At 44.0% G+C, this 144179-nt stretch overlaps 3 protein-coding genes and 3 non-coding genes across 11 annotated transcripts; 3 read left to right on the top strand and 3 right to left on the bottom strand.

Moving 5' to 3' along the window:
* Nucleotides 1-10953: 10953 nt before the first annotated feature.
* LOC119656331 lies at nt 10954-11147 on the bottom strand. Its single transcript, XR_005250034.1, has one exon. It is a non-coding gene; the product is annotated as a U2 spliceosomal RNA (small nuclear RNA).
* A 4302-nt stretch (nt 11148-15449) lies between these two features.
* Nucleotides 15450-15643, top strand: LOC119656330. The gene has a single exon (XR_005250033.1). It is a non-coding gene; the product is annotated as a U2 spliceosomal RNA (small nuclear RNA).
* A 4780-nt stretch (nt 15644-20423) lies between these two features.
* On the top strand, nt 20424-20617 carry LOC119656352. Its single transcript, XR_005250054.1, has one exon. It is a non-coding gene; the product is annotated as a U2 spliceosomal RNA (small nuclear RNA).
* A 4892-nt stretch (nt 20618-25509) lies between these two features.
* On the top strand, nt 25510-26544 carry LOC119654682 (protein lethal(2)k10201). Its single transcript, XM_038060191.1, has 2 exons — nt 25510-25713; nt 25862-26544. Exons 1-2 carry the CDS (start codon nt 25535-25537, stop codon nt 26439-26441), a joined length of 759 nt encoding a protein of 252 aa, XP_037916119.1. The 5' UTR covers nt 25510-25534; the 3' UTR covers nt 26442-26544.
* Nucleotides 26545-33437: 6893 nt separating this feature from the next.
* Nucleotides 33438-127204, bottom strand: LOC119653493 (choline transporter-like 2). 6 transcript variants are annotated; one of them, XM_038058123.1, is made up of 12 exons: nt 126884-127204; nt 81101-81154; nt 72468-72590; nt 45574-45696; nt 45159-45509; nt 44334-44674; nt 39257-39422; nt 38962-39187; nt 35721-36069; nt 34562-35219; nt 34404-34478; nt 33438-33869 (listed from the first exon to the last, which is right to left on the bottom strand). In XM_038058123.1, exons 3-12 carry the CDS (start codon nt 72541-72543, stop codon nt 33721-33723), a joined length of 2514 nt encoding a protein of 837 aa, XP_037914051.1. In that variant the 5' UTR covers nt 72544-72590; nt 81101-81154; nt 126884-127204; the 3' UTR covers nt 33438-33720. The 6 variants fall into 6 exon arrangements, with proteins under 6 accessions (XP_037914051.1, XP_037914053.1, XP_037914055.1 ...); XM_038058125.1 differs by lacking the exon at nt 126884-127204 and adding an exon at nt 112146-112483; XM_038058127.1 differs by lacking the exon at nt 72468-72590 and having other exon boundaries at nt 126884-127203.
* Nucleotides 127205-127433: 229 nt separating this feature from the next.
* LOC119653494 (delta-aminolevulinic acid dehydratase) lies at nt 127434-142078 on the bottom strand. Its single transcript, XM_038058129.1, has 5 exons — nt 141774-142078; nt 141569-141716; nt 135038-135487; nt 134851-134967; nt 127434-127702 (listed from the first exon to the last, which is right to left on the bottom strand). The coding sequence occupies exons 1-5, from the start codon at nt 141878-141880 to the stop codon at nt 127535-127537; spliced, it is 990 nt and encodes a 329-aa protein (XP_037914057.1). The 5' UTR covers nt 141881-142078; the 3' UTR covers nt 127434-127534.
* Nucleotides 142079-144179: the final 2101 nt, after the last annotated feature.

Raw genomic sequence — 144179 nt, 5'->3', positions numbered from 1 at the left:
TTTCCGTTACTGAGCCTTTTTTGCTTTTGGATAATGTTCTGATTACACCCAGTAAGAATGGAGGACAATTATTTTTAGGACTCTGCATAACTACGATCAGTATATATTGAAGCTGTATATGTATAGTACGACCTTCCGGCCTGGCGAAAGGAAGCAGGATGGAAAAAGAAGAGACGGCCCGGAGTTTCCTCGAGATCCGGACTAGAAACGATTATAAAGGGGCTGCTCATTTTTCAATACTGGTCCAGTTTTTTCTCTCTCTATGGTTCTGATGACCTTGCCAATATATGAACTACTTAAGCCTTGGAGAACCTTAATCTTGCACGACTGAATAGATTCCCTGATGCAGGCTGCTGCGGAATATAGCTGGGCTAACTCTCTTTTAAGGTGATGGGTTTCCAGGGGCCAAGTCTGTCGTTAACGAGTGGTGATAGTCAGAGCCTCTACGAGATGACCCTACTATTAACAAAACGCTACGGATCTAGACTGAGGAGTCAAAAAACACCTCCCCTGATCTGAGAGTCAAGTGATTATACCCAAACAGGTAGAAGTTGGGACGCCAAACGGTGGATCCAAGGTAAACGTTGGCATACTACGAGGAAAACAACTACCAATGACCACTGCTCAAAAAGCAGGAATAAGCAAAAGCAAGTATGAGATCGATGTATCAGATGTCAGGAAAGAGACAGGCCTCAGTGGCGTAAGTGCTAAATGGTACCTGCGTTATCGGAAGGAAGGCCTTAAATCAGAAGAGGCCCTTAAAGACGCTCAGGACAGATCCAAGCCACCTTTATCGGAACCAAGAAAACGGGAGCAGCGGAAATTAGCTCGCATGAGGAGAATGTTCACAGAAAACCCGAACCCAGGGGTGGAGGTAAGAATCATTAGCTTTGCCAGCGCGGTTAAAGGCAGTCGACTGGCCATACTGACAAAAACGTTTTCCGAGCAAATACTCACTCGTGAGGAGCAGGAAACTATCGAAGACCTTGACGTCAAGCAGATGTGCAAGGGACGGACTGCGAAATTTGTGGTCACCAAGATACGCTTCCAACCAAGTCAAATTCTGGTGGACTGCACGGCGGAGGACGCTGCAGAGTGGCTTAGGACTATAGTTCCTGGGGATGATATACCAGGAGCAAACATAGTGACAGTGTTTCCCATGGCCTCCTAATGGCTCGGAGTGAGGATCTCCATACGTGATTATGGAGAGTCTTCAGAAACAAGGTGGAGGGCAATAGTAGACTCCTCACAATAGGGATAGATGACCAATCCCAAGTGGCAATTAAACGAAGGAATTGCCATACCAACTATAGATTTGGCAACATATTTGTGCACGTCCACAAGGAAAAGCCGAGGAAGGATACTTCGAAGGAGACATCGGGTGCAAAACTTACCGAGGGCCCCTAAGAAAAATTTAAGACCATTATCAGGTTCACACCTGAATTTACGATAGTGTCAACTGCAGCGGCACCACTCCCAGGAGTATCCTCCAACGCGGTCGCACCTATTCTAAGAGTTTCGACAAGCTTCCCGGTGTTTACCTTCGTGACTTTCCATGTACAGAAAAACCGCCGGGGTGGCGTATACCGAGAGTTTGTGTCAACCACTTCGAAAGCAACATATGGATGGTCGCTTGCCGAGAAGTCTTCCAGAACCCGCCACCGGTCCATAAGCGACACCAGTGACTCCGGCGCGAAGATTACGTTTGGAATGCTTCCTTCCAAGACTGAGCGCCGGAATGTTGGGGTGGATCCTGTGTTTAAAACTACAAGTCCTGTCCTCGTCGCCACTTCGAGAATTCATGTCCCTCTGGTTTCTGGGTGAGGCATGCCCCATTTAAGTGTCTCACATCGAACTTTTAGATGTGAATGCCTGGTCGGCTTATTTAGACCACCTTTCTAGATAAAACTGAACTTTATTGAGAATATATATATGTATACAAATGGTGAAAATGAGACTCAGCAAATGTTACGTGCAACTTTAGAAGCCTTGTCCATTCGCCCGACAGTTCGAATCGGAACTATGGAAGTTCTCGTACCAGTATTGTGCGAGGCCGCCGGCCGTGTCGGCGGTAGTACAGTGCGTCGGCGGAGGCGAATTCACCACCGGTAATGTCGTCATGGTTCATACCTGCGATGTGCGCCACAAAGTCACCGACCAGGATCCGCCCCCTGTGCCTAAGGTAAAAACATTACCTCTAGACACCGAATCCACACAAAGCCGTCCCCTCGGCCTTAGACAAAAACGGTAAGGTGGGTTCCGTCCCAAACCCAGATTGCAGCGGGACTTGATATGTTAGGGTGCCATGAAGCTGGGTCCTTACTTCAATACTGGTCACTGATGAGCACTAAATCAGCTTTGGTCTCCACAGCGAACTACATTACCGGTTGCATTCCGGTGCATATAGATTTGCCTGTGGCGCATTATGTTGTTGAAAACTGGACACCGCCTCAAGCCCGCTTTATGGCTTGCCTGACCGGATTTACGGCCTACCTGACCGCATTTACGGCATATTGCCCTTCTGTCCGGTCCCCAACATGTTGCAGACGTGTCTTCATAATCCAAATATCAGTAACCTTCGGTCGGTGCAGCCCGGATTCGTATCCTACACACTACGCAACCAATCCTGATTTTCACGCTGTTTAGAAGCTTTCTCGCGAATTGCTCCGCAACTTCCACCACAGCGAGTTTTTAGCATTGGGAATTCGCAAAATTAATACCAATCCGGACATTGGTTACCTCCGGATATTCAATGGAACCCAGAGCTCAGCCTTGACTGTTCGCAGAACGTACCTATATTTGTTGTCCTTGGGCCTAATTCGACTAGGACTCCACCACCCTTCGTTTTTCGAATGGATGACACTTCTGGTTCGCTATCTTCCGGCATGATCTTTCAACGAATTTCATTGAAGACTTCCGCGAAGGTCTTGCCTTCCGCCGGCTTAATAATCAGAGTTGGCGGTCTAATCCTCCTTCATCTCCCAACCTTTTCTTTTAGTGGTCCATTCTTCATGCCCACCTTAACTTTAAGCAGGGGTTTTTCTGATGGGAGGGTGAGTTGTTGCCTCTTGTCCCCCTTCGCTTTCTTCTTTTGAACGCTGGAGACTACCTGAGTGAAGTTTCTTTTAGATGCCCCTTCCTCCTGCCGTTTTTTCCACAATCCGCTACTCAACGGGCTGGCTGCGATCCACTCAGCGCTAGCAGTGTTCTAAGCGTGAGGCGCGGCTGTTTCTGCTTTCCACGCATTTTCTGTTACTCTCCATGTCCACCTGTAGTACGAAATTCTGTCCAGCAGCTTCTCCGTCTCCATCAACCCGTTTTTCACCCCTTTGCTGACGTTTTTCTGAAAGAACGTCGCAAATCACATGCACTTCACAGCCGCCGTGCATTTCTTAATAAGCCTCTTCAGCTTTCAACAGAGTAGTCGATAGCGTCGGGTATTTCAGCCCTTGTTGCGTCCTTCGCTGGGCGCTGAGCCGAGCGATGTATTTTCGTCCTGCGTATAAACGCAGCCAACTCATTCTCCATTCGCACCACCTTCTCGTTCGTATTGTGTGTATTCGTCATTTAAGTTTTTACCATTGCATCGTGTACAAGGGAGCGCATACCCTCGGAGACAAAGCCCCACTTCTCTGAGGCCTGATTCCGGAACTCGCGGAAAGATCCACGTTCGCAGTGTGGTCTACTAATACCGGTTCAATGCAAATTACCCGACCAAGGACCTCAAAGGAGCTGGCTCCTGGTGTACGCCATAACTACCAACTTGGTAGGGCTAGGCTCCCTTCTAAGTTGACAAGGAGTTGTCAACGGCTTCGAAGATTCGCAGTGTGCTCTGGAGTATATCGGTCAATAGCAGTTCGCTCTTCACTGAGAAACTTTCTCGGGGCTACTACCTAGGATGCAGGTATTACCCCAGCTAGAGGGTCCGAACTAGTTGCTCGAGCACTTCGGGGACGCCACTCGCCATATCGTAAGCGTTCTTTAAGGACTCAATGCGATTTCCCCTTAACCTCCCTTACTTCAACCATTAGTGAGTTTCATATCTATGGGAAATTTTCCATATCGACCTATTTTTTATGAATGGAAGATTTACGAATGGCTTCCCCCCACCGCCGCCGAAAGCTGTCCAAACCAATTGCCCAAAATTGATAAGCGCAGTGTAAAGTTTAAGAAATAATCAAGCGAAATGTAGTAATAAGAGTCTGAAATTATGAAAATATTGAATGGCCCGTTTTTGTCAGCCTGTGACGTCAATTAGACGCGATTAAGCGAAACGTGCTGGTCCAATGTAGACGTGATTATAGTCAGTAAATTGATTAGAACTTATTCCGATTGTTTTCATCTCGGAAACTATGTAAATGTGTTTTCCGAAAGATTTACGTTTCACGTAGAACGCTTACATGGCGGAAGCAAAACACGTTAGTAACTATAAACGTGACTGAGGCCCTCATTGTTAATTCTAAGTCATAAAGCTACGACATGTGCTTTGCTAATTTGTTTATATTATAGTTTTCAACTGGGCTGTGCCTCTGCCTAGTCTCTGATACTACAACATCGAGACTATGACTCTGTTTGAGGAAAATTCTCATTTTTCAGATACGGAATTCCCAGGCCTGTAAGTTCCGTGAGATGTTTTGAAAAAGATGAAAACTTACTGCCCGCGATTATTCAAATTGTTGGACTTTCTAAGCGAAATGTTTATACGTCCGGCACTTTGCGGAACAAAGATCGCTCGTGGGGATGTATTTCCACATAGGACGTTACGCCATGTTTACGGATGAATGAAACTTTTGCAAGGTTTCAAGTTCGCATAAACAAAATGATAACCGTTTTCAAACATCAATGTTTCCACATGAAAATAGTCGTTAAAAGCAGTAATAACACAACCCACGAGAATGTTTTTATGTTCCCAACCACGGTAGGCTTTTCCTACCCAAATAGGCGTACGCACCCCTATTCATGGTGCGACGCTATGACCTCTCTAGTCGCTCCCAAATAGTCAAAAGCGAATGCCATCACCTTTTCAATGTGTAAAATCCTCCAAATCGCCTCAAAGTGCCACTCATGGTGGTACTTGAGTGGCATCTTGCCACTGTTGCTGAACAGGGTGAGGGTCGGATCATTGTAATCCATTTGAGTGGTTACGCACTTATCAAGTATCTCCTCTTCCAATTAATATCGGAAATTACACTCTTAAATAATTCATACGAATTTTCCCGTGGATTGTTTTCGAATGCCCGCATCTGAAAGAATGCTCGGCGAATGCATCATTGCACTTCACTCGTGCCTCACACGGGACACGACCTCAGCATTCGACAATTTAGGGTGGAAGATGATTAGCGAAGGCAAGGACAATCATAGGGGTTGGGAAATTTTGATACCAGTTGAAACGTTTATCCTGTTCTCATATAATACAGTTGAGGAGTACGGAAGTTTTGGTAATGAGAGTAAAGAAGGACGATTTGAACGAGTTTCATGAATTTGAAATTCGTTCGTTATTTCGGGTAATTCTGGAGATTGAAAATCATTGAAATGAAATCATAAATGGCAACTCGAATCGAAATTATGAATAGTCGTACACTGGAAATGATGGTGTACGAGGTTAGACAATTAAGTTATGAGACTGATTCCATAAAAATCGTATATTTAAAAATTATTCTACAACTCTGCCATCCCCTTCAAAGTAGGCCCCTTTGGCATCTATGTAGCGATTCCAGCGCGTTTTCCACTCTTCGCAACATTTCTGGAACGCTTCGACTGAGATGTCCGCGAGTACCCTCGTCACGGCCGCTTGGATGTCCGTAATTGACTCAAAATGGGTTCCTTTGACCACCGATTTCGTTCTACGGAACAAAAAAGTCACAGAGTGACATATCGGGCGAATAAGGCGGCTGTTGCTGGCTGCTGGCGTATATTATTGTAGTTACGGATCGGAAGGAGGATGCACCATAGCAACAATCCAGATTCACGCTTATTTTGGCAGGTTTGCTCCCAAGGGTTTCGTTGAACATTCCAGACTCTAGCCATTGACAGAACAAAAGGTCGTATCCGAAAGAAATCACGCTGCTTCCAATGTCCTGCCCAAGGGATGAACCCTATTGCCAACACACCTGACACCAGGCCGCTTCCAGAGTGCAGCCCAACGGACAAACCATGTTGCTAGTACAACTGACACCAGGCCGTAGTCAGCGAAATTGACTTTGGAAAGAATCATATTTGGCAAAGGAATCAGGTCAAACCGATTCTCGACTAATGTTAAATCTGATGGAAAAGAAGCCTCTGTAACATCTACCGCCAGGGGTAAACTGAAGTAGCATCGCAAAAGTCAAAAGTCTTTCCTTGCCGTTCCTTGGTTACCAATGAGCAGTTTGGTTCTTCCCTATCTGACAATTTTTCCCAGGTCCCCGCGATTGGCCAACAGACCCGCAGAAAGTTTGCAAAATGTGCATAAATTCAGATAGGTTCTACGCTACGAATTAAGGAGGATTAGATGGAGTCAAAATCAGAGGAGGAGCAAATTTTGCAGCTTGATTGGTGACTTTGAGGAAACGGGTATCGAAGTGGAATTCCTTGTGGAGTGAGTGAAAGTGAGCGAGTAGCACATAGTGACACTTTCTGACGCGCTAGACCATTAGCAGAGCACCACCGAACCGGGCTGTCTAAGGTTGGTTGGAGAAAGACACAACCCATAGGCAACGATATAGCGGAAAACAGCTTAAGGTCATCGGTATAGAGCAAAGGGCGTTGATGAAGAACAAAAATAATAAAGGGTCCATAACAGAATCCTGCGGGGTGCCAGAAAATGGGGAGAATAAACGGGATGTGCAGCCATCAAAAGAGACGCGGCAGGTTCGGTTGGAAATGTAAAGGGGCAAGCCATGAAATAAGTGATATGGGAACGTTGAGAGAGGAGAGATTTACAGTGTCGAAGGCAGTGTAGATAGTATGCATTTCCTGTCGTGAATTTAGACATGTGGCCACAAAGTTGGTGAAATCGAGCACTTTGGAGGTAGTGGGCCTATTCTTAACAAAGTTTTTCACTATGAGGTGGTCAAAGTGGACGGACAACTTCTTCTTTTTCTTCTGCCTTTGTTCCGTTCACAAGCGGGGTCGGTTCGTCGTGATCGGTTTGGCCATTTGGCTCTATCAATTTCCTGATCTGGGTGCAATCTCGAGGCTTACAAATCTCCATCCAGCGTATCAAGCCACCGTTGTTTCGGCCTGCCTATTGGTCGTTTACCATCGACTTCGATGTTCAGACCAATCTTGGTAAGTGAATTCTGGAAGGGGGGCGGCGGACAACTAGTCGCTGGCATACCTTTCCAACATTTTGGAACAGGAGGAGAGGGGCGAAATGGGACAGTAACTCCCAACAAGAGTGTAATCGCCACTTTTGTGAATGGGGCTGAAGAAAGCTTTTTTCCACAGGCCTGGAAAATAGTTCATTTCGAGGCTCTTGTTGGTGTAATGGAAAAGGAAAGGAAGATGGACTGGCCAATTTTATACAAAAAGAAGTCTGGTAGATCGTGGTGTCCTAAGGCGACATTGGCCTCAAGCTTGCCAATGAGGTACTCAACAAGGATACGGGTAAAAAGAGGAATGATGGGGCCAGGTTGCATCCACTAGCGCGAGAAAAGAGGTGAGAGGAGAGGGAACATAAACTCAGAAAAAATAGCGGCAGAATAAAGCAGAAGATAGTTGGGGGAGTTAGTAGAGGAATCAGAGAGTTTAATAGAAGGAAGAGATAGTTGGCTTTCGTGTTCCAGTCTGGAGTGAGAGCGCATGGGTTCTAGAATAGAGCAATTTCCTCTTAGCAGTAAGTTTTTGTAGCCGTAAGTGGTGAATAGGACAGGGTAAGAGCGCAGTAACTTGGGAGAGGAGGGGACGTAAAACGAAAGAAAATTTGATAAAATGGTATAGAAGGTACTTAGTGCTTGGTCGCACGTTACTCGAGGGAGAGGGAAGCTCAGTTGATTGATGCCAGGGCTAATTTCGGACCTTCGAACTTTGCCTTACGAAAGTTAAACTTGGCAGACTATGGGCGAGGTAAAGACGACGCATAGGAAGATTAGAGAGGACAAGGCCAAAATTGTTAGGATTTCTGATAACCTGCCAAAGAAATCGTACAGAGGAGGCGGCTGAGGCAGGGAAAATATACCCAGGATTTGATAAAGGGGGCATAGATTATGGCATAGCATTGTCGCTTATGACCATATTTTCGAAACTTGGTGTGGTATCAAGGTCTTATTATTTTTATTGAGATTGGTTTCTATCTTATAAGACCTCTTCATATTGTTCGTGCGGTTGTAATCCTTACGTAACCTGCACGGCGGGGGGGGGGGGCGTGCGGAGACAACCATTGTGAGCTTTGGCGTTTGGTTTCCGGGTCGTATTGGCAAAACCAGCTCTCATCGCCTGTAATAACTTGATCAAGCAGCGTGGAAGCGTTTTCCACTTGTTCCAAACAGTCTTCTGCGACGGTCATTCGATGCTGCTTTTGCAACTCAGAAAGGTTCTTTGGAACCATCTTGGTGCACAACTTTTTCATCTCGAAATCGCCTGTTTAAATTTGTCTGAATATTTCACGGTTCATACCCAGTTCCGAGGCCAAGATTCGAACTGCTAAACGCCGATCTTTACGGATTAGGATGCGCACACGCTGCGCATTCGCATCAGTCCGCACCTCTACTGGTTTCCCACTCCTTGCCTCATCTCCCACGCCTTCACGCCCCTCCTTAAACTATTTATGCCATTGAAACACTATCGACACGACTAAGAGCACTCTCACTCTTACAATTTTAGCGTAGGTTTCCGAAGCTGTTTCGTCCAATTTGGCGCAAAATTCTATCGCGACGCGTTGCTCTAAATTTCGTTTCTCCATTTTCGTGACGAGCACCACCAACACGCGTCTACTGAACACGGCACAGCACCAATGGAGAGGGGAAGGATGTTTGGGAAGGGGAACGGAATTTGAAGGTTGCAGGTTTACCACAAGTGCGGCAATAAAATCAGTCTCATTACTTAATTGTCTAACCTCGTATAGTCCAAATAGATAAAATCAGACAATTTAGGGAAGAGAAAGAACTATTTGACACATCTTCCGGCTAGCCCTCGCACGCCCCCCCTTCAATCCGTCCACCAACTGTACGGGAGATGGCGAAAGGGATGGTTAGTTCAAAAAACCCATTACCATCTGAAGCCTTCACCTGTCAAGCCAAATCTTCTTCCCAACAAGAAAAGCCCGAACGTCATGTCCAACACGACTCCACTTGTCAGCGCTCCTAAGGATCTCTCTGATGACGTAGTCTGGAGAAAACCCCCCGTGCCTGCATAAAGTTGCTGATGGAACCCCTCCCACTTTTTATGAGAAAAAAAGTGCGATCGGTGCCGGCCGCCGCTTTGTTGGAGAGCACATAATCAGGTGATGGTGCCTTCCCAATCTTGTACAGATATGACTAAGAACTTCCATGCCCCCTCAGATGTTGGATACGGAAATAGTGAATCTCACCATACTTTCGATTCAGCCACGGATCTAAATTGCCGATGGGCACGCACTCCATCTAAGTCATTTTTCCAAAGAGTTGCTACTGGTTTTGTGGGCGTTGCCGTTCTTCATGAGCAATCACCTCTATTTAGTTTTCGCCCTTGCGACTGTAGATTGCTTTATGTTGCTTAGCAAGGAGCGCAATAGAAATCACCACTAAAGCCGGTTCTAAAGCAGTGCGATAGGCTAACGCCACTCGCAAGGCGTTTTCGATACACTTATCCCATAGCCCATACTTCTGAGCCGTAGAACAGAACAGGATGCGTTGCTCCCATTAGAAGACGTCTTCTGCTAGATATAGGGTCTCCAACATTCACCATTAAACATCTTCGGGTCAAGCATTAAACCAAGGTCCCAAGGTTTTGCTTTATAATTAACTCGCCGATCAGTATGTTCAACATAATCTGCATAGCCGACCAGGCGCGATTCTTCTGGCATTTCGTTGGGAGCGTTCCAGAGATGCGGCTCTAGGATGGATCCCTATGTTACTCACAACGTGATCAATGCTCTTGAGTTTTTCTATCCCTTTCCAAATCGTGTCAAGTATAAACAGCGGTCGATATGCACACAAGCTTCTCCTTTCCCTTTGCTTATCAGTGCAAGCCTTGCCACCTTCCAACAATAAGGAATAATGCCCCGAGAAGCAAGTCTGACCATTTTTTTTGAAAAACCAGTGTATAAACTTCCGTCGGGATACCATCAGGACCTGGCACCGTTTTATTTTTCACAGTGAGATCTGCCTCTTGGAGCTCTTTCGTGTTCAAAGAGCGCAGTCCTCGACGTCTGCAGCGCCGTCGTCATCAACCCGTACGGGATGTCTAGGGAATACCGTCCGTACTATGCGGTTTATCTGTCCAGCATGCAGAGTTTCCGCAGAGTCCCGATTTTCCAGCTGACAAGTTTATAATCAAGTCCTAGACCGAATACCGGTTGTTGCGCCGTTGATGATGATGAATTTAACCATCCGCTCGATAGACGTTATCCTTCATTTGCCGGAATATCAATTGGGATCGTCCGTGCCCTTTTTCCACTTACTGACAAGAAATTCTAGACTAGCTCCCTTATTGGCGAAAAAATTGGTGAACAAACAAATCCTGTATTTCAGGAACCAACTGTCCCCTTCTTCGCTATTTTCTATTCTCTCGTTCTCTCTGGAGTGAAGACAATGACTCATTTAATATTGCAATTTATTTTCTTCTCTTCTTTTAAACTACATCATTTCAAAAGTAACACCTCCTCATTATTGATGCAGGACTTGAACGAAATTACCTAACGAATACACCCAACATTACCAATATGGTTAAGGCAATTTTTCCTGTCCCTCTGCAAGAAACTACTTCATATAGTCCTTTTCCTCAAGAGACGGCAATGAATGCCAGGACTGACTTATTTATTGTTGTTAAGAATAATTAATTTGGGCCGATCCCGGTTGTACTGCAATACCGGGCCAACCCGCGACGGAGGTGGAGCAAGCCCCTAGCACTCCATCAGCTTCCAAAAATCAGTTTAACATTTGTTGTCCCCCTATGGAGGATCTATCAGATGTTAAGCTGATAAGAACAGATACTACACTTTGATCTTAGCCATAAGGCCGAGAAGCGATACCCCTTCGTCCTTCCATGTCCCTTTTAAACTGTGCAGAACACGACATGACTGTGAATTATATTCGAGTGGAAAACAGGATGCACAGTTGTTGTTGCAGAGGCAATGCGCAGGTATATTGTGAAGGGGCATGCATTTGTAACCCTCACTGTATTCAAACAGGGACAAATATTGCAATTTACTTGAAATGTAATAATAATTTGGAGGCCAGAGTACAGTGGAAATATTTTATTTACCGGTTTGATTTGTTTTTATGGAAATAATATGAAATATATAATATAATTTAAATGAAATTAGGATACTATAATGTATAATTCTTTTGGGAAAAAATTTGTTTCCTTCATCAGTACTATGCGGCCGGAAAAGAGAAATATCAATCTATGGGCACCACAGTAGATACCCATTGATGAAAAGGAAATCGTCCCATTATTTATTTACGGGATGGTTAGAATATGGTCATCAATTGCAATATCTTTTCATCAACTTTAACCACCTGTAATAGTACAACAAGAGAAATAATGTAGACGGCCAAAAGTATTCGCCTTCCAGAAAGGAACAAAGAAATTAACTAAGCTGACGCTGATGAATCTGCGAAGCCAAATAAAAGCAGCACTTTTCCTCTCGAGACCTTTTGCTCTCAACAACGGTCTATGACAAGGGGATGCTGTACTATGTCCCTTTTAACCTAGCTGATACTGATGGGCTAAGCTGAGGATATCAACGTCACGGGAAGAGTAACCCGAGATGTACAATACAGATCGAGCAAGCGGCGCGAGATCGTGGTCTGTTCATTATTATAGGCAAGACGAAGTACAACGTCAGTACCAAAAATCCAAGAAACAAAAACATGAAATGGCAAATGGTCAAATGAGAACATTAAAGATAGGAGACTGCGAAAATCACACACGGTTGTTGGTAACCAACAGAGCGTATTTCAGCTTACAAAAACTGTTCCGCTCAAAACGTCTCACCATAGCGTCAAAGGTTCTTACTACACAAGACAATGACAGTCTGTACGTATTCCTCAGAGACCTGGGTTCTTAGCCAAAAAAGTTGCGAACTCTTCGGGGCGTTCAGGTAAACAATCCCCCGAAGAACTTGAGGACCTGACGCTACATGAGGATGGACAATTCCAAAGCCTATATAACGACGGAACGTATGAGCGTTACCACAGCTGTCTGATCGTAGATAAAATCCAGTTCAATAGGTTGCGGTCGGCAGCTTACTTAATCCATATAGATGAGAATGAAACAGCCCGGAAAGAATGCAAGGACAATATCTACGGTAGAAAAAGAAGACGAGGCAGACCTTGTCTAAGATGGAGCGATGGAGTTGTCCAGGATGTCAAGCATTTTTTAGGGATATTTATGGAGCGTGGCGCAAAACCGGGATGTCTGGAGTTCCTTACTAAGGCAAGCCTAGACCGAATACCGGTTGTTGTGTCGTTGATGGTGACGATAATTCTACCGTCAACTCATTTATTGTCACGCACCACATTAGCCAATGACATACAAATTTCTAAAGAAAGCACCACAGCTCCAATTTGGAAAAAGAAAGGTAGCCCAGCAGAATCTTTAAATTACCGTCCGATCCGGTTGCTATCCCATACCATGAAGATTTTTGAACGCATTCTTGACAACCGTATTCGCGAACTCGTTCAAATAATCGTGAATCAAGCCATGTTTTGTCAAGAACTGTGAAACTACTGAGACAATACACGATGTGCGGTTACTCATGGAGAAATACCGTGAGAAGCACTGCCCTCTTTACATTGCATCTCTGGATCAGGAGAAAGCGTTTGACTGTGACCACCTCTCTTAGAGTCTCCTCTAGGTTCTTTCTATCCTCCACAAACCTTGAACAGTAGAAGAATAAATGCTCTGGGTCCTCTGGGACTCCATAGCAGTTTGGACAATCGGGTGAGGTATCTGGTTTAAACCTGAAGAGGTACTGGCGATATCCTCCATGCTGCATCATCTGAGATAGTTCTGAATGCCGAGCACATCCTTAGGGCTGTTCTTCTTTAGACTGAACTCAGCTTGTTAGCGAAATGTAACCTGCAATGCCTTTCCCCAAACTGGGGCTGCATAGAGCAGGATCGAACTCACTACCCTACCTGTAGGCAACCTGGAAGCATGCCGTGGCCCTCCCACATTCGACATCATCCTTGCCAGGGCAATCTATTACGTACTACGGCAACATCTAATACCAGAAGAACTCGTGCGCTGGCTTAAATTGCTCTACCACAACCCTAAAAGTAAAGCTCGAAGTGTGGAGGGTATATCAAAGCCGCTTCATGTCTCTGTCGGTGTTCATCAAGGAAGTTCGATCTCACCCCTCATCTTTGTTCTTGTTATGGACGCTGTCACACGGGACAATACACTGCTTTATGCAGATGATGTTTTGCTAGCGTTTAATAGCAAAAATTATCTCGAGCACCTTGTCCAAAAATGGAATGATCGCCTTATGAAACACGGTCTCAAATTGAATCTGAATAAAACTGAACCATTATCACTGTCAATGGCAGTGATCTGCCCTAGGCCCGAGCGATTTAAGGGGTTATAAGGTACTAAGGTACTAAGGTACTAATTGTGATCTTTCATTTGATATCCAAAGTGACTCTATTCGTTTCCATACATACATAAATTTATGCCATTATATGTGTTCATAGTTTCCATGTATCCACCAAATTTTGTTCCGATCGGTGTAGCCTTTTATTTTACACCAAACCTTAAAAGGCAGTCTATGTCCTCCACCAAAGTTCGGGAATATGGAACAGTTAGAAGAAATAATATCGGTGACATGATGCATCCTTTGGGAACTCCGCTTTCTGAATCAAAATCCTCCGAGATTTTACCTCGGTGCAGCACATGACATTTTTCACTATCATACTAAATTTCGCTTTGATAATAGCTATTAGTTCCTCCGGAATGCCTTTCCTACGTAGAGCACAATAGGTGCTCACGCTATCAAAAGCTTTCTCCAGATTGATGAAGAACAGGTGAAGCGAAAATCTAAACTCCATGCACTGCTCCAAGATGGTCCGTAAAGTATTAATGTGGTCAATACCGAAGGATCTGGAGCGAAAACCAGCATACTCCCTGTCGATCAAGCTTTCGAAATATTCTGCCATACGTTCCAAGATTATTTTAGATACTATCTTTGCGACGATTGGTAGTATCTGTCCAGCGATTGGCACACTTATAACGAGTGTACTCCTTTGGAATTTCAACCATCATACCCCCTTTTTTACTTCCTGGGAATGGTCTCGGGTTCCCAAGATTTCCGTACGAGTGGAAGCAGCAGATCTACAGTAATTGCAAGTGCAACGATGAATAACTCTGCAGGGATTGACGGTCTCCTTGCATTAGCTTTACTCCGTTTGAATGCATTGATGACCAAAATAATTTCTCTTCCGCATGCAGAAAGCTGAATGAAAGGTTTACTTATTATACTTGAACAATTTTAATGAGTTATTCTACAATTCCAAAGCTTTGCCTAAGTTGAGACGCAGCTTGTCGAAGTAACATGACGTGACTCACCGTGACTTTTTGTGAAACAAGAATATGAACGCAACAACGAATATTTGCACGCAGAGTGACGTGCCGCAGCTTAAGATCATCCGTGAGCTGCGAGGGTTGGTGTTCATACCGCAGTTTTCACAAATGGCTGCAGCCTGCGTTGATTAAGATCTAGTAAATATTAATTACTTGATGAATCTATGTAATTCAAAAAAGTGTTCATGGATTGCTTAATGATAGTTCTTAGATTTTTCATTATAAAATTCGTCCTTAACGAAAAATTTATCGTCATTCGTCATAAAAAAATGTATTAATAACCATCCGTACAAGAGGAGACACAAGCGTCCATCACGACATGGAATCGAACCGCAGACAGTAAGATTAAGAAGCCAACTCTCAACTAACTCAACCATCACATCATAAGGAGTAATGTAATCTAGGGAACAATGAATGGAATGGAAGATTATTATGTTCTTCATGAAATTTAGATCATCATCTTGTTTCAATTATATTATATATTTCATATCATTTCCATAAAAACAAATCAAAACGGTAAATATAATATTTCCGCCGTAATCTGGCCTCTAAATACGATATTCCAAGTAAATTCCAATATTGCTCCTGTTTGAATGCAATGAGGGTTACCAATGCATGCCCCTTCACAATATACCTGCGCATTGCCTGTGCAACGAAAACTGTGCATCCTGTTTTCAACTCGAATATACTTCACAGTCATGTCGTGTTTTCCGCAGTTTAAAAGGGACTTGGAAGGACGAAAGGGTATCGCTTCTCGGCCTTATGGCTAAGATCAAAGTGTAGTATCTGTTCTTATCAGCTTAACATCTGATAGATCCTCCATAGGGGGACAACAAATGTTAAACTGATTTTTGGAAGCTGATGGAGTGCTAGGGGCTTGCTCCACCTCCGTCGCGGGTTGGCCCGGTATTGCAGTACAACCGGGATCGGCCCAAATTAATTATCCTTAAAAATAATAACTAGATTAGTCCCGGTATTCACTACCATCTCTTGAGGGGAAGGACTACATGACGTAGTTTCTTGCAGAGAGGAGCCATGGATTTCGTCCCCGAGGTCACAACGGGGCGGAGTCCTGGGTGTATAGTGACGATAGATTATGATACTTTTGAATTGAAAAACTTTAAAAGAAGAGTCGCTATTGGGGTGACAATTAGGTGCACTTCTCTCCAAAACGGCTGCACTGATTGAAACAGAATTTGGGTGAACGTGCGGGAGCTATGAGATCCCACGCAACCACTGAATGATATAATTTGCGTGAAGTTTATAGTGTCCGGATGGCTCAAGTGGTTAGAGCGCTGGGCTATCGTAGCGGAAGGTCGCGGTTCAAATCTCGCTGGGGGCAGAGGAATTTGTTATCGTGATTGGATGTCGGACACCAGTCGACTCAGCTGTGAATGAGTACCTGAGTCAAATCAGGGTAATAATCTCGGGCGAGCGCAATGCTGACCACATTGCCTCCCACAGTGTACTGTGGTGTACCGTTACGGTCTTGAATGAAGTGCTCTAACACACTTCAAGGCCTAGATCCAATATGGATTGTTGCGCCAACGATTATTATTATTATAGGGGCCTCCCATACATGCAATGAGGGGAGGTAAAAATTTAGTAATATAGTCGTGGGGGTGAATATCAAATGAGTTCTCAATTAATACTTTCATAAGCAGATTTTGGTTTTTGCTCCACTTTCGAACTTTCATGGTCGTATATACTATTTGTAGTTGCAGCCACAAGAGTAGCTAGAATGGCTTGAAGGCAGCATCAAATCGATCTTTTTGAGTCTGTCGAAGAAATACTGTACGGTCATGGAATAGGTGACTCGATGTAAATAAATAACTTTTTAAAATGAAAAACGCCATTATTTTCGCGTTTAAAGTTTCAAGTTTAAATGGTGTTTTTGTAAAAACACCACCCATAAAGAGTGAACACGATTACTAAAAAACTACTCATCCAATCAGCGACAAATTTTACCACTTATTTATTATGATAATAACTAGTCGTTGAACGAAGAGTTTTCAATTCTTTTAAAAAAATTGTTTTTCAAAGAAAGAAATCAGGATATTAACACCTCGGAAAACTAAATATTCTATTAAAACCGCCAAATCCGTTGGTCAGCAACTAGATTTTTACATTTTACATTTATTTAAATTTTGAATTCAGCAAACCCCTCCCAAAAAAACAATCCCGGTAAGCAGCTGTAGATCCGCCATTTGTAAAATTATTTTCTTGAAAAAAAGATTTCGTATAGGTGCACCGTTGTGAATTTTTTTCAGATTTGTTGGTTGGATAGGTTCCGAGAACGAGACCTGCTTCACTTTTTAGTGCACACATTTCGAGCCCTCACTCCCGTATTCTTCAAGCAATATAAAAGTACTGATCGTGCTCTTTCGTTTGATATCCCGCACGCCCATATTTGATGAAAAAAAATGTACACCCCTCTTTTGCATATACGAGGAGCCCCCCCTAATTCCAACGCAAAATAATGCCACTCGCTGCATGTAAACGGACATATACTCGTAGACCACATATTCTTACCGAATTTCGGGACAATGCGATTAGCTGCTCCCGAGTAAATCGGGTGTGATAGACAGACAGACCGACGGACAAACTGACAGACATTGAATCGATTTTAATAAGGTTTTGTTTCACACAAACGGGACACATATTCAATCTAGTCTTGATGAAAGGGACAGATAGGATCGCCCCCGGGCTCGGACTTCTATCGAGGGTCCTGTACTATTTTCAGTGTTTCCGCACAATTCTTTCACTAGGGCACTGTTTCAGTCGGTTATCACCTTTGTTTTTTGGCTCAACTAAATTTGGGAGCCACCGTCTAGATCGTGTGTGGAGCCGTAAAACCCTTAACGGTCCTACGTAAGCCGCCGGACTACCAACTAGACACCTTCTCGAGAACTAACTGTTTGACATATTACTTAGGACTAGCTTTCCCATTCTCCCGCCTTAGGGAGCCTTCAAGTCAGGCAATTCTTTTCGCAAAAAGGGGGAAAAGGAATTGTTAGTTCATTGAAGTCCTTGCCGTCTGGTCCCTGTGAAGGTTGAGGCTAATCTTCTTTGTGATAATAATATCCTGCAGAACTGTAGAGAGAAAATCCGGGCCTCGAGTTGAAAAGTGTGAGAAAAACGGGACCCGAGATGAAAAAAGAGGAAAAATTTTTCGGGTCTGGTGAGAAACTTATGCAGGCCCACCTATTATCCCTTTTTTATAAAAATTTCTTCTTCGGGCTTTCGACAAAACTCCGGACCCGGAGAAAATTCCCCCCTTTCCACCCTTACAGACACTGATGAATTCCACCCCAAAAAAAATGTGCAGTTAACACTGAAAACCTCCATGCCCACCATGGAGGGACCATTCCCGCGGTCACCAGCCAGTTCAAAAACAGCACAGCAGGCAGACGGCAAAATCAAAGCTCTCCGTCAATCCAAGGTACCTAATCGTTGGTTTTTACCCCAGAATCAACTCGCCGATCGAAAAGGGACGCACGGTCGGGATTCCCTTTTTAGTCAAGGTGACTATGACTAAGTTGAGGCCAGTCAATACAACGGATCGTTGTAACGACGTAATCTACATCTTCCTTTAACCCTTCAGCGTATCAGAGAGAAGAAACCGCTCTCAAATAATCTTTCAATATCCGCAACCTTACTGAATCGAAGTGAATTTCTGAAATGAAGCATTACGAGGAGCGTTACTCGTCGAAGTCAATCCTGAGTACCACAGCTTGATGAACAGGATACACAAACTTTTTAGATTACAGCCTCAAATTTGACAAAAAGGGAAGAGCCTACAGCTCGTAAACCCGAACAATGGATAAAGGTAGGCGGCAAAAAGCCCCTGATAGAGAAAAAGAAAATTCGTCCGAAAATAATCATTATTTCCAAGAAAGGATATATGTCCTACGCCGATATCCTACAGAAAGTCAAAGCCGATCTCGAATTGACAGACCTGAGCAGCAGTGCAAATCATATCAGGGAGATCCGATGCTTGAGCTAAATAAATCCAGCGAGAAAACAGCGGATAGTTTTCGCGGCCAGATGGAAAAGATGCTAGGTGTGCAAGCAGAGGTGAAAGCTAGAAAGCAACAGATAGTAATCGAGTGCAAAGGCCTAGACGAGGTCACATCACGAGAGGATACCTGTACTGCGCTAATGGAACAATTCAACCTTAGCCGAAGAGAAAAAAGCGCAATAAAAAGGATAAAGAAGACATATGGAGGTAAACAGACCGCTGTTATTATCTTGCCGGTTGATGCAAGGATTAAACTGATTACCACGGGGAAGGTAAGAATAGGTTGGCTCGTGTGCCGACTTAGGAAGCAAGTATATATCAAGAGACGCTTCAGATGCCTCGATTTCGGTCATTTTGCAGCAGCATGTACTAGTGATGCGCGGTAGGTCGAGAAGGTGCAGGAAGTGTGAGGAAAAGGGCCACTTTATTAAAGACTGCACTAGAGATCCACGATGCATGTTGTGCAAAATGAAAAAGGGAGTAGGCGATCGGCACGTTGCAGGTGGTAACAGGTGCAGGAGCATAATGAGGTTGATCCAAAACAACCTCAGCCATTGTGGGCCAGCTTAAGACTCGCTCTCGCAAACGATTCGGGAGACGAATGTGGGTGTGGAAGTAATCTGAACCTTACCGAAATTTCGTTAGTGCTACGTGGGTGAAGGACTCATTTAGACGACAAGTTAGCATATCGGCAAGGATTAAGGCAAGGGGATGCTACACCATACATCCCCTTTTAACCTAGTCCCAGAAAAAGTGAGCAACGGCGTAGGTCAGCACACCAGACAGCTTTTAAGGATATCGAATTGATTGACCTCAATGCAAAACCGGGATGTCTGTTCCAAACCAAGAGTGAATAGTATGTTCTATGTGCTTTGCGAAGAGGTCTACCTTTTCTGTGCAGATCCACCCTTGGTCTTTTCAGTCTTCTCGCAGTTTTCTTCAAAGAGTAATCTGTAAAATTTGCTATATATTATATATACTGAATGATTCGTTCTTTCATTTTTTCCTTTGACAGAATTTACGTGGTATATGTTTGTCTGCAATTAATTCATTGACTCCGGTACAAAAAGTTCGCAAGGAGTGGTAATTGTTTGAAGTTGAATAAAAGGTTAACTTTTTCCACTCGAATAATTTTAGTGAGTTATTGTTCAACTCTAAAACTTTTATTGCTCAGCTGCTGATACTTAGGATAACAGAACTCTGAAATAGTACTAAGCCTGCCGCAGTGAAACAAGCACAAAAAGAAACAAAAACGTCTATGATGACCAAGATTCGAACCCGGGGCAGCAAGATCAAAAAGCTACCGCTCAACTAACTCAACCATCACGCCATAGAGAATAATCAAGGAAATAATCAATGCAATCTTGAACTTCTTTTATGTCCTCTACAAAATTTAGATAATGATTTCGTTTACATTATATATTTCATATTATTTCCATAAAAACAAATCAAGCCGGTAAATATAATATTTCCACCATAATCTGGCCTCTAAATACGATATTCCAAGTAAATTCCAATGTTTGTCCCTGTTTGAATGCAATGAGGGTTACAAATGCATGCCCCTTCGTAATATACGAACGAGTGTACCTGCGCATTACCGCTACAACAAAAACTGTGCATCCTGTTTTCCACTCGAATATAATTCACAGCCATGTCGTGTTTTCCGCAACTTAAAAGGGACATGGAAGGACGAAAGGGTATCGCTTCTCGGCCTTATGGCTAAGATCAAAGTGTAGTATCTGTTCTTATCAGCTTAACATCTGATAGATCCCCCATAGGGGGACAACAAATGTTAAACTGATTTTTGGAAACTGATGGAGTGCTAGGAGCTTGCTCCACCTCCGTCGCGGGTTGGCCCGGTATTGCAGTACAGCCGGGATCGGCCCAAATTAATTATCCTTAGAAATAATAACTAGATTAGTCCCGGTATTCACTACCATCTCTTGAGGGGAAGGACTACATGAAGTAGTTTCTTGCGGAGAGGAGCCATGGAGTTCGTCCCCGAGGTCACAACGGGGCGGAGTTCTGGGTGTATAGTGACGATAGATTATGATACTTTTGAATTGAAAAACTTTAAAAGAAGAGTCGCTATTGGGGTGACAACTAGGTGCATTTCTCTCCAAAACGGCTGCACTGATTGAAACGAAATTTGGGTGAACGTACGGGAGCTATGAGATCCCACGCATCCACTGAATGATATAATTTGCGTGGAGTTTATACGGACCTCCCATACATGCAATGAGGGGAGGTAAAAATTTAGTAATATGGTCGTAGGGGTAAATATCAAATGACAGTTCTCAATTAGTCTGTCGAAGAAATACTGTACGGTCATGGAATGGGCGACTCGATGTAAATAAATAACTTTTTAAAATGAAAAACGCCATTGTCTTCGCGTTTAAAGTTTCAAGTTTGAATCGTGTTTTTGTAAAAACACCTATAAAGAGTGGACACGATTACTAAAAAACTACTCATCAATCAACGACAAATTTTACCACTTATTTATTATGATAATAACTAGTCGTTGAGCGAAGAAGGGGTCTATTAATGTCCTGCTCTGCAAGTCAACCAGCGCCATAGTCACACAGGAAGTCTGCGCCTAATATGGGGATGCTGATGTCCACTAAAATGAAACGTCACGAAAACGTTCGGCGGAGTCCAAGACTCACGTTCACCTGCCTAAGCCATAGGTGCTGATGGGAGATGAGTTCGCGGCCACTAATCGCAGGTTTTGTGGAATAAGGGTGTTCGGATGGGGTACAGAAAAAAACGACACCTCAGCGCCCGTGTCGAACAGGAAGCAAGGTCTGCTTAAGGGGTCGAAGATTGTGAGGCGGCGTGGTACTGCGCTTCGGGTAGCCGTCGCCGAGGCACCCAGTGAGCCTAGTTTTTTATTGCGCTAAACGTGCATCCGTGTTGTACATTTAGTCGCTTAAGCTCCGTACTTCCCATGGTACCAACAAACCGTCAAGGCCGATGAGGGTCCCGGTGTATGACTACTCGAACGCCCCCTTCGGGAAACAGACCTTCACCATGGTTGCGATCGAGATCTACCTCCTGAGCACAAAGTACTTACCGTCGAAGCGAGCTTGGTGACCGCGTCGGCCAATGTCGTCACCATCGATTTAGGCTCGTCGATATCCCGAGTTGTTCTTCGGAGGATTCTTCTCTCGAACGCGGCCAGGAGTTCGCAATTTTTCTTGCTAAGAGCCCAAGTTTCCGGGGGCTGGCAAGATCATAGTCTTGTACAGTAAGAGCTTTGACCCTATGGTGAGACATTTCGAGCGGAACAGTCTTTGTAAGCTGAAATAGGCTCTGTTGGCTGCCAACAACCGTGCGCGGATTTCATCACCATAACTGTTACCGGTTGTGATTTTCGACCCTAGATAGGAGAAATTATCAACGGTCTCAAAGTTGTAGTCTCCTTTCTTTATTCTTCCCGTCTAACCAGTGCGGTTTGATGTTGTTGGTTGGTTGGTTTTTGGTGCTGACGTTGCCACCATACATTTGGTGTTGCCTTCATTGATGTGCAGGCCCAGATCTCGCCCCGATTGCCGCCTGCTCGCTCTGGATGAAGGCAGTTTGTACGTCTCGAGTCGTTCTTCCTATGATGTCGATATCGACAGCATAGGCCAGAGACTGCTATCATTAGTGAACCGCACAGACACCTTCACAGTGGTTTATGGGTCACAGATTCGACTGTTCGAGCGGCGATATGGGCGTGCGATCGCCAAGCCAAGCAATATAGCATGGGTCAGGCAGCTAGTGGCTTAGTGTGGACAAAAATAAGCAGTATATTCGCCCCACCGAGCCTCACACTGCCTGAGTTTGAAGGCCTGTAAGGCGATCTTGTTCACGACCCAAGGGGCAGCAAAGAGACTAACGGAAAGGGGCGATCCCTATAGAAGTATTCACCCAGTTGGCTATAGTTCTGGCCAACGAAGGAGATGTAAACACTTATCGGAAAGGGGGATCTGACCTAATTGTTGATCTAACTTTTGTCAGCCCAGCGCTGGCATATGATATGTCCTGGCAAGTTAGCGAGGACTTCACGTGAGCGATCACCTGGCAATCCTTCGAACTAGGGGCGGAGCCATAGGGCAGGACAATCGCACTCTCGAAGCCGAAATTCAAAAAACACTAGGATAGTCTACAAAAGCGATGGAGGTATGGCTAGACCCGCTTAGCAAGCAGGCACCTTCACGAATAAAGTTCTCCATGCCACACAAAAAAAAATTTTAAATGCCTAGGAGATGTTTATTCCCCACTAGAAGACTCAATTATTGGTGGAATAGTGAACTTGCCAACTTTCGATCGATTTGCCACCGAGCCAGACGAACGGCTCAAAGGACAAAAGGTAGGTTCGATCAAGGGCAAAACGAGCATGCCTATAGGGAAGCCTTCAAGAGCCTCAAGCCCGCCATCTAGCGGAGTAAGAGGGAATGTTTAAAAGAGCTTTGTTCGGAAGCAGACATAAATCCGTGGGGTAGCGCTGATAAAATCGTAAGAGAACGTTTCAGAGGCCGTTCATTTCCGCAGATCGCGTGCCCTATCCATTTGGTAAAAATAATCCAGGGGTTATTTCCCAGAAAGAGGGGGATACTAACAACTTCCAGCGGCCCCTGAATGTGACGTCAATTCCACCAGTCACCAGGGACGAGCTGCTGGACGACATACCGAATAAGGCTCTCAAGCTTGCCGTCAAATGTAGACCGGATATGTGGAAATGTGAAATGGAATCAGCAGAAGTTGCTGTTACTGCCTAAGGCTGGTAAACCTCCAGAGGAACTGTTCTGCTATAGACCCATATGTCTTCTAGACACTTTGGGGAAAGTGTTGAAGCAAGTAATTTATAATAGATTACTCTCGGTCGTCGAGAGCCAAGAAGGCGTTTCAGATCGGTTCCGTATAGCTAGATCAACCACTAATGCCGTCAAAATGGTTAGGGTTTTGGTCGAAAAAGCAATTCAAGGAAGGGGTTGTACCAGCAAATATTGTGTCTGTGTGAACTGTCTTGGAAATAAACCTCCAGCATTACGTATCAGCGAACCTACTCCTCATGCGTTTTTCGAATATTTTCATGCATTTGTACAAACGTTGCTACCTTTAAACGACAAGTAAAAATGCCCCCTTCAGGTAAGCATTGAATGCGCCGAGCAATAGGTCCAGGCGATGATGAAACACCAGTTTATATACCTTTGCCGGGATACCGTCGGATTCTAAGACGTCCTTAGTTTTCATAGAAACGGCTACCTTGTGCAGGTTTTTAATAGCGAAAATTGCGCAATCCCTGGCGCCTTGCACACACAATAATGTCCACACAATTCGTCAACCTCGTCGGCTAGTGCCTGCCAGCAGCAAGCTTTACTTTTTGTTTATCGCACAGCGGAATCTCCTTTTAGTTGATCTGCACCCTGCATATTGTGCTAAACAGTGAAAGTTATGACACTCCGTCCACAGGTCGGCAATTCCGCCGTTCACCAATGCATAGGAGACTTGACACGGCCCTCTGGTGAATGAGAACCTGGGAGGCTGTCGTTGCCAGATGCGTAACTAATTTTGCACGCCAACATGCTCTGAAGTGTCCTCCAACGCGTCTCAGCCGGATCCAAGAGCTTGGGCGGATCTCCTGATGTTCACCTTTGCGGCATTACAGGCACAGGGAGAGCGCTAGGTTAGTACACACCGCAAGATAGCGTCGACCATTGCAAACGACGAGTGTCCGGATAGCTGAGTGGTTAGAGAACCAGTGGTCCCCGAAATATCGGTATTTGTAAGAATAAATATCTACACCAACCACAAAGGAAACAACAAGTTTTTTATTATTTCAGATCCGGTTGTTACTTCTTACTTTTCAAGTAATCAATCAGCTTTTAACAGAAAACTGGGCAATTGATGCCTGAGTGGACAATCCTTCAAGTTACTTTACGTTTCGGCGGTAATGGTAGCAATCTATATGGCAAATTCTGACAATTTTATCTGAACGGCAACAAAATGTACGTTTCTGAAAGATTTGCAGGCCGCAAAAAAAAATAAATTTGCACTGAGCGGGATTCGAACCTTGGGCACGTTAAATATTTTGCGGTATCTCTTCTCTTGTGACTTGATTTAGTAGTGACAAGAAATTCTAACGCAATTCGCATATTATCCATTAAGGTTAGGGTTAAAGTTTAAAAAATGTTAACTCACATTGAAATGATCGTCACAATTTAAACCGGACTCCAAAGAAACTGGATTCCGTCGGACAATGGCGATCCGCTTCTTCGGAAAATCTTCTTTCTAGACAGCCAAAAACAGCTTTCTGCATGGTTTTATAAAGTTATTTGTGCAGCAAGGCAGGAAACAATATTTCATCGCCTTCCTTAGCATTTCACGCGTGAAATTAAATTTGACAGTTTTTTATTTTTATGAGTAGCTGCCAGTTGCTGGGCTACTGGAGTTTCTTGGGTTGAGTTGTGACGTCACACAACATGAGACACATGCATTTGAGTTTGATTGAAATTTCAAACGGTGATAATTTAAAAAAATGCAGTATTTTTACAGAAACGGTCTTTGTGTCATTAGTGTGCGTCATTAGTGAAAATAAGGCGGGAAGTCTATTATGCAAAAATATCATGTAACTCAAATTAAATCCAATTTATCCTTTGAAAATTTTAGAAACATTTCAAATCTTCAATAGGGCTATATTCCGCACCATCTTGCGGTCGCTGGAATCAAAATCTCCCTTTAAAACGAACGCAGCTCATTGCGATCATATGGCACTTCTGGCAATTGAACGTCAAGTATAATAACAATCTAACGTCAAAGTAGGAAATGGCGGGTTCGTTGAGTGCATTTTTAACGGAAGTTGATTTATTAGATTTGTTAAATGATATCCCCGGAGGATGCAAGACAGCGGATGATCCATTTTTCAGCGAAGGAAATAAGCTATTGAAGCCATTTGTCAAGCAAGGTGTTATCAGTTTTGGAGATGAAGAAGAACTTCATAAAAAGTAAGTTTATGTATCTTCTGAGCTGAGGAAGTACTGGGCGCAGTTAATTTTAATTCATTTACACTAGGCAATAACCAGCCTGTTGACATTACAATTTCAAGAACTGTCCTTAATCCTCCTTGTTTATGTTCACAAATTCCCGTTTCAGGAACTATGTCCTCTGCAACGTTCCTGGCTGCAACAAGGAATTCCACTCAGTATACGAATATGAAAGTCACTACAACTCCCTCCATCGCTATCTTTGCCACCAATGCAAAAAATGCCTGCCAACCCCGCACTTCCTCGACCTACACATCCTGGAGCAGCACGACTCGTATTTCTCAGTCCTCGCTCAGCACAAACCCATGTTCGCCTGTTTCCTCGAAGAATGCAAGCAAATGAGTGCTACGCCGGAAGAACGAAAGGACCACTGCATTAGGATTCACAAGTTCCCATCCAACTTCCGCTTTGAAACGTCCCCCGCCGTTTTATCGAAAGGAAAGAAAGAACGCAAGGACTCGCAGCAAAGCGACGTTGCAATGGAGGAGACAAGTAAAAGTGAGGTGGCGAGTAAAGTACCGAAGAATTTCTCATTTGGTCACCAGAAACAGAAAGTGTTTGATAGTAAAAGCTACGCCAGGATTTTGGCAAGGAAGCACAAGAAGGAGACTGAGATGGAGTGCGAGAACGTTAGCGCCTTGGAGGACAGTAAAACTGTTGAAGATTTAATGGAAAGTTTACCGAGTTAGGATTAAATTTTGGTTGCTGAATTGAATCTGTGAAAGTGTTGAAGGTTTTGGAAACCTTTTTATGAATTGTTTATTATTGATGAAGTTAATATATTTGTGTATATATTCATTTATTTGCTTAAAATTGGAATTACTAAGGTAGCAGGGACATTTGGGGAAGGGTTATTATTTGCTAATGCAAGTCCTCTAGATTCCTTTAGTCAAAGAAATCTGAAGGAACTGAATTCACAAGAAAAAAATGCGCGGATACCACCGTACATATCAGTCCTCAGTGCCTTGGATACATATCCATTTGTGCCGATCCCATGAGCATGACCTTCAATATAAAGACGTACCCTCCATATTTCCCGTGGCTTTGCTTGCAGTCAACTCTTTTGTGCTCTCCCTTTAAACGCTTCCCTCGGGGTTTAATTTTCATGCATTCGTTCCACATGATCGACCCATGGTACCTCACGGATTTTGATCAAAAGAGCTGCTAGTCATTGTCATCAACGGCGCAACAACCAGGTAACTTAGTAAGGAAGTGTAGACATCCCGGTTTTGCGCCGGCGTCCACCAATTCGATATCTGTAAAAGCCTGCGCCATCTTTTCATCTGGCAGGCCTTGTCGTTTTTTCTACCATAAATGTTGCTCCTATAGACTTTTCAAGCTTGATCACCCTCGCCCATACGGATTAAGTGATCCGCCCACCGCAATCCACCGCCGAGATTTTAACACATAAAACAATAAGTCTCTGGTCTGAGGCATAAGATATGATTTCTGGATATAACTACTCTTAAACGATTCGTGTCCAAATTTCATGTGATTCCAACCATTAGTTTACACATTAATTTTTGTTATTGTAATCAAATTTGATAAACAAGTCGGAATACCGGAAGCCGGGCGCTTGGGTATAAAGGCTTTGTGTTCATCTTATGTGAGAAACCCGCTATAGCTAGCTAAGAACACAAAATATTCCGTCATATTTTGCCAAACCCCAAGATACACATGTCTACCTGGAGTAATTGACATTGAAATGGGTTGGGTTGGGTAAGTTCTGAGAACGAGACCAGTTACACTTTCTGGAGCACACACTTAGTGCTCTATTTCACCTACGTTTCGCCCAATATAAAAAGAAAGATCAGTTTCGAAAAGTACTAATTGAGCCCTTTCATTTGAAATTCAACACAAAATGGCACCAGTCGCTGCATGTAAAAGGGGTTTTGTGTTCACACAAAACATTAAAAAACAATATTTTTGACAGACATAAATACTATTCCAGCCAAAAAGTGGCTCAATGAGCGTTATGGACAATCTGCACCAGGAAAAACAACTGTCGCTAACAGGTATGCTAAATTGAAAACTGACCGTATGATCACCGATCACCTCTGGTCGCCCAAAATCAGTAGTTGCTCCGAAAACAATTCACAAAATAGTTTTGGAAGACCGGAAAGTGAAATCGCGTGAGATAGCTAACACCTTAAGGACACAGAAGAAAATCTATTTAAAATTTTACACTAAAATTTGAGCATGCACAAGATGCTTTCGAAGTGTGTGCAGCGTTTGCTCCTCAGCTGAGTGGACAGCAGTCGATGAAAGCTGTCCAAAGCGATTAAAATTTCAACAGTCGGCGGACAACATTATGGCATCCGTATTTTGGGACGCGCATGGTATTTTGTTCATCGCCCATCTTCACAAAGATAAAACAATCAATACCGAATATTGCATGGCATTAATGGATCAATTCTTCTTCTTCTTTTTCTTCAGCCTTTGTCCCGTTCACCAGCGGGGTGGGTTCGTCGTGATCGGCTTCGCCATTTGGTTCTATCGAATGCCTGATCTGGATGCAATCTCGACGCTTTGAAATACCCAACCAGCGTATCAATCCACCGTTGTTTCGGCCTGTCTTTTGGACGTTTACCAACCACTTCGATGCTCGGACCAATCTTGGCAAGTGAATTCTCGTTAGCACGAATTGCGTGACCATACCATCGAAGACGCCTCTCTCGCAACATTTCCACGATCGGTGTAACCCCATAATGATCGCGGATATCCTCATTTCGGATATGATCAAACCGTGTGACCCCACTAACATCTTCGTTTCCATTACCGCAAGACGTCGTTCATTGTCTTTTATAGTCGGCCAACATTCAGAACAATAGAGGGCGACAGGACGGACGATATTGCGATAAATTTTAGATTTGAGACATTCGTTGATACGTCGATTACAAAGAAAACCAGTTGTGGAACGCCACTTCATCCAGGTTGCGTTAATGCGTGAAGCAATTTCATAACGCAATTCTCCATTGGCTGACAGCGTTGACCCGATGTATTTAAATCGCTCAGTTCTGAGCAGATCACTGCGGCTGACAGTGATTGTGCCTGTTTCATGGGGATCAGTCGTCAAAAATTCAGTTTTGTTTAGATTCAATCTGAGACCGTGTTGCTTGAGGCGAGCATTCCATTTTCGAACAAGTTGCTCGAGATCATTTTTGCTATCAGATGCTAGGAAAACATCATCTGCATAAAGCAGTGTGTAAGGCGCTGGACGTTGGATGTGACGGTGTCCATAACAAGCACAAAGAAGAGTGGTGATAGGGCGCTTCCTTGATGAACACCAACAGAGACATCAAGCGGTTTTTATAGACTCGCCACACTTCGAACTTTACTTTTCGGATCGTGGTAGAGCAATTGAACCCAGCGCACGAATGTTGTCGTCGCTTTCTCTAGATCTAAAAATGCAATGTAAAGAGGGCGATGCTTCCTTCTCACGGTATTTTTCCATGAGTTACCGCGCAGCGTGTATTGCGTCAATAGTTCCACAATTCTTGATAAATCCGCGTTGATTCAAGGTTAATTCATGGTTATTTATGTAAAGCAAAACCTTATTAAAATCGGTTTACTGTCTGTTTGTCCGTCACACGCACTTTTGTCGGAGACGGTTTCTTTTCACGGACCTTCACTTCAACATCGTCATTCCAAAGCCAAATATTTCGGTTAATGTACCGCTAACCAGGCTTGGTGACCCCGAGGGTTGTAGGGGCTGCTTTGTGGATCGTGTCTTTCATTTGGTTCCACGATTTTTTCACAATCGTAATGGTTGGTAATCGCGTGAGTGAGATAATTTCTTCTTCCTTCTCATGAAGTTTTAGTTGTTTTCCGCATTTTATTTTAGTGTGAAGGAACTTTTGCACCATGCCAAAAGAATTTTGGGCCACCTTGTACCTGTGCCAACCGCTGAAAAACACCACTTGTACTTTATATGGTTCACCTTTCATCTCTTATGGGCTACTGTGTGTCAGCGGTTCGCTAAAATGCGCCTCAACTATCTCCGGAACTGCCTGAGATGCCCACATTTCCTCTCTATTGCTCTGGATCAAGTGCTCTTGAGGCAATCTACTCGACGACCATCTTGGGAAAATGGTTTTCTCTGCACTGCATAGTCAGTATGCAATTCTCGTTCCACCTTAATGTCTGACCTATCCACTGCTGTTTCCGCCGTTCGATTACATTGCATACGGATGCCAGGCCTGTACGCCGACCAAGCTCTTCGTTTAAAATAAACGTACTCGTAACTCGATGATTCGATGCAAGCAGGTGTTGGCGAATGCTTGGAGCTTTCATGTGACAGTGTTGGTCACTTTACATGTGCTACTCCCAACTAGCAACGCAGAAAGAATACGAGCACAGAACAGCCTTAATTTGATCTAAAGTAGATCTTGGAATTGAGATAACTGCTTTTCCAGATTTTAAACGGGGGAGCGAAAGCGGATCTTGCGCTATTAATGCAGCAGCATCCAGTTCGGTGTCATCGTCGGTCGTCAGAAACCAAACTTGTTTTCTGGAACAGTTAGACAACTGTTTACGGACAGGCAGGTCGAAGTCAGGTTCCTAGTTCCTCTCATTAATGGAGTTGCTGTATTATGCTTTCTGGCTGACGACGCCCTTGACACTACGTGCAGGTTTTTTACTGAAGTGGAGAGCCTGTCTTCCAGAAATTTTTCGGTGGCGGAACATGAATCTGGTATGGTTAATTCTCCAAAATTCGCGTCTTCTTACCAGTTGGAGAGTTACAATCCATTGTTTCCATCTTCATGTGTTTTTGGACACCCTTAGTGTAGTAGTAGCTTCTCGACCACGACGAGGTGGTGTTCGAGGGTGAAACTTTGGTTGGTGGTTAGAGCTCTACGTTGTCGTAGCGGAAGTTTGAGGTTCAAATCTCGCTAGTGAAGTGCTCTAATACGCTTCAAGGCCCAAATTCAATTCGACTTTCGTGCCAATGACTATTATTATGGAGAAGATACCCTTTTTCACATCTCAGTATGCTTACCACAAAGGTAAATCTGTAGAAAACGCTCTCCACTAGGTAATTACCACGGGTAAGTGGCCACTACACTACAATATACCCTAGCTGCCTTCCTGGATGTAGAAAGAACATTTAACAACGTTAGTGTCAAATCCATCTGCCTTACGCATGATAGAAACCAGGGTAATCCAATCTGATCTGAGAAATACCCCAGGGTGGTATTATCTCTCCGGTGCTCTGGTTCATAGTGATGGACGAAATTGTACGCATAGTGGACAGGAATGAAGTGATGGTGATGGGGTATATTGACGACTTGGTGATATTGGTATCAGAGAGGTTCCCTTCGTTATGAGTGAAGTCCTAGAGGGCGCATTGAAAATTGTTTGCGTGTGGTCAAAATGCAGACTGAAACGGGCATCAGTTGGAGACTGAATATTTTTAAAACTAAGTAAGCCTGTATACCTTCAACTCTTGGAAGAGGGCCTTCGTTAGAAAATAGAGTCTTCGGCCGGGGATCCTCTGAATGTGCACATCCCTGATTCACCGCATCCTCATGTAAAATTCTATTGCGTGATAGCCAACGCTGAGTTAGTAATACAATAGAGCCAGTATTCTTCACCCATGGATCAAAGATAGTCTGCGGAGTTGGTTAGGAAGTTTTTTCAGATACACACACTGTCGTAGGATTCGGTAGTGTATTCCAGTCGGAAGTACTAGCGATATTGGATATTGCCTTTCGATGGCTGGGCATGATCAAAACTCAAGCCTAGATTCTGCTGCTCTTGCAATTTCTATGTCAGTTATAGTCTCAGGAATTGGTGACATCACACTTTAGACAAAATCTTCTTTTTCCCCTTCCTTTTCTTTAGCCTTTGTCCCGTTCACAAGTGGGGTCAGCTCGTCGTGATCATGTTCCATCAAAGGCCCGATCTAGATGCAGCTGCGTGGATTTCAAATTCCCATCCAGCATATCGAGCCCCCGTTGCTTCGGTTGGCCTTTCGGTTGCATATCATCGACTTCGATATTCAAATCAATCTTGGCGAGTGAGTTCTGATTAGCGCGAATTACGTGACCATACCATTGAAGACGGCTTTTTCGTAATTTTTCACGATCGATGCAACCCCATATCGATGGCGAATATCCTCATCTTCGTCTTCGTGTTCGATTTTTGAACACTCACTGTTTATTGTAAGAGGCGACTAAAAGGGATAGCAATTTGTGGGCTAGTAACCTTCAAATTTAGAAACTTCACATTATACAGTGCTCTGGACCAACGGAGATTTCTGACATAGTGGAGAAAGATGCAAGCAATTGCATTCAGTTCAGGAGAGACTTCATAAAGGTGAGATTGTGATCGCTATGGGCGGGGGTGACCTGAAAGCCAGTGTTGCTCGGAACCAATACACGATCTTGACGGCCGTAACGATAGTGTTGGGAGGTTTCGTCATTGGTGGCACATTGTTCGAACACAGATCTTGTCATACGGTTAGATATGGTTCAAATGATCGAAATCATACTAGCAATCAGATTGACCACTTTGGGATCAGCACTAGATTTAGGAGTTGCCCTCTGGATATGCATCGGCCTAGATGCTTACCAAACATGTTGTGTCCGCCACTTCTTTCAGGGTTGGAGAACTGCGACCCCCCAGTTTAACATTGACCGCTTGTATGACACAAGTATCACTCGATAGTGGGGAGCTATCTTGCTGGTAATCGGACGGCATATACATTGAGTAATCCGCCAGAGAATATCGATAAGCCTTGGGCCGCCATTAAAACAACTCTTGTTTCGGTTGCTACGTCGTCGTTTGGGCAGGAAAGCGATTATATCGCCTATCTCAAAGGCAAATCCACAGAAATCACTTTTTGCGATGTAATTAGCACGGTTGGGCGGTCACTACAATGCAAGCTGCCTTCCTGTATTTGGAAATAGCATTCAACAATGTAAGTCCGAACTCCATGAAGGAAGCCGTGGATAGTATCCATATTAGAAACCAGGATTATCCAATTTCGTGTGACTGATAGCCACTTGACTAGAGCTGTGAGCAGAGATATACCCCAGGGTGGGGTCATCTCTCCGGTTCTCTGGTTGATAGTGATGAAAGAAATTCTACGCATATGCGACAGATATGAAGTGAAGGTTGTGGCGTATGCTGACGACTTAGTGATATTAGTATCAGGAAGATTTCCCTTCGTTATGCGCGTGTGGGCTGCCAGATGCGGACTTAAAACGGAGCAACCAAGATAAAGTACCCGAATTCCACCCCCCGCAGCTAAATGGACAAAGATTGACATTTTCCTCCAGACCATTTCTGGGAGTAATTCTGGATTTTCGGCCGGACATTCTCTGAATATGCACACCCTGATGCACCCCATATCGATCACGGGTATCCTCATTTTGGGTGTGATTAAGACCTGTTACACCACTAGTCCAACGCAAAATTTTCGTTTCCATTACCGCAAAACGCCGTCCATTGTCTTTTATAGTCGGCTAACACTCAGAACCATAGAGGGCGACAGGACGGACGAAATTTGTATGTTATCCACGCAATGGAAGTACTTGGAATTTTAAATTTCCGGGTACATTTCGTGGCGTTTTAATCTGGTAACCAAGAGGTCCAGTGTCCAGATGCCTTAGCAGTTAAAACGCTAGGCTCCAGGTCCTTTGACTCCTGCCAAAACCTTCGCATGAATATAAAACACATTGTCGTTTCATTACAGATACATTCTCTGCATTTTCGATATAATTTAATTCAAATATGATACAAAATTATTACTTGATGATATCCATCTTAAACGCAATCAATCCATCGTGAATTCATATATTACTTTCAACTTAAACCTATAATAATTAAGTTTAAGAATGATTACAATCTAATTCCGCAGATCTCACGATCAAATTCTTTTGGTAATTGGAAATTGAAAACACCAAAATTAGGTAAATTTCCATTTCTCTTACTTCACAATCATTTTAAATTCACTAATTGTCGTTAGACAGTCTTTTGATCTTCTTCATCTATTTTATCAAAATGTGCAATCTTTGTATGTTTGGAATATTGGTTAGCGTGTCTTAAAGGTTTTTTGTACACATTTGTTGATTTTATTGTATAGACGAGTCCGTTACTTGTATAACGTTTCTCTAGAATTATATAAATAGGGATGTAAAATTGAGCTCCAAGATACAAATTTATATTATAAAAAATGCAAATTGTGCAAGCCTAAATTTTAATTAAATTGGTCCGAGCAGATTATAGATAGAAAATTCAAATTCAGAGCAATTTTGGCCAATTTGGGTATATTTTGTCTATGAAAAAAGAACAAAAGAAAATTTAAGGCCCAAAAATATTTTTTCACTAGCAGCAGTCTTGCTTTCATGTCTCATAATTGCGAACTGTTTGTTACTTTGGCAGCTATCTAAAGATTCGCATTACAGATTGGTCGGAAAATTGATATATTATAAATAATATTTAGCGTACGGAGGATACACACTAGCGGTAACTTAAAAGAAAAGCCAACTGAACTTAACCAAGGCAAACTAGATATGTTACAAAATGTTTGTCATGCGTGACAAATGAAGCGGCGATTTAAGTCTAAAACTAAAGTTTAAGGTGAACACAAAGGTAACCGTAAGCTTAGCTCGAATACTCTCGCCTTGGTATCTTGTTACGTTTACCTAAGATTTTCATGAGTTGCTTCGACATGAAGAATGGCTTTTCAGGTGATCCATCATTTCGTTCACTGTCTTCCACTAAAAAACAATAAAATAAATTAAAAAAGTAGCCCAAAAAGATATCGATAAATAGATAACATAGACAAAACCCAGATACTTACAGAAGCACAAGAAAAGTGTGTCAACAGCCATGGAATACACTTGGAAAAAGACGGTTGTGATCAGATAAGTTCCGATCATCACAATAATCGTTGGCGTTATTCGGTAGTGAATCTCTTGATTGGCAGCATACGTTCCTATGTAGAAATACGTAGCGGTTCCTAATCCCAGGGTCAGCAACAATTTCGATAGGAACAGCAAGAACTCAGTTACTTTATCAACAACAATAACGCGTATACAATTGCGCATTAGCAGGTTGAAGGCATCCCTAGCGCTCGTACAGAAATTCTTTCCATGTATCGCACACATAATGTATGCATTCTTGTTGATGAACCGAAGGAACTTCTCCAAACACCAGAAGAAGCACTTCATACAGCAAAGGATAGCGCGTGTACATGCGTTGTCGAATTTCTTTAGTTTCGCGTCGATCCATTCTAAGATCACTCGAATAATACGACAAATTGTTACTATTAGCGCGCCGAAGGCTAGTGTGCCTAAGTGGTAACGTGTCGTCCTCCCTACTGACTTGGTCAACGTGAAGAAGGGGACGTCGGATTTGTGGAAGGTCCAGTACCAAGTTGCAAATGCTCCTGCTAATACCATTTCGCCAAACGCTGATATGAAAAATATGACCCAGAAGAATGCAACCACGTTGTATGCCTGGAAAAAAAGTGAGGAGAAAGGTTTAGGTTTAATTTTATGGAATTTATGCATTAACTTTGTGAGGGGGTCCTGAGTCCGCATTTGCTTCACAACGGACCCAAGAAGACAAGGGGAGCAAACAAGTTTCTAGGGGCACGAAATGCCATTGCGTATTCACGGGGTAGCTAATTGGCTCGCAATCAAGTGACCGTACCCCAATGCACCGCATCACATACATTATACTAACACCGTAGTAAATACACGAAATTATTCACCCACAAGTGATCAAAGAACGTCGAATATGTACAATGCTTTTCATCCACTATACAAATTCAAGCAATGCGCCGTGAGACGAATCTTCTGTGTGTAGTCTTCTTGGACGGACCGGATGAATTGGGGAGGAACTGTTTTGGTTCTCAGACCTCATCAAGCACCCAAATTAAGCTATCAACATCCTCTTTCCAAGTTTAAGGATATTATTCCGGAAGCCTGTCTTTAATTAATTATTTTTACTCTTACCTGCATATAACCAATTATATTTGGATTTGAAATTTTCTCGAAATAACACCCAGCATTTGAACATGGTGCATTTTCCGTGCCCAATAATCTCTGCACGACGGATGCCGTTTGTGCTGGAAGATGACAGTTTTCATTGAAGGTTTTTGGATCACAATATGAACCTTCAGCATATTGTGCGGCTGCTCCTGTGCAAATACAGTTGTTCGGAATCGAACCTACTACTCGATATGATGATGGTCCTACAGATGCAAGGTATAATCCTATTGCGATAGCGAATACAATTGTTGCCACTTGGAATATCCAAGGGATGATGGGGAAGAAAACAGTAGAAATGATAGATGAGACGGCTCTGAAATAAGAACAAAAGATGGAAAAATTAATTCATACGAAAATAAGTCTTTAAGTGGAAAATCGAATTTATATCATGAAACAGCAAATTTGCGATTTTATGATGAAAATTCTTACTCAGCTTTCCAGTATTACGAAGTTGTCAAACTCAATTGAAGACAATTTAATAGAGGGGGGACAAACAGTGATTTATGTGGAATATAACTCTCTTGGAGTCAACCTTTCGCTCCCTGCGGTCGACATGTGGCTCTTCAGGAGCCCAGCTGCTCGTCTACCAAAAGTATTAGTTGATTGTGATAGCCACGCCCTATACGAGATGACCCTACTATTAAAAAAACACTACGGATCTAGACTGGGGAGTCGAAAAACACCTCCTTAAATCGATGGTGTTATGCAAAACGTGCTCATTAGATATTTTTCAATCGGGGATAACTGACTGCATTCGAACGGAGTTTCATTTCTGGTTGCCTCACTAAGGTTAACCTTACTGTTGTAAGGAGGCTATGGCATGGCGGAACTCCTAACTCCATCAAGCGGAGCAAATACTCGCTTGTGAGGATCAGGAAAGCATCGAAGACCTTGTTGTCATGCAGGTGTGTAAGAGGTGGAGCGCGGGGCTTGTATTCACTGAGATGCGCTTTCAACCGGATTTTATACTGGTAAATTGCATGGCGAAGGGAATGACAGAATGGCTTAGGACCATAGTCCCTAAATTTCCAGGATCGAAGGGAGTAGAACTGTCGGCACGTACTGTGGATGGTATACTAGAGGCACACACAGTGACAGTCTATTTTCCTTAACTCGCAGAGATCGAGGCAGAAAAGTTTTTGGACATCTCAATTGCTCAAAATATGTCGTTAGAAGCAAGGTGAATGACAAAGGCAAACTCTTTACGATCAAGATAGATGACCGATCCCTGGAAGCCTAGTTTAGGAGGGAGTAGGGAGATAGTTTCGACATTGTTTCCCAAACATGTGGAAAATACCTTCTCAACGATACCAATGACAATCGAAGACATTCGTCCAGTAATCGCAGACGATGTTCTGGACGCAGTGAAAAGGCTACGGGATGACGCAACCCCCGATATCGATCGAATTCCAACAGGGCGGTGAAATTTGCAATTAGAGTGACACCAAGCATGCTCCCTCAGGTGTTCACAGTGTACCTAAAAGAAAAATCTTTCCCCGAATAGGCAGTTTTTTTTACAGAAGGCTCGGTCAGTGGTTGCTATCTAAGTGATTTTCGAACTAGCCAGGAAAATCTTTGACGAACGGACATACTGCATGCTGGTTACTTTCGACAAAAAAAAAACGTTCAATTCTCCCAAATGGAACCGTATCATCGAGGCGCTCATCGCGTCACAAATGACAAATAATATTTCAAGTGTAATCTTCGACTACTTCCGACAGCGGAGGCTACTCTACGATTCGGACGTATGAGATAACGGCAGAAATTCCGCAGCACGTGGTTGACATCGGAAAATCAGAAAACATGGCCATGGCTGAAATAGTTGGGAGTAACTTTCGTCTCCAAGCTAAGCTTTGAACTCCTCTTAAAACTTACTGGGTAGAAAGCGGCGACCATCAGCACAACATTAACAAGAATCCTTCCAAATATATGCGGTCCAAAATCCAGCCGATGATTCTATCACCGCGAGTCGTCAGCTGTGTATACACGAAACCCATGTGGACATAAACCAGAAAAATCGTTGAAAATCGCAGACAGCTCCAAGCTGTATAACGGCTAAGCTTCCTCCGAACATGTTGCGCCTACTCGACGACCTCTTATGGGATAGCATGCGTGGGATTGTGGGATCCCAGTAGATATTTTAGCCGATGAGCCAAGCCGCTTGTACGAGAAGCAGGAAGCAACCCTAAGTAACCAAAATGAGCGAATGAGGTCATTGGCTGTTGGGCAAACAGCATGGGACCATACGAAGAATGCTCGCTGAACACACAAGTTTATCCCAAACACAAAAAAATAGGGAGAATGTAAAAGCCCTAGTAAAGCTTTTGACGGGTCACTGCCCCTTCAACTACCATATGGGAAAAATTGGGGTAGTGACTTCGACTATATGCAGGAGGAGGAAGAGACTGCCCCCTTTATACGCAGCTGCTCGGCCTCCTCAGATCTCAGACGCAGACATCTCAGTAAGGTTTTCTTCAACGAAGAATCTGTGCACTCTCTGCCTCTGGAGAATGTTCTCAAATTCGCAAAAGCCTGCGAACGTCGCAGGTGGGAAGCCATCGAATAGGCTATCTACGGAGATAGTACAATGGACCGGACTAAATCCTGAGTGCTTGGAGCTTCGGCACCCCCGCTAACCTAAATATATGGAGTACACGAGATCACGATGAGACCAGTTACAATTAGACTCTGTTCAATCGGACTACGTGTGCCTTTTGGTTTCCTCCGCATGGTATTTTGTATATATGTTCATTTTTTTTGAGGATGAATACTTGATTTCCCAGTAAGCCTTTCGACTCTTGCGACTAGCTCGCATAGTTCCGTGATTAATCTGTAGGTAAAAGTAGTAATGGTGGGACTTGTGCTCTTCAATATGTTCGTACGTCCATCTTTTATATCGAGTTTGTGTCATTTCAGGAAGACGAGTTTTAGCTTGATGATTTACGGTAATTATAACACTTTCAGCTGTATCCAGATTTTGAGACAGAATTTCCCTTCGTGGTCGCATTGAATGGAACTAAGAGGACTTATCAGCTTTAAGAGTCCAATTTGAACCCAAGCCTTGAAGCGTGTTAGATCGCTTCATTTTGAGACTGCAACCTTTCGCTAGTTGGGAATATCGTCAGCATCGCGCTCGTTTGGGTGGGTGGCGTCCTAACCACTTAGCCATCTGTATCAAAATTATACTTAAAACAAGAAAACTTACTTGCTCGCTTCCTTGATAAGAGCTATCGCAATACGGATCCTTCCACGTAGGAATATTGCAACCAGGAGTAACACGATGAAAAGTATGCTTAAAATAATCGTCAAAATTAGCCAAGTAATTTTGTCCGTCCCCCATGATCGAATATATGCGGCTAGATTTGGTGAAACTGCTGTTCGGACTGGATGATCGCGATAATAAATGAATAAGGTCACGCATGAATAAATACCTGCGAATCGAAATAAAGAAAGAAGGAGGGTGAAGAAGGGTGGACAGGTATGTTACTTTTTGTACTTACCGAAACCTAAGAGCCCCAGGACTCCAAGTATAGACAGCCATACCATTGGCTTCGCAAGCCATCTCATCACGGCAATGAATACTAATGAGAGTATCATAGCAAGGATGAGGCCAATTGCCATCACAGGCCATGATTCTGTGAGATCTTCAACTATAAGTTGACCCAACTGTAATTGAGGAGCATGTTTTTAAAATAGTTCAAACTACTTTAGATTTAAAAATAAATAATGATTAAAAGCTAATCTTGTTATTGGAATTCGGAGGAATATCCCGTGAAACTTCCGTTAATATTCCGAGGTCGTAATAAGAAAGTTGAAAGGCTGCGACTGCTGCTGCAAAAATTCAATAATCGAAGTCCGAATTAAATATTCCATCTAATTATGCAATCCTGAAATATATCGGCTCGGCGATTTGAAATTCAAAATATGGTCAAGGTGCCACAAGAGATCCAAAGAAACGCGAGTAGAATGAAGCAGCATTAACTTAACGAAATCACATAGGAAATTACCTCTTGAAAATATTTCTTCTCTCTAGTTTTGTGTTTTGTCTACTTGATTAATATTTATTGTTGTTCTTAGGCATAACATCGGATTAAGAAGACTATATACAGGAGGAGCAAATTCAGCGCCAAAGAGGCACGAAATGTCATTGTGTATCTTGGACAAATGTTGTTAATGTGTTCGCGTGTCGATGGCACTTAGATCATTTTATGATACGTGTTTCTCCATCTCACGTTACAAGCCACAAACAGTTGTGCAATGTCACATGCCCGCAACCGCCCGGGCACACACCAATGCACTGCATCACATTCACAACACTAACAGCAGACCGTATGCTTGACATGTTTCTGATTTTTCTGATTTTTCTCCTCATAAACATTTGACAATTAAAAAGAACCCTGTTAGGGAACTCCTTCCTCCCGTTCATCAGCGAACTAAATCTTCATGGCCAATTAGGAAACAAAGTTTGCTTCGACTGATCTGATGCCAGGATTGGGAAGAGGCATTTAAACGGTACCTGTGCTCTTATCAAGAACAATAAAGTCGAAAATATCCTTGACTTTCTCAATAGACTGCATCCCACTATCGAGTTTACCCTGGAGATGGAAAAGGGAGGTCAATTACCTTTCTTGGAGTTGCTGTTGCGGTGAAAGTAAAAAAAGTTATACTTGGAGATCTACAGGACACCCTTCGGACCGTACTCATCAGCTCAAAGTCGCCTCTTTCAAATACATGATCCACCAGATGCTACTCCTTTCCATTTCCTCGGAACGCGTGGTGAAAGATGCGCACCACATTTTTGAGGTCGCCAGACTGAATGGATACACCGACCTGACCATCAACAACTTGATCAGCAAGGCAAGCGTTCACCAAATTGGGCAGGCAGATAATAGTTTTAGAATTTCACAAAATCTCCCTTTCGTTTAAACCAAAATTGGGGAAACCAAGTTTTGAGGTCCTTTTCTGTAGCAGGAACAGGCAGTTTAAAACTCTTCTCGGATCGACCAAGGACCCAATCGATCAAATGACCAAGTCCAGGATGAGCAAAATTTTCTGAGCAGAAATCAAAAAGAACCGGGAAACACGTCTTGGAAAGCACTTGAAGGAAGCGGAATTAGTGGAAAAAAAGATAGGCAATTTTCAGATTGAAAGTAACGGAATATATCTTTTTGAATAATAATAATAATAATCGTTGGCACAACAATCCATATTGGATCAGGGCCTTGAAGTGTGTTAGAGCACTTCATTCAAGACCGTAACGGTACACTACAGTACACTGTAGGAGGCAATGTGGTCAGCATTACGCTCGCCCGAGATTATTACCCTGATTTGACTCAGGTACTCATTCACAGCTGAGTCGACTGGTATCCGACGTCAAATCACGATACAAATCCCACTGCCGCCAGCGAGATTTGAACCGCGACCTCCCGTACGACAGCCTTGTGCTCTAACCACTCAGCTATCCTGACATCTTTTTGAATAACCACATTATTTACAGGGAAAACATAAGTTTGTGGAAGCACGTAGATGGAAGTTAAGTGGGAAACACAACAGCGGAATCACTACGTGCGTTCGCAGGGAAAGAGCTGTCGAATAAAGTTCATTACACGGACTTGTATAAGGCAATATACAACAAGTTCGATGCGCAATGCGGCACGCAAAAAAGTTCGGAAAATTGAACTTTCGCGATGCGTGACAGATAACAGTTTGTTGATATTTCGCGTCATTTGCAATATGGCGGCGCTTTTCGTTTTCGGCTATTACTTTGGAATGTAGTTAATTTGATTGAATTCTTTTTGAGAACTGTGGAAGGCACTATATGCGTTGAAAGTGATAATTATTAATGTCGCTTCCATTCATGAAAATTGAATTTAAGCCGGAGGTATGTGCACTTTTAGTGGCATTTAATTGTATGAATTTCATAACATAAAATACCGGAAGATGCTGTAGTTACCGCGGCTTTGCGACGAAAGGCGGAATCTCATTCGCCTCTTTCTGAATTAGCGTGCTCAAATAATGCATTCCGTAATGTACAATTACCCTAATGTTCGCCGCAGATTGCGCGTTATTCAATGCATTCAGACGAATTGATCTTGACAGGGGAATGGTTGATTGTGAAGAATCGAAAATAGAAACCTGGAAGAATTTTCATAAAGTGAAATCAAAAGATAAAATTCTCATTGTTACCAAAGGAAAAAGTTTTCAGGCAACCTTTTGCTAACCGTACGCAACGCGACGCATCGAAAACCAGCCCCAGAAGAAAACACGAACGCTTAAAGTGAATTTGAGATAATTTTTTTTTATTTGAGGATTTCCTCCTTCTCTCTTTCTCCTTGACCCCGCACAACCTTTATTAGGGACATCCTCTAATGGCCTGAGGATGTCAAGGATCAGAGGGAACCTCAGGGGCCGCACCTCAATAACTATCTGAAGGAGAATAAACGATGATACCGACTGTGATTCGTCGTGGATCCTCCCTGTCGATCGCGGCACTCGAGTCCAGAGACTTACGGAGACGCGCTCCACGAGCGCGGTCGGGATTTTTTTTTTTTATTTTCCAGTTTTAGCTCGTTTTCTGCGTTTTATCGTTAGGCCGTCGGGAATTTCTTTGTTTGTGGGCTATTTTTCAATCCGGTGCGGACCCACACATCGGTATAGACACGTTAATTTTGGTACTAACGACATGTGAGGGATCAAAGCGCTAAAAGGATCCCCTTACATTCCCGAGTCTGGCTAGCACAGAGGCGTGCAAGAAAGTGTCAACCGAGCACTTTGGTGCAGATTTAGTCTTTGCGGACGGACCTTTACGGCCAATTTCGCCAACTTTTTAGGTTTCTGAGATAGCTCGTTTTCGGCCACTTAGGATGATCGTTTGATCTTCCTTTTTCTTTTAGGTTCATTACAATGCATAACCTAATTGCATAAACTTGAAGATTATGTGCTGATTTTGTGTGCGTACAATCGACTTGCGTGCATATTCAATACGTGTGTTTTGATTACATCCGAAATGAGGATATCCGCGATCGATATGGAGTTGCACCGATCGTGGAAAAACTAGTCACGTAATTTGCGCTAACGCGAATTCACTCGCCAAGATTGGTCTGAACATCGAAGTTGATAGTAAGCGACTAAAAGGCCGACCGAAACAATGGTGGATCGATTATTATTATTCTGTTAAGGGAAAGTCGCACCGCGTCCTTGAAGAACTATTGTGCCCCTTTTACTGGTTATAGTGTACCTGTTGATCATAGTATCTCAAGCAGGCCTGTAACCGTTAGGAACTTTAGTATGTTCCCCACTTCCAGAAGTTTCAGCTTTGCATCTGGTATTAAGTGTTCTCCCAAATGTATCGACCTATTTTGCACAAGTACCGGACACTGTCCTAGGGCGTGCATAGAGGTTTCGTCCTCCTCCACTGGTAAAATGGCAGAAACGATGTAATTGCACCCATCGTCAAAAAATTACGAAATAGAAGCCTTCGATATGTAATTCGCGCTGACGGAAAGTTACTGGCTAAGATTGACTTGACCATTGAAGGTGATGGGAAATGACCAAAAAGCTAATTGAAACAGCGATGGGCTGATACATTAAAGGGTGGTTTGAAAGCCCCTTGAAACCATCCGGACCAGGCCTATGACAGTGAAAAAGGACGAATTCATTTAAGCGAGCTGACAGTGATACCGAACAGGATAAAGGCTAAGGAAGAGTAGTATAGTTATATTAGTCATTGTATCATTGGCAATATTTTTAAGAAAAAAAAATAACAAATATAAGCCACTAAATTTTGATTGGATGTTAGTTCTGTACATTTGTTGGTACTTTTGAAAGATTATTCATGTGTAGCAAGCATTCATTCAAATTGTCTAGTTAGCATTTGTTTAGCATAATAAAGGCAGAGCAGATAGTATGTAATTTGTTGTCCGATTTTTGTAATTAAATTTTTGATAAGCGATACAGCTTGTTAAGTGTGTGTCAGTAAAAAATAGAAAACTCTCGAATTAAGATAGGCAAAAACTATTCTGTTTAAGGGAAAGAAGCATTCATATGACTTTCTCACGTTGAAGATGTGTACAATATTTCTTGGATTTTTTCATATCCTCTCCATTTAAAAAATATATTGCCTACAATCGCGTCAGTTCTATCTTCATTTTGGCCCAATGGGATCATTCAAAATACAAAAGAATAGTTAATACAATATACACAATTCGAAATTCCGAACAAAATATGCGTAAATAAAAACCTTACCCCATTAATATTAGCCAAAAGTTTAACTTGCTCTAGAGCTTTTTCGAAATCAGCAGGATATAGGTGCAATGCTTTGACCAGTTCTAATATATCAGCCGTATTTTGTGGTAAACAACGTCTGGATACTATACATTTCAAATTATAATAAGAAATTAATTATATGGTTTCACCATAGAACAGAACAGGACAAGAAACAATAAAATGTACACATACAACATGCAAACATGCAGACAGGACGAAAAACATAAACTAAATCAGTAAAATGGGTCAATCACTGTACATAAAAGTTAAAAAAAAAGAAAATAATATCCTTAATTAGCACTGTAAAATTACCTCCTGTGAATCGGTTCCATTATATAAATTCGCCACCAAATTTCCGACAATTTTAGCAAGATATGTATTTATGCGTCGCATCTTTCGTATGATTATCTCTTCGCCTAGTTTCTCTCTGGTTTCGCAATGAACAATTGGTTCTTCTACAGGTTTCCGTTGATCTGATGATTGGATCTGGTCACTATTATATAGGTCAACCTCGATTGGTGGCTCTATTAGGTCAGTTTCATTAAATGCTAAACTCGGAACCTTAGAAGTGTCTCGTTTTATACGTTGCAGAAGGCGAGGGGGCAGTCTTGGACATGAGGTTGATGTGAATTCCCAAACGCAGCGTTTGACAACTGTTTATGAGTTTTTTAGAATTAAGTTAAACGTTGACTTAACACAAAATTAAATTGTTTTTAAATAAAACCCATGCTTATCCATGATGCAAAATTGTCTAACTTAAACCGTATGTCATGCCTGATCGTCAGAAAATAGGTCTCCTTTGCAAAAGCCATGCTAAAGTTTTATTCATTAATCAACAACCCCGACCTTGGGGGTATACTTTGTATTCAAACGTGCTTATGTACTGAAGCAAATTCAATGAGATTAAATGTGGTATAAAGTATATTAAAATACATTAATGATTAAATTTAATTTTAAGCCCTTTTGGAATATATTTGGGTCCAAGTACGAAATTAAAAATTATTCCAGGCTTTCATTAAACACCACAAATTCCACCATAACCACAAACCATAAAACTGGATGAAAATCATAACACAAAACATGGAACAGAAGCATTAGCGGACAACATGCTGCTCAAGAACCTTCAAAAATACTTACACGGAACACTCGGTATATACCAAGAGGCACATCTGTTCTCCTGTATCGCATTTTTCGCATCTGTCATATCTTTTATATTCTCTTTATCCTTATCTGTTTGGCAAATTAATTTAGACTTCAGCTCTTCGAATGATCCCTTATACGTTTCATAAATAAACATTTGATTGGGACATTCCTTCACGCATACTTGTGGGGTAGGACAGCCAGTAATTGGTACCAGTGGACTTATACATTTCTCCAAATTGAAGAAGAATAAATAAGGTTTATCCAGTACCGGGCTGTCAACACCACAGCGATATCCTTGGGAATCCACTGGTACCAGAAGTTTTTCTAAGTCACCATGTCCAATAGCTAAAAGAGAATTACAGAAAGGTAAATATTAAATGGGTTTTTATAAAAAAATACGAGTAATTACCAAAGTATGCTATGTATGACCACAGTATTAGGAAGACGACGAATATTATTAAGCATAAGACATCAGTACAAGATCTTTTGCCAAGTGGTCCTTTGAAGTGGGCATCATATTTCAGCGGTTCTCCTGTAAAAAATGTTATGCAATATTAACATCTTTGGAAATACAATTCGAATAATTAAAACGAAGGAACGTGTATAAAACGGGTGCATAAAATGTCCAAATTATTTGTTGTGAACTCAGATTCTACCGATATGTGGCGCCCCACGATTGCTCGCCACAGGGCGGAAACGAATTCCTGCTTCGAGGCGGGAACCTCATTCCGTGAGTTGCCGTTTTTGCAAGAAGACATTACTACGCCGACGTCGACTACCCCGACGACACCCTCCTCTGGCCGAGGGTCCTCCAGCCCCACACCAGATTCGTTAGCCTCAGAGCTCGCCCTGCGGTTGGCTATTCTTCAATTTACGTCATTCACTAGGCAGGCACTTCAACAGCCTTGAGACACCACTGACAAGCACGTTTCCCTTGCCGTGCGCTGCAGAAAGTCTTACAGTTTTGTGGTTAAATCCCCCCCCCCCACTGGACGACAGGAAAACTGATGCCGCCGGCGTTGTATTTGGCGACTACCGCTGACCACCAGCCATCGGATAACCACCTCTACGTTTCAGATCGCAGCGCTAAGACTCGCTTCTTGGTGGAATTCGGTTCTGCCCTCTCTATCGTTCCGAGGCGGCTCGTCGCCAAGCCTCTTCGTAAACAAACTCTCGTCCAACAAACAGCTAATGACATGCATATTATCACTTAAGGCATTCAACAGCTATCGTTTGGCCCCCAGGCACCCATTCGATCAGTGCTCGACCAACTCCAGATGGTGCCATTGGCGTGATCTACGAGCGGCTACTTTCCAAATATTGTAAAACTACTTTTCCACCAGGTGACATGGCCTCTACTGAGCACCTTCCGGTACACCACCAAACCATCCCCATAGGGCAGCCAATCTTCTCACGACTTTGACGCCTCATCGACGTCTTATTAGAGCGCGGCGTCATGCAACCATCACCGAATCATTGGGCCAGACCTCTAGACGCATTAAATAGGACACCTTGCAACCGCCACTTCCTTGCAGCCAACACTTCGGCATTCTTGTCACCGACGCAACCATTAGCCCTTCGCATGGATGCTTCCAACGTCGCCATTAGGTAGCATTAGACAGATTGCGACCTGATGAAATTTGGGTTCCGCTAGGATTTTTTTCCAGAAAGCTATCGGAGTGCGAACAACGGTACTCTACCTACGACCGCGAGCTTCTGGCAGTCTTTGAACGCATCCTGGAGGGCCGTCACTTTATGATCCACACTGATCATTGACTACTAGTATTCGCCTTGATGCAACATTCACACAAGACCTCACCGCGTCAAAGCAGACAACTCGATTTTATCAGTTAATTCAAGACTCACATGAATATACGCCAGGCGTTGAAAACACCGTTGCCGATGCTCTCTTACGGGTGGAGATAGTCAATATGCCCACCGCTATCATGTCTTGAGCTATCAGCGAAGCCCAATTAGAGAACCTTCAACTGCCTCACCAGCTAGCTAGCCCACATCTTAAACTCCATCAGCTGGAAATTGATGGCCATTCGGCGTACTACGTGGAATTCAACGGCGAACTTAAGCCATATATATCGGTTCCGCTTCGTCATCAAACCTTCGACATCGTACACCAACTGTCGCACCCCAGCGGCCTTGCCACAGCTCAGATCGCATAGCGTTTAAGTTCTTCTGGCCACGTCTACGCAAAGATGTTGTCCACTGGACAAAGCAATGCATCCCTTGTCAGCTGGCCAAAATTCATCGCCACAACTGTGCTGAATTTGGGAATTTCAGGGCACCAGATGGTCACTTTGACTACACCCACGTCGACCTAATTAAGCTGCCATTGTTCGGCGGATACAAAAACTGCCTTACCATAATCTACCGCTACACGCGTTGATTCCAAGCAATCCCACTGCAAGACACCAAGTACTCCACTGTCGCGAGAGCTCTCTTCGACCACTTGATTTCAATCTTCGGGCCTCCGCTCGAGATCACATCCGACCAAGGGAAACATTTTCAATCGGGCCTCATCGCTGAACTTGCTTAACTCATAGGATTTCACCACACCCACACAACGTCGTACCAGCCTCAGGGAAATGGTGTAGCCGAGCGTATGTACCGGAAACTTAAGGGCGCAATCCCGAAACCCTTTGGATTCAGACACTTCTTGGAGTACTGTTCGGCATGCGTACCACCTTCAGGGAAGATCTGCGGGTTTTCCCAGCCAAGATGGTATTCGGCACATCGCTGCGCATCCCGGGTGAATTCTTTGTTCCGTAAGATACTTCTACTTGCAGTCCACACGCCTTCATAGCCAACTTACGCCATTTCTTTAAGGCGATTCGCCCAGTATCGTCTGCCAGATATGCAACACACCATCCATTCGTTTTTAAGGACTTCACCACTTGCGACTACGTCTTTTGCCGCATAGACGCCATTAAAACCCGTCTGGAGCAGCCGTACACTGGTCCACACCATATCATAAAGAGAGTCGACCACCGCACCTTTATAATAGACGGGGTTGCTGAAACCCTCTCTACGGATCATCTAAAGCCAACGTATTTAGAACAGTCTAACAGCCAACTACGCCAATGGTCTCGTCAGCACCCGTCAGTTCAGCTTACGGAGCTATCTCATGACCACTCACATAGATCGTCAGACAAAGATCTGCTGGATTCGGCAATCAATTCTCAATCAACTGCGGACCCACAAGAACGGTCTTCTGTTCTGTGTGGAACAAAATGTACCACGACATCAGTCCTACAACCGGATCAAGAAGAAAGTCACATTTTCACCCCCTTCACCTTTGGGGAGGAAGTGACTGTGGCGCTCAACGATTGCTCGCCGTCAATGTAGCCCACATGGCGGAAACGAATTCCTGCTTCGAACCAGGAACGCCCAGCTTAGCTAGGATAACTTCACCGTACTGCATCCTACCTGATCAAACCTTTTCGTCAAGGGTGTCTAATGCAATTGATCTGGTAGTTGGGGGTTCTGTGCGATGGGCTTACAACCCGTTGATCCAGAAAAAAACCAAACCTCATGTGCAGAAACCAGATGAACAAACTCGGACAGGATTGATACACCGAAGCGACCGCGCAAATGGATGAATGGCTATGCTCTTGGATCCTGAACTGTTAGATCACTGAATAAATCTGGTTTTGTCAAAAATTTACTTCAATAGACCAGCGAGTACAAGGTCAGGATTCTAGCAGTTTGGAACCTTGACGCTGGAGAAATGATTGGTTTGACAGCGCTTGACAAGAAAAATGAGGCATACCGACAACATATAAAGCGAGACCCAAGGACGACAAGGGGAAATTTTCGAAAAGCAGCTATTGAAATGTTAAGAAAAAAACGCGACAATATTTTGACGAAGAATTGAAGAAAATTGACGAAACACCAGAAGCAAAAAGACAAGTCTACAAAGAAGTGAAGAGCCTGTGACGTAGATATGAATCTAAAAACTCATTGTGAAAATAAAAACGGAGCGATCATTGGGAACGAAAGAGAATGGCATGAGAGATGGACGTCTCATTTCAAAGTATTTCTCAACCCTCTAACCCCAACAAAACTGATAAGCCTTATCAGAAGGGGAACGTCCCAGACTTGACGAAATAAAACGCCGAAATCAGCTCACAAACGGAGCTTTCTACTCGATCCTGCCGATTTTAAAAGCCGGCTGTATACACAGGAAAGCCAAAATCCGAGTATACAAGACAATAATAAGACCTATGCTATGCTTATTTAAAAATCAGGAAAAACTTCCCAATGATTTAGTAGCTTAAGTACTGAGGAAGAGAGTAAGTAGCTTTCGAAATACGTATTTACTAACTATTAAAATATATTGTAGTAGGAGCAAGCTACCTAGTTTTATCTTGCTTTGCTTTTCTTTTAAATTACAATTATTTTTTAGTAAGTTATTAGCGAAGACTGAACAGCCCGGTTCCTACGCCGAACGCATGGCTGTCAACCTGTTACAAATAGGTAGACGAACTACTCAGACGGGTGAGTTTCGAGTCGTGGTAAGCTGCTCTACTTTGGTTTCGAGCTCTGCTGAATTTCCGCTAAGCGGCTCCACACTGTAGCGTCTTCACATATCGCCCAATCATTGCGGCTAACCTTATCAAGCACTATGGTTTGCTAGTAAACATAAGGAACCCTTTGCCTGCTAGATTCGTAAACCAAAAACTCTTCGAGAGACATTCTGAGTCCTATTAGCTCTTCCGGGACTTCGTCAGTCAGAGACGTTTCCTGAACGTCCTGAACTAAAGCACCTAGGCAAGAGCATGGACCGGTGTCTATAACCACGATGAAACCTCTTGCCTGCGCGAGGCCGAGAAACCCTGACCAATCATGCCGCAGAAGCTGGCTGTTGTAAACTCAGAGTTCGACTATCTGATACAGAGAGGCTTCTATTGACCCTCGAAAAATCCTTGGTCTTGCATTTGGTTCGGAAAAGGACAATACCTGGGCATGGGGCGGTAGTTACAGACGACTAAATGCATTCACAAAGCCTCACCGATATTTAAGGCTAGTAAGGTACTACGAGGTCTGGGTTTTAGGGTCGACTACATAAACGATATTTTGGTAGCACTAGAGAACGTAGAACAGCACGGAACCTTCGGATCCTATTTGACTAATTGGAAAAGTTCGCCGTTGTCCTCAACGTAATAAAGGGCATATTTGGGACTAGTGAAGTCAACTGGCACACCACCAATCTCTCGGGTAGAAGCGATCAAAGATTCTAAGCGCCCGGGAACCGTGAGGGACCTTCGAAGATTTTTTTGATTTTTCGACTGAATGACTGCCCCGGGTTCGATTCTTGAACTCTGCCATATGAATTTGTTATTTTTTCGTTTGTTGTTCTCTATCTCTCTCTCTCTCTTTATTTACAAGGTGTTTATGGAAAAGATCCGGAAAATAGAAAACAGTTTCATTTGTTCTGGAAACCCTTTTGGAATCTCCATATATTTTTTTAGAAACACGACGATCGAACTAGGGATATCTGACTAATCCAACCAGAGTCCATCTAAGAGAACGGGAGAGAATACATTTATTTACAAACGCTATCTAATTTTTTGAATAGTTCGTGACTGATTGAAGCAAATCGCCCGAGAAGTGCTTGTTCTATTTTATAGTTTGCAGCTAAATTATTTAGTGTTCAAGTGCTAATTTCTGAGCCAAATAACAACTTTTTGGTTTTGGTTCTCAGAAACATCTTTATTATGACTAACTCACAGCTAAACAGATGTTACAAGTGAATCTAGAAGTTACCCTGTTATTGACAGTTTTAAAATTATTTTCAAATCTTTTTACTTTATCTAAATCTAATGTGGATTTTACAATTTCCTTTACAAATTTTGCGTCATGCTAATTGCCATATGCCTTGAAGTTCATTATTTATAGAATGTATGGATGCTTGCTAACTAGAAGATCGACATGTGGTCTGAACATATTTTACTATGGGCTTCTAGGAACATATTTATGTAAGCATGTGTACATTACAAATATTGATCAATTTATTGATTGTAAAATTGGAAAACACTAATTTTTCTTGAAAATGGAGGAAGTTGTGTTTACCGTCGTTCATTTTACATCCAATCTAAGTTTGAATTTTGCTGTTATTTCTTTATTGAAATTATCCGTTGAAACTTTAAATCTTGATCAGAAATTATGCCACTCCTTTTACCATAGTGCATGCTGATTTGACTTACAGAGTTAGACCTAGAGAGCGAGGGAAATGAACCAATTCTTTCGTGAACATTCCTTTCTGGTGTCGTAAAATAGAAGAGATGAAAATTCTAGGTAGCCCAGTCTCGAGTCAAAGCCGTCCAGTTCGTTACTCCTTACATATTCTTGGTGTCCTGGCAAACACCATCTCTCCACCGAAGGTAGGGGCTACCTTGTCCTTACAGGCGCGCAAAAGGAGTAAAGCAATGGAACTTTGGCGACGGTGACACCAAGGGGTTGAACCACTTTCAACGACATCAATAAACTTCAGATAACTGTTCGCTCTAATCGAATAGAAAGCGAATCCTAGCAGATGTTTGATGCCTTTACTATCCTTTATTATGAAAATCATGGCCAGGAACACCTCGTTGTCCAATAAGACAATGTCGGTTTGCTCAACTAGGCCGCTAGTTTACCTAACCTAAATTCTTTATAAAACTTGTGGTGGGTGGGTATGGATGGATCTATGCAAATAAAAAGATCTACATAACTGAGGCACTTATCACACATTAACATAACCAAGTTTTCGGCAAGGATTAAAGAAAGCCTATGAAATCCCTGCAGGTCGCGCAGTCAGACACAATCCCAATCTCTCAGAAGTCTATTCAGGGTTTAACAGGGTTTAATGCTCTCGCCATCACTAAGAACCCAAACCTTAATTAGCCGTAAATCAGGTTATATTTAGATAATGGATGAATTATGCCTACCATTCGCAGAGTTAGTGAGCAATGTCGGATTTTTCTTGATATAGGAGGATAATGTTCTCCATAAAAGGGATACTAGGACCCCATTCAATCACAATCCGTAGTTTCCATTACCGTACGTGAGTTCACCAATGAGCTCAACTAAGCTTATAAGGTGAAGTTACAATTCCGAAGAAATCGCTGATTGCAGAGGTAGGTAGCATCCACCATCGAAGGAATGTATAAATGCTCTGGTAGAAGCAGAATTTTCCTCCTGCTTCAGTTGGATTGGAAGTCCAATCAGTAATATCAAATTTCCAGCTTATAAAAAAAATAATCGACAAAAATCTATCTAGAAAGAAAAGAAAAAGCAAAGGGTCGCCCCAGCTATGCTGGTGACTAGAACTCTGACAGAAAAAAGAAGTTGTTATTTCTGAGGACATTAAGGACATTTAGTGAAGGATTGCGAATTCTACGAACTACCAAAGGTCTGGTAAAAACCCTACAACTGACCAACGAAAGTAGCATAGGAAGTATCGTGTATGACAATCACATGGGTCTGGGTTCCTCCTGGATGCGTGCATGGAGAATGGTGGAGTTGATCCTGAACACGAGCGCATAAGTGAGTATAATAAAGGACGAATTGTTACAGCCAGGGCTCGTAATAAATCAAGCAGACGTTTGTATTTTGCAAATACCGTATGAATTTTAGGTAGTAAGGAAGATATCTGATATCACAGTTGATGGTCTATTGAGAAACGATTTCCTTTCTTTTCACTGAAATGAAGAGGGACCTCAGGAACAACTGGTATTCCCGAAGACTCAAATCACTGCTGATCTATCCCAAGTAAAAACAGAATAAGTAGCACCAGCATGTTGCACTGAGAAGGTGGGATTGCATCAATCCGAAATCATTACTCTGTCGCGGTACTCATGGGAGTTCGATTGCCTTGCTACAGCACAAATGGGTATTAATAATGGATTGAGAACAGAAGTGGGTAGCTCAGACAGCAACAACTTTGAGGAATGCTTCACTGTCGCAACTCTAGTCGCAAGGAATCAAAGTTATGCCTCCCGGAGAGCAGTAGTCAGTGTATCATAGGGCATGGATTGGGGGAGGGGTGGTTGTAAAACCTAAACCAATTAAAAAATGGGCGTACTAGAGAAAGTTAGGACTCTGCAGTCTGCCTTTGTGAAATATTGACAGTCAACGGCTTGCTCAGAACACAGAACAAGCAAAATTGAACCTTGGGTGTAAGATCAGGCACTAACTATCGAAAAACATTACAGTTGCCGCAGCTATATCGGGAGGCCATACACGACCTATTGGGCGAAATGCTAGAATATGGTATAGTTCAAGCAAGTGGAATTCACCACTATTAGCGGTGCTAATCCGAGCCTCGCGGAGATAAGAGATGTAGAGTGTTGGTCGATTTCCGTAAATGAGAACACCATAGGAGACTCGTTTTTCCTTTCTTAAATAGAGGACATAGTGGGCCAGTTACGACACTCGCGCTACTTCTCTGAATTGAGCTTAGCTGACAGAGACTATCAAGTATAAATCCACCAGAAAGATCGAATCAAGGCCGGTTCAGTACATACTACGAGCACTAAAAGGTTAAACGTATGTTGTTCCGTTTAAAAGGGACACCAACAACATTCCAAAGGCTAATGAATTACGTGCTTACAGGACTACAGGAATTTTTCGTTTATTTAGACGATGTAGTAATCTTGTCCTAGAAGACCACAGTCTAAGGTAACGAACTGTATTCGACAAATTGAGCGAAAGTAACTTAAAAGCTTGAACCTTAACAAATGTAAATTCCTGGACAAGGAAGATTTTTCACGACCTGCCAATATTCATCATCATGAACGGCGCAATAACCGGTATCCGGTCTAGGCCTGCCTTAATAAGGAACTCCAAACATCCCAACATACGCCGAGGTCCACCAATTCGATCTCCTTAAAAGCTGCCTGGCGTTCTGACCTACGCCACCACTCCATCTCAAGTAGGGTCTGCCTCGTCTTCTTTTTCTACCATAGATATTACCTTTATAGACTTTCCTGGCTGGATCATCCTCACCCATACGGATTAAGTGACCCGCCCACCGTAACCTATTGAGCCTGATTTTATCCACAACCTGACGGTTATGGTATCGTTCATAGATTTCGTCGTTATGTAGACTACGGAGTCGTTCATCCTCATGTAGGGCCAAAAATTCTTCGGAGGATTCTTCTCTCGAATGCGGCCAAGAGTTCGCAATTTTTCTTGCTAAGAACCCAAGTCTCCGAGGAATACATGAGGACTGGCAAAGTCATTGTCTTGTACAGTAAGAGCTTTGACCCTATGGTGACACGTTTCGAGCGGAACAGTTTTTGTAAGCTGAAATAGGCTCTATTGGTTGACAACAACCGTGCGCGGATTTCATCATCTTAGCTGTTATCGGTACTGATTTTCGACCCTAGATAGGATCAATGGTCTTAAAATTGTATTCTCCTATCTTTATTCTTCCCGTTCCCGTTCAAGTTGTATTCTCCTATCTTCATTCTTCCCGTTTGACGTGCTCTCAGCTGTTGCAAAAAACGCATTAAAGAACATCTCAAAAGCTTGCTCGACAAAGAGCAGGCTGGTTTCCGCTGCGGATCCTCCTGCATTGTCCAAATCAAGAACCAACGGATCATTTTAGAACAGTGCACAGAGTTCAGATCATTGCTTCAACAACTCTTCATCAACTTCGAGAGAGCTTTCAATGGTGTGAACAGGGAGTGTATCTGGAGTGTTCTAACCGGGAGGGGCATTCCTTTGAAATTAATAGTTATTATGAAAGCGACATATGATGGGGCAAAAGGTCACGTGCTACGTCAAAGTAAAATCTAAGAAGAATTTGAGGTTCAAAATGGAACCCGCAAAGATTGTATCTTGTCACCGATATTATTTCTTCTTGTTATCGGTGACGTTCTTCGTGCTGCCTTGTCGAAAGACGAGGAGTAATTCAATCCGAAGGATCCAGTCCTAAGTGTGGCCATTTGCTGTGAATTCCATCATGAATTTGGCATCACATATCCAGCCAATTAATGCAGCTAATACAATTTAAATAGTTTCTATTTTCTTTTTATTTCATTTAATTATAACTTATTTATTATTTATGTAAACATGATTTGACATGTTAAAAGAAAATTTTATGGAAAAAACGATCTAAGAGGGAGGAGCCTAAATCCCTTGAATCACAAGCTGAAAGTTTCTCCTTTTTTCAATTTCTAAAATCGTCAACCGAGCTGGTAAGTCCTACTTCCAATGGAGTTCGTGGCAGATTGCGCGTGGTATCGCTCCACCACAGCATTCCGCCCCCAGCTGAAACCCAGGGGTTTCGGCGAAAGAACCTGATCGAGGCTACTCAGCTGCAATCGACCGGCGGTTGTCAAAACGAACACGACGCTCTCGATTCTTTCCAACGCTGTCAACATCCTGGAAGAAAGGCTTCAGCCTGTCTTAGGAGATCATCTTGGGCTTGCCAGCGACATCCAAATTGAACCAGCGCTCCACACGCTCGAGGACCTTATAGGAATCTTCATATGGTGGCTGCTCTCTTACCCAGGACCAGGTCGCCAGGGAGTTGAAGGTTCTCCCCGTACACCAGCCCAGCAGGGCAGGCAGCAAACTCCTCGCGGACGGTGGTACGGAAGGCAATTAGAACAAAAGGCAAGACCTGCGACTAAGACGGCTCTTCGCGCGCCAGAGTGGCTGCTTTCAGCGTCCGGTGGCAACGTTCTAGCATACCACTATCGCAACTATCGCGAGGCAATACTTATAGCCGTGTGAGTCTCGCAAAGGGTCTATAATGTTGAGATGTATAGTGTGGAAGCGTCTTGTCGACCTAGGGAATACACCTACTTCCTTCCTGGCATGTCTATGGATTTTACACTTTTGACATGCGTTGCACTCATTTTTCATGGACAGCCAGAAATATTTGCTGGAGGCTAGGCGATTTGTTGTCCGAATGCCAGGATGCGCAAAATCGTGCACGGGGTGAACCACTTCTTTAGGAAAAGCGACCGGAATATATGGTCTAGGTCCCTTATCAGAGATCTCGCAGTAGATAGAGGAATGCGAGCCGAAGATAGAAAACTCCTTGAACTTGCATTTGGAGTCCGATTTCAGACTATGAAGAACTGCGTCCTCCTGCGTCAATCCTTCTGGAAGACAGCGAATACCAAAAAATCGACTGCGACTGGGATGTTGATCTCGGATATCCGAGACAAAGCATCAGTGACGAAGTTGTCTTTACCCCAGAACCTTCTAAGATCAATGACCGTCTTTAGCCGCGGAAAGCCCGCGATCGTTTGCACCTTGTCTGGGCCGGGTTGAATGCCGTCAGGGGTGACATAGAAATTTCATCTGTTACTTGAGAAATGTGCATTTGTCAACATTGAGGATTAAGCCGTTTTCAAGGAGACGTTAGGATGTGCCAAATGCGACCGACCAGAACGTCATCCAGGTAGATGAAGCAGAAGTCCAAGTTTCGTAGTACAGAGTGGATTGCGTGTCTGGAAAGTTTGCGCCGCATTGCACATACCAAAACTCATCCGTGTGAACTCGAGGAGTCCAAAAGGTGAGCAAATTGATGTCTTTGGAATATCTATATCGGTAGCTACAGGGATTTGATGGTAGGCCTTGACGAGATCCAAGGTCGAGAAAAACCGAGAGTTTGCCAAATAATGCGCAAAGTCTTGAATGAGAGAAATAGGATACCGCTTTAGAATCGTCTGAACATTCAGGCGTCTACAATCTCCACATGGTCGCCATTCACCATTGGGCTTGAGGACCAAATCGAGTGGAGAAGACACAACTGCTGTTGGAAGATCTGCATATGCCATACTTAAGTAGTTGTTCAAACACTTTCTGCCCAACAGCGAGCTTCGGGGGTGGCAAAGGAAGAGAAGATTCCAGAAGATTGAGGAACCAGTAGTGATGATTGTGGTGCTGGAGATCATGCTTAACTGGCTAAGCGAGACTACATTGGGTAGCAATGTTGCGATATTTTTGGAGGAGTATGCGAATGCGTGGATCGGCAACGTCCTCAAAAATGATAGATAGAATGTTGTTGAAATTTTCCCTGACGACGAGAGGTTTTGGGATCTACTAGGGATCTATGCTGCATACCTACCAGCAGCCCATAGTGACACAGGCAATCTTTGCCTAATATGGGGATACTGATGTCAGCCAAAATGAAACGGCACAAAAAGATCCTACTCAAGCCAAGATTTACGTCTACTTGCCTGTAGTCATAAGTTGCGATAGGCGTGGAGTCTGCTGCCGTTAGTTTCAGTCGATGAGGGAATAGTTTGTTAGATCTGGATATGGGGAGGGCCCTGATTTCCTCGCCTGTGTCTACCAGATAATTGCGTCTACTAAAAGGAGGCGACGTGTTGCTGTGATTCAAGTAGACTTCGTCGAGCCCCCCAGCAAACTCAGTTTGAAGTTACGATAAAAGTGTATGGATTTGTAAATTTCTTGGCTTGATCCGGAAACCTATAGTGGTACCAGTACACGTCTGACCGCCTGACGTCGTCCGTTGTGATGCCCACCACTAAATTGAATAATGATTTGGTCGGCCTGGACGAGGGGTTAGTCGCGTTTGTCGCCGACGTGCGGAGCAAGTGCTCCTACGCCGGACTGAAGAATCAACTCATCAGGTGCCTGTCAGTAAGTGAGATAGGTAAGCTGACTCACTTGGCAACGGATCTGATACTAGGCAACGACACCCCCAGCCAACTGCTTCGGGAAATGAAGCAGCTGGATAGGAACAGGAGTCGTTCTGAGCTGCTAAAGATCTTGTGGCTTCAGCGACTGCCGCAGGTCACGCATGCCATAGTAGCGTGTGTGCGAATGCGTACAAAATCCTGCGCAATGTTCTTCTTCCTCCAAACAAATTGAAGCAAACTCCTGTATGTAGTCCTATTGCTGTAAACAATTCATTTTGCATCGCAAGTGGTGGTTTGTTCGAGAAAGGACCAGATTCATTGCATCTAAGATGTGAATCGCAAGCATCGATGCACTTCGTTACATGATTTTCTTTCAAGTCAGATGGAGCACCCAAATTTCAAGCTTTTTAACGAGTTCCATACGTTTTAAATGTTTCTCAATCGATCCATGTGACATATTCAACTTGTTTGTCATTTCGTACAGTAACATGACGAGCTGAATCGATTATGACTCTCATTTGACCAACATGAACTCATCTTTCAAACTAATTCTGGCACTGTCTTTCTTTTAAAACTTTTTCACTATAAACATAATATAACAGATAACATGTCCCTTTTCCAACAATATCAATCCATCGATCCCGCCTTCGTATATCGGAATTCGACCAGTGATGCGTCAACAGAATCTGCCCAGCACTTTTGGGATTTTCCTACCGGCATTCGTCCTTCTGCTCTCCTTTCGAATACCTGTAGGTATCCGAGTGTTCTCCACACATCAAACGTGGTCAGCCCATTGCAACTTCCGACGTTTTATTAATTTGGAGACTTCAGGTGCATCGAAAATGAATTTGGTACAACTCATGGTTGCATCTGGTCATTCTCTCGTTAAGCTTTTATTATTCTCCACAGGACCCTCCTTTTGAAAGTATTGACCGGTTTTTCGGAAGTTTTAGCGTCCATTATCGAATTGGTAGACCTCCACGCAAAACTAGGATGTCTGGAGTTCCTTATTAAGGCGGACCTAGATCGGATACCGGTTGTTGCGCCGTTGATGATGATGATGATTAGCGTCCGTGTTTTATATTCGCAGCATAGTACAGGTCTTATTACCGTTTTGTATACTCAGAGCATTGCTTTCCGGTGTATGCAGCGGACTTTTAAAATTGGCAGAGTCGAATAGAGCAACGTTCCTTTCGAGTCCACAAGCAACTGTCATGTAACTTGCTCCAATGGCAGAGTGAACAGTAGAGGTGCCAGCCCTTCGCCTTGTTTTAATCCGACGTTTGTGTCAAACGCATATGTCAGGCTATTATTGAGTCTCAACTACCCTGGTAAGGCTTACCAGTTTTGCTGGAATTTCCCTTTACTAAAAGAAAAAGGTGAAATTTGACGAAAATGCCGGTTTTTGTGAAACGTGAAACTAGTAACTTTTCATATAAGGGAAAGGGTTCTCAGATTCAAATAGACTCAGTCTGGGCCATCCGGGAACTATTTGATAAATTTTATATAAATAAGTTCAAAATGAGTTTAAGATAGGCTGCTAGCACCTTTTCTGCAAAAAATTTGGTCAAGCTAGAATAACGGCCGATGATATTTAGTATGCAGATCATTGTATCTGATATGCTCTGAAGACTAGAATAGTTTGCGTCAATTCCCAACTGGCTAATCTTCATTCTGTTGAGAGTTCAGTCTAAGCTGTTCTGATAAATGGGAAAGATACTCCTCTCATGTATGTAGTCTCAATGACTTCATCATATAAGTACAAAAAAAACTATCAAACTCGACTGGAGCTGAATCAAATGGTTCTCCGCTTCACCTTGATCTCTATACACATACTGACTGAGAACATCAAACTTTCCAGCTCAAAGTGAATAAAATGCTCACACAAAAGGCAGCAAAACTTACAGTAAACCTAGCATAACTGCGGAAGCCTTCTAACCGCAGCCATTCAACTATTGCGGGTTAGAATGGAGGCAAGTAAAACAAAAACCCACACGTTCCCGTCTAATGCACAGGCGGCTAATGAACGCTCATTAGGGTGTAGATAGTCTGAATTAAAACAAGATAATGATGACGAATATTGACAACTATAATCCCTGAAATACCCACTAAATATGCCCTACTGACGGCTACAACTAATTTTAACACTTATCAGGGGTCGACCAAAACACGTAGAATAGATAAGTGCATACTCGTACGTGAAAAAAGATAACATAGGTCGCCTCGCCTAACCGCGTACCTTGGGAGATTCCAAGAGCATACCCAGAATCTGATATTGTCAAAAACCAGTTATTTTTACGTATTTAATGCTGGATGTTTTCGCATAGCTTTCCAATGGAATGACAAATTAAGACTGGCCCAAGATGGATGAGGTAATGGGTTCGCTACGAAATAATTATCGACGACGATTGAAGTTCCCAAGAAATTCCGAAATAGATTTGCCAAGCGAAATATTTGCAGATAACAGAAATGGGTGTTGGACTTATAGGAGCACTTTGAACCACTTTTACTGGTATTCTCACGACCGCCCATATGGTGGTAATGGGGCTTGAAGTATTCCGAGTGATTGGGCGAGGCATACCACAATAACAATGGCATTTCCGCAAAATCAACAACCATTACCGTATTTTCCCGGAGTTGGATCTAGAGGTTGCAGCTCGAACGCTTCATCGTCAACTGGATGCTCCCGCACACTATCACCGCTTCCGCAACAAATGCCCATGTTTCTGGGGTCATTAACGCAAAAGTGAAACTAAAGATGCACTTTCAACATAATCACAGACACAACACCTTTAATACGTGATGATTGCTTCAAAATCGCACCTCTCTGCGGCTCATTTCACTTCTTAAAGATAGTAGACCGCGATTGCAGTGACCCGCGCCAGCGGAGTTAGACGGAACAACTGGCCAGGTGTGATGATTGAAGGTGAGGGGCTAATTTGATAACGCTTATCGGAGCGGGAGTCTCGGATTTCAGATAAGTACACCACACAGGTACGCCGAACCTAATGTACTAGATGTAGAAATTCAATTAGTGAAGGCATTCAGGAGCGTGGCAATACGACGAACCGGTCTTTCCACAGTGGGGGGAGCATACCTTGGGATGTTCGGTGGAGCAACAACGGAATATGGAAAAGCTTGTTCTATTGGAAGTTCGCTGCAGCAAAAGCTTGTAGGCTGGAATGGTGGGTGACTAGACTGTGCCTCTTTCACTAGAAACCAGTTTGGAGCGACAGCGTTACTTAGCCCCGGGAGTCATAGCTGTCGTTAAGCTACCAATCAAGTTCAAAATGCTCTTCACGCTGCTCCACTTTTCGTTGAAAACTACTCACATAAACTCGTTCTTAATTGTTTACATTCTTATGATCATAGAGTCGGAAACAAGAAGGTATCTTGCAACTTCATCAATGCATTACATGTGCAGAAAGTGCTTCTATCAATCTCTAGCAGCACTTGGAATCGATATATATAGATATATCGATATATCTAGGAAATGAAGTTGAACTTCTGGTGAAATGACAAAGATGTGATAACACACATGAGATAGCCTATGACTTAATGGCAAGTACTATTCGAAAAAAGAGAAAATAACAGGATAGTAGGTCCGTACTTTTTGAGAGAGATATTTTGCGAATTCCACCGAATGACAAAATACTTTAATGCCAGAATAAAATTACCAGGAAAGGTATGATTATGACATTCGTCTCGGTAACCCCCTTGTCCTGGTGGGATACCCTGCAGTGCTTCACTACTATACTAAGAGTGTCCAAAACACATGAACATGGAAGCAACGGATTTTAACTCTCCAAGTGATAAGAAGTCACAGACTGACGGGAGAGGAAGGCTCGACTCGGCATGTCAAGCAGGCAAGGCTACCTTCTCTGCCACCTTTTCCAGGGAGAACGGAAGAAGGAAAAGCTGGTGATGTTCAGGCAACTGCACATGTGACACTGTGGGGGAAAGCCTCCTAACCCACGGCAGCTGAAAGCACGGTAAAGAAAGTCGAAGCTTCTTGGAAATGAGGATATGGACTTTGATGCACACCCAGGTGTGGCAATATTCAAATAAATCGAATGCAAAGAAGCGGAACTTTCAAATGGAAGGTGGGGATAACCTGGTTACCCCCGGCAAAACCCACACTGGATTTAGCAAACTTTTTAGTTAGCGGCGGTTTTTACATTAGACTAGTCAAATTTAATTGCAGCGTGTCAAAGCCTTTTGCTTTCTACTGGCAACAAGGTTGGCAAATTTGGAGGACCGTGAAGGTCCGCCCGCAAAGATTGAAGCTCCATCAAAGTGCTCGGTCGACTCGTTCTTGCACGCCTCTGTGCTAGCCAGGCTCGGGAATGTGGGGGGGGGGTCCTTTGAGCGCTTGAATCTTTGCGGGCGAACCTTCACGGTCAATTTCGCCAATTTTTTGAGTTTCTGGGATAGCGCTTCCCTCTAAGTCGTTTTCGGCCACTTAGGATGATCGTTTGATCCTCCGATTCCCATAAGTTCATTACAAATGGCGCTCAACGTGGGGCCCAACATTTCCTGGAATCAGGCCTAATTTCTTATTTGCAGGTTTTTTGAATCAAGTGGAAGATAGCTTATTCCGGCTCACAATTTCGTTTGGTGGTGTCGGATAGAGAAGCAATAGATTCTCAACATTGTTCCCGGCTAGGCTCCATGTACACTTGCTTTCACATTTCTAGTTTTAGGTTTCACGCCTTTTCCCCCGGAAGCGAGTGTTCCTAAGCCTCAATTTCCTTTCCCACCTTGCAACGTAGAGTTTCCTGCCCTATCCTTGATAAAATACCATAAGAGCTAGTCGTTTGTTGTGTTTGTCTTTGAGACTTTACGTCTCGTAGGTGATTGCCTTCCAGAAGCTTCTGGATCTATGGGCCTTTGCCGCTATAAGCTGAAAGGTATTGCCGTCCGAGCTTTCGATGAGTGTTCTTCCCTACCTTTATGTGACACGGCTGTCTCTTCGTTTCAGAATTTGGAAAAAACAAAATATATGACGGGTGAGCTGAATCCTTGATGGACTACGAAGCCAGTCGGATATACGCTGTGCCGTTCCGTCCTCAATGATTCATCCTCATTTTGTTCTCTGACTTCAGACGAGGAAGATTGAATTATCGCGATCCCTTTTGTTTGTTTTTTTTTTTTTTATTTAATACTCTGCGACGGGGAGCAACTCGATTGTTGTTTCTTCCTTAACAAGCACCGTGTGTGGAAGTTTTTTCTGCATTCAGGTAAAACAATTTTTGAGGTTGGGATGGCATTTTGTTCATCCGACAGTTTTGCGGGAATTGATTAAAGGAGTTGAACATTTAGAGAGAGGGGGAACCTCAGGGGCCGCGCCTCAATCGCGATCTGAGGCAGAAGAAACCATAATCGGGAATGCGATTCGTCGTGGATCTTCCCTCTCAATCGTGGCACTCGGGTCCGGAGACTCACGGCTCCACGCGCGCAGTCGAGCCGTTTTTTGTTTTTTTTTTTTTAGTTTTCAGTTTTAGCTCGCGTTCTGGTTTTTATTCGTTAGGCCGTCGCGAATTCCTTCGTTTATTGCCTATTTTGAAACCCAGTGCGGATCCACGCATCGGTATAGACACGTTGATTTTGTATTAATGACACGAGAGGGATCAAAACGCTCAAAGAACCCCCCCACATTCCCGAGCCTGACTAGCACAGAGGCCTGCAAGAACGTGTCCACCGAGCACTTTGATGGAGCTTCAATCTTTGCTGGCGGACCTCCACGGTCAATTTAGCCAACTTTTTAGGTTTCTGGGATAGCTCTTCCCTCTAGGTTGTTTTTATCTTCTGAGCACTTCAAACTATCTGGTATGAATGTCTAGAGCAACAAAAGAAATATTTTTCTAGCATGTCTTGCTCTGGGTTACGTGCCTCCCTCTTCACAAAAATCTCCAAACGGGAAGGAAGGGGACTATTCAAACCTAAACTGTAGGTAGATCAGCTTAACATGACTCTTACTGAAATGCCTCGAGCCTGGTACAGCATCATATTCACGAAAAGGCGATAAGGTCGCACCTACCCAAACCAACCTGCTTGGTAGCATGGAAAGCCTTGTGAGCCTGCTCTTCATTCTTGGTTTCACGCACCTCTGAAAGACAAGTACGTGATCAGAGTGCTCGCGGTCATTACAGGGACTATGAACTGTATGCCTTTTGTAGTGTTCGCGGTTTAGCGATAGGATTGATATTTTATTTGGCTTTTCAAGGGACAATTTGACCAATTAATGAATTCAATAATATATAATAGTCTCCTCGGATTTTTTTCTACATCTTTAGTTTTGGTTCAAATCTCACTGGCGGCAGATGGATTTATTATCCTGACTGGATGTCGAATACCAGTTGACTCAGCTGTAAATGAATACCTGAATCAAATCAGAGTAATAATCTTGGGCGAGCGTAGTGCTGACCACATTACCTCCTACAATGTAGTGTAGTGTACCGTTACGGTCTTGACTGAAGTGCTCTAACACACTCAAACCCGTGATCCAATATGCCAACGATTATTATTATTATGTTTTCACCAATCCAACAACTGGTACCGTTCCCTTAAATTTCGTAGTCTAATTTCACTTAAACCATTTCAAATTCTACTTTTTATGAACTTGCTCGTGTTGCACACTATTGGGTGCAAGCAGGCGATTGTTTATGGCTGAGGAAAATGACCTGCCGTATACTTCAGCAACAGTGTATGTTGTTGTTGACTCTCAGCCGGCATAGACTTTCAAGTTCAAGGCCATGAACCGGGAATGAGATTAGCGGAACCGGAGACCGGCTGATTAGGGGGACAGCTGATGAGCTGGGCCGACAGTCTTCCATTTGTAAGTGAGAGTCGAACAGAGAAATTGTGTCTTCAGAGCGAGTAAATTAAATTATAAATGACAGAAGTGAGAGTTTGTGCCGTACAAATGAAAAATAATCTTCGGTTCGTGGGTTGCATTTCGTTTTCATTTTGATAGCTTCCGTGAAGATTAGATATGATCCTAGGGAGATCCATTGAAGGGGATTGTGTGCACTGAGACTTGGCGCATCCGTTTTGACTTTTCTTTTTCCTGATCATATAGGAAAGAGCTGCGCGCAAGGAATTTAGCATATAAGTGCAGATTCGCGAAGTTTTCCAGACTTGAGAGTGTGCAGCGGGAGAAGTTGTACCTTGGCCTTATACCGGAATTGTATTTGCTCTCCTGTACACGGAGCTCAGGACAATTCGCCCTAGGGTCTGTCGAGGAGGAGGACAGGAACGTGCTTGATAGAAAGGTATCTTTGAGTTCATTATAAATAATCCAAGCGTACGTATTTACTTTTCACAGCCACAAGTAGTGCGAACTAGGTACTTGCGCATTGACCTCAGAAGAAATCACAGTAACGGAAGGACGAGTCCGAGGAACAGTTTAGTCCTGCTAACCCCATGCAATGTACATAAGTTCAGAATAGGGATTCTGCAAGGTGATGCCTGTTCACTCTGTAGTAAAGAAGGATTCCACGGAACATTTTCTAAACTCTTAAAATTCAGCGATTGGTTACTGTTAGTATCTTCAAATTGTGGATCTGATTTATAACTTACTTTTATATATATTATCCACTTCCTTATCAAAAGGATACAGTGGATTTATTTTCCCCGTAGAAGGCATACCGTTTCGAATTTTATTCCTAACACTTTTCATCAATCTTGAAATTGCTTTTTCATTACCGATATTTACAACAGAAGGAGGTATCTAATAGACAAAGAAAACACCTCAAAAATAACATATATTGATAAGAATCTCAGAAGAACTAAAAAAATAAAGCAAGAACATTTGCTTGACAACTACACAATCTCCTGTAAATGTCATAAACTTTGTTTATGAAAATGTTCTTCATAAATGAATCAATGCAAAACACTACAATTGTCAAACGCATTCACTTGAGAGTTGAGAAGGTTTGTAAGGGCTTTTATCCTTATTCCTGGATATAGTTGGCGCAGTATGCAGCATGTGGGATATCTGGCAACGAGAAATCTAAAAAAAAATGTAGGATAGACCTGCATGAAATTTATTCGAAAATCCCTTTCAAGTTTATTCCAGGGACAAAACAATTTTGAAAAGTTTGGTGTAGACTCTGTTATAACTAACAAAATTTTAGTGGGGCTAAAATTTTTACAGGCTTCGCTATTTGGCTCTATCGAATGCCTGATCTGGGTGCAATCTCGAGGCTTTCAAATCCCCATGTAGCGTATTATGCCACCGTTGTTTAGGTCTGTCTTTTGGTCGTTTACCATCGACTTCGATGTTCAGACTAATCTTGGCAAATGAATTCTCGTTGGCACGAATTGCGTGACCATACCGTCGAAGATGCCTCTCTCGCAACTTTTCCACGATCGGTGCAACCCCATAACGATCGCGGATATCCTCATTTCGGATGTGATCTAAACATGTGACGCCACTAGTCCAGCGAAGCATCTTCGTCACCATTACCGCAAGACGCCGTTCATTGTCTTTTATAGTCGGCCAACACTCAGAACCATAGAGATCGACTGTACGGACGACATTGCAGTAAATTTTAGATTTGAGACGTTCGTTGACACGTCGATCACAAAGAACACCAGTTGTGGAACGCCACTTCATCCAGGTTGCGTTAATGCGTGAAGCAATTTCATACCGCAGTTCTCCAGCTGAATCTAAATCACTGCCAAGCCGCCCAGGACCTGCTAGCACAGGAAGTGTATGAAGAAGAGATCGATATTGCTAATGTCTGCAAATAATACAAAAGCCTCCATTATGGTGTTTGGGAAGCTAAGGGCTAAGATCGATGCGCTCTACATTTACGCCGCTCGAAGTATGACAATACCAGAATATTGCAACATGCTAGATAGACTGGCGAGAGATGCCGAAGATCGCAACCCCAAAATTATTGCTGACGAATTCAACGCTTGTGCAATGAAGTAGGGAAGCCGGAAAACAAATGAAAGGGAAAGAATCCTACTCGCGGTTTTCTTTTCTCTAAACGTCACCATAGCTAACATCGGAAACGTAAACACTTTTAGGCGTGGAGAGCTAAGCTCCATTGTAGATCTTACTTTCGTAAGTGACTCGCTTTGTCAAATGTCTACACTGGCATATCAGCGAAGAATACACACATAGGGACCACCAGGCGATATATGTTACTATTGAAAAGGGACTCAGAATAATAAACTTTCACCTGAAGGAACCAGAAACAGGTTGGTCATCAAGAGCACTTGATGACGATACATTTCTGGAGGTATTGCAGTGGAACACCGAGTTTACTGGAACGGCTATAGAAAAAGCATCGCTGCTGTCCCAACAGATATACCGAGCAAGTTACGCTTCCAGTCCAAGATGTAAATACTCTCGGGAGCGCAACCCTAACTACTGGTGGAAGGCTGCAATAGCGATGTGTTGTACGAAATGCTTGAGCAAAAGCACCTCGAATATAAACAGGCACGTAAAAAGTTGCAGTGGGTCATCACGGAAAGTAAAAATTATTGCTCCAAGCGACTCAGTGATGAGGCGTAAAAGTCGGTTATGTTGGCAATAAAAGGCAAAAGGTCTCCTTCTATTATGTGCCCTAGATAGTTTTGATATTGTTCCACCAACATCCGGAAACAATCTTCCCAATGATACCATTGAGCGTTAAAGACATCCCTCCAGTAACCACAGACGAAGTCTTGGACGCAGTGAAAAGGGTCCGGGATACCGCAGCCCTGGGCATTGATCAAATTCCCAACAAGGGGCTGAAACTGGCAATGAGAATGACACCAAGCATGTTCACACGGGGATTTACAGATTACCTAAAAGAATGGTCCTTCTCCGCAGAGTGGAAAATACAAAAGCAGACAGGAAAGCCGATAGGTGAACCAAAATCCTATAGACCTATCTGTCTTCTGAATACAATAGGCAAGATCCTCGAGCGGCTAATCTATAACCGACTATATCCATTAATTGATATTAATCGATGATCTGGGTCCTCTGCTATGGAACTTAATGTGTAATGGCGTTTTACGGCCTCCAATGGCTAACAAGCCGTTGTCGTCGGATTCGCAGATGACGTTAGAATGGTCATAACATTCAATCAACCCGATGAAGTACAGATATATGCAAACGAGACTATACGGACGATCAAGTCTTTTCTTAAAGACTTCGGGCTGGAGCTTGCCGAACACAAGACCGAGTTGGTGCTCCTTACAAAGCGGCGGATACAGAAAACTGTTGAAATTTTCATCGGGGGGTATATTGTTAACTCTCAGCTATCGCTGAAATACCTGAGAGTACCATTCGACTCCAACCTAAGCTTTAAACCCCACTTAAAGGTTACTGGGCTGAAAGCGGTGACTATCAACTCAACATTGGGACTATGCGGAACCACGGTAAGACAAGTTACGATCTTAATCAGTTCTTAAACGGACACAGTGGATACAGGAATTACCTCTATAGGTTCGGGCTAGATGAATCGCCCGATTGGCCTACGTGTGAAGGTGCAGCCGAAAATGCAGACCACGTTTTCTTCGCCTGCCCATAATTTAAAAGCTCAAGGACAAGGCTTGAAAGAAAGCTAAATACCTGTTTAATGGTGGAAATCTGATAAAGTACATGGTGCAATCAAATACAGGATGGGACGCGGTAGTTGCAATGGTGAAACGAATCCACCAGCAGCTAAAAGCGGCAGAAGCGCAGCGGAGACATACAATTAAAGCCACGCAAAGCGGTAGCAGCTCGTTTATAGTGAACAGCTAAGAGCTGTTCAGCTTGATTCACGGGGCTGTTCAACCCCGGAATCACGGAGCAGTACTCAAGGGTATTCCTCACAAGGGAAATGAAGAGAGCTAATGAGGATTGGTTGGAGTCCACAGCAGAGGAGGAGTGAAATATAAAGCCTGACAATTTTGGTGCTCTATTAGTGACTTAGAAGCAATGGGTGTCGAAGCGAAACTTGTTGTCGAAATCAACAGAGTATCAACTAACCGCAGTGTCTAGGCTAGATAAAAGGAAAACGCAGTCCATAGACGACGATTTAGCGGAAAACAGCTTAAGGTCGTCGGCATAGAGCAAAGAGGGACAAATAAGGAGGGGGAGGGAGGTCGTTAATAAAAAATAAAAATAACATAAGACCCAGAATAGATCCCTGCGGAACGCCAGAGGTGGGCGAGAAGGAGCGGTATGTGCAGCCATCGAAAGAGACGCAGCAGAATCGGTTGGAAAGGTAAGAGGCCAATCCATAAAACAAGTGGTATGGGAACGCTTATAGACGAGAGTTTGGAAAGAAGTATCTTGTGATTTACAGTGTCGAAGGCTTTAGCGAAGTCAATGTAAATGGTATGCACTTCTTGTCGTGAATTTAGACATTTGGCGACAAAGTTGGTAAAGTCAAGCAGGTTGGAGGCAGTGGATCTACGTTTAACGAAGCCATGTTGCTCTTTCACTATGTGTTGGCCAAAGTGGGCGGACAACCAGTCGCTGACATATCTTTCCAGGGTTTTGGAAGAGGAGGAGAGGAGGGAAATGGAACGGTAATTCTTAACAAACTTACGATCGCCATTTTTGTGGATGAGGACGGTTAGAGCCTCTTTCCATAAGCCGGGAAAATGATTCTCTTCGAGGCTTTTGTTGAAAATAAGAGATAGGGGAAGGGAGATGGGCTTACCAGCCTTAAGCAAAAAGAGATTTGGACGACCATCATAGCCAGGTTCGAGATTGGGATCAAGTTCGCCAATGAGGTATTCAACAAGGAGAGGGGTAAGAAGGGCTATATCCACTAGTGAGAGGAAAGAGTAGTAAGGAGAGGGAACACAGAATGAGAAAAAGTAGCGGCTGTGTAAATTACAAAATAGTTGCGGGAGCTAACTGAGGAATCAGAAAATTTAATGTACGGGGGAACAGCCGGGCAGGGCAGCAGGAGTTGCGAATGTTTGACCAGCAAAGGTTTGAGGTTTTCGCACTTTAGTGAGTCAAATATCTGTTTCTGGTCTTATGTATTAAGGATTTGACCGAAAAACGCAGTTTTGAAAAAAAATAAGTCAGCATAGATTCCGTAAGACAAGAGCTTCTTCCTCGAAATGTGTTTTTGACGAAGTTTTTGGTGGATCAGACAGGGTAAGAGAGTAAGCACTTAGAAGAGGAGGACACGTAACAGGGAAGAAAATCTGATAAAATTGGAATAGAAGGTATTGAGTGCTTGGTCACATGTTAATGAAAAGAGAAGTAGAACCAAGTTGGTTGCCGCCAGGACTGAGTTCAGACCTTCGAAGTTCGCCTTACCAAAGTTGAACTTGGTAGGCTTGCGAGCGCGACGTGAGAGTGGAGTCGCGATATCTGAGCATCGAACACGAGAGCAGGATGATGCGCGTCAGCGGCAACGTAAGACGAAGCATGAAGGGATTGGGAAAGACAACACACAGGAAGGTTAGAGAGGACAAGGTCAAAAATGCGATCTAAGTGGATTCTAGAAAGGTTAAACTGGAGCGCGCCACAGGTGCACATGAAAGTGGATAAAGGAAATGAAGGGTGGGTCGAGTTATTAGGGAGGGAGGGAAGGCCAGGACTAATCGGCCAGGAAAGCATAGGAAGATTAATGTTGCCACAGAGGATGACAGGAAGTCAGGGAAACCAAACGATTAGGACCTCTGATAATCTGTCGAAGAAATCCTCGTACAGAGAAGGCGGGCTTAGGTGGGGAAAATATACACACGATATGATAAAGGGACATACGTTTGGCGGAAATGCACGTATGGTGACAGAATCGTAGGAGGAGGAGGAAAAAATGATTTCCGCACGGAGAGGGGACTTAACAGCTATTGGGGCTCCCCTGCCAGTTGTCTTGCCAAGCGCAGCGCAGTCTCTGTCACAACGAAAGACAGAGTAACCTTCGAGGAGCTCACAATCTAAAATCCTGTCATCCCGCCAGGTTTCAGAAATGCAGATGACATGATGTTGGAATGCTAAGGCAGACAGTTTGAAATCCGACAGCTTGGTCCTTAGACCCCTTACATTTTGACGTATAGTTGTCGGAATCATTCAAGTTCGGTGAGGCAGGCGGGCGGGCCGGAGATTTTCACGAAGTTTAGTCCTCTGATAAGGCTTGACGAAGACCCCTTGTGGCCAAAAGGAAGATTGGACGATAGCATCGAAGTCATGGGGATATGTCACTTTGAAGGAAGCTATCACTCGGTCAGGAGAGCCATCCTTCGTCAGCTTCACACATGAAAGAGATGACAAAGTTAAGTTGGTTTTGCTTCTGATATAGGCCAGAATTTCGTCGGACGTAATGGAGTACGCTAGCCTTGACACGAACAAATGTTTCGGCGGCGAAGCGACGTTCAATTGGGGGCTGCTCGGGAACATGAGGTCGGAAAGGCCTGGGGTTCAGCGGTGGCGGGCGTCGATGATACACAGGACGAAGCGTGTGGTGGTGCTAATGCAGCAACTGTAGGATAATCGCCAGAAGTGCGTACCGCATCCGATGCTGTGTAGAGAACATGTCCCTCGGATAGATGACGATTTTTCAGTTGACTAGCGGACGTCGTCGGGTTGAAACAATCTTTTATAAACACACTGGAATAGTGCGTGGCAGATAGAGGCAGAGAATTAGTCGACCAGGGCGACTTAGGTATGGCGCCAGTTTTGTTGGCCGCAGTCGCCGGCAAGGTATAAACAGAGCCAGCCAGCGGCATCTCAGGAGCTGAGGCTACGCTGGTGCTCGATGAAGCAACAGCTTGTGGAGGCAGAATTGTCGGCGATAGTGGTCGATGTGAGTGCCCAGCCTATGTACGCATCAGACATCAGATTTTTGGTGCTGATGTGCACCAACTGCGGCGGATAGCATCACATCCACTAAGGGAAATCCTGCGGTACATAAACGAATCCAGGATATTCCATTGGACGGGGCAATCGAGTACAATGGATCACTAAGGTCTGAGTGCTCAGAAGCTTTGCCTCTCCCCCACCTAAAACATACCCATACACACATAAGTCATTATAGGTTCTATAAAACAGGAGCTTCTCCCAGGCAGAGTGTTTTTGACGAAGTTTTTTGTGGACTTCAGTGGTGAACCAAACAGGGTAAGAGCGTAAGCACTTGAGAGAGGAGGGAACGTAACAGGGAAGAAGATGAGATAAAATGGAATAGAAGGTGTTGAGTGCTTGGTCACACGTTAATGGAGAGAGAAGGAGAACCAAGTTGATTGTCGGCAGGGGCTGAGTTCAGACCTTTGAAGTTCACCTTATGAAAATTGAACTTGGTGGTGTTACGCGCGACATGAGAGTGGAGTCGGGATATGTGAGCATCGAACACGAGAGCAGGACCTAAGAGGGGATAGGATTGACAAAGGCAACGTACAAGAAGATTAGAGGACAAGATCAAAAGTGCGTGGTTTCTAGAAAGGTTAAACTGGCGGCCGGGACAAGAGTACATGAAAGTGGATAACGAAAGGGAAGGGTGGGTGGACTTATTATATCGCGGCCGCCGGTACTACTTGAGAAAAACCTCTACATTTTATAAAATTTGTGTTTTTATAATAACACCAAAAAGCATAGGAGAAAAATTTGGTACAAATATGAATTCACTCAAAATCACACACTAAATTCAAATTACTTGTGATTACCCTAAAAATACAAAATAGATTGGTGCATCTAACTACCAATATCTACGAAATACTTCTATCAATTATTTACCTGTTTTTTTAAGAGGATTAACTTTTTTCCGAGCAAGTTTTGCAGCATTTATTTGGAAGAACTTTGATAAGGCCATTACCTATTCCTTCCTATAGGTAAGCGTTTGTGTTTCTAGAACCAAAACTGGAATTTAAATTAACAGATACTTTGAGATTTTCACACAGTAACCACTATTCTACGTACTTTTATCTAAATCTATATTTCATAGATATCCAAGAACTATTTGTTTGCAGATATATCAAAACTTTTTCCCGGACATAGTTTCGTAGCACATCCAAATACGCTTCCTCATTTCAGATGATATCAAAAGTTATAAGTAATTAATTGAGCTCTAATTAGAGGAGGTAATCGCCGCACTTCCGAGAACCTTAGAAAGATGGGTCAAATATTCTACTGTCTAATATAAAGAAGCTTAATTATTTCCGGGTATAATCAACCCTTTTCGATTCCACTTTTAGTAACCAATCAAGTTGAAGTGTACAATTACGAATGATATGATAGAAGTATCTCAAAGAATTTAGTCGGAATTTCCCTGGAACTTTCTCAACGAACTATCACTTCCACTAATCTAAGTCTTCCTTTTGTATCGAAACTGCTACTGATCAACCGACAATGATATAGACCATCAACCTGTGTTACTATAATGGCACTTCCTTGTCCTACTAATGGTTATCGGTTATAGCAACAAGTTCCCTCCATACTCGTATCATCATCACGTTTTACAGTTTGATAACAATTTCGACGCAGATATTCGTTTAGTTTTCCTTGTTCCCTTAGTTCGGTCAGATACAATGCACCTAATCAAGTTCTCGTGACGAATAGTAGTTATTCTGCAGAAAGGGTTTGTTGTAGGGTTAATTGATAATGGAAAAACCAACGCTTAATCTGCATATACGCATATGTATCTGAATCGAACGTGATAGGAGTGAAAATTTTATTTGTTTGTTTGCCACATTTGCTTCACACCTTCTCAGTATGGCCAAGTTATGACGTTTTTTCGAATTAATTAAAGTGATATTACATAGATAAATTGCCTATTGTTGATAAAACTCCTATGTAAGCCTTCATGCAATACTTAATGGAATTGCGGTCAGAATAGTTGATTTTAATTCGAGTGGATAAGTGTGGAAAAATGTGGATATTAAAGACCTTCTTTCTTCAGAATAAAACAAAGGCAGTAAATACTTCTACCGAATTAAAGATACTTTTTTATAGAAATTAGATGGTTTTATATCTTATGAAGAAGTTTCAATAAAAAACAAAATAAAGTGAAGTTCATACCTCTTGATAGAATAAGTCTTCCAGATAAGTACGGATCCAAAGGAAGATACCAACTGGGAGGTCTAACCAGATCGGACTAACTGTTATTAGCACCCTATTTTTAAGTTAAAATAGGATTTCACTGGATCACTTATCTTTCATCAATAATTCCTTTTTCTATCCTACGTAAAGGATACCAAAGTAACCCTATATCGATTGGTTACTGTCCTGAATGCAATGGATATGGGAACCAAGCCCATTTACATACGTACATATGTGGAGTTTAATTTACGTGATAAATTTTAAATAGGTCAAACATGGCAGTGAATGGTGCATTTTTATTGTGTTTTCTATGGTAACGAGTTTATATTTGATACAGTGGGCCTGGAGTAGGAAGCAAATTAGCTCAAGTAACTCACATTCGCCGCATAGTAAATGAGCAAAATTGTTTTTCATTCTCTAAGACGAGACATGAAAGGATAGTTAGACTCCTTCCAGTTAGAGGAACTGTTCAACAACGGCTGATAACTGCCTGCGGTATTACATCGCTATTTGATGCAATTCAACATGCAGTCTCAAAGTCACAATCAATTCTGCTCCCTCAAGCTGCTGCTTCATCGAGCACGAGCGTAGCCTCGGCTTTTGAAACGCCGCTGACTGGCTTACTTATACCTTGCCGGCAAGTACGGCCAACAATACTGGCGCCATACCTATCCTACTCAGCATCGGCTGTGCTACCCAGTTCTGACGATTTTCCTACTGTCGCTGCATTAGCGCCACTGCATGCTTCTTCTTGCGCATCATTGACGCCCGCCCCCGTTGAACCGCAGGCCTGAGTGGCCACCAACTGAACATTCCCTTGCCACCGAAAAAAATATCCGTGTCGAGGCTACCGTACTCCACCACTTCCGACGAAATTCTGGCCTACATCAGCAGCAAAGCCAACATAACTTTATTACCTCTCCCATGTGTGAAGCTGACAAAGAATGGCTCTCCTGACCGAGTGCTTTCTTCAAAGTGACGTATCTTCACGACTTTTATGTCATCGTCCAATCCTACTTTTGGCCACAGGGGGTCCTCGTCAAGTCTAAGCGAACTGAAAATTTCCGACCCACCCGTCTGCCTCCCTTAGCATCCCAACATCACGTTATCTGCAGTTCTGAAACCTAGGTGGATGACAGGATTTTAGATTTCGAGCTCCTCGAAGGTTACTCTGTCTTTCGTCGTGATAGAGACTGCGCTGCGCTTGGCAAGACAACCGACGAAAGTGCCCTAATAGCTGTTAAGTTCCCTCTCCGTGCCTTGTATAATATTTTATCTGATCTTCTTCCCTGTTATGCCCTCTCCTCTTCTAAGGGATTTCACTCTAGCCCTATCTGATTCACCACTGAAGTCTACAAAAAACTGCGTCAAAAACAGACTGTGAGGAAGAAGCTCTTGCCTTCTAGAACCTAGACTGACTTTGTTTTTTCAAAACTCTGCGTTCCTCGATCAAATCCTTAATATGTAAGTGCAGAAACGAATATCTGAACAGTTTTGAAGACTCACTAATGAGGGGAAACCTCAAACTTCTGTTCCCACATTTGTAACTGCTATTCCCTCCTTCCATTAAATTCTCTGGCTCCTCAACTAACTCTCCCCAACTATCTTGTGATTTACTCGGTCGCTACCGTGCTTTGGCGACTTTTAAGACGACATCCTCTACCGAGCATAAGTCGCAACATGAGCATAAATTGGATCCGTTTTTGGTTCATCCTTCGAAGAACCAGTACATAATTAGCTCGCTTCCACCACATCCGGCAAAACCAAACGTACGTTGGGGTATACAAGTTGAGAAAACTGCGCCAAGCCATTAAAGCAGAAGTCGTACCTCTCGTGGATAGCTCTTTCACTGGTGGCTTATCAGGAGGTTTGGAAGGTGTTAAGTAATCACTACGATAGCTTGAAGCAAATGGTGCGGGTGTCAATATAGTGTATGTATAGGCTGTCTCTCCATCAGAAACCTCCAAACTCCAAAAGAAATTCGTGGAAGGTGAGCTCACATAATGTCTTCAGATATTCCAGGATCTCTCAAACACGCGAAGTAATCCCACCATCAGAAGTGGTAGATAATCACTCACATTAAGCAGTGCTTCAAAGCAGTACTTGTGCTCTCTAATTTGCCTAAAACAGACCTTCTCCTATGCTTTTATTTTAGGATCTATCTTCAATTGCTAATTGTCAAAGATCGGCGTATAAAAACTCAGATGTCCGTAAAAACTGCCTCCCCCCTGAGAAACCCACAAACAATGCCCCTGTGATGACTGCCGGAATAGCGAGTGAGAACAGAACACCATGTTTTGCAACCACTTTCATTGAGGACGCCTCCATTATGATTGGAATCTTTGACATCTCACTTGATGCAAAGCCTCTGTTTTTTTGACGACGCCGACGATCGTGGTAGTAAACGAATTGGCGCGACTTCCCTTGTGAGATCATTTAGGATAGCTCTGTGCACTTAGCATTTCCCCTCGAGTTGAACGTAATTGTTCCTTCAAAGATTACTTCGGCGTCTCAGGCAATGATAAGATTCAGTGATTGTATTTATAAGGAATTCAACTGTCTGATTCAGCGCTCGTAGCACTATCACACATTGTTATCCTCTTCGGAGAAAACATCTATGACTTCTCAGCAGAGAAACTAATGAGCCATTTGAACAAGTGATTCGATTTGACGATTTTGCCTTTGGTCAAACTTCTGCAACGCGATTTATCTGCGAACTGTGTGTGACCTAAAACTCTGTCTTGATGACCTCACCTCACCAAAGGTCACAGGGTCCTCCTTCCTTCAGACCGTGACGGATTCGGACAAGGCAACAGCTGCAATAGATGTCATTTGTAGTTCTTTCTACCTCAAAGACCTCTTCTGAGTCTCGATATAGACTAGCAGCGCAGATAGGTCACAATGTCAATTCGAGCCTACAGAATTTTAGGCAACCTCCAACGTTCCTGCTCAATTTATCAACCTGATAATCGACCAACTGACCACGTCAATGGTTGGTTTGTGATAAGATCCAACTTTGGACTAGTTTCTGTTCCAGATCACCCATAACCGTCCGAGACAAGATTTTCAGTTAGTCTCTCTGGGCCTCTGACTATGAATGCAACAGGGATTCTCAAGACCTAAGAGCATAAACATAGCTCGCATTTCGCAGCGGCTTAGAAGCCTTAATGAACTTCGCATTCAATCGTGACCAGACATAACTTCAAGTCACATTAAATTCCCCATGGTTTCTTATTGACCAGAACACAATCATGGCCCTTGATCGTCTACCCTCGAATCGAGGACGACAAAGAGACCCATATTCATGGTCTTTTCAAGGCGGAAGCTGATTACATTACATCAAGATGGAACTGCGATTTTCAAGGTGGAGCTTAATGTAGCATTGTTACTAGCATTGCCGAACAACAGTGTGCATTCAGGAGCAATTCCTGCCCCCTGGTCCTGCCCTGCTGGTAACCAAGCAACCTACGCAGCTAAAGTCTAACGTTGCTAATCGTGTAAGCCTCCAACATTACCTCCTCTTCGAATTGACATTACATGAGGGCGGCCGAGACTCCTCCTTCTGATTGAACGCTAATTGTGGTTGCTCACCAGCTGAACTTCTCGCCCATCATCTCCAATGACAAGGTCTAGTTTGGATCATTTCACCAAAGGAGACTGTCCAGGCAAAACAGGCATCAACTTCCACCGTGGATTTGGAGAAAGCCACTCACTTTTAAATGTTACCTTCCGAGGTATCGACAAGAACAGAATCGCTTTCATGAGCCACTTCAATTCGCTTTTCGTCATCAATCCAAACCCGGAGAAGCAAGGCTTACTTCGTATTGAAAGACAATTGCAAAACTCTCACACGATTCAATTCTTCAATTGTTTTCATGTGTCAAGCTACCTCTTGTGGATATTGCGGGATGTCTGAGAAACTGACTGAGAGAAAGAGAATGGAAATCACGTCGAGAGTAGCAGAGAAATCGATTCTAGGGTCGGACATCTGAAACGTTTCCTAGGATAGTCTGTTAAAACTCCATATGCCAGAAGAATCGCCACTGGCTAGTTATAAAGGACGCACACATTTTTTCAATATCTGCTAGCATGGCGCATTTAGGCTCTCCGAATCGTAGTGGAATGACCAATGGTGGGATCCTTCAACAATATGTTGTTGAGGGCTCTGGAAGCAATTTTAACTGACACATCGAAGGCGCGTCTGATCGTTATTGAGGTACACTCAGGCTTACCGACGTAATGATGGGGTAGCTAGTAGTGCGGTTTGGGAATTTCTATAAACACCCGCATATGGCCCAGTTCCAAATACTCGTCCATAAATGTTCTCCCGTTTTTAAGTTCAGGCTGACGTGCTGAGTTGCGATCGAGTATATAAAACATTGGAGAAGCCATGGCAGTGTTCACATATCGTACTTGGATCAGTCGTGCAAAACGGGTCTCGCATTGTTTTCCACATGGCGAGAAATTCTTATAGAAGGAAGCACTGTCAAGTTTCCAAAAACGCCGAATATTTTCTGACAGATCTTCTCTTTTGAGTGCAAATCCAAATGTTGCTGGTTGATCCTCTGAAGAGCATGAAGCCTATCAAATTTTCTTTGTCAAAATTGATAAGGCATGATCCTCTGACTATGTGTTTTACAATGGAATGGTGGACAACGGCGACCGCACCTTTTTTTCTTGTGGAAGGTGGGAGAGGATGCATTGTCGGAGAGGTGGTCTGGAACGCTGATATTACGATCGAGTTCTTCCTCATGCGAAGTAGATTGAGCTCGATTAATGGAGGGACTGAATGGCAATATATTCCTTGCAGCAACAAATTCCCTTCCACCTTCTCTATCCTCTTCTTGCTGAAAGGAATTCCTTGGCTTGACCGTACCCTTTCCTCAACTCGAGCGAGAATTCCAATGATATATGCTGGACATTCTGGGCCTAAGCAAAATAAGATAGTAGGGGACTGGAGAGTGTTCCTCTCCCTCTTGCCGAACTACCGGTAATGTGCTTTTGTAGCGGACGTGAGAATCGTTTTCTGATAGACTTCTGACTGCAAGATTCCGGTCCAGGTTAAGGAGCATCAAAATTGTACAGGGCTATGCATCAACCTAGGGTGAACTCCCTAGGGGGAGGCATCTTAAAGGTTTCATTGTGGTACCAATAAGTAATCTGAATGCCAAGGTGAGCTCTGACAACAGCTTGCTACGACACGTGATGGGGAAGCGATATTGGCGACCGTAACGAGAATGATGGGAGATTTGTGGATATCTGCAGTTTACACTACCTCGTCATCGGCGGCACATTGTTCGAGCACAGAGCTTGCCATAAGGTCAATTGGATTTCAACATTCTACGAGTAATCAGATTAACCAATTCACAATCAGTAGTATATTTAGGTGTGGTCTCCTGAATGTGAGTAACAAGAGAGGGGTTGACATCGATCGCTTAAGTTCACTTGCGTGTTGCGTCCACCATATCTCTCGAGTTGAAGGCTCTATTGATAGATGCTCTATTGATAGAGTTCAGCGTAGTGTGCGCCGTGACAAAAATGAATTCAAGTCAAGTCAAATTAAGTCAAGCCGGAAGATGACACAAGACGCAATGATTTCAAGAGTGTGTACCGCATCACGAGAGATTTTGCACTTCTTGTGAAGGACGTTAACGGTCGACTTCTTATCCACGACGACGAATAGCTGGAGAGACGAAAAGAACACTGTCATATCTGTTGAAATTCCTCCTCTTTTGGATGAAATGGTCACCGTAACATGCGGATACAGGCTGTTTCTCCAAAGTAGAAGAAGAAATCATTTCGGCCATCAATGTACTCAAACAGTCTCCCCACAAAGTAATTTATCGCTACACCTACAGATCTATCTACCCCCACTCGTACGGAAATCTAGGGAATCCAAGAGCTTTCCCAGCTAATGGAAGAAGGGGATGATCGTTATGATTCCAAAGTAGGACACCCGTTTTGAGTGTGTCGCAAGGTTGGTTGCCGATCTTAAACTGGATGATCTCGGATCCGGAGGACATGGGAGAGTTTAATGGGGAATGATGTCTTTCCTCAAACACGTCGAATACGCTGATGATATCTGGTTGCCATCTTACTGGGTCATGGACCTTCGCCAAATGGCTCCAGGTATAGAAAGAAAGACAAGTCGAGTTAGACTAAAGTTAAACCAGAACATAACCAAGGTTCTCAGTCTGACGGGTCATCGTACTCCCCTTAACTGGATGTCGCCCGAAGCATTAATAGCACAAGATATGCTTCCGCCGCCTTGTCTAACATCTGGAAATGCTGTTATCTCAATACCACGATCAATTTGGAACTGTTCCATGCTAGCGTTCTTTCTATGTCACTCGAAGGCTCCAATCCTTCATCAACATTTTTCTGCATCATATCTTCGGAGTACGCTAGTCTGGTACTATTACGTGCGAATAACTTGGCCTGGAACCTGACCGGCATGTGATCGGAAGGCGGAAGTAGCAGTAGATAGGTCACACATTAAGGAGGGGCGACAATTGCATTGTTGAGTACCCCATACAGCAGAATCCATTCTTCCAAGACTGGCGACGAGTGGGTCGCCCCAAGAGCACTTGACGCAGAACATTAGAGGAGGAGTGCGGGTGTCTCGGGAAGTCGTGGGAGGAGTTGAAGCGCGTTTCAGGTTACCGCAAGTGGTGGTACGTAGCGGGTTAATGGCAACCATTATATTAATCACCCTCGTTTATATGAAAAAATTAAAATTAAATGTGAAAGTTTTCTTTCCTAATCGCTCATCTCAATTATCAAATTCCCACTTGACAGAGCTACTGAGTCAAGTCGCTAAAATTGTTTTTCCAGTGCTTTTTATGTTGTTTTTATTCACTAGACAATATCTCTACATATTCGTCAAATATTTATTTCTATCAAAAGCTTTCATGAGCATCTCCGCAGCCTTGGTCATGACCAAAAATATATTCCCAGTACAGATACTCGAACGTATGGAGATTGCACAACACAACGTCATATTGTGTTTATTCAAAATTGTATCAACAAGTGGTATATTAAAACAGATACTATTCGAGTAAAATTAACGTAATAAAAAATGCCGCATAAAAATGAGTTTATCAACAAAAAGGCTAACAGCTTGATATGCACAAATGTACACATATTCAATATGTACTCTACATACCCTGACTCACCTCTTAGGTGCGTCTAATTAACTTATCGGTCGAGAAGTGTTATTAGCAATTAAAAGAACATTACGTGGTTTGGTACTTATTGCTTTCTATCAGACATGTAATTACAGATACACCCAATTTATGTACAAAGATACTTAAGTGCTCCAGTAAACTTACCATATTTTTCCAATTCCCTTTCCGATACTGATGATCCCATAGCCTACGGTCTACCTGCGAATGCACAATAGAGAAGATTCAAGATAAGATTGATAGTAACACTATGCATAGTAGCTTTTGTTCTATAAACAAAGTAAATTTCCAAGATTTACAATATCTGCGGAAATATAAATTCGTCATTCTAATTAATGAGTTGCTCATATCAACGGATGTTGTTTCTTAATTTTTTTATTATTATCGCGAATTTTTATGCAGAAATCCTTTTGTTTGAACTACTTTTTGAATGGTCTTCCCGGAGAAAGGCTATTTAAAACCATAAATCAATCGTTACATGGACGATACTATTAATTGGAACAATTCATAGAATTGATAATTTATGATAAGATAAAATTAAAGAGAAAAGTTTTGAAGGAAGTCGATATATTTTGGCAGTTATTGCTAATTTCCTTATTTTCTAGTACGAGTATTTGGTTTATGGTTCAACGAAAGATATCTGACCAATAAATTGTAAAGATAAGTGACTTTTTTCGTTTGAGATTTAAAAATTCTAGATCGCGGTTTGTAAAAAATTTATCAATTAATAGTTTAATAATATCTTGGTAGATTATACGCCAGACGAAATGATTCCTTGTTTTCAATATGAATCACATTTCATAAAAGATAAGAAAATCTTTTTGAAGCTATATACATACAATAACTTATAATCACTTAATTTCCTGCTTTCCAGATAATATTTTTGCAACTTTAGATAACATAAAAAAATGCATTTGCCCTCAGCCATGGACGTTCTCAAGTTCTTTTTAAATATTTGTATCTATTTTTTATTTTTTATACTTTTTGCAGAGATAGACACATTTTATAGCCTGAATTATGCTTGTTTGATAGAATGCCGAGCCGGATTTACTCATTTTTAAGGTTTTCTGTAAAACAAAACCTTATTAAAATCGGTTTACTGTCTGTCAGTCTGTCTGTCTGCCTTTTTTTTAAGGAGGTGGAAATCTTCAAAATACGCTGGCCTGGGCGCGCCAGAGTGTGGGATTTTTACCCACTAAAACCACCCCCAACTCCCCCCACCCCTACTCCGTAGAACCACCTTTAGGTATTACATTGCGGTGCGGAGTTAGCTTACTTTAGCTAGGTCTCCTTCCGTCATCCCGCGCCTTCCTCACATCTTCTGCTTTTCGCAGTTTATCCTAGATTACTGCGATCATGGAATTGATCGCATCCCAGTCTTCCTGGCAAGCTACCATTCTCCGGACAAAATTTTCCGGTGGTAGCACTTCACCTAGAGTTTCCTCTAGGGTCCTCCTTTCTTCCACGAACATAGGACATTGGCAGAATACGTGCGCTGGGACCCCGTCGCAGTTTGGATAACTAGGTGACGTGTCCAATTTAAACCTGTACTGGTATTGACGGTATCCTCCATGGCCGGTGAAAAACTGGGTGAAATTATAATTGATCTCCCCATACTTTCTCTGCAGCCACTGCCCGATTAAAGGGATCAACCTTTAAGTCCAACGACCCTTTTCTGACTGGTCTCATCGCTCTTGCCATCTGGTTATGATCTCTCCCTTTCGGCTTTTTTCACCTGCGATAAGATAGAGATGGACCCGGTGTTATAAATGTTCATCATTTCAGTTTGCCAGGATGTCAATCGGATCATTCCCGAAGTGACAAACGCTGCATCGTCTGAGAAGGCAGAACACACCCTGGCCCGCGGCTGTTCTTCTGTAAACCGTACTCAGTTTATGTGCATTGCCTAAAACCTGCAGCGCTTTTTCCCAAATTGTGAGTGCATATAGGATGTTAGAACTTACCACCCTGGCTATGAGCAGCCTGCAAGTATGCCGCGGTCCTCCTACGTTCGGCTTCATCCTTGCGAGAGCCATACTCGTGATGGATGCTTTTTTACAAGTACATATGCTCTATGTGCTGTTTAAAATTGAGTTTTCCGTCTATCATCACCCCCAAGTATTTGATGGCCATCTTGGAAATGATGATACGATTCCCGATTCTAATGCAGGCGTAATTTCTTTTGCGGCGCTTAGTGATGAGGACCGCTTCCGTCTTTTCCTCTGCGAGCACTTTCTCACCAAGCCTTAACACTGATTGCTTCGCTTGAGTACAACTCAGCATCCTCGAGATGCTTTGCGATCACAACCAGTGCTATATCATCGGCGTAACCCACCACTGTGGCCTCCTCTGGAACCGGAAGGTAATGTACAATACGGAGCTCTGTGGGACACCCGCGGAGACAACGCATTCCTTGGGTCCATCATCGGTATTATACAGGGTGTTCGCTCATGCAAGTAGCTATCGATAATAACGGCGAGGTGGATGGGAATACCAATCGTCGCCAGAGGCTTTCGTATAAGGTTCCAATTGGCCAAATTGAATGCATTCCTCACATCCAGGGTCACCACCACACAATATTTGCTGGTACTATCCCTTCCGTGAATTGTATTTTCGACCAAGCTAGTAACCATTTTGATGGCATCAATGGTTGATCTGGCTTTACGGAACCCATACTGCTTATCTGAAAGACCCCCTTGTCTCTCGACGACTGGGAGCAATCTATTATAAATAACCCGATCCAACATTTTCCCCATAGTGTCTAGAAGACATATAGGTCTACAGGAGGACGGTTCCCCTGGCGGTTTGCCAGCCTTAGGCAGCAGCACCTGCTTCTACCGCTTCCACGGTGCAGGGAAGATACCCTCGAATATGCACCTTTCGAATAGCTCCGCGAACATACCCGGTCTACATTCGACAGCAAATTTGAGGGTTTTAGTCGGTATGCCATCAAGACTGTCGCCTATTCGACTGCAGATCTCCAGCAGCTCATCCCTGATGACTGATGGAATCGGCGTTACATTCAAGGGTCGCTGGAAAGTGTCAGTTCCTCCTCTTGTTGGGGAAATAAACCCTGGATTATTTTCAACAAGAGCATAGGGCACGTGATCTGCGGAGATGATCGGTCTCTTAATCGTTCTGTCACGATTTTATAGGCGCTACCCCACGGATTTATGTCCGCTTCCAAACAGAGCCCCTTAAAATATTGGCGAGCTTGAGGTTCTTACGAGCTTCCCTACAGGAATGCTCCTTTTGTCCTTGATCGATCCTACCTATTGCCCTCTGAGCCGTTCGTGTGGCTCGTGGCAAATCGATCGAAGACTGGCAAGTTCACTATCCCACCAATAATTGGGTCTTCTAGTGAGGAATGAGCATCTCCTAGGTATCGACGCGTCACATGCTTTAGATATGCTCTGTGTGACATGGAGAGCTCTATCCGTGGAGGTGCCTGCTTTGCTAGGCAAGTCTAGCCACACCTCTATGAATGTTTGCTCATCCATCGCTTTTGCAGCCCATCGTGGTGCTTTTTTGGATTTCGACTTCCGGGGTGCAGGTCTCCAGCCTTGTGGCTTCGTCCTTAGTTCAAAGGTGATTGCCTGGTGGTCGCTGTACATGAAGTCCTCGCTAACTTGCCAGGATATGTCACGTGCTAACGCAGAGCTGACAAAAGTCAGATCTACAATTGAACCAGTTCCCCCTTTCCGATAAGTGTTTACATCGCCTTCGTTGGCCAGAACTACATACAACTGGGAGAACGCTTCTAATAAGCACCGCCCCTTGCGTTAGTCTCTTTGCTACCCCACTCGATAGCCCACGAATTAAAGTCACCGGCTATCATCTTTGGACCTCGTCCCACTGCGTCGTGAACAAGATCGTCTAACAGGTCTTCAAACTCAGGCAGTGTGAGGCTCGGTGGGGCGTAACAGCTATATACGAATATACCACTTATTTTTTGCCCACACAAAGCCACTAGTCGCCTGACCCATGCGATACTGTATGGCTTGACGACCGCACGCCCATATCGCCGCTCCACCAGTCGAATCTGTGACCCATACACCACCGTCAAGATTTCTGTAGGGTTCACTAATGATAGCAATCTTCATCGCGGATTCGTAAGTCGTCTGCGCAAGCAAATCTTGTGCGACCCTGCAATGATTGAGGTTTATTTGTATTAACCTCATTTTTTGATTGCAGTTAACGCCTTCCTAAATTCTCTGTTCTCAGTGAGTCCTGGCCAGATTACTCCTTTTACTGACTCCATCACATTTTTCAATTGTTGAGCTCCCATGAGCTTTCTCTTTTGCCGGCTTTAGTATTGTAGGAGATCGCAAAATTGATGAGCTTCTCCTGAAACGATCTATTTGCTGCTGTTGGAGTACCTCGTGATCAAATCCGATGGGTGTCGAAATCGCCTTTTTTGGCCAGCTATCTCCTCTTAGCCCATCTTTCGTTGTCTTTGCAGTTGGTGTGTTTGGCAGAGTTGTGCTTCGTTTGAACACCCCCCTTCTCCAAATCTAAAACACTTGTAGTATTAGATGCCACGGTGGCCAAGTTGTCCACCACCGAGGCACTGCGGTCGAGGGATATCGACGGCCGGGAGCCCGCTTGCTCACTCCTAAAAACCGCCGGTACTGGGGTTCCGAGCCCCTGCAGCGTACCTTTACTCCTTCTCAATTCGTCCATGTTAGTTTTATTTTTTGGGTGTCCTTCCCATAGCCATTTTCGTCCACGCATCAGAGATGAGCAACCACTAGCCCATGCACAGTCAGAAAAGAAAAGTGCATGAACACATATTTACATATCAATAAGTATGCCCCAATCTGCCAGCTGGGGTCGCGCCTGGTGGGAGATCTGGCCGCTCCTCACAGGTCTTTTTTTTTGAGGAAGTGGAAATCTTCAAAAGACACTGACCTGGACACGCCAGCGTATGGGATTCTTACTCACTAAAACCACCCCCGACTCCTCCCCCCAAGCCCCGGGGAAAAACAGTACGGTATTACATCATGGTGCGGAGTCAGGTCATTTTAGCTTGGTCCCCTTTCGTCTCTACACGGCGTACGTAACCGCGTTTTCTATTCTCCTCTGCCTTTTGCAGTTTGCTCTGGATAGATACGACCATAGAATTGATCGCATCCCAATCTACCTGACATGCTAACATTCTTCGCACCAGATTCTCTGGTACGACCACCTCTCTTCTACGTTCTTCCTTTCCACTACAAACCTTGGACAGTGGAAGAATGCATGTTCTGGGTGCTCTGGGACTCCATCGCTGTTTGGACAATCGGGGAGGTATCTACTGGCGATATCCTCCATGCCCCGTGAGAAACTGACTAAGATTATAATTCATCTCACCGTGCCGTCTCTCCAACCACTCCTTGATGGCAGTGATGAGCCTGTGTGTCCACCGACCCTTTCCCGGGCGTTCCCAACGCTCTTGACATCCATTTAGAGATCTCTCCCTTTCGTCGTTTTTGTCTGCGATAAAAGAGAGATCGACTTCGCATTATATATATTCCTCATGATACATGATGTTCCACAGTAGTGGACCCAGTACAGAGCCCTATGGAACACCCGTGGAGACAACGTACTCTTTGGGTCCGTCAGCGGTGTCACACCAAAGCCTTCGTTCTTGTAAATAGCTGTTGACAATAGCTGCAAGATAAGCGGGAACACCAATCTTCGCCAGAGATTCCCGTATTAAGTTCCAATTGGCCGAATTGAATGCATTTTTCATGTCCAGGGTTACTACCATGCAATATTTGCATATTTCCGTGAATTGCATCTTCGGTCAAGGCAGTAACCAATTTAATGGCATAAATGGTTGATCTGGCTTTACGGAACCCATACTGCCAATCTGAGAGACTTCCCTGGCTCTCAATAACTGGGGGTATTCCATTATAGATTACTCGTTCTAGCATTTTGCCCGCAGTGTCCAAAAGACAAATGGGTCTGTAGGAGGTTGGCTCACCTAGAGGTATGCCAGCCTTAGGCAGTAGCACCAACTTCTGTAGTTTCCATGATGCAGGAAATATCCCCTCGGACATGCACGCTTCGAACAGCTCAGCGAACATGCCCTATTCGGAACGCCATCCGGACCCGGAGCTTTGTTATCTCCTATCCTAGCGCAGATCTCCAGCAGCTCGTCATTGGTGACTGGCGATATTGCCGTGTCGTTCAGGGATCGTTGGAAGCTGTCTATGCCCTCTTCTTGCCGTGGGAATAACCCCTGGATAATTTTTAACAAGAGTGAAGGACACGTGATCTGCGGAGATGATCGGAATGATCACCTCCTAGGCTCATCCAGAGCTTTAGCAGACAAGCCTGACATATTTCTCGGTTTTGGGCATGATGGGCCTTTGTCGGATGACTTCACCCATAGTCCAAAGAAGATTGCCTGGTGTAGTCCTTGTTGACGCACCAGGACCTACCACGTGCCAGTGAAGGGCTAACAAAAGTTAGGTTTACGACTGAGGCAGACCCCCCCTTTCTGAAAGGTGTTTACATAACCTTCATTGGCCAGAATTATATCCAACTGTGCAAAAGCGTCTAATAGACTGCGGCCCCTTGCTTTTGTCTCTCTGCTACCCCACTCGCGGGCCCAAGCATTGAAGTCATCAGCAATTAGCCTTGGACTACGACCTCTTGCGTCGAGAACAAGACTACCAAGCATTTCCTCGAATTCAGACACTGTCAGACTTGGTGGGTCATTTTTCATTGAAGCCAGCGCCTTCCTAAATTTCGGGAATTTAGCACTTCTGACAATATGCCGGTAATCTCCTCATCGATCGGACCGATCAATGCTGCTTGTGCATGCCTTCGCGAAATGACCAGACGCGAGGCACTTGAAGCATCTCTTTAGAGGAATCTGCTCTCTCAGAAGGCAAACAATCCATCCAATCCGAACCTTCCCGACGGCCAACAACTTCTGCACTGCCTCCACTGGCAATCACATTGTGGCCGTTTGAGTACGGCCATAAGCTTTTCTTAGGCTCACGATAGATTCTTCGCTGAATTCCTTCAAGTTGAATTGTTGCTTCAAGGCAGTGCAGATCTTTGGATGTCACCTCATCGAGATCCTTGCACTGTATATAAACCTCATTTTTTTGGCAACGAACCGCAACATTCCCCTCAAGTGAGTTTATAACTTGGTTACGGAAGCCTTCAGTTTTTCCCACGCTGGATTTTCTTAGCTCAAACATGAGGTCACCCTTATGGGTCCTTCGAATCTTGCTGACATTTCCGGCTAGAACTTTTAGGTCGGGGTCAGCTTTGACCTTTTTCAGTATCTCCGCGTAGGAAAAACTTCCATTGCTGGAGATTACAATCACTTCTGGGCGAATTCGCACTTTTGCCATTTTCTTCGCCTTTTTACTAACTACCTTGGCCCATCCACTGTTTTCATTCCCCATGGATTTTGATGATTTGATTGCCGTAGCTCGTACTTGGGGGACCTGCTTTCTCTCTTCGGTGCTTTTAGTTCCGTTTTTCGGAACTATTTGAATGACCTTTTCCTCTTAGGCGCCTGCTGATTTCCCAGAGGATCCACATCTCTTTTCCGCACTCTCTTGTTTGGTGGCAGGTTGATTGCAATGCGATTAGGTGTCACTTGGGTCGCCTGTGACACCGTTGGGGCAACAGATTTCGGCTTGCTTGTTGTGCTTGTCCTTGATTACCTCAGACAGCTCAAATATTTTGGCACTAAGCTGTGTATGGGGTGATTTCTCTGCTTCAGGGCTCTTCTCTCCATGAGTCCTAACCGGATTACTACTTTTAAACAGTCCTTCCTTAGACTTTGCCTCCGTTTTATCTTTCTTGATGTCTGGCATTGGCGAAGATCTCAAAGTTGGCGAAATTCTTCTGAATGGGTCCTTTTCCTATTCCTGAAGTATCTCCTGCTGCTGCTCCTCTTGAACGGTGTTGTTGTTTTTGTCGTCCAGCGGTCTGCTTTCAATTCATCTTCCTTCGATTTTGTTACTGGTGTTCTTGGTAGAGTGGTACTTCGCTTTAACACTCCATTTTCCAAATCTATCTGTCCGTCTGTCTGTCTATTACAAGCATTTTTCTCGGAGACTATAGTAGCGATTGACACAAAAAATTGGCGGAAAGCTGGGACCTGTGCACGCTCACGCATACAGTGAGTTATATCCTTTCCCATCGAATTTAAGGGGAGGTCCCCATACATGCAAAAGGGGGGTGTAATTTTTTTTTTCACCAAATATAGTCATGCGGGGTATCAAATGGAAAGTCAAATGTCTTTATAAAAGAAATACACAAAACCTTTCATACCTGAAGCGTCCAGCTTCCGATTTCCCAACTTTTTATAAGAATTTATGAATATAAAAAAGCATTTACTATTCACAAGTACGATTTGTCTGCTTTAAATGAAATTTTTGCGCTTACTTGACCACATGACCAAGGCCTTGAAATTAACTTCTGAACCTTGAATTATGATTATTCTACTTCAAAAAAAAACAAACGGAAGTCGAGAATATAATGGGTCGATGAAAAGTTTAATTCCGAACATATTTGTATAATAAAGCAAAAAATTGTTGCTGATAGCAGTACTATTCGGCGAAAGTAAAGGGACCTGGTATGGAAGGCATGATTGCTAATAAATGATAACAAATATTAACACAAGCACCAGCAATTGCATTGTTTATTGTTCACTTTTATTTTCAATTATGTCATATGTAAATATTGGAATTGTTTTAACAAAAGTAACATCTGTTTGTTGCTACACTTGAGCATTTCTACATGGTTTCATGTGTTTCCGAAACCATATATGCTAATATTATCGGTTACGGTCATATCAGTTGAAGCTTGACAAGAGATAAGAAATCATATAGATCACATTGGACAGTCAAATGTAGAATATTTTGCAATAAAATATTATTTATTTAGTATTGTTTATTCTTCTTCATTTTATTACCATCGTCGTATCTAGAGGTGAAATGAAATGGAGTACAACTGGGATTTAAAGCAGAATACCTTTTTTAAATCGATTTATTATCTGTCTATGCATTTGTCTATCTATCCGGCGATGAACTCAGACGCGGCACCAGTAGTGAGTTCCACTACTGGCATAAATGATGTCCGCATGTCAACCAATGAAGCAGCTAATCGAAGCCCAGAAAAACGGAGGATTCTCCATGTCATAGCATGCGAGGACCAAGTCTCCTTGGACTTTCTCGGTTCGGGCATCGCTAAGATCAACAACGCCTGGGAGGACGTAAAGCTCAAAGTCATTCCCTAATTGTCGAAAATCCGCGGCAAACTCTTCCAATCCGCACGCCTTCCCAAGGACGACTAAGTAGTTATCAGGGAAGTGCAACTTCAGAGGAACAGCCAATTGTTCCTGCTCCATATAAAAGGATAGTGCCTAGAGGCACTGGAAAAGACAGACTACAAAGTGCGCTTCAGAGTCAGGAATGCAATGATGACCTTTGGGGGAGATGAAGATCGACTGTCCGAGGGGGACTAACGCTCCCCATACGCAAAGACTACGCTTTTTTCGAAAGTCCCCCGAATCAGCAAATGCCTTCAGCCTCGACAAATAGACTCATTTGGGCCTGCCACGAACGTCGAGCTTGAAGGGGTGCTCCTGTCGCTCCACGATTTTAAAGGGGCCCTCATGTGGTGGGTGGAGCAGCCTCCGGTGTCGTATGTCGGGAAGGTGGAGTCGGCCGCAGTCTGGAATCCGCGTCCCTGAGCATACGTAGTTAGCATGCTGAAGGGCGGTTAACAATGCTCTGATATCCAGCACAGGGTCAGCGAGAGTCGCAGATTCTCCCGGTACACCATCTCTCCGAGGCTGGTCGTGAACTCTTCTCAATGAGTTGTGCCGAGGAGGACGAAAGGTGAGGACTGCGACCATGACCGAACATCGCGAGCCATCAAGGCGACGTTCAGCGTCCGGTGATGACGTTCCAGCATCCCATTGTACTGCATTTGAAACCCAGGAGCTTGCCTAATTCCAAGGAGAGAGTGGACTCAAACTGCATTCTCTGATCCGTGATAATTACCACTGGTACACCATAGCGCAGGATCTGTTCTCGACGGATGGCTACGGCACAGCAGTAGTGTTAGTCAAAGATATTGCTTCAGGCCATCGTGTGTATCCGTGCGAGTCTCGCAAAAGGCCAATGATGTCGAGGTGGATGGTGTCGAAGCGTTTGATCGACCGAGGGAATACGCCTACTTCCTTTTTTAGGTGCTTATTGTCCTTACACTTCTGGCACGCGATGCACTGTCTGACCCAAGAGTTTACATCTTTGTTCATGGGCGGCCAGAAATATTTTCCGGGGACTAACCGGTTTGTCGCCCTAATGCCTGGGTGCTCAAGATGGTGTGGAATACTTCCTTGCGAAAATTGGCCTAGGTCCCTTGTTTGAGTTCTCGTAGATTAAGTAGGATTTTGAGCCGAAGATAGGAAGCTCTATGAAATTGTATTTGGAATTTGTCCTCAAGCTCTGCGTCGTCTTTCCGCACCTCGGCGATTGTCGTATAATGGACTGGGGCGGGGAGAGTGACCTCCGAGATTCGTGACAAAGCGTCCGCAACAACATTGTCTTTTCCAGACATGTTTTGGATGTCGTAAGTAAACTGGCTAACGAAGCTCAGTTGCTGAAGCTAGCGAGGAGACTCTTTGTCGAGCTTTTGTTTAAGGGCGAAAGTAAGGGGCTTTTCGTCCGTGAACACCATGAATTCTCAGGGGAGAAACGAGGTATTCAATAGAGAGGTACAAGGTGAATAGCTCACGATCGTAGTTACGTTGAGTTGTATTGAGTTGTTTCGAAAAGAAACTCAACGGTTGTCAGGTTTGGTTCACACGTTAGTGAATAGTGGCGCCTACCGCAGTGTCTGAGGCATTGACGAACACGGCTAGGGGTGCATCTGACCGAAAAAAATCCCAGTAGTGTACCTTCAATAAGCTGTTGTTTAACAGTTTCAGACGCATACACAGCGTTAGTAGACCACGCTACCTTGCGAGAGTCTATGATTGTGGGCCTAGACAAGTAAATAAGCGTTGAGGGTCGCCCAGACAAATAAGCGTTGAGGATTGCTTGGTGATGAGCGGCCTTGGGCAGAAAACGACGATTGAAGTTTAACGTGCCCAAGAACCTTTGCAGATCCTCCACCATGATTGGAAGGGGAAAGTTTTTGATAGCTTCAACATTGTCTGGGTCTAGTTGACTTCCGTCAGGGGTTATCATGTGGCCAAGAAATGTCACCAACTTTGAATTTTTCAACGTTTAGAAAGAGCTCTCAAGGAAACGTTGAAAAATATACTCGGAATGGTCCAAATGTTCAGATTCGGAAGAAGTAAACGAAACAGAAGTTTAAGTTGCGTAGGACAGCGTGGATGAATCTCTCAGCGTTGCCAAATGTGATCCTCATGAACCCGAAGGGTCCGAAAGATATGCAGATAGCCGTTTTCGGTATGTCTCGGGAGCTACAGGGATTTGATGATACGGCCAAATCCAAGGTCATGAAAACACGGCAGTTTGTCAATGAATGCGTGAAGTCATGGATGAGTGGAATAGGGTATCGGTCGGAAATTATCTGAGCATTCAAACGCCTATAATCTCCGCAAGGTCTTCATTCGCCGTTTGGCTTAGGGACCATATGCAGTGGAGATGAACAACAGCTATTGGTCTATATATACCCTGTTTCATGAGATCATAGAACTTTTTCTTTGGAACAGCTAGCTTCTGGGGTGATAGGTCATGCACCTTCAAGAAGATCGAGGACCCGGTAGGGTTGATGTGGTGCTGTACATCGCACTTACCCAGCTGGGAGAAACTACTTTCAGTAGCAATGTTGCGGCATTTTCGGAGGATTGCGTGAATGCGGTGATGGTCGGCAATATCCTCGAAAGCAATGAAAAGAGTGTCGTTTGCGCAGGAAGAAATTTTATCTGATGACTTTAGTGAGATTGCGGGGTCTTTTAAGGCTTTATTCTGCAGTTCCACCAACAACCCATAATGACATAGGAAGTCTGCTCGTCAAATGGGGCTGTTAATGTGAACCAAAACCAATCGCTCCGAAAATGTTCGACTCAATCCGAGATTCACGTACACTTGTCTGTAGTCGCAAGTGCGGATGAGAGAGGTGTTCGCGGCAGCCATTCGCAAGTTCTGCATATTTACCTAGCATTAAATTTATCTGAATCTCCCTGAAAAATCAATTCGCACGAACTGAAGTCTTCGGCAAGAATTCTGCGGCAGTTGCTGATAAGCTAGCTTGTGTTGCCTCACTTCCTTATGAAATATCGAGGTCACCACTTTAGTACTTTCACTTTATTATCGGGAAGTGGAAAGCACTTTTTACAAACCGTTTTCGAGGTTTAGCTGAGCACGGTAGGAGTTAGCACGACAAGTTCGTCGAACCATTTCGCAAATGTCATATGACTGCTTTTCAGTAACGGGGGACAAATTCCCAACTCGATGAACTGTGACGGCTGGGAGGAGGTCCTTGATATCACCCTAGTAACAGACAATGAGTTCCTTAGCGTGGAGAGCTGGAGAATGTCTGACCGGAAATCTTTCTCAGATTGCAATTGGATACTTTTCAGTCTAGATTTCACCGCAGAGGGCTCCAAACCTTTCAGAGACCCCAGGAGGATCGACGGGAGGTAGTTTGATCAAGTTATCAAGAACAAACTTTCCGGTGCGCAAATTGGTAAAATTATCACAACAGACGAACTGAAGTCAAAGGTCGAGTCTCTGGAAAAGGCATTGGAAACCCCCTTTTGCCTCCTTAATACAGCAAAAGATATTGCCACCAAGGTGGAATGATAATTAGTCCAGCCTAAGGAAGCTGACCAGAGAGATCTTCATAATTTACTATAAGCAAAAATATTGTCAGCCATACAAGGACTGTCTAAAGAAGTACAAGTCGGCCGTTAAGACTGCCAAGAGGTAGCCCTGGTTGGACTATTGTCAGAACATAGAAAGTAGCAGTAAATCTGTGAGGCTTAGTAAGACTCTGTCCAAGGAACATTGCAACTCATCGTTTCTTAAAAAGTCCGAATTCTCCTAGACGGAATCTTCTAGTGAAACTTTGGAGTTGCTGGTTCAGAAGGATTGTTGCGCCAATGATTATTATTAAGTATATGGGTGTAATCTTGGATCCAAATCTAAATTTTAGATTGAACATAGAATTACGGGTTGAGAAGGCCTATATAGATTTCAATACCTGCAAGAGAACCTTTGCGAAGAAATGGGATCTTCGGCCGAGGATGGTTCTCTGGATGTACACCGTTGTAGTGCGTCCCATTCTTGCGTACTAGTAAGATAAAAGGATCTTAGCAAAAAGTAGCTTAATAGGATTCAAATAACCACCTGAGGCCTGCAGCCTTTCTTGCCAGATGCTCTCGATGTATTTCTACAAACATCCGAGTCGTATGGTCCGCCAGGTTTGGCCAGTGTACTCCAAGTGGAAGTGCTGGCTATACTAGAAGCCTGTCGATGGGACATGATCCGAGCCCCAAGCCTTTAAATCATTGTGGGTGGAGCAGAAACGGGCTGAACAATCTGGGCGGTACGCTCAAGATCACCCTTCTCTGGGTTGCTGGTCATAGGAACAAAGAGGTTAATGAGCGAACTGACGAACTGGCCAGGCGAGCCTCTTCTCGCAATCCTTCAACGGATATAATCTGTGTCCCGCTGGCGACTGTTAAGGGTGGATTCTACCCGCACTACTTATCAGCTGCGGACCTTAGATGGCGAAGGAACTCCACCTGTGCCGCTTATAACAAAATCCGATCGCGAGAGCTCTTGTGCCAGTGGCGTGCAAATGCATACAAGATTACGGCGGTCTACACGGGGCACTGGCCTATAGGGAACTATACCGGCAGACCCGACAAACCTTAAAATTCGCATTGCCGAAGTTTCGAAGAAGAGGGGGAACTCTCAGGCACTTCCGTTGCGATTGCGTAACTCTAGCTAGAGTTAGGCTACGGACACTAGGTAAACGATTCTTTGATGACCTCAGGGAGATCTCTGCCTGCAAAGTAGAAGAGCTGGTTTCCTTCGTGAATGCTACGGGCTGGCTCTGAAAATCTGAGCTGATTGGACCCTCCCTTCTTGCTCTCATAACAGCAGTCGTAGTCTTAAGTTTGTGGCATTAAAACGGCACACTACAGCGCTAATTGGGCTCCTCGGAGCGGCCACGGATACCTACCTACCCTACAAATATGTACACCCGAATAAAGACGACCTCAAGCCCACTTGAGGAAAGAGAGATGAGTCAATATAGTCCGAATAGTCAATACCAAGCACCTCTCTCCCACCGCAGTACTGTGCTATCGCACGTGCTGTCGCAAATTCAGATTATTTGATATCTTCATGCCTACTCAACCCCAGTTTTTGACTAAAAACTAAACAACTTAAAGCTCAAAACCCACAAAAATTTACTCATTTTACTTTCTACCCACAATTCGCATTCTTTCTTCCAGAAACCAAAGTATGATACTTTCTACATCTAATATTTTAGTTGAAAGATTGCAATTTGAGCGCTTTCAGCAAGAGAAAGTTAAACGACCAAATCAATCAACACATCCATTTTCGTAATTAAATAAAGTATCTGATACGTTACACTACCATTGTGCGTACGTTCGCACTTGCAATTTGTGAAATGATAAAGAAAAGAAAACGTATTATAACAAAAGCATGGCAATAGTACTTTGTAAAATGATATGAGCCTTGCATTGTTCGAAACCACAATGTAGCTTTCTTAGTAATCCAATCTAGATGCAGATACTGTCATGGTTCTGTATCTTTTGCCCACTTTACACTTGCAGGTATTGCTATAGTCAGCGTGACAATAATTGTTAACACCGAGAAGAGGGTAATGCAGCTACATTCCAACGTAATCAATCTGTAATGAATGCTACGTATCTATTTAAGGCATGCAAAATATAGAAAATATCTCCATCGTGAAATGGACTAATTTTAATTTGAGAATTATCGTCCAATGTTGCGGAAAATACTGTAACAAGCAAGTCAATATCTCAACTTCATAATATTGGAAAAACCATTGAAAATGTTGTAATCAGATAGCAGCTAACACTTCTAGCAAATATCTATCTATCTATCAAATATTTAGGAGAAATGAAAAAAGTATTTAAGAATATTGATAACTAATAGTTATCTGAAGTGGAATAAATTGGGGCCAACCCAATGTTTATACAGCAGAAATTTAGGGATCAGTTTCCAAAGACAAGCAAGGAGGTTGAGGTTGAGCTTCACTAAATCTGGATTGGTTTGTTATTTGTTTTGTTTGTTATAAATCGATTCAATATCTGTCTGTCCATCTGTCCTTCTATCTGTCTGTCACACCAGTGCTCAGAGGTGGCGGTGAGGAAAACGGGGTGGCAACCCTGTCGGCCAAACCAAAACCAAGTGGCCGAGGAGAATCTCCATAGTGGTGGCACTAGGAGACGCTGTACTCACTTTGGTTTGCCGGCTGCGATGCAGTAGGCGAATGCTCCAAAGGCCTAATTAGGGCGATCAGACCCGAATCTGCACGGGGACTCATCTGAAGTCGCAAATTAGTAACGAAACCTTACCAGGGGTATACTGGCACCATGGGAACCGGGATAACCCCTGTGAGGACAGTTCGGTTATTTTCGGTAGGCCCCCTAGTGGAAGTTTCATGGGGGTTGTGGTTATGCTCAAGCGAGAAGAGACCTTCGGGCGTCGGCGAGGTGTTGCGTTTCAACACGGGTTCCGTACTCCTTAGTTCGGTAGAGATTTAGGTAGGTCTTGCATCCACCTGCATGAATGCTAAGCCATGCACTTGGTATAGACTGGTACCGTTGTTGCTTGTCTCAGCGGGGCTCTGATTGTGGTCACGAAATCAATCCGTGTCTTAAGAGGACCCTAGGATTAAGTCTCCACGACAGGTACCTACGTAAAACACTCATGGGCTTAACTGTCTGTCACACCCGATTTACTCACTAAACTTGGTGAGAACATGTGGCCTTCGCTTTCCTTTATATGTAGCAAGGAACACCATTTAGCACTGTTTTTATTTTTGACATTATTTTGACAATCAATGAAGCAATCTGTTTTACAAATAGCTGCATGAAAGACACTTGCCTGACCTCCACTGTAAAAATAAGCGCGCAGCGAGTTAACTTGGCGGTGATGTTGTGCCACCACGTTAACCACGCTCCGATGTTAGGAGGCACGTTAACTCGCTTCAGGGCAGAATTGGGATGATACACTCGGAATTTGGACATAGTAGTCTGTATCCGCCGCTGGACGTTTTCCAGATCGATCTGCGTTTACGGCAATATTCCAAATACATATGCCAAATAAATTCCAAATACATATACCAAATAAATTTCGAATGATGTTAACCTTGCTGCTCCACATCCTGTTGAACAAGTTGCTGGATTTCTTTCCGCGCAATAGCCAGCTTCTGGGGTGGTAGAGGACGCACCTTAGAGAAGATAGGGGAACCAGCGGTGTTAATGTGGTGCTGCACATTGTGCTTCACTAGTTTCGAGACACTACATTCGGTAGTAATCTGGCTGAACTTTTGGAGGAGTGCCCGAACACGAGAGTCAGTAATGTCCACCAAAATTACGGAAGGATTGTTGTTTGGGTGAGATGGGATTTGGCCTGACGAATTAAAACTAGTCGTGGGATCTATAAGGGACCTGTTCTGCAAGTCCACCAGCAACCCATAGTGACACAAGAAGTCTACCCCTAAAATGGGGAACCCGACTTCCGCCAAGCCAAGACTCACGTCCACTTGCCTGTACCCGTAGGTGTTAATTGAATTTGCCGCCGCGAGTTTTAAGGGTTGCGGGAATAGCGACGTGGGGTGCGTTCTGGTTGGCAGGACCCCCGCGGACCTAGTTTTTTGTGGTAGGCGCGAATTTACACGGGAGCGTACATCTGGTAGCTTTATCGCCGAGTCTACGATCGTACCAATAAACGCTTGGCTCCGCAGGTTGTCCTGACGACCTGCTACCCGATCGTCCTTTTCGAGCAGTAGACCGCGAACGAGCTCGTGACCTGCGGCTCGCTATCGTAGGACGCACGTGCACCTCATGTACCTTATCGGGCGCAGCAACCACCGCCTCCAAAAAACCGGAGACGCACACGAGGACCGCCTGAATGCCCTTCGAAAGCCGTCGCAGCCAGAGGGACATCATCAGATTGTGGTCGGTCTTGCTCCCACCCAATTGCCTCATTTCGCGAAGCAATTGGCTGGGAGTTCGATCGCCCAACGTCAAACCTGCCAGCAAGTGATCCAGCTTACAGACACAGCGTGCAAGGCCGTTAGGTAGGGCCTCGAATTCGAGGAAGGGGCAACGAAAATCTCCGCCGGTGGCACTTTGACAGCTCGGGCCGTGGTCACAGCTTTCCCTTGTTCCAATTGGGCGATCACACGGGGTCACCAATTTTGAGTAAAGCTTGAACTCTCCGACGCGAGTTTTATATTAACTCCGCTGCGCCATATCTGGGTTAACAACATTCGAAATAGACTCACTTACTGATAGACGCTTGATCAGCTCCGTTTTCTATAAGGTGTAGCAGGATGACTTGACAATGTTGGCTACCAGGAAGATGGACTCTTCATCCAGACCCACAAGGACATCTGAAATTGCGCCTCCAGATGGACGAACCACAGCTCTGGATTCCTTCGCCAAAAGGGAGAGACGCGTACAGCGAGGGCGGTCACTTAAAGGTCTGATGGGCCTGCCGCGTCTTTGTTGTCTAGTGGTATGACAAAAGCTAAGTTACACGCTCTGAGTTGAGTCAAGGACGTGGTTTTAACGAATTTCAAAAGACCCTACTATGACGACAGCAGACCGCACCCCCAAATGCCCGTACGACAGAGAAAAGAAGAAGCCACCGACGCACTCCAGAGCGGACGCTTGAACCGTAGAACAAAATAAAAAGAAGTTCGCCAAGAGAGCGAAACTCCAACGATAAATTTCCAAAAGAGTATCGATGCCGTCTCCTGCGGCGTTTCAACAATTATTATTAATTCTATACTTCGAAAAAATAAAATTTTGAAACTTTTTCCCTGCGGCGGCTTTTTTGAAGTTGGGGCTCCTGAGTGTGCGGATGATCCAAGTCGGCAGCTGCGGCTCCCTACGGTGACGTCGAAGTCAGCTTCCGCTTCTTAGCGGCTGGTGCTACCTCTTTGGGATCGAACTGCTACTATGTTGCTGGCGGCAAGCCATGTCGTCGGCTCTCCTTCGGAGACTGCGCTGAGCTGAGGGCCTATAACAGGTTTCCGCTTTGTGGCTGCAGGTCGGGAACGATGGAGCTCTCGCACTCAGGCTCCGTCTGCTATGCAAAATTGTGAGTTTACCTCAAAACGTAAACACGCATACCAAAATCCTTCGTCTTCGCTCAGTTGCGGAAAACTCAGTCGCACTGGGGCTTTTGAACGTGCGATTAATGCTTGATGATAGCTTAACGGACTGAACAACGATTTCAGCTCCTCCGGTTGGCGCTGATACGGGACGTCCTCGTTCTCCTGTTTGAGTCCTGCCGAACCTCACGCATGAAAATCGTTGTAAATACACATCCGAGATCATAAAGATAGTGTCTGGACAGAAGAGCTTCCTTCACGTCCATCTGCTTCTCTAGATCGTCATTTCCCTCCTGAACTAGAACCATCTTTTTGATGACCAAGGAAGAATTATCTTCTGCAACAGTAACTACCTATTATGTAAGCAAATCCCCCACCATCAACATCCGTCCTAATCCCCAAATACTTTCTTCACGCAATACTCTTCCTTCACCGAGTCTTTATTCACTCCCACCCAATCTTTTTATTTCTTATAAAGTATCGACGAGAGGAGGTTTTCTGGACTATTTCTCACTTGGAGCCTTGCCATAAATGTTCTGCACTTAAACCACCCTTAGATAATATCTTTACTTTTTTACATTCCCCGATTAGAGGTTGTGTCAGTATTTGCAGTTCTTTCTGTTCCCTGCTTGCTGGGCTAAAAATGCTGCATGAGCTCATAATTGTTTGCGCTATAAATTTGCAATATTTCGAGGTATTGACTAATGACCACAATCAACGAATTCAACCGCAAATTCATACAAATATGCGAATATGTAAATCAATCATCAAAACAATGAATCAAGAAGGAAATTCACGTAGTAATACAATTGAATAAATTCGATTTGCTTCGACATTTATCTCATTGCGACCATCTACACATAATTATTTATCAAAGATATTATAAGCGTGTTTGTTTGGTTGCTGCCTCTATTGTTATCTATACAACGTCCTGAAGTGCAGAAAGTTTTCATGAACCTCCCCAGTGGGTTGTTATTGTGTCTGGAACAATTTTATGATTCATACGTGAAAGTAATTAACTATGACTTGAATATGTTTATAACTTGGGTGACTCAAGATCGAAAAACCTATAAATGATTTTCAAGGTTTATAGCAATAAACTTAAGTGGAATATTGGTATTGCAGTAATTAAAATTTGAACACCGCTCCCAAGCCTACCCATCCACAAGTTTGTCCAATCTCTGCATCTTTAAAACCCCCGGATTCCCATGGACGACTAGGTGGTGATCAAAGAGATAGAACCCCAGGAGAACAGTCAAATTTTTCTGAATTTTCTGAAGAGAGTTCATGGAGGCACTAGACAAGGTGGACCAGAAAAGTGCGGTTCGGAGTTAAGAACCCAGAAGTGGGCGAGTTCCGCTCCTTGAAACCGAACCACGGCCTAGACCCAGGCGACACCAACAACGATCTGTTGGAGGAGATGAAGATACACAATCCAATGGAGACTCTAGATCGCCTACGCAAGCAGACCATGCTGAGAGTAGCGCAGATAAATCTGCAGCACCCGAAGTGCGCCTCAGTTAATCTATTGCTCTTCTTCCTAGAGAAGGCCATATACATCGCATTAACCGGAGAAGGTCGATCCATCAAAGGGCACGCAACAAAATATTACAACTTATTCCATAGCACAAAGGACCCTGGTCGCCAGGAAGAGCCTGCATGCTTTCTCGATGTCCAAACCTTAGTTCCAACGACCTAAACTTGGTCAAACTGGAGTAAGCGGAAGCGGAGGATGAATATATCCTTTCGACTTACTTGACAATCGCCAAGCGACAATTTTCGCCGGCAGGAAAACCGCAACACCTAACTTCCATCATTTTGGCGAGGAAGATCAGGCTATTGATAGGCTTTAACGTCAATGCAAAGTATATCCTTTGGGGAAGCTCGGATACCTAGCAAGGAGGAAGTTTGGCCAATTTGCCAAGGATAAATTTTCCGGTGGTCGTGGCAACATTAGCATGACGGGCAAACTGGAGTCAAAAGGGCTATGAAAAGGACTCGCAGGAAGCGGTCCTAGCTAGAATATTGTCAGGACATTGAAAGCACCAGTGAGTCATCGGAACTCAGTAAGATTCTGACAGAGGAACATAGCAGGCCATCATCCCTCGGAAGGCTCCTGGACGGAATCATCTAATGAAACTTTGGACCTGGTAGTCCACACGCACTTCCCCGCTAGCGAGAATGACTGTCAGTCAAAATTTTGCTGAAGGGTATACAGATTATCAAATCAGTAATTACCGAGGAAAAATATTAATTGGGCTATAAATAGCTTCTCCCCATCTCTAGGCCCAGGCGGTATAATACAACACACGCTCTAGCAATAGCCAGAACAGATTGTGCCGTGACTTATAGATTTATCGGGGCTCTATTTCATTTGAATGAGACGCGCGTACGTAGTTTTCATAACAACACCATTCGGCAAATTATCCTCATCTTTTTCGTGTAGGGGACCATAGAGCGCCTCCTGGACATTCACTTAAGGATGGTCACGGAATCTCCGGATGCCTACCTCAAAAGAAAACCTCCAGAAACCGCTCCTCACGGAGTAATGTTGAGCGGTTACTACACTACGAACAATATCCACCAGCTGCCTGCTGTCTATAAGGACAATATCTATGGTAGAAAAAGAAGACGAGGCAGACCCTACCTGGAGTGATGGCGTAGGTCAGGACGTCAGACAGTAAAATCGGGAGTCTGAAGTTCCTTATTATGGCAGGCCTAGACCAGATACCGGTTGTTGCGCCGTTGATGATGGCGATGCCTTCCTGAATATGGAGGAAGCTTTCAACAATATTAGTATCAAAGTCAACACGGAAGCTCTAACCAGGATCTGAGTTGAGGGTTGTCTAACACATTGGATAGTATCCATGCTAAGATCCAGGATAATCCAATTTGATTTGGGAGCTAGCCCTTGACCAGAACATTGAACAGATTGATAATTATGGATGAAACTCTACGCATATTGCATAGGAGCGGAAAGAAGGTATTGACGTATGTCGACGACTTGAAGATATTGGTGTCAGGGATGTTTCCTTACGTTATGAGTGAAATTATTGAAGGCATATTGGGAAGGGTGTACGTGTGGATTGCTAAATAAGGACTGGGCATCTATCACTTCCTGCGGCTATATAGAAAAATATCAGCTCTATCCTCTGATGTAAAGTATTTGGGTTAAATTGGAGATTGAACATAAAACTGAGGTTTAAGGAGGTCTATATAACCTTCCGCGTCTCTTAGAGGACCTTTGTAAAGAAATTATGTCTTCAGTCAAGGATGCTTCTCTGGATACACACAGGATCGTCTCCCACTAGCGTAGGGTTCAATAGAGTTTAATAAGCTTCAAACAACCACGTGTACAGTTGTTACTACGGCTCTGCAGTGCTTTAAATACAGTCAATACTCCTGCACCTCCTTCCCCTGGACCTCCATATTAAATATGTTATAGACTTCACGCTATGCCAGACTACGTGATTCCGGATGTTGGACAGAGGGCCCTAAGGCCATAGTAACATTCTAGACGAGGTACCATGTTAGCTCTGGCACTTTCTAACAAATTTCGCTACAAGCAAGTCGAGCTTCAAGAAGGATTTCACTGTGGGCGGAGTAGAAGACCGGCGACGGTGTTGTAAAGTTATGACACATCATCAATTGATCAAAGTTGGTGTATGGAGTCGATGCGAGGTTTTTCTTCACATATAAACAGTGCCATGTGTATTCCAGGCAGATGTACTGGCAATACAGGAAACCTGTCGATGCCTGATGCATGATCCGAACTCCAAGCCGTAACATAGTGATTTCGCCCGATAGCCATGCGGAAATTAAGGTTTTGTAGCCAGTGGCGCTATCCTCCAAGCTGCTGGAGCATTGTATTCACGCGCTAGACAGACTAGGCGACAAGCTCGAAGTCACCCTCCCTAGAAATATAGAGGCCAGAAAGGCCATGCGGAGCTCTGCTCTTGATAATCCCTCGGTGGGGCAGTCGACGAATCGATAGCGACTGTCATAGGTAGAATTAACTCACACTACTTAACAACCGCCGGCTACAGATAATGGAATCCCATCACCTGCCTCAAGACGAGGAGGATGTGGCCCCATTACAAGACCTGATGGCGAGAACTGTTTAGTCAGCCATGTGAAAATTCGTACAAGCCACGATGGGTTGCACAGAGCACTGGTCGCATTGCAGAAATTACGGAGAGAAGGGAGAAACCCCTTGGCATATTCTTTGTCCAGCTTTAACTAGAACCAGGCTGCGAGAACTAGCTAAACAGTCCTTTGGAGAACGCAAAGAAACGTCTAACTGCAAGTTGGGAGAGCTAATATCCGTAAATGTTACGACCTACCTCTGAAGATTTAAGACGGCTGAACTCTGCTTCCCTTGGTCTTCCCACGGCAGTCTATGTTGTTGACCCCAAAACATACGATATTATCAGTGCCATCAACGCACTCCGGTCTTGATGATGTTACTCCCGAACTCTTCCGTGCAGTTCTTCAGTTTCCGTAGAGTTGTTAGTTCTACTAATATTCAAATGCTGCTGATCATTAAGATTCCGAAGAAGGCTGCGTTTTAAATGCGGTAATTGGAGACGTATTTCCGTGTCCCGTCTCTTGCGAAAATATTAACTAAAATAATCCTCAAACGCATCAACAAGCACCTCGAAAGCATAATCGACAGAGTATGTAAGCTGGTTTTCGATCTGGATCCTTCTGTACTCACCACAATAACACCCTCCGGATCATTATGGAGTAGTGTGTCAAAACTAAATCTCGGCTTCATCTGCTTTTCGTCGATTTCAAGAAAGCTTGCGAGAACGTGAACAGGAGGGTGTCTGGAATGCTTTATGCAGGAGGCGTGTTCCGGAAAAATCAATAGCTATTGTGAGAGTGACATATGATAGCGCAAAATGTGGCATGCTGCATCAAGGTAAAATCTCTGAGAAATTTGAAGGGTTGCATTTGGCCACCGAAAATTTTTTCTTCTCTTTACCGGTCACGTTCTTCATGATGAAGATACGTTCATGATATCTTTCCTCAAACACCCAGACAACGCTGATAACATCTGTTTGCTCAATAATCGAGCCATGAACCTTAGAAAAATGTCTCTAGATTTGGAAAGGAAGACACACAGTGTTCTACTGAAAATGAACACTAATAAAACCGAAGTTCTCAGAGTAACTGTTTATCGTACTCTTCACATTAGCATTGATGGACAGAACATCGAAGGCGTTGATCAATTTGCATATCTAGCAAGCGGTGTTTCTACGATTGCGGCACCGAGTTTGATATCGCTCGAAGCATTAACAATGCGAAATCCATCTTCGCTGTTTTATCAGAAATTTTAAAATGAAACTAACGCAGCACTAATATCAAGTTGAGACTGTTCCACGAAAATATTCGTGCTGTACTGTTATATCAGAGACGAGTAAGTCGTCCTAGAACTATACAGCATAGAGCAGAGGAGAAGGAGTGCAAGCTTCTCGGAAAATCGTGAACGTGTGGAACCGCCTTACTGGGAATCGGCAGCGATAGCGGGAAAGGCGAAACTTACTATGAAAACTATTAGGTTGTTGCATATGAAATGCCCGTTTTGGCAATCAAGTGAAGTTAATGGCGATTTTGGTGAATCAAACCACCACCAGTTGGCGCTGTTGGTGTTGAATATACTCCTAATACTCCTACATTTAATTAAGGAGTCATTTCAGTTTTGACCATCGTTAGGATAACAGGGAATAGAAAGGAAAAAACGGATGGAAAAGAGCCAAGAACGTGTACTTTTTCTGTATGAGTTCAAACTCGGTCACAAAGCGGCGGAGGCGACCAAAAACATTAACAGCGCCAACCGACCACCACTTTTTTAAGGATTTGGATCATTTTTTGGCGGAATAACAATTGAGGAATGAAGTGGTCATCAAAATTGCCTTCGTCGAGTTTATCAACCCCTGAAAATTGGACTGACATACATGCTCTTATATCTTGCTGGTAGAAGTGTTTTGAATAGACTGGCACCTATTTTGATTAATTAAATCAATTTTTGTAAGCTTTACAGTCGTTTCAAATTTTAGTACCAAATCGGTCATTTCATGTGCAACAACCTAATACAATATATAGTATAGAAAAGTGGAGAAGGAGTACAAGCTTCTCGGAAAATCGTGAAGGAGTGAAAGGGCATTGCCGGGGACCGACAGCAATAGGGCGAAAGGTGAAACTTACTATGAAGACTACTTACTATATATTATGATGTTGTGACTGTGGAGTGATCAAAAAGATACACGGCCAATATTTTCAGCTAGCCTCCATACCTAACACCGTGCAACACATTTCTGATTCTAATTCGAATCCTTAGCTTCATAGCATGTCCTTGCCCGACCGCGAAATGCGTGGAAATTTCAAATTATTCTGCTTACTAATTTCTACCAACCATGAATATTTCATTCTCACTTAAATGTTCGTACATAGTAACAGTTTGTGATAACGAATTGCTCTTGATATGCCAGTATAGTATTATTCTATGTGAAATGAAAAATCAGATGCTGTGCATGTTCAGGAACCCTTCCCAGTAAACATTGTTGGAATGACTAAGAAGTTACTATTTCCAAGTAAAAACGACTTACGTAAGTCAACGTTATCGATGTACTTTTTTGATCCACCGTCAACACATTGGATCATTTATTTATGAATTTATTCTGGTTATATTTCGCTGCAATTATCGTTCATTTCATTTCGTTAGTCGTGAATTGGAAATAAGATACTTCAAGTATATATGGGATAAATAAGAAATTCATTTTTATTTCAAACAGGAAAGAGATAACTATTGCGTGCTCTGTATTGTTTGTATCAAAGGTTAACATCCTAAAATATCGTACAAGGGAAGCAAGGACAGCAGAGGCTCTCTCTTTGAAATGAAAAATTATGTATTTAGATATTTAGATACATTTCTATCTTTTATCGCGAAAAAGTATGTTGCAAGCGATTTTTTTCGCGAGTGTCAGTCCCTCGATTCACATTCTTAAGGCACTGTTGCTGACTGCTGTTAGACCACCAATGAGGTCTTGTGCGATGTAGAAGAGTTCCTTTTTAAAATCTGTGATCCGAAAAACTCAATAAATATTCCCGATGGAAGCGTGTCACACTGATTACAGATATTCATCAACCATACCTTTGGCTTGTTCTAAGGTCGCCTAAAGAGTCTATTTAGCTATCTACACCCTTCTCTTTCCCTATAGTATAAGACTTTTGTGATTCCCACTGTTCCCAATACTTAGCTCCTGTACGAACTTCCTTTTCAACTATTGATTTCAAAATGAATTCTAATATTTTTTGGGACATGGGGGATCCTAAGTGCACATCCACATGATTTTGAACCAAAAAGAAGAACTAACGGTTTCGTCCAGGGCAGAGGCAACTCATCAGGCGCTGCCTCACCTCTGCGCTGGGAGCAGTCATGTCGCGATTGCGATTATATATAAATGGAGCGATTACCACCTGCCACTATTTTCAGTCACGCTGTTCCCAGGGCAGAGGTGAGGCAGCATCTGACGAGGTGCCTCTGCCCTGGACGAAACTGTCAGTCAACTTTTTCTCTTGTTCATTTCTTTGTGGAGCATGGGGCATCCAAAAAGTCCAGTTGTTGGTATGTATTTCTTTTCCCTCCCTTTTTCCTTCCCTTTGCAATGAGAGTGCTTAAGTTTCATTAATTTAATGGCCTTACACCGTCCAAGTGCATTGACGGCAAAGATAGTTTCGTTTCTGTTTAGAAGCTCTCCATAGGTTCCTCAAAAAATGGAACCCCACTGCATGTTATACAATTCAGAATCGTGATGAAATGCTTGTTCCACTTCTACAGGTACTCATCGTCCTGAACACACTGAACCGATGTTTCCTTCTTTTGTCACGGCACACACTACGCTGCACTTTTTGCCCTTTCCCATGGTAACAGAGCTCTAAAGCGTCGTACTGGTGGACATCAATCAAACTCTTTTTGGGATGTGGCCAGCTTAATTAAAGTGTGTGTCCTTTGCGTAGCAAGAAGGTGTTCCCAATGCTCGACGTCGGCCAATTCGTGGAGAGAGCCCGTATTGGACCTAGGGTACCAATGCCCTATTCCCCCACGAAATGGACTAGTAACGAAACGCAATGGAAAATTGTAGTAATCGAATCTTCGCAGCATGTGCATCAATTCGTGCATTTTTCCTATGAAAACCTGACCAGAAAATTATTTGCTAATATGACAGAGTTTTTCTTTTGACAGTGCACAACTTAGCTACTCCATTAACCTCCTTTCAATTACCTTAATCCTACCCCAACATTTTAATTTTTTTTTTTTTCACAATTTTATTCACAAAATCCCCTCACCTTTTAAATTAACTGAAATATTTCTAATAATAAGAAAGGAATTTTCAAAACTCTCAAACATGATCATTGTTTTTTTTTGTTGTTGTTTTCGCCACAGGCCTGATAATGCTCCATAGTATAAAATACATTTCTAACGTTTGTTTCAGGCTAAGGCAAAATGCTATACATACAAAAGGAAATTCATTTAGGTATGGTAGATTTTACGGGGATATTGTTTTTGGTAGGAAATGCCAGTTCGATAAAAGACGGTTGAGGCGGTTGGTTCGGGTTTTCAAATTTTGAGGACTTGATGCCAAGGAAACCTCGAAGGTTACCCCTCAAAAATATCGGAGGCAAGATGAGCATTGATTAAGGATTTGATCCGTCATGGATCTTCCGGCCCGACCGCAGCACTCGGGTCCGGTATACGGCACCACATACGCGGGCGAATCGTTGTTTTTTTCTTTCTTCTCAACTTTAGCCAGCGTGTTTTCTTCCGCTAGGTCCATACGATTTCCAATGTTTTTTTTTTTTTGTTTTTCAGGTCCCTTTACGGACCCACGCATTGATTTAAGGACACGTAAAATTTTGTAAAATGACATGTGAGGTACCGAAGTGTTCAAAAAGAAGAACCTTTCACATTCCCGAGCCTTGCTAGCCAGGCGTGCAAACACGTGTCGACTTAGCACCTCACGGTCAATTTCGCAAATTTTTAGGTTTTTTATTATACGACTAGGTCGACTCCGGCCTTTGAACAACAACTTGTCCACAGCATTCATTACAAAATAAGCAACAAAGCATTAGATATCGTAAATCTCCACTGGTGCGTAATATAACACAATTTTGATGTAACAATAGTTGTTTAAGGACGCGGTGCGACTTTCCCTTAACTTTGACTAATATATAGCAGTTGAGATTCTGTCTAAAACCGGCTCGCAAGTGGTAAAATCGTGCCCCGCAAATAGTCTTCAGTAATAGTCTGACACTGGATTCGTGTCTGCTACTACTAAGCTTACTTGAATAGAAAAACCTAGTACTGTAAGAGGGAGAAGAATACTCTTCAGAATCCCCTCATATCACTTCACTTAGGCCCAGAATACTCAGCTTATATTACTCAGCTGTGTTGGCGGCAGTTCAGTGCACCGGCGGATGTGTTCTCACCGCCGGCTATGCAGTCGATGGTTATTGCCACCGATGTGTCGCCACATCACTGCGCAATCAGCGGGGGAACTCGGGAAGTGTTTCTGTCAATGAGGTTGCCGGGCGAACCTGACACTTCGCGAATGCTTTTTTCGAGCGCTCCCTGGTTCGGCGAAGGCCTTCAGCTTCGACGAGGAGACTTATTTGAGCCCGCCCCGAAGTTCTAAAAGGGCCCTCATATTGTGGGTGCTGCGGCTTCTGAGAAGCGTCCATCCTAATGAGGGCCTGCGAGCATGTCTCGAGGTCCCTTGGGGTGTCAACCTCCGGCGTCGCATATCGGAAAGGGGGAGTCGGTCGCAGCCTCAAAACCGCGTCCGCAAGCAGACGCTGCATGCTGGAGTCACTTAACCCTGTTATGGTATCCAGCACAGAGTCGACGGAGAGTCGCAGACTCTCTCCGTACACCACCTTCGCGGCGCTGGCGGTGAAGACTTCTCGATGAACTGCGCAAAGGCCGAGGAGGATGAAAGGCAAGGGTTGCGACTACCATCGTCGCGAGCCATTATGGCGGCCTTTAGTGTCTAGTGCCAACGTTCCAGCATCTCATCGGAATGCGAATGATATGCAGTGGTCCTGTGGCGTTTGAAACGAAGGAGTTTGTCTAACACCGAGGAAAGAATAGACTCAAACTGCATTCCCTGATTCGTGATGATTACGGCCGGAACACCAAAGCATGGGATCCATTCTCGACAGAGGGCCTCGGCACATGATTTTGTCATTCAGAGGCATTGCTTCAGGTCACTGCGTGAACTTGTCGTTGATTGTGAGCCAATACTTGCATCCGTGCAAGTCTCGCAAAGGGCCAATGATGTCGAGTAGATGGTGTGAAAGCACTTGGTCGACCGTTGTTGATCTTATACTTCTGGCACGCGATACACTGTCTGGTCAAAGAGTTTACGTCCTTGTTCATAGATGGCCAGAAATATTATCCGGTGACTAGCCGGTTCGTCGTCCTGATGCGCAAGATCGTCTACTGCGTGCAATACTTCTTTTAGAAAATCAGCCGGAATAAATGCTATAGGTCCCTTGTCCGAAGTCTGCCAGTTAGTCTGCGAGGAGGAGTTTGAACCTCAGATAAAGAACTCCTTGAATTTGTATTTGGAGTTTGACCTCCGAAATTCGTGACAAAGCGTTCGCAACGACGTTGTTTTTCCAGATACGTGTTGGATATCGGAAGTAAACTGGCTGATGAAGCTCAGTTGCCGACATTATCGAAGAGACGCTTTGTCTAGCTTTTGTTGAAGCGCGAAAGTAAGAGACACGCTGAACGGCCTACCCTCATCTCCCGCACATATTTAATGTAATTACGTTGAGCTGGGTTGAGTTGTTTCGAAAAGAAGCTCACCCGTTGCTATGTATGGTTCACCCATTGGTGGAGAACGGAACCTACGGCTGTGTTTGAGGCATCGACCACCACGGCTTCGGGTGCGTCTGGCCAAGGAAATGCCAGTAGTGTAGCATCAGTTGTTGTTTGATGGTTTCAAACGCCTGGATGGCCCTAGTAAATCACGCAATCTTGCTGGAGCCTTTGGTTTCAAGCCCAGACAAGTAAGCGTTGAAGTTCGTTTGGTAATGAGCAGTCTTCGGCAGGCAACGACAATAGAAGTTTAACAGGCCCAAGAACCTTCACAGGTCTTTCACCGTGGACCGCAGTAAAAGTTTTTTGATTGCTTCAACTTTGTCTGAGTCTGGTTGAATGCCTTCAGGGGAGATCATGTGGCTGAGAAATTTCACCTGTTTCTGTAGGTATTTGCAGTTTTGAACGTTTAGAATGCGCCCGGCTTCAAGGAGACGTCACTCGAGATGGCCCTAATGCTCAGATTCGTAAGAAGAGGCGACAAAAACATCATCCATGCACAAAATAGAAGTTCAAGTTTCGTAGGAAAGAGTCGATGAATTTGCAATGTCTGGACATCGTTGCACAAGCCAAATTACATCCTGATGAACTCAAAGAGTACGAAGAATGTGCAGATAGTCGTTTTCGGTATGTCCTCGGGAGCAACATGGATTTGATGATACGCCTTGGCCAGATCCAAGATCGTGAAAACACGGCAGGAATTTTCTGAGCATTGAGACGCCTGTAATCTCCCCAAGGTCTCCATTCTCCGTTTAGCTTAGAGGCCATATGGGGTGGAGATGACCAACAGTGAAAGAAATCATGAGGCCACCGAACACTTTTTTTGCAACAGCTAGCTTCTGGTGTGATAGAAGACGCACCTTTGAAAAGATCGGGAGCGCACGTTCCATGAGAAAATGCGCAAATCGTTATTCCTTTGCCGTTGCCGGGTTCCTCACTGTCTAATCCGTCCAGTCCGAGGCTCCTGTTGTGGCTTTGTAACAAGTTGTTTTCCGTGTAGGGTTGTCAGCCCTACCCAACCCCCAACCTGGAGGACCAGTTGGTACAATTTGTCCCGTTTTTAGGTACGGGAGACTCGCCTTCATCCTTCTCCGTCCGCAGTTTTTCGTTAAGAAAGAGCTCCCAGCGGTCACCACGTGGAGATAGGGTTTGGTAGTAGAGCTGTCGGTGCTCGTTCAGCAGGCGTTTCCCAGGTTTTATGCCCCATCGTGGGTACCAATCTACCTTTCGCGCTGGGACCTATACTACCCTTTGACCACATACATAGCATATTCTTAAAGTACAACTCACATCGTCGCCTGGGAAAATTACCGTGACTTGCCCCGATCGGCTAACACCTGAGCATCATTTAAAATACGACCTTATGTTGCGGTTCTTTTGCCCTATGCTAGTCTCCATAACTACATGCGATAGACAGGCCGACGGTCTGAGATACAATCATCAAGTCTTTTTTCCTCAAAACTCTAACAAGGAATGTTTAGGAATGGGTACCAGAAAATCAATAATGCAAACCCAGGTATGAATGTACAATAGTTGAAAAGATAGGGGAACAATAGGCTTTTTTCAATTTTCAAAACATGCTCAAATTGCCAACTGGTCAAAATAGCACTAATGAAAACGACGGCGGCAGTAACGTAGTTGGTAATTAGATCTTGCCTCGAAAAATCTTATTGTGTTTTTTGTCGTTTGTTAAGTGATTACGTCAGACAAAGCACCGATCGTTACAGTCATTAGAGCGGAATGAAAACATCGCCTCAGCATAGCAAATACTAAGCATAATTTCAAAAGTATCTACTAAAACTATTAACATCATCAACTTGGAGATATCAGCAATTAAAATCATTTAAAGTTCATTCGAACTCATCTGAACATTGTCTCAGAAGGATGCTAGCCAATTCCACGTGCATCTCACACAGTTTCCTTTGTTGTCTAGCCTAAGTACCACTAGAGGATTCTACCCACCTTAATCGCGTATCCAAGTTTCACTTTGCATGCGAAGATTCAATGCAGAGAACCTAAGATATCACTCAAACACTTCAATTTAATAAAACTCACTAATAGATTTCATTTAGAGTAACGACTCTTACTGAACCCACACTCTTAAGCACTGCACTCGGTACTTCTTTGTTATTTCAGATACTATTTCTCTGGTGGACCACAAACAATCTCGAGCAACTACTGCACGCAGGGAACGTCAAGCACCGTGAAATTTCCGAATGTGAAAGTAGAGTAAGTACTTTCTTTAGATCTGCTATTTCGCTCCACGCAAAAGCTTGAGCACGACTGCCATAAGACGTTCGTGGGACTGTAAGAAACAGGTTGGCGCTTAGCAATCTAGCGCGTGTTTACTTTTGGGGGAGAGAACTTGGAGCTTGGAGACAGATATGAGTCTTACAGTCTATTCACAAAATAGCAGAAAAAACTATGTTAGATGAAGATTTTAAACGAAAATTCCCATCATTGAAAGAAACAACTGGTTCCAGAAATATGGTACTTGCGGAATAAAAATTTTTAGGAAGGAAAGGAAACTTCTGCTTTTCAATCTGAGAATTTCTCCTGAAAACCTACTCTATTCGTCAACTCTGATAGAATAAAGGATTGTGGTATCCTCCTTTACGCTGTTCAGTATCTTTTTTCAGAAAATAGAGCCATTTTGAATCTAAAGATACAGCTTCCCAGTTTGAGCGTAATGAGGGAAGTACTGAATATCTTCGCCCCCAAAGCTGATTAAACAACCAAAGCTCATCTTTCCCACACTTATAAAGTCTCTATTTTGAATATTATCCGTATTTTATGATAATTTGTATCTTAACTATAATATCTTATTATAATTCTTTGATTGAATTTAGCGCGAATTAGAGAATATACTTAGTGAATTTCAGAGAGTACAATAAGCCAACCCAACACACTCCTCTTTCTCCACAATTATTTCGCATCTAAGATATATTTTTCTTGATTTACTGTACGCCTCCCCCCTCCCCCTCCCCCCAAAATGAGAGAAAAAAGATACAATTCCCCTCCAAGTCCCATTTCAATCATCTGAAAAAAGCTTTTCAACTAAACGTGGACAAAGAGCCCCCTCAAACCGCCCCAAACTGCGTGGGAAAGCTGGCAAGCAGCTGAGTTTGTTTATTCATGCCAGAGTTTACGTCCGGTGTTCCACGGAATGTTTAGTAATAAAAGTATTCGTGGTACGATTTGTTTACTATGCTAGACTCCCACAAAATGGATGCTGGGAACCTCACACAGAAGTGTGTAATTGCTTGGGTTAGAGCTTTCTCAAGGTCATGAAAAACTTTCGGGGGGAATGTATCAAGGACGAATTTGATTTCGGGTACTCCTCTTTGTTCACTGATGGATAAAGGGAATTTATGTGAAATGGATGGACAGAAGGTCGACGCTATGTCTGTCCGCACTTAGATTTAATTATAGATGTTTGCATGCTAGTTCTCAGATAGATATTCACTAATGGGTGATGAGTTTGTCTCCATAGATTATCGCTGGGGTGTGAACGTCAATCATGTGTTCATGAAATTTGGAATGGCTTTTTTTCACTGAGTAATTGTATATTTTTAAAAAGATGCAGATATTTCATATTTGCAAGCAAGAACAACGTTCCCGCCAGCCTCGTTTAAAGTTTGACTCATTGTTTCATCATCAAAATGGAGAAATCATTCTTTAAGATATAGATTCAAAATTTCTTTGCAATAAAGGCGGAAACTGAGAATGTCATGTGTTTGATAATGACCAAAACAAGGTCCGTGATCACATTTCCAAAGACTTTCATACCTCAAAGGTCATCAGCGACTTTTAACAGATCGTTTACAATGCGGGGTGTGACGTCCCCGAGCTGCCCGTGTCCGTGACAGTATACCTGGGTTCTAGGTAGTAGCCTTGAGAAAGCCTCTCAGTGAAGACCGAACCGCGAATGACCGGTACACGTTGGGACACACTGACACCCCACGGAGCCGTCGGCAGCTCTCTTTTTTTGTAAGGTGGAAAGGTTCAAAACCTACTACTGGCTCCTGCCATGCAGTTATATGAGACTCCTACTCAGTAAAACCACCTCCTTCTTCTTCCACTCTCCCCACGCGACTGCTATAACCATTGCATCGCGGGGCTGGATCAGTTCTTAACTGCGACGCATTATTGTTCGCCCCCTTTCTTGCTTTCTTCGTAGTTCTTCATGCCTTAGCTGTTGATGAATCATTTTCAGCTCAATTACCACTTGATTCCAAGCCTCCGGTGATTCCAACATAAACTCCACTATATTTCTAGGTGTTAAGCGCCTGTCTGGGATCGCCTTCAGCCTGTAAACCTTGAGCACTCACATACAACATGCTCCGCGTTCTCAGCCACGTTACCACATCCTGGGTAGCATGGTGACTCGTCGTGTCCATATAGATAAGCCCGATAACCTCAATGTCCACTTAAAAACTGTGTTAGCTCGTAGCTTAGTTCCCCCTGGCTCCTTTCAATCCATCTTCGAATGTGTGGAATGATACGGTAGGTCCAACGGCCAGTTTGTGCCTCGTTCCATCTCTTTTGCCATTTTGTGATGGACTTCCGCCGTGCTAGTTGCTGTCGAAGTACAAAAGACTTCCCAATTGCATTCACACCGACCTCCATCCACCAAGATGGGGATTGTCCCTGCCAGTACATATGCTGCTGCTCCTGATGTCGTTCGATAAGAACTGCATACCCGGAGTGCACTTAATCGATACGCCATTTCCAGTTTTCCGCAGTTTGATTTGTTTTCCAGAACGGTTGCCCAAACTGTAGCTGCGTAGAGCCAATAGTTGTCACGCCGTTAGGAAGGCACAGCATCAGCACTCCATTGTACATAATTAACCACAGTAAGGGACCTAAAACAGACCTCCGTGGTACGCCGCATGTCATTGGCAGCTCTCTGCCAACGTCGATTTGGTGATGTAAACCTAGCTCTGGAAAGGTGGTAGCTGTGAAGTTTATCAGGAGCCAGCCCCTTCGAGACCCTGGTCGGGTAGTGTGCATTGAACCGGTGTTAGCAGACTGCGTTGCCCCAAGCGAGCGCTGATTCGTCCGTGAATTCCGGGATCAGCTTAGCGTAGATCAAGCCTCAGGGAACTGGGGTAGGGGTACACCCGTTCCTGACTATTGCGGCCCGTTCCCTTGCACATGATACACTTATAAATTTTCCATGGAGAACAAACCTAAACCAACAAAAAAAATTTATAAAATAGCAAGGAAGGAGGAAGAGTTGAGTGCGTTTGGGTGCAGCACAAAAATACATCGTGCACCGCAGCTTTCATCGAAAGAGCCAGCGAGGACTGACGACCAAATAAAGAGGAAGCCTTACCAAATGGCGCGACTGACGGTGCGGGACGGCAGTCAAAATCGATAGTTCTGAGCAGATAGATTCGGATACAAACCGAGTGCAAGTAGTACCAGCTAGAATCGAACAGGAAAGGATCATCAGGAAATGCGCGGCAGTGTTGAAGCGTATGACGTCGACAAAGTTCCTCGAGAGGAACGTTAGCAAAGGCGGGGGTTGATGGGACTGCAGGAACTATTGGATCGCATCTCCGTCTACAGGCGAACGTGGAGAGCAGTGGAAGACGATTGGAAAGCAGAAACAGCCGCACTTCCCGGTGAGAACATTGTTAGCGCCAAACAGACCGCAGATAGCTAACTGCAAAGCGAGCTGGGGGAAAAGCGGAGAGAGGACGACGTGCCTGAAGGAGACTTTATCAAAGTGGTTTCCAGGGCCCAAAAAAAAGAAGGTGAAAAAGGATTAAAGGAAACAATTGACTACGCCGCCAGAGACCCATCTACCCAAAGACAAAGAAGCTGCAAACCAAAATCCAGTAGCAGAAAAGACGAAGACACAACGAAGGACTAGACGGTCACCTCTACTCATTAAGCCAACGGAAGGCAAGACATTTGCGGAAATTCTTAGTGAAATCCGCTACAGAATGAAACCCGAAGACAAAAGAGCAGAGGGGTCCAGCATACAGAAAACGAAGGGTGGCGGGGCCCTCTTCGAACTGAGTCCGAAGAGAACTAGCAAGAGCACGTTCTGCGAAGTGGTCAAGGGGATATTGGGGAAGAACGCGGATCTTGACTGCCTCACAAAAAAAGCTGAAGTGGAGGAGGCGATAAAACGTGAATGTTCAGAGATAACCAATGCCCGGATAGGTATCACCTTTGTAAATGCTCGAAGACAAAAACTCGCCGTGATGGAAGTCCCCGAGTAATATGCGAGGAAACTCCTTAGCAGCGAGAAAATCAAATTTGAGGTACTATGCGGGGGGATATCAAAAGGGAGATATCACGCAGTGCAGCAATTATAGAGGTTTCACGTTGCTGAATACCATCTGTAAGATATTCTCCGCTATCTTGCTAGGCCGGATAGCCCCATACGCTCAAAACATCATTGGCCTATGCCAAAGAGGCTTCACTCCAGAAAATCAGCAACAGATCAGATTTTCTCTCTGCGGCAAGCGATGGAAAAACTGTTGGAATATGGACATTAGCTGCACCATCTTTTCATCGACTTTAAAGCCGCCTATGATAGCATAGCCAGGATAAAACTGTACACGACCATAAAGGAGTTCGGTATCCCAACAAAATTGATAAGGCTGAATAGGTTGACCCTGATCAATATGCGCGGCCAGATAAAAGCACCAGCATCATTCTCGAGACCATTCAACATCAACAACGGTCGAAGACAAGGGGATGCCTTATCATGGATCCTGGCCCTGGAGAAAGTGATTCGCGATGCAGATGTGAGTGCGAGGAGCACCATCCTCTTCAAGTTCACCCAACTACTGGCCACTGACAACATTGACATAATGGGAAGAATGACTCAAGATGTACAGTCTGCCTTCATCCAGACCGAGCAGGCGACCCGTGACCTCGGGCTGCACATTAATGAAGATAGGAGACAGCAACTTTGACAGTTGAAATTTTTTTTTATCTAGAGTCGAAAATCACAACCGAATACCGCTACGACGATGAAATCTGCGCACGGTTGTTGGCAGCCAACAGAGCCTATTTCAGCTTACAAAAATTGTTTCACTTGCAACGTCTCGTCCCACCATCTTGCCAGTTCTTATGTATTACTCGGAGACTTGGGTTCTTAGCAACTGCAAACTCTTAGCCGCGTTCGAGAGAAGCATCCTCCGAAGAATTTTTGACCCCCGACAAGAGGATGGACGATTCCGTAGCCTACATGACAACGAAATCTATGAGCGATATCATGACCCTCTGGTTGTAGATAAAATCCGGCTTAACAGATTGCGGTGGGCGGGTCACCTAATCCGTATGGATGAGGATGATCCAGCCCGGAAAATCTATAAGGGCAATATCTATGGTAGAAAAAAAGACTAGGCAAACCCTGCCTGAGATGGAGCGATGGCGTAGGCCAGGACGCCAGACAGCTTTTACGGATATCGAATTGGTGGACCTCGGCGCAAATCCAGAGTGTCTGGATTCCTTATTAAGGCAGGTCTAGACCGGATACCGGTTACTGCGCCGTTGATGATGATGATGAGCATGCAGGGTATGAATGCGGATAGTCCCCGCCAAGTACTACAGGCGTCTGGACTATGGACAGACGTCTGCACCTTATAAAGGACCGGACTGGAGGACAACAAACAACAAAGAGAAGGCCTCTTGCAAAGGGCCAATGATGTCGAAGTGGATGGTGTGGAAGCGCTTGGTCGACCGAAGGAGTACGCCTACTTGCTTTTTTACGGGCTTGTTGATCTTGCACTTCTGGCATGCGATGCATTGTCTGGCCCAAGAGTTTGCGTCCTTGTACATGGATGGCCAGACATATTTTCCAGTGACTAACCGGTTCGTCGTTCAGTCGCCTGGCTGCGCAAGCTCGTATACTGCATGGATACTTCGTTGCGAAAATCGGCCGGAATAAATAACCTAGGCCCCTTGTCTGAGGTCTAGCAGAGTAAGTAGAAGTTTAAACCGAAGATAGGGAACTCCTTGAATTTGTACTTGGAGTTCACCCTCAAGCTATGCAGCTCTGCCTTGTTTTTCTGCGCCTCGGTGATTGCCGTGTAAGCGTCTGCAAAGGTCATTATCTTTGCCAGACATGTATTGAATATCGGAAGTAAACTGTCTAATGAACCTCAATTGCCGAAGTTGGCGAGGAGACACTTTGTCGGGCTTTTATGTAAGCGCGAACGTAAAGGGCTTATGGTCCGTGAACACAGTGAACGGTCTCCCGTCAAAGGAGAAACAGAAGTACTTAATGGAGAGGTATACGGCCAGAAGCCCACGATCGTAGGTACTGTAGTTATGTTGAGTTGTTTAGAAAAAGATCAACGGTTGGTAGGGAAAAGTTTTTGTTCGCTTCAACCTTGTCTGGTTCAGTTCCCGAATTCCACCTGCCTTTGTAGGCATTTGAACTTTTCAACGTTTAGAACGAGCCTGGCCTCGAGAAGACGTTGTGAAATGTACTTGGGATTAAATGCTCAAATTCGAAAGAAAAGGCGAACAAAACACCATCCATTTAGACGAAACAGAAGTTTAAGTTTCGTAGGGCAGAGTAGAGGAATCTCCGAAATGTCTACGAATGAAAGTCTGCGCGTAAAATGGGGATGGTCAGCGCAATTCGAGACTCACGTCCACCTCCCTGTAGCCGTAAGTGCGGATCGAAGAGGAGTTCAGGACTACCAGTTGCAAGTTTTGTGGTATTAACGTGTTTGGATGTTATGTGAGGAGAATCGACACCTCCGCGCCCGTGTCAAAAATTGAAAGGGGAGTTGGTACTACGTTTCAAGTAGCTGCCTACGAGGCACCCAGTGAATCTAGTTTTTTTGCATTGAAATTGCATCTGGTGGGGCATTTAGTCGCAAAAGCTTCGAATTTACGGTGGTACCAGCAAATTGTCGGGGTCGCTGAGGACTCCTTGTCGAGAAGCAGACCTCGAGGTCTAGCCCCCAACGCAAAGTGCTTACCGTCGCTGTCAGTTTGGAAACTGTGTCCGCAAGTGAAGCCACCGTTTGTCTAAGGTCTTTGACCTCTTGAAATGTGTCCCTAGGCACTTCCGCGACCACGGAGCGCGCATACTACTCGTGGTCTTTATCTGCAGTGGCGGAGAGCACCTGCAGCGACCCCGAATTCGCGCAGGCCAAGATAGTGAGGAGCTCTTCGGGAGTTGCTGCAACCACAGATATTTCAACAGCTCTGAGCCGACCATATTCCCAACCAGCTACCTCATTTCTCAAAGCAGCTGCTGGGGATATGGTCGCCCCCTTTTAGCTCGTTCAGCAAATGATTCAGGTCTGCTTCCTCACTTACTGACAGCCGGCGTATGAGCTACTCCTTCAGTCGAACGTAGGAGCAGTCTTCCAACATGACCAGCCCGATGATCTCTTCGTCGAGACCGATAAGCGCATGATTAAAGCGTGTGGCGTCCATTGTGACGCCTGCGAGTTGTTCCAATTGGCGGAACTACACCGCCGGATTGCGCTGCCCTTACTGCAACCGCTGCAATAGGAAAAATCGCACCTTCGGTCGTTTTTTTGCCCACAGGTTATTGTGGCGAATAAACGGCTGCAGGCAATTGTGGTTGCGATTGTTGTTGCGTCTCAAAAAGCTTCTTGCAGAACCTCCTTGTGCCGCTGCAGCTTCAAAAGAAGTCGTTGGATATTGAGTTGTATAATGCCTGATTCGTAACGCCTTGACAATTCAGCTCAGGCTATTCAAGCTTTCGATATCTAAGGATTTATCATTTCGCTTTCGAGACTTTGAGGTCATCTATTGTGGACTGGTCATTGATTTTGTGGAAATATTTCTTTCAATAGTGGCTCACTGCTCATTAGTGCACTCAATAGTGGTCATCTCAATAGGTACTAACATAGTTCATTTTATAGAGTTAGAAAAGTCCACATCCCCCCCTCCCCCCACCCAAACAATTTGTCAAAATAACACATATTCTTCCGTATATCAACCTTGGCCCTTTTAGCATAATTTCTGCTCCCCAATTAGTTATATTTTTCTACATATATGAAGGATATTTTCTTTATTATAATGACAAGTGGTGTGTCCTAGATATCATATCGAAATTCGCTTTTCATAGAGTAAATGTGTAACATATGTCAAGCAATGACCGAAAATAAATTCCTTGACAAATATAACGAACTCTATTGCCCACCGAAAATGAGAGCCTACAAACAATCAATTAAGAGCTTTCCCACATTTTCAAGGTAGAAGGCTATTGGACAAACTAAAGTGTGTAGTAAATGTACTTGAAAAGGAGCTGAAAGAAGTTCACTATCAAGGATGGTGTTAATCAATATTCAGAGTAATAAAGAAGGTCAACTCGCGATTTTATAAATAATTGGTTTGTACTTTTCGAGGTAGCTTAGGGGTCGGCAGAATCAATTCCAAAAAGTTTTGTTGTGATGATAGAAACATTAAGGATATTTAATATTGCAAACCATTCAGTTATGCTCGGCTGTTACCCAAGTCACGCTGACATTAGATCAATTGAATAAATTAATTGAATTTGTCATAAATTAAGGACTCACAGAAGGACGTCGTGTTCCTCCTCCTAATGCACAAATGTCAATATATATTGGTTAAAAATAAAATGATCGATGAGCTATATCCTAATAACCAAACGTAAGCAAACGAATAGTGGGTGGGGGGAGGGGGGGGGACTTTATTCAACTCTTTTTCACCCATCACTCTCTACATTTTTTCACTTCCACGATTGCTCCGCCAGCTTCGTGACTTTCATCCCACTACCTACAGGTAGGCGAGCCACTTAAGCGACCGAGTTTGACCCCGTGGTGAATTGCATAATTCTCGTGCGGAGCCCTGAAGAATCCTCACCAATCACGTTGCGTCTCCCCGCTACCCCATTCCCAGCTGGTAGCGTCCTTCAGCGAAAAACGCGACGCTTAGTCCGCCAATTTTAGGGACGCAGATCAAATCTCACGCGTCGTGCACCCTTTCTTCCCGAAACCTCAGCTCCGGAGACAAAAGGCTTTAACCTGGACACAGAGATGTTCTTGGACTTGCCGGCGACATCAAGCCTAAAAAAATGCTCCTTTGTGGACCTTCATATGGTGGCTACAAGGATTTCCAGGAAGCATCCACGCGAACCAAGACGTGTGTGCAGTCATCCAGGTCCCTGGGGGTGTTAGCCCTGGTCGAAGAATGACGGGATGGCGGGGCGATTTTAATCTTGCAACGATGCCCCGGAGCAACAGCAAAAATCCAATGGTGGAAAGGGTCGACCTGGTATCGAACACAGGATCGCTGGGGAGGCTTAAATTCTCCCCGTATATCAACTCGGCGGAACTGGTGGCAACCTCTTCGCGATGGATTGTACTCGTACGTAGGCCAAGTAAAACGAAAGGCAGGACCTGCGACCACGAGGAGTTATCATGTGCCATTATAGCGGCTTTCGGTGTCATATGCCAACGTTCAAGCATCCCATTGGATTGCGGGTGGTACGCAGTCTCCAGTAACGTTTGAAGCCCAGGAGTTTGTCCAACTCTAAGAACACGGTAGACTCAAACTACATCACAAAGGGGCTCGGTACACGATTTTGCGGAAATGTCGGTCAGAGGTATTACTTCAAGCCACCGCGTGAATCTATCGATGATTGTGAAGCAATACTTGAAGCCATGCGAGTCTCGTAAAGGACCAATACTGTCGATGCAGATGCTGCACGCATCTGCAACTATATTATCTTTGCCGGGCACATGTTGGATCTCCGAAATAAACTGGCTTATGAAGCTCAGGTGCCGGAGTTGGGGAGGGGACGCTTTGCCAGACCGCGAAGGTAAGAGGCTTGTAGTCCGTGAACGGTCTGCCTTCTAGGGAGTATCGAAAGTATTTTATTGCCATGTACGCGGCTAATAGCTCACGATCATAGGTGCTGTAGTTCTGTTTTCCAATTTCTTGGAAAAGAAGCTCAACGACTGGCAGATTTGGCTCACCTTTTGGTGAAGGACAGCACCTAGCGCAATGTCAACAAATACGGCAGGAGTGTAACGTCAGCCAGCTGTGGTTTGGCTAGCTCAAAAACCTGGACGACCTCTGTAGACCACGCAATCACGAGTGAGTCTTCAGGCTTTAGGTTCTGAGAAGTCTATGATGGCCTGAACCGTGTCTGGATCCAATCGAATTCCCTCAAAGGAAATCATATGGCCTGAAAACTTCACCTGCTGTTAAAGGAATTAGCACTTTTCAACGTTAACGGAAGAAGCGGCCGAAACATTATCCAAGCACACGATACAAAAGTCAAGGTTCCGCAAGACAGTGTGAATAAACCTCTGAAAAGTTTGCATCGCATTGCACAGGCCAAGAGCCATCCGCGTGAACTTGAAGAGCCCAAAGGGTGTGCATATTGCCGTTTTTGGTATATCTTCGGGAGCTACAGTGATTTGGTGATAGGCCTTGGCTAAGTTCAAGGTCGAAAAGATGCAGCAGTTTGCGAGATGGTGCGCAAAGTCATGGATGAGTGGTATGGGGTATCAGCCTGGAATGATCTGGGCATTTAGCCTTTGGTTTAGGGACCATATGGAATGGTGATGACCAACAGCTGTCTGAAGGTCGGCAGATACCAACACCTACATCCCGTATTGATCTGGCTGAACTTTTGGAGGAGTGCCCGAACACGAGCATCGGTAATGTCCTCCAAGAGTACGGAAAGGCTGTTACTTAGGTGAGTCGATATTCTCCCTGACGAAATGAGGCTGGTTGTGGGGTCTATAAGTGACCTGTTCTACAGGTATACTAGCAACCCGTAGTGACACAAGTAGTCTGCGTATAAAATAGGGAAGCCGACATTCGCTACGATAAACCGCTACGAAAATGTTCTACACAGGCCAAAACCCACGTCCACTTGCCTGTACCCGTAGGTATTTATTTGTGAGGAGTTCGCTGTCGCGAGTTTCAGATTTTGTGGTATTAATCAGTGGTACCGGGGCACGGCAAGAACCGAAATCTCCGCTATCCACAAGGTAGCTGCGCCTGGTGAGATGGTCTTGGATCATGAGACGACGTAGTGGTGCGTTATGGATGGCCGCCGCGAGGACCCCCCGCGGGCCTTATTTTTTTATAAAGGTCGCGAAGTTACATGGTAGTGTACATCTTATAGCGTTATCCCTGAATCTACGATGGTACCAATATATGCCTGGGTTCGTAGGTTGTCCAGATGTCCGGCTACCCGATCAGCCTTTTCGGGTGATGGACCGTGAGCGAGCTCGCTTAACGTTCCACGTCGCTGTCATTTGGGCCCTGCTTTTAACAAAAGCCGGCATTTCGCGTTTTAATGAAGTCAATTCCTCGGTGGGCTGCTCTATGGCAAATAATGTAGGACGCACGTGCACCTCGTGCACTTTGTCAGCGGCGGCAGCCAAAGCCTCCAAAGAACCTGTAACGCCCGCGAGGACCGCCTGGGTGCCTTCTGGAAGACGTAATTTAAGCAAGTCGTCGTCGATCTTGCCCCCGCCCAATTGCCTCATTTCACGAAGCAATTGACTGGGGTTTCGATCGCCCAATGTTAAGCCTGCTAGCAAATGATCCAGTTCTGCCGACTCACTTACTGATAGGCGTTTGATCAATTCGCTCTTAAGTTTTATATACGAGGCATCTTTGACTATGTCAGAGACGAGGACGATGGTCCCCTCATCTAAGCCCACCACTACGTAGTTAAACCGGGTCGCGTCGGCCGTAATTCCCTACATTTGAAATTGTGCCTCCAAGTAGACAAACCGTAATTCCGGGTTCCGTCACCAGAATGGGGGAACACGCACAGCCAGTGCTGTTACCAGCGGGCCTGATGGGTCTGTCGTGTCTTTCTGCTCCGTAGACAGGACAGGACGCGGGCTGCAAAGATTTCACGTAAAAATGCTGCCTATGCCCCCCCCCTCCCTTTAACACTAAAGACGCGAAAAATGGAGAAAATTCCAATCCCCACAAACCCACAGAGCGGACGCCCATTTGCGCAGACTCTACCATGTAATTTTTTAACACTTGCGGATGTGACCATGTCACGGGAACCGAGCGGAGGATTCTGTTCCTTTTTATGAAAATTTTAGCCCCGACTTTACAGAAATTACAGCATATCTCACAAAAAAAAGACCAATAAGAAATCGTTCTTTTGTAACGGAAAATTAACTGCTGTCTGTCATGGACTTTTGTACAGCTTGCAGCCCTCGTGATGGTCTTACGGCTTTTCAGAATCTCCTGGAGGTATTCTATGATTTCTTTGTTGTAATGTTCCTTATCAGCTTCAGCCACCTGTAGAAAGGATTTCTGGTTTGCGCCCCTGTTTTGCCAGGAAACTCTAACTTGCTCTGCGCGGATCACGTCAGGGTCACCAATCTTGTGTCTGCTCACACTGGCTGAAAACTGCGTTTTGTATGTTCGGCTTCGGATAGCTTGTCGGCCTCAGGGATGTCAAAACTCCGCCCGGCTGCCGCACAGGAAATTAAAATTTAGGCTGTCGCGCCACACACAAGATCACGAACTGCACTTTTTCATGACACTTTCCACAACTAACTGTTTCTGAAAGAACCCTAAACACTGAGAACTCCAAAATTATATACACAAAATTCTTTGATGTGGAAGGAACAAATTCGTTGTTTGTACGAAATTTTCTTGCAGACGCTGAAGTTTAAGCTTGATTAGTTTCCTCTTCGTCGTCCTTGGAATGTTGATTCCCGTAGAATTTTTTCCGATCAATCGAAGGAACTTCGGACATTTTTATTATTCACGGAATAATGAAAATTTGGCAAAACGAAGAAACGTAAACAATCTAACCAAACAGTTGTTAATGAACAATAACAGCAGCCTTTTAATAAATAGCACGAACACCTAGCTCGGTTAGTTTTTCTTTATAAAAGGCGTAGAACCCCCAACGGGGGTCACTGGGCGAATCTGATGCTTTGCGGGCGCTCTTTCGAAGCAGCCGCCGGCTCGCCGAAGGTCTTCAGCTTCGACAAGGACACCCACTTGGGTTCGCTTCGAACGACCAGTTTCCACGAGTGCTCGCCTCTTTCAAGAACTTTAAACGGGCCCTCGTATGGTCGTCGCAGCGGCTTCTGAGGGGCGTCCACCCTGATGAGGACCTAGTCCCACGTCTCGAGACCTACAATGTCGCGTGTCTAGACGATCGAGTCGGCCGCAGCACTCCCGAGTCATTTAACCCTGCTGTAATGTCCAGAACAGGAAAGGCGAGAAGGCGTACATTCTCCCCATAAACCATATCCGCTTGGCTGGCCGCGAACTTCTCTCGCTAAGCTGTACGCAGGCCGAGAAGGACGAAAGGCAAGGACCGCGACCACGAAGGATCGTCGCGGGCCATTAGAGCGGCCTTCAGCGTCCGGTGCCAACGTTCCAGCTTACCATTGAACTATGGATGGTCCTATGTCGTTTAAAGCCAATGAGCTTTCCTAACTCCGCGAAAAGAGTAAATTCGAATTGCATTCCCTGGTCCGTGATGATGACGACTGGAACACTAAAGCGCGGAATCCATTCTCAACAGAGAGCCTCGGCACATGATTGCGCCGTAATGTCAGACATTTTTTATTGCTTCAGGCCACCGCGTAAAACTGAATCCTTGCGAATCTCGCAAAGGCCAATGATGCCGAGATGGATGGTGAAGCCCATAGTGTTTTACGTAGGCACCTGTCGTGAGACTTAATCCTACGGTCCTCTTCAGACACGGATTGATTTTGTGACCACAATCAGAGCCCCGCTGAGACAAGCAACAACGGTACCAGTCTATACCAAGTGCATGACTTAGCATTCATACTGGTGGATGCAAGAATTACCTAAATCTCTACCGAACTATGGAGTACGGCACCCGTGTTAATACGCAACACCACGTCGTGGCCCGAACCACCATGAAACTCCCACTAGGAGGGCCAACCGCAAATAACCGAGCTGTCCTCACATACAACAAGAGTTCACCCGAAGTATGTGAGTCCAGGGGCTTTTCCGGTTACCATGGTACCAGTATACCCCTGGTAAGGTTTCATGACCAATTTGCCACTTCAGATGAGTCCCCGTGCAGACTCGGGTCTGATCGCCCTGATTAAGTCTTTGGAGCATTCGCCTACTGAATCACGGCCGGCAAACCAAAGTGATTACAGCGTCTCCCGGTGCCGCCAATCCGAAGCGGACCAACTGACAAGCAAAAAGATCAAAGCAGACGACGCGCGCTTGCAAATTAACGACTATAGCGGCGGGAATTTTTTAAATTCAGCGCTCGGACTGCCGTGCGTTCGGCAAGAAATGAAGATTTTTATAGGAAAAAAAAATGCATTTTTTTTTCACCCTCTACACTGTACTCCCCCCTTAAGAGGGAGTCTACTGCAGTAAGGACAGTACTGAATTATAATATCATAGCGTGAAAGTCCAATCAAAATATAAGAACTTTATTAATGGCTTTAACGAAAAATCCTACAAGGAGTCCTCGTTATAACTGGGAAAAGAATTTACAGCGAAGTCCTTACAATAATGAGCTATGAACAAGTCATTTTTAATCGAAGTTTCTATCCATGTCAAATTGCAAAAACTGCAATTAACAGAGTACACGGATTAAGTAGAGTCTAAGTAGTAGGGAACCGAGCAGGTGGCTGTGCATAAATTAACTACATCAGAATACGAGGGAGCTTTGACTGCCGCGACTCCATAAGCAAAGACATAATTATAAAATTGTAAGTACGTACCCATTTTTAAAAATATGGCCTTCATGGACAGTTTCTTCATGTAAAATTCAGCTTCATTTCACACCCACTTTCCACACGGTCTTGGATAAATAATTTTAAAATATTGTGTAAAGTACTCAAATCACTCAAAACTGAACTCAATTTTTTTCTGCTTTAAAGCGTTAAATCGTAATATCATAGCTACTACTCACAAACTAAATGCACAGAAAAAATTTCAGAAGCACAGCACACGCTACACTTCTCATTGACATCATCCACCCAATAAATTTATTTGCTTAGACCTTGGACATGTAAATTACGTAAAGCGGCTCCTATTACACAACGAATCCCTTAAACGTCATTAGACTCCCTATCGACTGTCCATCTACTATATAAGGTGATGCAAAGCATTCGAAAGCTCCAAACGTTTCTATGGCTATCCTTCACCCCAAACACAATTACAATTGCAACCAAGCACGAGGGGGCTCGTTTCACACTGCATATGAATAAATTTCCTGTCTACGAGTCCTGCCAATATTAGGTCAAGGTAGGAGTTCAAAGAACTTTGAGGTATGTTTATGAGCATGACTTTATTTAGAACTAAACGGGAGTAAATACAACCCCCGAGAATGCTTTCACTGTTACTAGTTGCTAGTGGTGCTTAAAGGGTAGTTACAATGATTTCGCTTTAATCAATGCCAGAATCTGGGGAGTGTAGTAGGTGATGATACAATCTGCACCAGCACGTCTCATTGATGTTAGGACTTCCTTCAAAGCTGCTTCGAAATTTAATGCACCATTGGCTGCCGCGTGATGAAGCATCGCATATTCACCAGAAACCTAAAATTCACAAAGAATAGTCAATTTCAAAAAGTATGTAACAAAGTAGGTTCGACATTAGTCATTTGTGATAGCTACTGCAGTTAGTAAGCCTAAACGAAAGCAAATTTCCAATACAGTCAACAGTGGCTCTCCGTCTAGAAATTAAATAAAATCCCAACAAATTATGTCCCCTCCAATAGCCTCTCTCACACATCAATTATACTAAAAGAACGAACTGGGGGCCCCCGGGCGGAGGTGAGGCAGCGTCTGATGAGTTGCATCTGCACTGGACGAAACCGTCAGTAAAGACTTTTTTCTGTTTCGAAGAGAGGAGTCCGTGGACCACAAGAGAGCAAGTAAGTTGCTTCCCAAATGGATGCGAACTCAGGACTTCCAAAATCTCGAACACAAAAATCCCCCGTTTGAAAGGGAGGCGCCCCAGATTCAGGATATCCAAGAATTTTCACGCTACGACATCGGGAACGCGAGATATCGTAGAAAATCGATGGTCGGAGAGCCTAAGAAAAATCGAGGAAAATTGAAAATTTCCACGACCCCCGGGTCGTAAAAATGGCCAAAAATGCAACATCGTCGGATTTCTGAAAGTGATGTCTCGTTCGAAAGGGGAGGCGACCCAGATTCAGGAAATGCAAGAATTTTTACTCTACGACATCGGGAACGCGAGATATCGCAGAAAATCGATGGTCGGAGAGCCTAAGAAAAATCGAGGAAAATTGAAAATTTCCACGACCCCTGGGTCGTAAAAATGGCCAAAAATGCAAAATCGTCGGATTTCTGAAAGTGATGTCTCGTTCGAAAGGGGAGGCAACCCAGATTCAGGAAATGCAAGAATTTTTACTCTACGACATCGGGAACGCGAGATATCGTAGAAAATCGATGGTTGGAGAGCCTAAGAAAAATCGAGGAAAATTGAAAATTTCCACGACCCCCGGGTCGTAAAAATGGCCAAAAATGCAACATCGTCGGATTTCTGAAAGTGATGTCTCGTTCGAAAGGGGAGGCGACCCAGATTCAGGAAATGCAAGAATTTTTACTCTACGACATCGGGAACGCGAGATATCGCAGAAAATCGATGGTCGGAGAGCCTAAGAAAAATCGAGGAAAATTGAAAATTTCCACGACCCCCGGGTCGTAAAAATGGCCAAAAATGCAAAATCGTCGGATTTCTGAAAGTGATGTCTCGTTCGAAAGGGGACGCGACCCAGATTCAGGAAATGCAAGAATTTTTACTCTACGACATCGGGAACGCGAGATATCGTAGAAAATCGATGGTCGGAGAGCCTAAGAAAAATCGAGGAAAATTGAAAATTTCCACGACCCCCGGGTCGTAAAAATGGCCAAAAATGCAAAATCGTCGGATTTCTGAAAGTGATGTCTCGTTCGAAAGGGGAGGCGACCCAGATTCAGGAAATGCAAGAATTTTTACTCTACGACATCGGCAACGCCAGATATCGTAGAAAATCGATGGTCGGAGAGCCTAAGAAAAATCGAGGAAAATTGAAAATTTCCACGACCCCCGGGTCGTAAAAATGGCCAAAAATGCAAAATCGTCGGATTTCTGAAAGTGATGTCTCGTTCGAAAGGGGAGGCGACCCAGATTCAGGAAATGCAAGAATTTTTACTCTACGACATCGGGAACGCGAGATATCGCAGAAAATCGATGGTCGGAGAGCCTAAGAAAAATCGAGGAAAATTGAAAATTTCCACGACCCCCGGGTCGTAAAAATGGCCAAAAATGCAACATCGTCGGATTTCTGAAAGTGATGTCTCGTTCGAAAGGGGAGGCGACCCAGATTCAGGAAATGCAAGAATTTTTACTCTACGACATCGGGAACGCGAGATATCGCAGAAAATCGATGGTCGGAGAGCCTAAGAAAAATCGAGGAAAATTGAAAATTTCCACGACCCCTGGGTCGTAAAAATGGCCAAAAATGCAAAATCGTCGGATTTCTGAAAGTGATGTCTCGTTCGAAAGGGGAGGCGACCCAGATTCAGGAAATGCAAGAATTTTTACTCTACGACATCGGGAACGCGAGATATCGTAGAAAATCGATGGTTGGAGAGCCTAAGAAAAATCGAGGAAAATTGAAAATTTCCACGACCCCCGGGTCGTAAAAATGGCCAAAACTGCAACATCGTCGGATTTCTGAAAGTGATGTCTCGTTCGAAAGGGGAGGCGACCCAGATTCAGGAAATGCAAGAATTTTTACTCTACGACATCGGGAACGCGAGATATCGCAGAAAATCGATGGTCGGAGAGCCTAAGAAAAATCGAGGAAAATTGAAAATTTCCACGACCCCCGGGTCGTAAAAATGGCCAAAAATGCAAAATCGTCGGATTTCTGAAAGTGATGTCTCGTTCGAAAGGGGACGCGACCCAGATTCAGGAAATGCAAGAATTTTTACTCTACGACATCGGGAACGCGAGATATCGTAGAAAATCGATGGTCGGAGAGCCTAAGAAAAATCGAGGAAAATTGAAAATTTCCACGACCCCCGGGTCGTAAAAATGGCCAGAAATGCAAAATCGTCGGATTTCTGAAAGTGATGTCTCGTTCGAAAGGGGAGGCGACCCAGATTCAGGAAATGCAAGAATTTTTACTCTACGACATCGGCAACGCCAGATATCGTAGAAAATCGATGGTCGGAGAGCCTAAGAAAAATCGAGGAAAATTGAAAATTTCCACGACCCCCGGGTCGTAAAAATGGCCAAAAATGCAAAATCGTCGGATTTCTGAAAGTGATGTCTCGTTCGAAAGGGGAGGCGACCCAGATTCAGGAAATGCAAGAATTTTTACTCTACGACATCGGGAACGCGAGATATCGCAGAAAATCGATGGTCGGAGAGCCTAAGAAAAATCGAGGAAAATTGAAAATTTCCACGACCCCCGGGTCGTAAAAATGGCCAAAAATGCAAAATCGTCGGATTTCTCAAAGTGATGTCTCGTTCGAAAGGGGACGCGACCCAGATTCAGGAAATGCAAGAATTTTTACTCTACGACATCGGCAACGCCAGATATCGTAGAAAATCGATGGTCGGAGAGCCTAAGAAAAATCGAGGAAAATTGAAAATTTCCACGACCCCCGGGTCGTAAAAATGGCCAAAAATGCAAAATCGTCGGATTTCTGAAAGTGATGTCTCGTTCGAAAGGGGAGGCGACCCAGATTCAGGAAATGCAAGAATTTTTACTCTACGACATCGGGAACGCGAGATATCGCAGAAAATCGATGGTCGGAGAGCCTAAGAAAAATCGAGGAAAATTGAAAATTTCCACGACCCCCGGGTCGTAAAAATGGCCAAAAATGCAAAATCGTCAAATTTCTGAAAGTGATGTCTGGTTCGAAAGGGGAGGCGACCCAGATTCAGGAAATGCAAGAATTTTTACTCTACGACATCGGGAACGCGAGATATCGCAGAAAATCGATGGTCGGAGAGCCTAAGAAAAATCGAGGAAAATTGAAAATTTCCACGACCCCCGGGTCGTAAAAATGGCCAAAAATGCAAAATCGTCGGATTTCTGAAAGTGATGTCTCGTTCGAAAGGGGAGGCGACCCAGATTCAGGAAATGCAAGAATTTTTACTCTACGACATCGGGAACGCGAGATATCGCAGAAAATCGATGGTCGGAGAGCCTAAGAAAAATCGAGGAAAATTGAAAATTTCCACGACCCCCGGGTCGTAAAAATGGCCAAAAATGCAAAATCGTCGGATTTCTGAAAGTGATGTCTCGTTCGAAAGGGGAGGCGACCCAGATTCAGGAAATGCAAGAATTTTTACTCTACGACATCGGGAACGCGAGATATCGCAGAAAATCGATGGTCGGAGAGCCTAAGAAAAATCGAGGAAAATTGAAAATTTCCACGACCCCCGGGTCGTAAAAATGGCCAAAAATGCAAAATCGTCGGATTTCTGAAAGTGATGTCTCGTTCGAAAGGGGAGGCGACCCAGATTCAGGAAATGCAAGAATTTTTACTCTACGACATCGGGAACGCGAGATATCGTAGAAAATCGATGGTCGGAGAGCCTAAGAAAAATCGAGGAAAATTGAAAATTTCCACGACCCCCGGGTCGTAAAAATGGCCAAAAATGCAAAATCGTCAAATTTCTGAAAGTGATGTCTGGTTCGAAAGGGGAGGCGACCCAGATTCAGGAAATGCAAGAATTTTTACTCTACGACATCGGGAACGCGAGATATCGCAGAAAATCGATGGTCGGAGAGCCTAAGAAAAATCGAGGAAAATTGAAAATTTCCACGACCCCCGGGTCGTAAAAATGGCCAAAAATGCAAAATCGTCGGATTTCTGAAAGTGATGTCTCGTTCGAAAGGGGAGGCGACCCAGATTCAGGAAATGCAAGAATTTTTACTCTACGACATCGGGAACGCGAGATATCGCAGAAAATCGATGGTCGGAGAGCCTAAGAAAAATCGAGGAAAATTGAAAATTTCCACGACCCCCGGGTCGTAAAAATGGCCAAAAATGCAAAATCGTCGGATTTCTGAAAGTGATGTCTCGTTCGAAAGGGGAGGCGACCCAGATTCAGGAAATGCAAGAATTTTTACTCTACGACATCGGGAACGCGAGATATCGCAGAAAATCGATGGTCGGAGAGCCTAAGAAAAATCGAGGAAAATTGAAAATTTCCACGACCCCCGGGTCGTAAAAATGGCCAAAAATGCAACATCGTCGGATTTCTGAAAGTGATGTCTCGTTCGAAAGGGGAGGCGACCCAGATTCAGGAAATGCAAGAATTTTTACTCTACGACATCGGGAACGCGAGATATCGCAGAAAATCGATGGTCGGAGAGCCTAAGAAAAATCGAGGAAAATTGAAAATTTCCACGACCCCCGGGTCGTAAAAATGGCCAAAAATGCAACATCGTCGGATTTCTGAAAGTGATGTCTCGTTCGAAAGGGGAGGCGACCCAGATTCAGGAAATGCAAGAATTTTTACTCTACGACATCGGGAACGCGAGATATCGCAGAAAATCGATGGTCGGAGAGCCTAAGAAAAATCGAGGAAAATTGAAAATTTCCACGACCCCCGGGTCGTAAAAATGGCCAAAAATGCAAAATCGTCGGATTTCTGAAAGTGATGTCTCGTTCGAAAGGGGACGCGACCCAGATTCAGGAAATGCAAGAATTTTTACTCTACGACATCGGGAACGCGAGATATCGCAGAAAATCGATGGTCGGAGAGCCTAAGAAAAATCGAGGAAAATTGAAAATTTCCACGACCCCCGGGTCGTAAAAATGGCCAAAAATGCAACATCGTCGGATTTCTGAAAGTGATGTCTCGTTCGAAAGGGGAGGCGACCCAGATTCAGGAAATGCAAGAATTTTTACTCTACGACATCGGGAACGCGAGATATCGCAGAAAATCGATGGTCGGAGAGCCTAAGAAAAATCGAGGAAAATTGAAAATTTCCACGACCCCCGGGTCGTAAAAATGGCCAAAAATGCAACATCGTCGGATTTCTGAAAGTGATGTCTCGTTCGAAAGGGGAGGCGACCCAGATTCAGGAAATGCAAGAATTTTTACTCTACGACATCGGGAACGCGAGATATCGCAGAAAATCGATGGTCGGAGAGCCTAAGAAAAATCGAGGAAAATTGAAAATTTCCACGACCCCCGGGTCGTAAAAATGGCCAAAAATGCAAAATCGTCAAATTTCTGAAAGTGATGTCTGGTTCGAAAGGGGAGGCGACCCAGATTCAGGAAATGCAAGAATTTTTACTCTACGACATCGGGAACGCGAGATATCGCAGAAAATCGATGGTCGGAGAGCCTAAGAAAAATCGAGGAAAATTGAAAATTTCCACGACCCCCGGGTCGTAAAAATGGCCAAAAATGCAACATCGTCGGATTTCTGAAAGTGATGTCTCGTTCGAAAGGGGAGGCGACCCAGATTCAGGAAATGCAAGAATTTTTACTCTACGACATCGGGAACGCGAGATATCGCAGAAAATCGATGGTCGGAGAGCCTAAGAAAAATCGAGGAAAATTGAAAATTTCCACGACCCCCGGGTCGTAAAAATGGCCAAAAATGCAACATCGTCGGATTTCTGAAAGTGATGTCTCGTTCGAAAGGGGAGGCGACCCAGATTCAGGAAATGCAAGAATTTTTACTCTACGACATCGGGAACGCGAGATATCGCAGAAAATCGATGGTCGGAGAGCCTAAGAAAAATCGAGGAAAATTGAAAATTTCCACGACCCCCGGGTCGTAAAAATGGCCAAAAATGCAACATCGTCGGATTTCTGAAAGTGATGTCTCGTTCGAAAGGGGAGGCGACCCAGATTCAGGAAATGCAAGAATTTTTACTCTACGACATCGGGAACGCGAGATATCGCAGAAAATCGATGGTCGGAGAGCCTAAGAAAAATCGAGGAAAATTGAAAATTTCCACGACCCCCGGGTCGTAAAAATGGCCAAAAATGCAACATCGTCGGATTTCTGAAAGTGATGTCTCGTTCGAAAGGGGAGGCGACCCAGATTCAGGAAATGCAAGAATTTTTACTCTACGACATCGGGAACGCGAGATATCGCAGAAAATCGATGGTCGGAGAGCCTAAGAAAAATCGAGGAAAATTGAAAATTTCCACGACCCCCGGGTCGTAAAAATGGCCAAAAATGCAAAATCGTCGGATTTCTGAAAGTGATGCCTCGTTCGAAAGGGGAGGCGACCCAGATTCAGGAAATGCAAGAATTTTTACTCTACGACATCGGGAACGCGAGATATCGTAGAAAATCGATGGTCGGAGAGCCTAAGAAAAATCGAGGAAAATTGGAAATTTCCACGACCCCCGGGTCGTAAAAATCGCCAAAAATGCAAAATCGTCAGATTTCTGAAAGTGATGTCTCGTTCGAAAGGGGAGGCGGACGGCAGTTGATGGCAGTCCCCAGCAAGCAGTGTCTACCACGTTTTGTTGCACCTGGACCCTTGGTTTTCGGAAAATATACCAACTTTCCAAAAGCAGCCTTTGCTCATGGTAGGCGACGTAATATCTGAGGATCAAGGGCCTAGTTGGCCCAACATAGCACAGCACAGTAAAGTATTAGTTTCAAATTAACATAAAAGAGTAAGAAGCTTTTAGAACTTTTTGGGGTTAAAAAAATCCTTTAAGAATAATGCATACTTACATGATAAACGAACAATGGAAAATTCGGGAACATATCCTTCGTTTGGCGGACAATATCCAAATATGGCAAACCAGGTTTCACCATGAGCATATCAGCACCTTCCTCCACGTCCCGTTGCTAATTAAACCAAATGAAATCAAATAAATCAAATTAACACAAATCCCAATAAAATCCACATAAAACTTACCGCCGCTCTAGCCGCAAGGCCTTTTGATCCAGAGGGCAATTGATAACACCGCCGATCACCAAAAGACGGTGCCGATTTCGCTGCATCTCTAAAAGGACCATAGAAACTCGATGCGAATTTCACAGCATAAGAAAGTAATGACACTTTTTTCTCCAGACCATGAGATATCAAAGCTTGTTTGATGGCTCCTATTCGGTTGTCCATCATATCGGATGGGGCTACAATATGTGCACCAGCCAATGCATAAGAAATTGATATGTCAGCTAGTCGACGAATGCTGGCCTCGTTGTCAATGCCAGTCTCATTCATTATGCCACAGTGACCGTGGTCTGTGTAAGGACATAGGCAAACATCACACGCTATTAGCAAATTTGGAAACCACTCTCTCAGTTTTGGTAATGCACGGATAACTGGATTTTCTTTTGAATCGGCTGAGGACCCATTGGAATCCTTGAATATTGAAGAAATATACAAAATATTTTTTAATCAAAAGTCTAGATGTGAATATGTATAACTATTTGGTTGGGAATTGCAAAATAGTGTCCTTACAGGATGAGTGAAAAATTAAGAGGGTGCAATCGACTAGTGTGATGAGCGTCAGTCTCTCGATCTTGCGCCGGATCCTGATCGACAAATCGACACCCTGAGTAGCTTCTTTAACGATCAAAAATTATGCGTTTCGCAATTCAGAGTATAAAAGGACGTTTATAGATTTTCCATCGAAAAATTTGGATAATTTCGAGTTCCGGACAATTTATCAGTTCATCATGACCCTTACTATGGTCAAATTCAGGGCCCCTAGTACCGATCACTAAATTCCTTTTGCCTATATTTACGGGAATATTCGCTCTAGGTTGTTTCGAAAGTTTCGAATTTGAAACTGTTTAGACGCTGCCTCACCTCTGCCCTGGGAGCAGCGTGAGGCCCCGTCTGAAGGGTTGCCTCTGCCCTGGACGAAACCGTTAGTCCTTTTTTGGTTTTTAAATGCTTGGGTGCTATCCTCCAAACTAGGAATCCGTGGACCAAAAAACGTGGGAGTAAGTTGCTCCTCATTTGGTCCGGTCCAACATCATGTGGATGTGGACTTAGGATCCCCCATATCCTAAACAATCACTCTCCGTTAATCTTTCATACATATGATATTTTAAATACAGAAACCGACATACCATTTCGTGGCCCAACCATCATTAACTCCTCACCAGTTCAGGCACTGTGAACTGAGTGTTCGATGAACAAGCCAAGGTAAACTAGGGATTCATCTCTTCGCGACAATCCTGAGAAACGATCCCAGGAGGCTAACCCAGACAGGAATCATATCTCTCCGCAATGAACTGACAAATGTGACAAAAATCAGAGTTTTTTTTTAAATTTCACCCACAAAAGATGATCCTACCTTCTTAAATGCTCTGATGATGATGACCAGTGCTATATCAATGGGAAAATCCGTCGAAAACCCCCCGCAAACACGTCTACATAATAATATACTTCTACATGATTTGAATGGGACTGTGTGAGAGTCCCAAGACATCTGGTACAACACCAGCAGCTGACAAAATTAGAAGAACTGCAACCACCCTCTCGACACGTCAAAATTCTTTGATTTCCCGAGCCAGTGACTCAGTTGCTATTATGGAGGATACCGACATCAATAAAATACGTGGAGCGACCCGTCTCGTCAACTACCAGCACCTCAGGCTTACTGTGTACATTATGGTGGTCAGAACTGTCGAGTACTATCTGCCGTTGATATCGATAAACCGGACATGTTTCCATGATTAGCACGTGCTTTCATGCAAGATTTTGATGCCCGTCCGTGTATTGCACCGACGTCATAACACAGCTGTCAGAAATGAGATGATCTAACGTCTATAATGCCAGTACACAGCCATCTGGTCAACAAGTGGTTGCCAGATTCAACTCACGTAGTTTCCGTACATTGCAAACAATTTTATTAGTTTCGGATCAATGTAATGCAAACGTAGAACATTGACTAGCTAGGTGTAAGGGTCACTCTTAAAAGCCTTGGCATAATCGATATAGCAACTAAAGAGATTTCTTTGATCTTTGATTGCTTGTCTTATAACTACCGAATCGATAATGAGTTGCTCTTTGCTTTTCCTCAGACAATACGCTAGGAAGACTTGCCGGATTTACCATGGACGGCATCTGAGCCCGCCACTTTCCGCTAATTGATTGCGCTGCTAGCGCCCCAGTGGACATTCCCCTCCCAACTTATGTTGTGAGCATCACGCCGCAACGTCAACGTCTTCTATTTTCGGATCTTCCGCAAGGAGGTCCGCATTCTAATTGCTCCGTGTTCGGAGGCAACTTTCGTATCGGAAACGCTTGCAAAATATTTGTGTCTTCCCTCTTGCTCATTCGTACCAGTTTTCTTTGATATCGCCTTCACTCCCTTTGCCGACCGGCTGCAGCTTGCGCATCCTCGTCTCAATTCGGATGACGGATCGGTTTCCTCGCCTCATATTGAGTGGAGTCTAGTGAAGCCCGGGTACCCCCACTGTTGCTCAAGTGACCGAACTCGGATAGATACTCAGCGGCTCTCCGCGCTGTCCGCTGACGTATCACTCCCTATGTCCTCCGCCTCCATTGCTGCACTGGATACTGCATCAGGATCGCCTCTGAGCTTCGTGACCGACAAGCTTGCATGTGATCGGCATTTTCGTGCGTCACATCGCCATATTACTCCTCGACGATTCCGCGACTTCGGTTCGTTCTCTTCCTGTCAAGATAAACAAAAGTTCCGACGACAGCCTTCCTTACATACATTCTATTACAAATTCACACAGGAGTACATTGACTTTGGCCACAGGAGTCAACTTTGGAAAACGTCAACTTTCGAAAACAGGAAAACCTTCTTTCTTCCACTTCATGGCGTGTTGAAGGTTATCGACGAAAAGCAAAACCTGCGAGTGCTGTTCATCGCTCCTTTGTCCGCTTACAGGATGGGCTCCCGCTTAACGGATATCTGCAAGTTGGATATAGCTAATGTTCTGCTATTACGCTGGCGGGTTCAACGTTTCTTTTTCGCCACGGACATTGAGAAGATTTATCGGCAGATGGTCATCACGTCCAAAGATCGCCAATACCAGCAAATATATTGCCGCAACAATCCTCAAAAGTCTCCACTGGCTTTTACATTGAACACGTTCACCTATGGCGTGTGCAGCTCCATATACGAGGCCCTAGGAGTTCTGCGACAGCTAGCTGAGAATGGGACTAACAATTATCCAGCTGCCGGCCGAGTTGTCCGAGTTGTCCTTCCGTTTATCCCAATCAATCGGCTTGCCATCGCAGACTGTTGGACCGGACCTCCAATCGACTTTCTCCATAATCTCGGGATGGCAGCCATCCGACGATGCATTTCGCTTCAAAGTAGCATCACCGATTTCCGACGCTTTGATCACCAAATGTCAAGCGCTCTCTATTATCGGCCATGTTAACAGCAAGGTTGGGTCTACTTTTGCAGAGTCTCTGGATCTTGAAGATAACGTGAAAGAACTTGCTGTTACCCGCTGCGCTCTGTGTTTTTCTGACCTTTCACGGGTGTTTGTACCACGCTGGATCGGTACATTCAAGGAAAATTTACAGTCAACCGAGATCCACACACGCTTATGGTGGGGTTCTATACCTACGGACCTTCCCCCCCGGAAGTAGAAATTCGCTGCATTCTCTTCATCTCCAAAACGAAGATCACACCGCTTAAGAAGGCATCGCGGCAATGTATCGAGCTGTGTGCTGTACAGCTACTCGCTCATCTTGTTTAGCCCAGGTAAAGGAGGAGGATTTGAGGCAACGTACTTTGTACTATCCTCAGTAAAATAAAAGTAAAATACTGAGATCAGGAAAAGAGATAAATAAAGTATAGTTAAAGTTATTCCACTATGCTAAATCCTACCTGATTGCTCTTGGTGACAGGTCCCGCGACAGGCCGACCAAAAAAATGCATCCAATGTCGTTAGAAACAGGATGATCGGATCAAGTAATAAGCCTGAAAAAAATGCTAGGGCGTCCACCTCAGTCGACGCGGCAGGACAAGCCCCGATCCAGTCGAGAAATAGGCAAGGGTTCTTGACGCATGGATGGCGTCAGGACGTAAGTAAGTTAGTTCGAACAAAACAAATACGTGTCTGCACGCTAAATGTTGGCACCTTAACTAGAAAACCGAGGAACTCGCAAGAGCCCTTCGGAAAACGCCCATTGATATCTGCGCTCTGCAAGAAACTCGATGGTCTGGTGCCAAAAGCTACGACATTGAACGCGAACGCACACACACTCAAAGAAGAAATGATCGGACTTACACGATTACAAACCATTACGAATGTGGAAGGATCGTTGAACCAAATGAAAGACACGATCCACAAAGCGGCCTCTACAACCCTTGGGGTCACCAAGCGGTACATCAACCAAGATACTGGGCTTTGGAATGATGATGTTGAAATGAATGTCCGTGAAAAGAAACGCCTCTACTACAAATTTCTCGACGATAAAACGCCTGCTAATTGGCAAATTTATAAGAATGCCAACCGGGAAGCAAAGAAAGCGGTCGCTGTCACCCGAGCGAACCATTTCAAAATCTTTACAATAAACTGGACACTCGGGATGGCGGGAGAGACCTGTATCGACTTGGCAAAAGCCGAAACGAACGCACACATGATATCGAACACTTCTGTTGCGTTATTGATAAGAACGGTACTTTACTTACCAACCGTCGGGCCACGACGGATAGATGGCGAGAATACTTCGAGCAGATTCCAACTGAAGAATTTGCTCATCCTCCACTTGCACAATCATTGCCCACATTTGGAGCAGTTCCACCTATCAGCGCAACTCCCCCACATACTCGAGGAGGGCGATCAGACCCGAGTCTGCAAGGGACTCATCTGAAGTGGCTCTGCCACGAAGCCTCACCGGAGGTTATCTGGTACCATGGGAACCGGGATGGCCCTCTGAGAGCATATGCTCCAGAAGAATTCCTGGAGGATGTGTTCTCGGTCCGGTTATTTGCGGTTGGCCCCCTAGTGGGAGTTTCATGGTGGTTGTGGTTATGCCTACATCGCGGGCAGAGCTCCTCGGAGCTCAAGCGTGGAGTTGCGCTGTACAACTTGGGTGCCGTAATCCTTAGTTGCGGCAGAGGTGCTAGATAGACCTCGCATCCACTGGTATGAATGCTGAGCCTGCACTCAGTATAAACCAGGACCGTTGTGCTTGCATGGCGGGGCTCTGATTGTGGTCCCAAAATCAACCCGCCAGGACTTTCATGTCAGCACAACTGTCGGCGGCAGTGATCTGCCTAGAACTAAGCGATTTAAATACCTCGCGTCAATGCTATCAGCCAATGGAGAACTGCGTTATGAAATTGCTTCACGCATTAACGCAACCTGGATGAAGTGGCTGATGAACCGATGTTCTTTGTGATCGACGTATTAACGAACATCTTAAATCTAAAATTTACCGGAATGTCGTCCGTCCAGTCGCTCTCTATGGTTCTGAGTGTTGGCCAACTATAAAAGACAATGAACGGCGTCTTGCGGTAATGGAGACGAAGATGTTACGTTGGATTAGTGGCGTAACAGGTTTTGATCACATCCGAAATGAGGATTCCGCGATCGTTATGGGGTTGCACCGATCGTGGAAAACTTGCGTGAGAGGATAATTCACTTGCCAAGATTGGTGTGAACATCGAAGTCGATGGTAAACGACCAAAAGGCAGACCTAAACAACGGCGGCTTGATACGCTGGATGGGTATTTGAAAGCCTCGAGATTGCATCCAGATCAGGCATTCGATAGAGCCAAATGGCGAAGCTGATCACGACGAGCCGACCCCGCTTGTGAACGGGATAAGGGCCGAAGAAAAAGAGGAAGATATTCGATATCCTTAAATGTACCCAAGACGTATTCCTTTTTGGGTATCGCCTTCTCAAGGACGTTTAGCGTGAGTTAACTCTTCTTGCTCCAGCCCCATTCAGGGCAAAATAATTTTCTTTCATACGATTTTAATCGACCCTCTAAAACCCGCAACTAATGTACCATTTTTGGCCCAAATTTCTGACGCGAATAGCGTGCTTCTTCCCCTCCATTTTGATTTAGAATTTAGGAGCAAAGTAGTAACTTTATTAGTGTCTTAAAAGTTCGCCATATTAAATATTATTTAGGTAAATTATGTTAAGCTCAATTATCAATATTTACCACAAATCCCCCTCTCAAGTGGGAACACAACCCAAGGGTCTTACGGGAACATCATAAAATACATATTCGCCGCAACGTAAATATAATTACAAATATCAACAGCTTAGAGAGATTTCCCTGCTTTTTGTATGTTCTCCCTTTTGTATAAGAAATTTAGTCTACGCAAATTCACAGAGATAAGGTGTTTTGATGTAGAGGAGGTGCGGATCAGAGGTCATATCAGAAGAACCAATCTATGCGTAGAACGATGCGAATATGACCCAATATATGGAGACACGTATCCATCCCACCCTTCTTAATTTAAGATGTTGCGGAAAACATACCTTGGGCAGAGTCTCGATAACTCCAAACAGAAGGATCGACTCCAGGCCATCAGCAACAAGTGGTTCCAAATGTTTCTTCGCTTCGTTGATACCAAGCCGGGAAATACGGGGCATGCTCGGTATGGGCTGCACCGCGTCGTCATTTTCCCTGTGGAAATATTCTAACATAAATAACCAACAAACGTAGGCAATATCGTCCACTTACACTAGAAACAATGGATACATCAAGTTATGAGGGTGAATCTGGACATTTTGCTCTTGGAGTTTCCTCAAAGTCGAGTGGAAGAAGCCGCCATGCAACTTGGTCGCCATCGCACGAATGTTTATTTATTTGACGTCGACAACTTCAGGAATGACGAAAATGTGAAAACTCATAAGACACTTCCGAGTACGTGAGAACCTGGACTGTGGCGCGATGCGATTTGACGTAGAATTTCCCAAATCAACTTGGAAGTGAATGTTTTGGACCGGCAAGTGAAAGCGGGAGTGCCGAGTAATGATGAGTTGACAGCTATCAGCTGAGAGTTGTGGGAGAGCTTTCTCCTGAATGAATGGGAAAATGTACGGTTGTTCGAGTAAATGATGTTGAGGAATAGTTTGGCGTAGTAGCCAGCTCTGTACAAAGCAGCGTATATTCGGTGCAGTTGATTCTCTGGCATTTGTTTATTACATTGGCTAAAAATGCAATTATTGTTATTTCACTTTACAAAAAAAAACCGTTTTGTTGTAGTTACTCTATTTCTAGATTGATATCGATTAAAACATTCCCATTCCCCCAAAAGTCAAAATATCTTTGAAGCAGAAACAACCGCGCCCCCCGATTAGAGCACCACGAGCGCTAAACGGATCGCAGACCGCCCGCTGCAGAGCGAACTGGGGAAAACGAAAGTAGGAAGCAGTATCTGAAGGAGACTTCACTTAGCTACCCTCCAGGGCTCAAAAGAAGAAGGCGAAAAGGGACAAGGGACAAAACAACACATTGCGTCATCAGAAAAACCACTGCTTAAAATTAAGGCGGACCCGAAGGATAGAGCACCAAAAGAAAAGCCAGCTTTGATTATTAAGCCGACGGAAGGCAAGAGTTTTGCCAAAGTCCACAGTGAAATCCGTTAAAGATCAAGCCCGAAAATAGTTTAGTAGAAATGTCTTCCATTCGAAAAACAAAGGGTGGTGGAGTCATAGTTGAATTAGACCCGAGGACAACAAATAAAGGTACGTACTGTGAAGCAGTCAAAGGGCTTCTGGGAGAGAAAGCTTTGGTTTCCAGCCTGGAACCTACATGCTCTCTGAAAATCCGAGATCGAGGTAGAAAACACCATTAAACGCGAATGTCCGTAGGTAACCAATGTCCGGATTGGTATCACCTCTGCGAACTCCCGAGGCCAAAAACCCTGCCAATTGGAACAGGCAGTCCTCTCTATGAAAAACAAAAAGGCGTTAGGACCCAATGGTATTCCAGCAGAAGTATACAAAGTGGTGTTTCAACATCGGCCAAACCTACTACTCGGCGCATTCAACGCTTCCCCTAAAGAGAACATTTTCCATTCTCGCTAGAAGATGGCGAGGCTTGCGGTGATTAGTAAAGGGATAGGCGACCCTAAGTTGCCATCTTCATTCTGCCCACTTTGGATGCTTGACACTACTGGGAAAGTGCTCGAAAAACTCATCACAATAGACCCGCTGAAGCGATACGGGCTGACGGAGACTTATCCCTACGGCAGTTTGGCTTTAGAGCGGGAGATCGACAGCTGATCCTGTCATGCAAGTCGTGGATGTAATTTATCGAGTGGAGGTACACAGCCGTCGATTTCGACGGGTGAAACTATCTTTTACGGATATTCAGGAACTAGCTGAGGAACCGCTTGCTGTTCTGTGAAACGCCAGCGATTCACGTCGGGGTAGCGCAGGGATCCATCCTAGGACCGGACCTCTGAAACGCTTCCTATGATAGTTCACTTAAACTCGACATGCCAGAAGAGTCACGCCTGGTCGGTTATGCAGATGATGCCGCGGTGCTTGTTGCCGGACGCTCCGTCGAACAGGCGCAAAGCAGACTTGGCATATTAATGCGACGGGTAAGCGCGGAGCGAGAGGTAAGATAAATGACTGCTCATGATTTCAACTTTTTGAGCAAATCAAGGTAGCAGCGGACAAGGCCGCAGATGGAGCTTCGGTGTTAAGTAGGCTAATGGCAATTATTGCAGGCGATGTCCCCTGAGGTACGGACTGACGCTCTTCGTAAGGAGGTACATCATAAGCTTCTCGTACAAGTACAGAGACTAGGAGCTTTGCGGGTTCGCACTGTCTCTGAATCGGCCGTGATGGTGATCGTGGAAATGATCCGTTGCCCTTCTTGGTAAGGAACACACCCTAGATTGTTGGCAACTCTCTTGGCAAAATGAAACTACAGGCGGCTCATTGGCAACTTAGGTGCGTGGCTGAATCGGAAGCATGGTTAGTTACCTAGTTCTTAAGTGGGCACGGAGGTTATCAGCCTTACCTGCACAAGATTGGAAAGGCATGATCTCTGGATTGTGTGTTTTGCAATGGAGTTGTGGACGACGCCCATCACACCTTTTTTTTCTTGTGAAAGGTGGGATGGGATTCGTCA

The sequence above is a fragment of the Hermetia illucens genome, chromosome 4 (genome assembly GCF_905115235.1).
Source record: "Hermetia illucens chromosome 4, iHerIll2.2.curated.20191125, whole genome shotgun sequence".
Taxonomy (NCBI): Eukaryota; Metazoa; Arthropoda; class Insecta; order Diptera; family Stratiomyidae; genus Hermetia; species Hermetia illucens.
The sequence above is the reverse complement of the archived record's forward strand: the minus strand, read 5'-3'. Positions and strand labels throughout refer to the sequence as shown.

Coding starts and splice junctions, on each gene's coding strand:
- LOC119654682 (XM_038060191.1), top strand. CDS start 25,535: ATGGCGGGTTCGTTGAGTGCATTTTTAACGGAAGTTGATTTATTAGAT. Junction 25,714..25,861: donor GAAGAAGAACTTCATAAAAA/GTAAGTTTATGT, acceptor TTCCCGTTTCAG/GAACTATGTCCTCTGCAACG.
- LOC119653493 (XM_038058122.1), bottom strand. CDS start 60,509: ATGGGCATTTGTTGCGGAAGCGGTGATAGTGTGCGGGAGCATCCAGTT. Junction 45,697..60,409: donor TCCAACTCCGGGAAAATACG/GTAATGGTTGTT, acceptor CATTTTTTACAG/GAGAACCGCTGAAATATGAT. Junction 44,675..45,158: donor GTATATACCGAGTGTTCCGT/GTAAGTATTTTT, acceptor ACTCATAAACAG/TTGTCAAACGCTGCGTTTGG.
- LOC119653494 (XM_038058129.1), bottom strand. CDS start 141,880: ATGGCGACCAAGTTGCATGGCGGCTTCTTCCACTCGACTTTGAGGAAA. Junction 134,968..135,037: donor GCCTTGCGGCTAGAGCGGCG/GTAAGTTTTATG, acceptor TGGTTTAATTAG/CAACGGGACGTGGAGGAAGG. Junction 127,703..134,850: donor TTCCATTGTTCGTTTATCAT/GTAAGTATGCAT, acceptor TGTGAATTTTAG/GTTTCTGGTGAATATGCGAT.